The 110,991-nt window shown below is 36.2% G+C and overlaps 6 protein-coding genes across 11 annotated transcripts; 5 read left to right on the top strand and 1 right to left on the bottom strand.

Annotated features, from left to right (window-relative positions):
* Positions 1-9,341: 9,341 nt before the first annotated feature.
* Positions 9,342-16,254, top strand: LOC121414935. Its single transcript, XM_041607981.1, has 5 exons — positions 9,342-9,456; positions 11,555-11,707; positions 12,830-12,991; positions 13,920-14,189; positions 16,199-16,254. The coding sequence occupies exons 1-5, from the start codon at positions 9,342-9,344 to the stop codon at positions 16,252-16,254; spliced, it is 756 nt and encodes a 251-aa protein (XP_041463915.1).
* Positions 16,255-19,360: 3,106 nt separating this feature from the next.
* LOC121414801 (melanoma-associated antigen E1-like) lies at positions 19,361-22,309 on the top strand. Its single transcript, XM_041607855.1, has 3 exons — positions 19,361-19,557; positions 20,456-21,106; positions 21,651-22,309. Exons 1-3 carry the CDS (start codon positions 19,395-19,397, stop codon positions 21,692-21,694), a joined length of 858 nt encoding a protein of 285 aa, XP_041463789.1. The 5' UTR covers positions 19,361-19,394; the 3' UTR covers positions 21,695-22,309.
* Positions 22,310-25,705: 3,396 nt separating this feature from the next.
* LOC121414930 (uncharacterized protein in LEU2 3'region-like) lies at positions 25,706-37,286 on the top strand. The gene is made up of 8 exons (XM_041607976.1): positions 25,706-25,863; positions 27,234-27,392; positions 29,324-29,482; positions 30,813-31,082; positions 32,535-32,608; positions 33,260-33,539; positions 33,833-33,934; positions 37,279-37,286. Exons 1-8 carry the CDS (start codon positions 25,752-25,754, stop codon positions 37,284-37,286), a joined length of 1,164 nt encoding a protein of 387 aa, XP_041463910.1. The 5' UTR covers positions 25,706-25,751.
* Positions 37,287-39,745: 2,459 nt separating this feature from the next.
* On the bottom strand, positions 39,746-53,147 carry LOC121415657. Its single transcript, XM_041608951.1, has 8 exons — positions 52,797-53,147; positions 50,750-50,884; positions 49,341-49,508; positions 44,798-45,067; positions 44,050-44,123; positions 42,489-42,780; positions 42,038-42,118; positions 39,746-40,456 (listed from the first exon to the last, which is right to left on the bottom strand). The coding sequence occupies exons 1-8, from the start codon at positions 52,897-52,899 to the stop codon at positions 40,407-40,409; spliced, it is 1,173 nt and encodes a 390-aa protein (XP_041464885.1). The 5' UTR covers positions 52,900-53,147; the 3' UTR covers positions 39,746-40,406.
* Positions 53,148-64,438: 11,291 nt separating this feature from the next.
* On the top strand, positions 64,439-85,323 carry LOC121415656. The gene is made up of 3 exons (XM_041608950.1): positions 64,439-64,645; positions 65,860-66,118; positions 84,396-85,323. The coding sequence occupies exons 2-3, from the start codon at positions 65,909-65,911 to the stop codon at positions 85,188-85,190; spliced, it is 1,005 nt and encodes a 334-aa protein (XP_041464884.1). The 5' UTR covers positions 64,439-64,645; positions 65,860-65,908; the 3' UTR covers positions 85,191-85,323.
* Positions 85,324-92,862: 7,539 nt separating this feature from the next.
* Positions 92,863-105,225, top strand: LOC121415654. Of its 6 annotated transcripts, none has more exons than XM_041608947.1 (3): positions 92,863-92,969; positions 101,135-101,393; positions 104,034-105,225. In XM_041608947.1, exons 2-3 carry the CDS (start codon positions 101,184-101,186, stop codon positions 104,814-104,816), a joined length of 993 nt encoding a protein of 330 aa, XP_041464881.1. In that variant the 5' UTR covers positions 92,863-92,969; positions 101,135-101,183; the 3' UTR covers positions 104,817-105,225. The 6 variants fall into 6 exon arrangements, with proteins under 6 accessions (XP_041464881.1, XP_041464880.1, XP_041464883.1 ...); XM_041608946.1 differs by lacking the exon at positions 92,863-92,969 and adding an exon at positions 97,562-97,665; XM_041608949.1 differs by lacking the exon at positions 92,863-92,969 and adding an exon at positions 98,250-98,267.
* The last annotated feature ends 5,766 nt before the right edge of the window (positions 105,226-110,991 follow it).

The following is a 110,991-nucleotide window of genomic DNA, read 5'->3' as shown; positions in this document are numbered from 1 at the left end:
CTATCTATCTCAAATTCTCTATCTCTCTCTATCTATCCATCCATCTGTCTGTCTTTCTTTCTGTATTTCTCTCTCTCTACCTACCTATGTAACTACAGTATCTATCTCTTAATTTGTCGCTCTTCTCTCTCATTCATGATCTATCTGACATCTATCTATCTCTCAAATTCTCTATCTCTCTCAGATCCATCTATCTATCCATCTGTCTGTCTTTCTCTATTTCTCTCTTTATCTATTTTTTAACTAGAGTATCTATCTATCTATCTGTTAATTTGTTAATAATCTTCTCTGTCTCTCTCATTCTTTAATTATCTATTTAATCTCTATCTATCTATCTATCCATCTGTCTGTCTTTCTCTTATTCTCTCTATCTATTTATCTATCTATTTTTTTAACTTATCTATCTGTTAATTTGTTAATATTCTTTGTCTCTCTCCCTCTTTATCTGTCTAACATCTATCTATCTCTCATCTATCTATCTCTATCTATCCATCTCACGGTCTGTCTTTCTCTATTTCTCTGTATCTATATATCTATCTATCTATCTATCTATCATTCTATCTGTTAATTTGTCTATCTTCTCTGTCTCTCTTTCTTTATCTTTCTATCTATCTAATATCTATCTATCTGTCTCTCAAATTCTCTATCTCTCTCCTTCTCTAGCATCTGTCTGTCTTTTTTTCTCTCTTTCTCTTTGTCCGTCCATATTTCTATCTATAACATCTCTCCCTCTCTATCTATCTATCCTTCTCTCTCTCTTTCTCTCTCTCCCCCTCTCCCTCTATATGTCGACCTCTCATGTCTCCCCCCCCCCTCTCTATTTATCTATCTATCCATCCATCTCTCCCTCTTTCTCTCTCTTTCTATCTATCTATTCACCTCTCTCTCTATTTCTATCTATCTATCTATCTTGTCTCTATCTATTTATCAGTCTTCTATATCTATCTTTCGGCAGCTTCTAAGTGTATCAATCCATCAAACTTCATTTTGTCTTTCCATTATAAGTATCTGTTTATTTTGATTTTGTCTGTCATTCTATTCATTCAGTTAATAATTTATTTTTAGAAGAAAAAAACTATCATAAACAACGCGACTGCCGGCAAAAGCATGTTCGATTTCACTCCTGACTGCCGCTCTCTCTATATATGAAGTGCCGAGGAACTCTGTGCTCTGATATGATCAGTAACTGTGCATATTGCATGCGGTGGTGGACTCGCCTGTGTCGCACGCTGCATGCAACCAGCGACGTGTGTAGACTCTTCACTAGTCGCTTTTTGGCTACTTTTCCGGAAAATGCCTTCGCCAGGGTGTAAAACGGAAACGCGCGGCCGGGCGCAGACATCACATCATTTTCTGCAAACAGCGATCTCGAGCAATGTGTGCGGCAATATTCGAGCTAGCTAGCTACCCTGAGCTGAGACGATAATCTTGAGCGAAGATCCCCATTAGGATACAGAGGCACTTTCAAGGGATGATCCGGGCTGAAAATTTTTATATCTAAATGAACAGAGTAAAATTCACGGAGCAAAATGCAGAATATATCATCAAAATCGGATAATAAATGACGAAGTCATTGAATTTTAAAGTTTATCAATATTTTGTGAAAACAATATGCACATCGTCATGAATATTCATTAGTGGGCTGATGATGTCATATCACACTTTCCTTTCTATCATGTTATTACATAGAATCATAAATGTTTCATTTTTTCATACATGTGTGAATGATGTGTCTCCATTATGGTGGAATAAGTTGCGGTAATAAATAACTAATGCACTTAATCAGTTGTCAATCCAATTGTTTCAGTTCTTGGTAGAAAAAAATGAACAAATCTAATTCATGTAATAAAATACAAAAGCACAAGTGGGGATATGAAACCATCAGCCCACCTAATGAATTTTCGTAAAGACATGCCTAGAACTGTTTCACCAGAAAAAAATGATAATCTTTAAAATTCAATAACTTCGTTACTAAGTTATCCGATTTTGATCCTATTTTCAGCATTTTGCTTTGTGAATATTACTCATTAATTGAGATATTTTTTCATCTCAAGCCTGGACCATCCCTTTCATCGACCCCCATGGATATTAAAAGTCCAAGACAACCACCTTCCGGAGAAGAAAGTGGATTAGTCTCCGGACTCTGAAACAGAGGGTCGTGGGTTCGAATCCCAACCATGGCGTAATAGACCAGTTCGTAGTTACTTCATAGACAATTTTGGTCAAATGACCTTTCATTTATTTCATTATGATAGGCAGATTTCAAAGCAAATATTACGTAAGCTTGCCTTACATAGCAGGATGAAGAATTAAGTTGAATAGACCAGGTGACTAGAATAGCACACCAATGAACACTTTATGAAGGTATTTGTTGCATTCTTACTTTGAATGCACATAGCATGTTGCACAATGTACTTGGCAAACTCTGAAATACCTAGTCGTTAGTGGACGCATTGTTGTTTTTTGTAGATGTAAATGAAAACCACAATTCAAAAGAATATATGAATAATCAAGAAATCATAGTTGGTGCTCATCTCATTAGATTTTAAACCAACATGTCACTTTAGAACAAATGACCTTCCTCTGATCATGCGTAGAATCTTTTGATCATGCGCAGAGGGGAACTACGAACTGGCTTATTTCCTTCAGCAAGAAATTGTTCCACAATGTGCTGCACTCAACCCAGGTGAGGTAAATGGGTACCTGGCAGGAATTTACTCCGTGAAACGCAGCGCGCGTAACAGCTGCACTGCAAAGCCAGTGTAATTATGCTGCATATATACTGTAGAGCGCTTAGAGACTTCTGACAATTTAAAGTAAGTATTAAGTGCTATAAGCAAGTATAATTATTATTAATAAATAGGACAATGAAGCGTTCATGTTGCGGTTTCTATAACTGAGGCCACGGGTGTGTTTGTGTGTGTGTGTGTGTGGGGGGGGGGTGACCGTTGCCAAAAAAATACAGTCAGATTTTCATTTAGATTACGTTTTTGTAGATGGTTTTAGGTTTTAGGAAAAAAGTGGGTGACAACAAGGGGTCACATTTCTCGACCCTGTTTAGAGGACTTTTGTCAAGTTGTTTCGTCAGTTTCAATAGGGGCAGTGTGCTGGCCTTTTGGACATCTTTGTTTCTTGTTAGAAGCGCCCATCCGGGCACATTTCTTTAATATTCTGGATCCGGTCCTTGAATGGGTATAAGCCATCTTTAAGCATAGTTTTACAGGCTATTATAAAGGCTTTCCAAAATGTTTTTTAAAAGAAAATAAATATATATGTTGTCGAGAAAAACTTGAGGGCCATTTAAAACGAAAAGACGGTGATCCACTCGAAATATAAGATTATTGTAGTTTCCTTTTATTTCATTTGAGCTGTTAGGAAGATAACTTCAGTACTGTTATTGTTGTACACCACTGGTCCTGTAAAATAGCTCTTTAGGGGCATAGTAGCTTACCGAGAGAGTGGAGTACGCGAGCAAAAAAAAAAAAAAACAGGTGGAGGGGGATTCAGCCTCCTACTTTTTCGAAAATCTTTACAATAACGTAAAAAAAATGACCATCTGATTGTAATTTATTTTGCATGGACAGCACCCCCATTACTTTCAAAACCGTTCCATGGCCCCTGTCTATCATCGGCCGAACGATCTGGTAGGAAATCGGCACGCAGTTGCCTACGACCTAGCTTATTTCATGAACATTTGTAATTAGTTGAACATGCTAATTCATGCGTACATGTATCACCTTTATTAAAGCTGAATACCTGCTCAAACTAACTAAAGCAAAAAAAATGCATGTCGTGGCTTGACATATGAATAGGTTTGGATTGGGTTTAAAATTAATCTAGAAGCTATTATCATTTGAAAACAAAAGGTCAAGTGTGTACCATTGCACCTACAGCACGGGGCAATTGTAAAATATGGGGCATTTTAACAAGTGAAATTGTAATATAAGTTTTTGCACTTGACAGATGCAAGATTTTTATTACTTAATTTCAAACAACCCTAGCTCCATAGATTATGTAACGAAACACGACAATTATAATGCTTGACTCATTTGAATTCACTATAGTGCAACCAAAATGGCCATTTGGCATTCATGATCGCTTTAGAGCAACCAAATCCGCCACTCGGCATATGAATTTGTACATAGTGCAACCAAGTTCGCCCGTGAAACCTCCCGAGTCATGTCAGGGCATTCAATTTTGCCATTGTGCATCCAATTATACAATTCGTGTATGCAATTCAACACATGTAATTTTTTTATATTTGTCTTATGACTTTCTCATGTTTATATTTTCTTCCATTATATGAGCTTACTATAAGTCAGCGAAAAAAAAATAAATATCGGATGGCTAAAGGCATATGAATTAACAGAGGGAAAATTTTCTGACATTTCCCTGTGTTAATTCATATGTCTTTTTTATCTTTGTAGTTTTTTTTTGTTCTTAATGTATATTTTCTTGTCATTTGCACCATCTCTTCGATATATGCATTGACTAGAGACATAATCATAGAATGTATACAATGTCATGATTTTTTTCTTTCATATTTACGTTTAATGTTCTTTTTATCTTGCACATGTTTTCATATGACTTTAATCATTTAAAACAATAATCTTTTTTTTCATCAAAACTTAAGACATTGACTACGGGTTTCTTCCCTTATATAATTCTTTTTAACCTTTATATTCTTAAAAAATATAACTGAATGCATTTACTTTATGACAAAATAACTTCCTAAATAAGCAGGCCACTGCTTCTATGTAATTTACATTATTTTTTTACAAGCATCTGTAAAGTATAAAGTAAATTGTCCAGTGCAGTTTTATGAATGGTCACTGGTGGCACACATACTGCAGGTTGAGACAAACAAGCGAAGAATGTTTGAATATGTATTACAAGTCATGTAAATACATTGCTAAATTGAATACACTAGTTATGAACATGGATACCCAAAAGCGAAATTGAATGCTCTGTATTCAGTCACGTGACCTCCGATGTTAACTTAAGTGCACTATGGCGAATCCGATTATTGTTTTTACACCATTTATTGCTCTATAGCCAAACTGAATGCCCATTATGAATTTTTGGCGGCCCTATGGCGATTTTTAATGACTAGTTTGAGTTTTAGTTGCTCTTTAACGAAATTGAACGAACTATTTATACTCTTGCATGCACTAAGTGCGAAATTGAGCGGGAAAACCTATATACGGGGAGCGTTTTGATTTTTTTTAGGTAGTTATGGCTTCACCCTAACTATATATCAATTTTTATTTGGGTTCTGCATTATATACTTACCCAGCATCTTTTCAAATGGAAAACTGTGGTAAAATGTCATTGTGCTTTTTAACTTTAATGGATTCTCTTGCTAATTGAAAGTCATATTATTTCTTAAAGTTAATGAAATGGCAGCTTTGTCTACCAAAAAAGAAACTCTTTTCGGACAAAACAATTCTTTCCTTATACCTTGCTATCAAACTTATCAAATCCCGAATAAGCCTCTTCACGGTTGTAAACTGCGCACTAGCAGAAAAAGGTCATTTGAGATAAACCATGAAGGTGGCTTTCAAATTCACTGACATAAGCATTAATGATTTTATGATTATTCATGTATTCCTTTCAAAATATTCATTTTATCACATCCAAGCTGAAGAGTAATAATAAGAGCCTTCATAATCACTGGTATTTGACAGTAGCCTAAACAATAGTCAAATGTGCCAAAGGCAGACAATAAAACTGCTGATGTCTAGTTCAAATTTAAAGGTCAAGTCCACCTCAGAAAAATGTTGATTTGAATCAATAGAGAAAAATCAGACAAGCACAATGCTGAAGATTTCATCAAAATCGGATGTAAAATAAGAAAATTATGACATTTCAAAGTTTCGCTTGGTTTTAACAAAATAGTTATATGAACGAGCCAGTTACATCCAAATGAGAGAGTCAATTATGCCACTCACTCACTATTTCTTTTGTTTTTTATTGTTTGAATTATACAATATTTCAATTTTTACGAATTTGATGATTAGGACCTCCTTGCCTGACGCACAAAATGTTAAAATAATGGCCTGTATTCAGGAAGGAATGAAACTTCATTTCACATGACAATGACGAGAAAATCAAAATATTTCATATTTCAAACAATAAAAACAAAAGAAATAGTGAGTGAATGACATCATCAACTCTCTCATTTGGATGTAACTGGCTCGTTCATATAACTGTTTTGTTAAAAATAAGCGAAACTTTAAAATGTCATAACTTTATTATTTTACATCCGATTTTGATAAAATTTTGAGTGTTATGCTTGTCGAATTTTTCCCATTTTATTCAAATCAAGTTTTTGTTTGCGTGGACTTGTCCTTTAAACGAGAAAATGCTATGTTTCATTGCTTGTATGTTCTGTATTATAATGATTATTGTACGAAGAAAAATGTAAATGTTGGAAATGTAAATAAATGAAATGAAAAGTGCCCTAGTTGGTGTATAGTATACAGTGTCAAACAGTTATTTAACTAATGTGGAGTCTGTCTATAATGAACATGATGTTATCCCTATCTATTGGAAACTGCAATTTGTATATTCCATGTATTGTATTATCGTTTGAATGAAGTGAAGTAATTTTATTTCCCCATTTCCATTATTGTCTGGGAAGCCTTTTGCACAAAAATTAGTATTTGCGAGGGTTGCTTGCCAATATAGCAAGAGAATTCAAGTTTCATGCCCCAATGATAAATCTAATTAATTATTGACTTTATAAATGAGGTGGATAAGAAAGCAAAGAAGGGAAATAGTGCCATTGGTTGCGTTTGGGGCTTTAGGCCGTTTGGGGGTGCTGGCGTGGGTGTGTGAGAGAGAGAGAGAGTGAGAGTGAATTATGTTTCGTCATCATTAGTTCTTCCAAAGTGGGTAGTAACATAGATCAAGAAAATTTGTTTTGAATTTATATGGAACGGAAAAGACAGAATTAAAAAAGACATTTGTTACCAGGACTACGGAAATTGCGGCACAAGGATGATAGATTTTGATTTATTTGTGAAAACTCAAAGAGTAATGTGGTTAAAACGGTTGCTTTATGGGGAAAGAAATATGGGCTGGAAGCGTTATTTTGACTATAGCTTTAGAAAAGTGGGAGGTAGGTTTATTTCACTCTGTAATTACGATGTTAAATTATTAAATTTAAAAGCACCAGTGTTTTATTTTGAGATGTTAAGGGCTTGGCAAGATATGGAGGAAAATCGGAATTTTAGTGCAGGAAAAGCTAATCCAATTTTTTTCAATAATAAAGATTATATTTTGAGAGGTAAAATGATTTTTGATGAAGACTTGTTTAAGAGCAGGTAAGAACAATCGATTATTTTTATAATTTAGGTTTGAGTGCTGAAAATATCATGGAAATTTGGAAGTTAACTGATGTAATTTTGAAAAGCGGAAAATATAATGGGAATTTCCACCATTTATGCTCGAATGACGTACACAAGTACAATATCTCTTTGAAGATGTTTGGAAAGATAATTTTACTGAAAGATGTACCTTCTAGAAAGGTTTATGAAAATTTTGTAATAAATTTACAACATCTCTATACTTTACAAATAAGGGATGGCCACAATAATTTTGATGTCTCAAAAAAAGAAATCTCAGGAATATTTATAAGACCTAGAATCACAATAATCTTACCAAAAGTAAGAGAATTTCAATATAAATTACTTCATGGTGCAATATACACCAACGAACATTTGTTCAAATTTGGTTTTATAGATACTAATATCTGTTCATTCTGTAAACATAACCCGGAATCTTATGAACATTTATTCTGGCTTTGTAATGATGTTAAAGCTTTATGGCAGAGGGTCATTGAAAAACTTAGTTTGATAAAGCTTCAAAATGCAGAGTGGAAAGATATACATGTGGGAATTAATGGATCCGATCTTGAATTGAAATTTTGTAACACGGTAATCTTTTTAATGAAATATATCATTTTTAGATCAAGGTCAGAAGGTAGAGTTCCTACTCAAGAAGAGAGTATTCAGAGAGTCGTAGAATATCGAAATGAAGAAAAAGCAATAGCTATTAAAAGGAACAAGTTAGACAAGCATTTATTAAAATGGGAGAGAATGTACCGAAATGGCAGGACTGAGGGCGATATCCGTGTGATTTGGGAGAAAGTGACTGTGTAGGTGTGTGTGAGGGTGTATGTGTGTATGTGAGGGTGTGTGTATGTGTGTTTTTGGGGAGGGATAATGAAGTTCTCCTTTGGGATGTTTTTTTTTTTACTCGTCGATTTCTTTTTTTGATTTGCTTTGTTTTTGATGAGTGCAAGCCAAGTAATCTCATATAGTTTTAAATCATTGTTGAATATTTGATACATGAAAGGAAAAGTGTTAGGCATATTATATGTATTTTTTTAAGGGGATCCTAGTGTCAGTATATCTATTTGTTTATTGGTTTGTATTGGATTTGGGTCTCCTTTGTTTGTTCTTTCCTTGTATTCCATGTATAAATCGCCCTCCACAAATGTGCAAGGGAAGACTTTTTGTTTGGGGCGGGGGGGGGGGGGGGGGGAGGAGTGGTGTTTCAACTTTTTTTTATAACTGATTTCATTGTTTCTCCTTTAAGTTATATATGATTTATGCTTGTACTAAGTTAGTGAAAAAAGTCAAAATATGAAATGTAAAATATTATATTATGTGTTTTGAAATGTTAAATTGAAATGTTATATGTTTTTGTTCAAAATAGTATGGAAAAAAATTGTAAAGGTAAAGGTGGAGTGGACTTCATATATAATATATATATATATATATATATATATATATATATATATATATATATATATATATATATATATATATATATATATATATATATAAATTCCCCAGCAAATTAAGATTCAAGAGATCATGAAAAACAACTAGGCTTGTAACGTTCCAGGAATTCAGGTTAAAGCATGAAATTGCGTTTGATTTGTAGAGTTACGTTTGATAGCAACCCTTTCTTACAACGAGCCCCAGATAAGATTTGAACTGATTCGGAAAAAATAGTCTACATTTTAGAAAATAATAAATTTGTCGATGTCCAATATCAACAAAGAACTTATTTCAACATGCATAAGTGCCATTTCTCTTTTCTTCAACAAGCTATATTTGCACAATATCCCATTTCAAATATGCACAAGTTACAGACCTCATTCGAATGAACTTGATCCGTCATGTCTATTTATGGTACTGGCGTTCGTTTGAAGAGTATATAACAAATGAGAAACATCCATTTGTTATCGTGTCTGAAATCAAGAAACACGCAGTTTGACATACAACACCTTATCATATTATTTTCGAAGATAATACTCTTGATTCGAAATGTTTTATCCGAAAATAGTCGGAGGGCATCGTGGTGGCATTCACCATCTCATGTCACTTATCTTGCTTCTCACATGTCTAACATCATCATCGTCAGCCGCCTTCTCCGCAATATGTAAGTATATTCCGATATTATGATTGGAAGATTGTGTTAAAAAAAAACATTTTAATCAATGTGAATGACAATAAAATGTACCTAATATATTTTATACGCATTTCTGAACATCCTTTGTATCAAATTCTGTCCAAGGTAAAGTTAACAACAAATCTGATTTTAATGGGTGTACGGTTTATGGATACTCAATCTCGAGCTCAAAAAGCTGCATGAAGATACAGATATATTTTACCGAAAATTTCTTAGTCGTTAAACAGAGATTGAGTAAAAAAAAGATGTATACACGGTTCAACGCAAAAGGAAGAAAAAAGAAACAGCGTCAGTGTTTGTGACATCCATGCACGACATGCGTGTGTGGAATGTGAGTGAGGGTGGGTATACGTTGTGCGAGTGTATTTGTGTGAGGTGTGTGTGTTTGCGAGGGTGTTAATGATTATTTTGTGTTTGCATTGTTATACTACATACTATCTTGTATCTTGTATTTACTTGAGAAGAAAAAGTAATAATGAATTGTATAAAGTTAGACAAGTTTTCTCTTCAACAAGCACGACAATAGGCTATACACACATCAAGAGAGACAAGACAGCATATAGGCCTGGCGTGTCTTTTTTTTTTTGGGGGGGGATAGGTTAATAATGCACCCTTTTCATTCTTGCTTGTACGACACGAAAACAACGATGTTGAGGTAAGGGTAGATTTGGGACCAGCAAAGAAGGGAGAAGATTCACATCAGTGGAGATATACAGTGCGTATCAAAAAAAAGTTTATACTTAGAAAAAATCCTGTAAAATTATACATTTGTAATATCCTGAAGATTTTTCCCCATTTTAGCATTGGTACAGATCTATTTAAGCAAATGACGATGTAGCTGTCGAAAAATATTTCCGCTTGAGTGAGCACCGCTAACTTTTGAAAAGTTAGTGAAAAATGATTTGCGCAGAACTTTGAAATAGTTATTCGAATAAAAGTAAACCTTAATCATGAATAACACGTTGAATTTACCTAGTAAAATTGGTTTGAAGATATCTCTTACCTTTTTAACTTGTTCCCTTGACCAAAACACTTCGAAGAGCGCACTGTGCCCCACCCCACACACCGAGGCCATCGTGACGATATTTGCCTTACACTGAGCTGTGAAATGAAATGGCTTAGGCTTGTTTTTCAAAGTGTGGAGAAATAAGTATTAAATGAAAAATAAAATGTAAACCCATTTTAAATTATAAAAACTTAGTGAAAAAATGCTGGAGATGTCTGATATAAACTTTTGTTCTGACTAAATACAGTCCTCAGATCCAGCTGGCACAAAAAGGGTAAACTTTTAAAGGTTATGCTTACTAAGTGTTGAAATGTCGATTTAGTTGGCAAAATTGTCACAAAATGCTTGAACGTATCCATTTATTACAATATACAAAAAGTTCAAAGGGGAAATGTATAAGAAATGTTTCGCAGAGTAAGTTTGATTCCGCCATTTCCCCTTGACACAGCGTGAAAACGAGCATTTCTGCGCAAACAGATTTCTGCGAGCTTTTAAAAAATGGACAATGCTCACTTAAGTGTAACATTCTGTCAGAATTTTTACTTTCATTGGATAGATGAGACCCAAACCCAAGAATATATGTGAAAAAAAATTACCCACATATTGTATATTTTATCATTCCCAGGGCTTTTTCAAAGTGTAAACTTTTTTTTATACGCACTGTATAGGCGGAAATCAAAAATTAATTTTCAAAAATCTAGATTCACTAGCTTTCTTATCTTTGGCTTTATTATGGGTATTACCGAAACCTTAGGGTGATTCATGGAGCTGTTTCTGTTCCAAAATGCTGAGATATTTCAAAACTTGCCCTGTTTTAACAGAATAGGAGTGTGCTATTGATTTATAACCTTAAACTTTGATACATGTAATGTTTCTTGCTTCCAGATGCTTGTTATAATAATTATAATCTCCAAAGACCACATTTCAAAGTGAACTGATAGGAAAAGGGTTGGGAATGTGATTTATCACCGGGAAGACGTTACGTTACCAATCGTGTAGTTTTACAATAGTCTTTCTGCACGCCTCACTTGTCGCTATATACATATCCATGTTATCTTATAGCTTCTCTAAGTCTGGCAGACTCCCCAAGAATCTGGCGAGGAATTCCAGAGGTAACCATTGAATTGAGCGATCAAGACTACAAATATTGTCAACTATGTGTCGATGACACGTACTGGAATTCTGGCATTGCCGACGAGATCTGCAAGTACCATGGTCAGTATAGTTAAATAGATAAAAAGATAACAGTTATAATTGTGAGCTGTCAAGATTGCCAATAACTATTAGGATCTTGTCGATTTGACGGTCCTGGAAAAAATCATTTTGATAAAAATCGACTATGTGTGAATTCACCCAAAATAAAATTCACATCAGAATAGTAAAAATAACATGATATGTTATGCAGGACCCGCTGGAAAAAAAACCAGCTTACAGCTGCAGTGGCTATATACCCCGGAAAAGAGTTAGAAGTAGTAGTAGTAGTATAGTAGTAGCAGCAACAACAATATTATTAGTAGTAGCAGCAGCAACAGTAGTAGCAGCAGCAACAGCAGAAGTAGCAGTAGTAGTAGTAGTAGTAGTAGTAGTAGTAGTAGTAGTAGTAGTAGTAGTAGTAGTAGAAGCACTAGTGGTAGGTAGTAATTGCGGAAGCTATATAGTTGTAGTAACAGTAGCAACATTAGTAGCAGTAGTAGTAGTAGTAGTAGTAATGGCGGTAACCAAAAGTGGCGGTAGTGGTAGCAGTAGCAGCAGCAGCAGCAGCAGCAGCAGCAGTAGTAGTAGTAGTAGTAGTAGTAGTAGTAGTAGTAGTAGTAGTAGTAGTAGTAGTAGTAGTACTAGTACTAGTGGTGGTAGTAGTAGTAGTAGTGGAAATAGTAGTACAGTAGAAGCAGTAGTAGTAGCAGCAGCAGCAGCAGCAGTAGGAGCAGCAATAGCAGTAGTAGTAGTAGGTATAGTAGTAGTGGTATGCATTGCATAATTCCGTTTTCTGCTTTTTCTCGAGAAATGAAATAATGTTTTACAGTGCAATATCATCATATCAACGAATTTAATTTTTTCTTCTTTTATTCACTGTTTTCGACATCATAACAAAGTGGTATTTATTTAGAAAGGGGACAGAAATATAATTACCATTCTGAACACTATGTACAATGAAAATAGTAAAATGGTGCAATGTTCATTAGACTAACTGTCCAACCCCCTACATTAATTTAAACTAATCTCAATTTTAATGCTGATAAATATCAATAACAATAAGCTTGCTTCTCTTGGAATATGTAGATGTAAAATGAGTTTACACAGTGGTAATGAATTCTTATTTTGTTTTGATTTCCGAAGGATTCGAAGGCTCAATGGTGATTAAGGACGACACAACACCATCCGAACCCGATTTCTTCTTAGATGGATATGCAGTCTGTAATAGAATTGAAAACTCTAATTTCCCGCTGGAATGTGAATTTAGAGAGTCGTGTGACAGAGTTCCCACCATATCGTGCATAAGTAGGTACAAGGGGGCACTTAATTGTGTACAGATGGGAAGGGGCTTGAGGCTATGGACCCGTCACCCAAAAAATCACGACCAAGAGAAAAGGGGAGAAAAGGGAAAGAAAGGGAAACGATAAGGGCTGAAAATTATATTAATTTCTTTATATACCCTCCAAAAATGTCATAAAAATTAGAGCTTCATTAAAAAAAAGGTCAATATTATTTCCCCTTACACTGTCCCCCCTCAAGAATATGGTTCATTATACGCCACTTCTAGGCGTTGACAAAACTGCCCCTCCGTACTTTTGTGCGCCGTTAACTAAACTGGTTTGGTTTATAACAGAAAAAAGAAATTGTAAAACGTTCCATTTTTGAGCAAGATATGGAGGTAGGAAAAGATATAATTATGGCTTCTTTTTCGCCTGTAGAGCTACTTTATATCCGCTCTTGAGAGATATATCGATCCGGTCTGTACGGGTCTACCCAAAGGAAATGGGGGGGGGGGGATTCCTGGTCATGCTGTTCTACCCGGAAACTGAGGCGTTACATGCCTGGTACGGAACGGGTAAATCTGCCATTAAACCCAAAGACAGAAGAAAAAGACACATGTCCTCGTTTCGATTTCTCAGACTAAACATCACAAAAATGACACAATCGTATGTTCACAACTTACGGGGACCTAATATATCAGAAGACAGACAGAATCACAGAATAAAATACCAAGTCGTAGACTCTTCTGATTTCCAAGCGCCATGTGACATTTACACTTCAGTGTATCTTACTCTGCGAAAATTGCAGACATTTCTAGAGACCACATAGTACTTTTTTAGAGTTGAATCGTAGAACATATACACTGTAGTGTAGGTATTTATAGGGTATTGACAAATAGGGGTGGAACATGTTTGAACTATTCCCCAGTATTTTGTCTTCTTTTATTCTTTAGTTCCTGGATATATCGGCTGCTACACCGAAACAGCTTCCAATCCATTCTTTTCCGATGGCGTAGAACCAAATATCACAGCACAATCACCCGATATCCGCATCTGTACACTAGCCTGTGCTTCGAGTCCATATCTAGGACTTACGAAGGGCCAGGACTGTATCTGTGGATCAACACTAGGGGATCGTAGTCTTGAAGGAGATTGTGATCTGGGATGTCAAGAAGATGATCTACAGATTTGTGGGGGATCAAATAGTATATCAGTGTACAATGGTATGAATATTATGTATATTATAAAGCATAAAGACAACACAACAGTTATAAGTTTGCAAGTTCTTCTAAAACCTCAGTCACGTTTCCTGCGGACGCCGTAGATTCTAAAATTTCTGCGGCGAGTAGCAATCACATATTCCTGGAGACAGAAAATCTGCGCCTGACCTATGTCCTTGACATGGTAACTTATACCTCGGTCACAGTTGCTCTACTGTGGCCGTACGGAGAGTCGAAAACAGCCTTTTTTAAAACATTTTTTTTGTACCAGCTACATATAAGTGGTTTCAATTAAAGAATAAAACGGTCGTTTTCGATTCGCCGTACGGCCGCCGTGGAGCAAATGTGACAGGGGTATAACAGTTCGCCATAATGTGACCCTGCGGCGGCCGTAAGATTTTGACAAATACTACGGCAGAACCAAGGTGACCGCAAGGCGCCCCAACGGCGGTCGCAGCGGGACCATACAGTGAGTATGCAATGAGTGGCTTATCATACTCATCATGATATTTTACAATAGGCATTCGCACCATGTCTCCCCACGTAAAGAACATGAATGGAGAAGGGGAAAGAAGGAAAGAAGAACATCAAGGCAGCCGCACCGCCACCGTATGCTCGACGTACGTCCGTCGTACACCGTTCTACGCCATTGTTACGGTTGATCTAATTTTTACGGCGAGCGTAGATATAAACCACCCCCCTAATACCTCAGTCATAATTGCTCTATAGCGGCTGTAATACCTCAGACACATTTGCTCTACGGTGGCCGTATGGCTAATCGAAAAACGCCGTTCTAACATTCTTTTGTATCAGCTACATACTGTGCGGCGATCCCAGTAAGTGGCCGTGGAAATTCTGCGGCGATCGCCGTAGAAATTATAGGATCTACACTGGTCGCATTAATTGTGACTGTATTTTCGTTTCTTTTTTTTTTTGGGGGGGGGGGGGGGCAAAGCCAAAAAAGTATTCTGGTGCAAACGGATATTTTCACCATGAGATTGTCATCTGCGTGAAGTAGTTGATTGTTTTGCAGTAATCAAGTTGAGCAAAGCCTTTTTGAAGTTATTTCCTTTTGATGAAATGCATTTAAGCTATAAAAAATCAAATCTGAATTCAATTATAGCGTTACGTATTGAATGGCATCCTCGCGAAATCGCGAAGCGCGAATCGCAAGCTCAAAATTTGGGACATTAATTAGACATGGAAATAAAATATTCCAAACAGTTTTTGTTACCATTAAAAAAATGTGTATATAACTAAATAATTGACGTGAGCGCGAAGTGTGAGCTGAAATTTTCAATTTACTGACCAGAAAAGGGACCTGAAAAGAACTGCATTTAGTGGCTGATTAAATCTTACCAATCGATTAATGCGAGCGCGAAGCGCGAGCTGACTATTTGTGATAATCCAAACTGAAAACTGGATATTTTAAGCACTTTTTGTAATCAAGAACAAGATGAGTATCTTATTCAACAATAATTAATGCGAGCGAAAATTGTGAGCCAAAAATTTGTGATGAAATTGGACATTCTAAGCATTTTTATAACCAAGGGCAGAATGAGTATCTTACTAAACAATAATTGATTGAATGATTTTATTTAATTTCTGCATTCAAGACAAATATGCAACATAAAATGTAGGTGATACATGTAAGTTTTACAAAACAATAAAGCAATTGTCATAGTAAAGCAATGAATTAAAAGAAAATAATAGTTTAAACGAATGCAGGAGACCGCCATCGGGAGCTGTCAAGTTTGAAAATGATGGCGGCCTCGTAAAAATGGTACATAAATTTCTTTTTTCATTGAAGGGAGTGCGAAGCGCGAGCTTTTTTGTGTTATTTTCTAACCTAAAATGTGTTGTTTTTCTTTAATAAGGGTATTTCATTATGAAAAAGGACACTTTCCATTTTGAAAAAAAGGCGCGTTTCATTTTGAAAAAAGGATTTTTTTCCCGACGATGATTTTTTTTAAATTGTACTTTATCACTATTATTATTCTTATTTTTTGAAGGGGGAGGGGAAGTGCCCCCTGACCCCGGTTCTGCTGCCCCTGCTGAGGTATTATAACTCCTTTAAAAAATAGGACTCTGCCGTACGTCGACCCTGCGGCCGCTGCAGGAGTCTCTCGAATTTAGGTACTTACGGCTACCGTTCCCCCACCGTAGAACAAAAGACTGAGCTGTAAGAAATCTGATCAATGAAAGTTATTGATTCTCAAACATAGCACCTTACCTCTGTGGTGTATTCCACTACCGCCTTATCTATGCTGAGTTTACGCAGCATTTCACACTTGATATTTATTTTGAAAATATCATTATTAAAAGAATAAATACTAATGAGTGACATTTATTTATGATTTGTAATTTTTATAACAATGGTGGTTATATTTTTTCATTCACCAGAGCGTTCAAAATATGAAAGTTTGATTAAATTATTTTGGGGACTTCTGTTGGTGGAAACTGAAGAGTGTAAGACGGTTTATTTGAAATCATAGATTAAAAAAAAATGGAATTAGTTTTGAGCAAAGGAACTTGATGGATTGATGGATAACTGTATTAGGAACTCAATGTCCCCCAAATCAAGCATTTATGCACTAGGTCAAGAAAACCAAATAGAGGGGTTACAAAGTGAGGGCAAGTTTATCCTACAATAGCATTTTGCATTAGATGATTTCTGTGTTCCATGCATGAAAGCATGTTTTTATAAAAGATAGGAGTTTCCTTAAATGAGTAAAATGTCCTTTTCCCCTGCTGCGTCGGACCTCCTGTAACTACACTAATCTCGTCGTCATTAAGCCTATACTGCGGGAAAATGCGCATGTGTGATCCTGTCATTTCGTATGGATAATATACCATTGGCATCGGCGGATCCAGGGGGGGTGCGCAGGGTGCGCGCGCCCCCCCTAATATTTGAGCGGCGCCGAAGGCGCCGCTCAAAATAAAAAAATAAAAAAAAAGTAAAAGAAAGAAAAGGCGCCGCTTGAAAAATTAAAAATAAAGGAAAGAAAGGGAAAAGGCGCTGCTTAAAAAAAATATACACTGATATAACATTAGCAACAGTAAAGGAAAGACTATCCCCAGCAAAGCGTAATCATATCATCTTCCTTATTTTTTCTTTTAACTACCCTTTTCCCAACAACTTCGCCGGTAGCAGTGCGCTGCCTGCATATAACTGGCGCCAATCAAGAATAATCAGCGCCACCTTAATCTAAATCGGCGCCGGACAAGAATAATCAGCACTATTTAGTTATAAATCGGCGCCAGTCAAGAAAAATCGGCACTGCCAGAGTCTTAACCGGCGCCGATCAAGGATAATTAGCGCCACCTAAATCTAAATCGACGCTGGACAAGAACAATCGGCGTCATCTGGTTATAAATCGGCGCCAGTCAAGAATAATCGGCGCCTCCTGGTTCTAGATCGGCGCCAGTCGATTATGGATTGCCGCTGCCTGAATCTTACGTAACGTCGGTAAAAATAATCAGTACTACTTGTTTAAATCGGCGCCGGTCAAGACAAATCGGCGCTGCCTTTGTCTTAACCGGCGCCACCTAAATTTAAATCGGCGCCGGTCAAGAATGATCAGCGTCCCCTGATTTCAATAAATAAGCGCCGGTAGAATAATGAAGAAGGGCCTATTGCTAACCAAATCTAGATCGGCGCCGCGGTCAAGAATGATCGTTTTGCCCTCCCCCAATAATTCCGCATGTGCAAAAACAATAAGATGGTAATGTTACACAAAAATCAGCAAACGAGATTGAGCTACACAACTCGTTCTTTATTAAAAATCGTGCTCAAATTATCCGCTTTTCAGATTGGAACATAAAAATTTTCAGCTCGCGCTTCGCGCTCGCATTATTTCTGTAGCAAAACCCCATACTTTTCATGATTAAATAGGTGAATAGAATGTGTCCCGTTTTTAGTTCTGAACCTCAAAAGAACTCCCGCTTCGATTTGCAATAATCTTTTGTTGGATATAATCTTGTTCTTTATTAAAACGTACATTAAACTGTAATGTTTTCAGATCGAAATATCAAAATTTTAAGCTCGCGCTTCGCGCTCGCATTTTTTTTTAGATACCCATCTTAATCATTGGTACCAAGAATGCTTAGAATATCAAGCTTTCTGGTCAGAATATAAGTAAATTTCAGCTCGCCCTCGGCACTCGCATTATCTGTGTAGTAAGATATGTATCCTCCTCATGAGTTACTTCAAACAGTCCTAAACAGGCACCTTTTTCCTGTTTTCAGGTCAGTATACTTTAAAAATTTCAGCTCGCGCTTCGCGCTCGCATTAATTTGTCGGTGTAATATGTGTCTCTATCTCATGAGTCATATATATCTATATGATATGAGTCATATATATATATATATATATATATATATATATATATATATATATATATATATGTATATATATATATGTGTGTGTGTGTGTGTGCGTGTTTAGACAGGGTCAGGCATTACCCCTTTTTCTTTTTCAACATTTTCTTTTATGGCGCCGGTGAAGTGCAAAAATATGTGCGCCGCTCGGCAGTGCGCCCCCCCTTTCGCCAAAAGCTGGATCCGCCTATCATTGGTAACAAATTGACTTTGATTTCTTCCACGTTTTCATACAGCCAATTTGCTTGGTCGCTGTAAATCTGAACCACGTGATGTGATTCCTGATGAACCACTCTTCATAACATCTCCGGTAATTTTCTTATCACCGAATCATGTTCCGTTGGCAACTTAAAATACTACGTAAATTCAACAGAAAAGGGATTCATGCTGCCAGTTGATAGGATGTTGGATATTGATATACAAGTTAATGTTACGTAACTCGGGTTCGAAACCTTGCAAGAGGTCTTCGACAAGGTATTCCTCACTTAGTCACTATATACAGGAGGGGAAAGTAGAGTCGTCGGTCCTCGACGAGAACACGTATTTGTGCTTTGATAGAAGTCAGGTTTTATCCACTAAATCATTGCAGCCAATAGCAGTTTTCTCCAGAACACCGCTTACATGCATAATATAACATTTAATTAATGATAACATAAACGACATAAGTAAATAAAAAAAAACCCGTTCATTTATCTGTTTCATTTTCCTCAGGGTTTTCCCGATATGGCGGTCGGGTCATGTACGTGGTCAGTATCGATCGATGTTCAAGCTTTACACAACCTCCATGTCCTGATGATAGCCGTACTAAATTCTTATGAGCGAATCACCATGAAATCTAAAGATTTCAACGAGATTTACAGAGGAGGCAATACAAGGGCGAATATTTTCAGAGCACCTTACAATTACCAGCAAGACACAATCACGGTCACATATGACCATTATTTAGTTTTCCCGCAATCCACTAACTTCATCATCCGATTCAGCCTTGAAGGTAATTACATTATGAAAGTAACGAGCATGGATATTCCATGATATGAAGTGATTAGCTATTAAAGTAATGATGCTAGTGTCATTGCCATATAGGGTTTCGTACCAGAAAAAAATTGACAAGCAAAAAAAAAATGGTCTTCAACCTCAAATATAGGGTTTCGTACCAGAAAAAAAATTGACAAGCCAAAAAAAAAGTCTTCAACCTCAAATATAGGGTTTCGTACCAGAAAAAAAATTAACAAGCGAAAAAAAGGTCTCCAACCTCGTCAGAGGGGGGGGGGGGAGTGATACGTCGTCAGGGAGGGGGGCAAAGATAGGTCCTTTGCATGGTTCTGACTCGTCAGGAGGGGGGGGGGGGTCCGCAAGGCATTTAATCGACAATGGTCTTTTATCCTGCATTCAATTAATGGAAATGCTACACACATTTATATTGGCAAAATACGTGTGCACTTGTTTTAAAAAAATATTCATAAAATTTCCTTACTGATAGTGAGCAAAATGCGATGGATGAAAATAAAGTGACAGAACCATATACATTTTGAAATGATTAGATTATGGGATCTTCACCATTTTGATGAGGCCAATGGGAATAAGATGTGAAAAAAACCTTTATTTTTCTAAATATCAAACCATCTTCTGGGACTGATTTGTAAACGGAAACAAGCTTTAGCGTGTAAGGTAATTAGGTAACCATAAGGTAAATAACTTGAAATTAAATGCATTTACTTGTAGTCCTGTTGAAAACTCAAAGCAATAACGACAAAGCATTCTTGTCACATGATAGTACATTTTGTGTTCTGGACGTAACAAGCAGGTAGACGAGGGAGTGATACACTCTGAACTAATCACGTGTGAAAATATTTTTCACTGTGGATGAAACATTTTTTTTTCATACACAGCAAACCCAATGTATACCAGTGCTCCTGGCGACATGACTACCACTAAGAGTGAACCGACTAGCAGACCTGGTACCAGAACTCCAGATGAACTAACGACCATGAAGAGTGGAGCGACCAGCGGACCGGATACAAGCGTTCCTGACAAGCTGACTACCACTAGGATTGAACCGACTCGCGGACCTGGTGCCATAACTCCGGATGAACTAACTACCATAAAGAGTGGAGCGACCAGCGGACCGGATACAAGCGTTCCTGACAAGCTGACTACCGCTAGGAGTGAACCGACTAGCGGACCTGGTACCAGAACTCCAGATGAACTAACTACCATAAAGAGTGGAGCGACCAGCGGACCGGATACAAGCGTTCCTGACAAGCTGACTACCACTAGGAGTGAACCGACTAGCGGACCTGGTACCAGAACTCCAGATGAATTCACTACCATGAAGAGTGGAGCGACCAGCGGACCGGATACAAGCGTTCCTGACAAGCTGACTACCACTTGGAGTGAACCGACTAGCGGACCTGGTACTAGAACTCTAGATGAACTAACGACCATAAAGAGTGGAGAGACTAGAGGACCCTATGAACGTACTGACCCAATAGTCGACTCGACAACTTCAAGGGCCGGTCATACTCCTAAGAGCGTGTTAGGTAAAGTATTCCAGAAAGATCAATTCAGTAATAAATTAGGATTATTGTCAATGGAGTTGTTTATCCTATACCCCTATACAACCGATAAAGAATAATCTCGTACAACTGTGGATGCAGCAATAGTGTGGATAACCCTCAATAAAAGCGAATTGAATATGTAAAGTTGTAATGAGGTCATATCCGTACGATTGGCCATAGATTTCAAACCAATTTGGCGTTTTCTCCAAAATATTCAAAGCTCGCAATCGTCCACCATTATTATGATAGTGTGTTTTTTCAGTTAATTTGATCTCAAATAAAAAGTTACCTTATATTCATAATTTCAGAAAATAAGTAAACATCTATCATGTTGTTCCGAAATCGGATCGTGGACCAGTCGCAAGTTGTGGGAAGGTGTTTACCGCCAGTATGTTCTTCTTTATACGCCCATGTGCTAGTAGGTCCATGATACGCCCAACGCCCAAACAAATTGAGGACTTCCCATGAGCTTCATGGCTGTTGACTCTTGACTAATATTCATAATTCCATATTTTTCTTTCAATAGGTATCTTGATCGGGATGGTAGTTGCTTCTCTTGTCTCTGTTTAAATCAACATTTATTCACCAGTAATCAAACGACGAGGAACATACAAACAAAGATTCTTAGACTATGGGGCTATACGTCACTTTGAATATGATATTGACATAATCATCGAATGTTGACAAAATCTTTACAATGAGAAATATTTCTATGCAAATATCGACAATCCGACAAGTAGGAAAGGAACTCAATTGAAGATCCTATATGGTCCGTATCAAGAAAGTGCCGGAGTTATATTTACTTACTTTCTCTGATTGTGAATCTGTTAAGCTTCCATTATGGTCTTTTCAAAGTATGTGCTGTACTGATATCTTAAAAAGGAGAAATAATTTAAGAATCCCATCAGCATGGACTATCGATTATCATTGTTTGTAACACTAGTTATGTGAATAGTTGGGTAAAATAACCGCTATATCCTTAAAAGACCCATATTGCCCTCGTGTAGAGACTCTGGCCAATATGACTCTTCTGCTGGAAATATATTTGATGTTCGCCTCAAGGCCAGTCAATATTATAAAATTGTCCTATTTTGCACTTCAACATTACGGAGACGCGATAGCTCAGAGCGGGGGTTTCGGATTCCGGTGACCCGGTTTCGATTCCCCTCGGGGGGGGGGGGGGTAGTGCCCTTTGGTAAGGCATTACCAGGTCCATCGGAGAGGACCTTAAGCCGTTTGTCCTCTGGTTGCTTGTTTACAAGTATTCATACTTTCTTAATAATCAGTTAAAAAATATCCACCATCTACATAATGTTTTATGTATTACATTAACTTAATACGAATAAAAGATTATTGAATATTGATATTGATGCAGAATAAAATTAAACATGAATAAATCTCTCTTCAGAGAAAAAACTTCAAGTACAGTTTCAAACTGACAATGGAGAATACGTATAAGAATGACCCTAGTTCATAAAGGTTTATTTTGAGTAAATCGAGAGATGTAATTATTGTGTGCATGTCAAGTGAGGATTTTTGGCATTTTTTCATTTATTTTGGGGACTTTTGGATGGTTGGATAGAATTCCGGGATATTAATACTATTCACTATACAGTATCGCATGTGTAACTCAAACCTTGCAAAAAGTCGTTCTAAAAAAATCATATGCTCAATTGATCTTTGTGAAGAAAGGTCCATGCTGCACAATCATGGAGAAATGATTTATATCATATGTGGCTTTTGATACAGATTTGCGTCGCGTTACGATATGTACGATACGGTTTACGTTATTATACCATGTGAGTATAAAAAAAAGCTATGACAAATATAAGGAAAGCTATTTCACGATCGCATAATCATAACATATGGCTGGAAATAATATTTTCTTACAAATAATTTGATACCATATTTATATGGTATGTCTTCACGCTTGGATAATCAGTAGGTATTCTTTGCATTGATGATGAACATTTTGATTTGCGCCAAAGTAAGGCCGGAGTGCATGGATTGAGGGCTGATTGAGGGGCCCGTTTCATAAAGAGTACAACTGTTGTAACTTTGCCATCATGGCAACTACCATGGCAACAGGGCTCAGTAGCCTTTAAAAATCAAGGTTACCATGGTACTTGCCATAATGGAAAAGTTACAAAAGTTGTCACTCTTTATTAAACGGGATTATGACATCATTGACATCTGGATTGATCATAGCAGTGAATGCCTCACTGTGGCGCAAATCGGAATTTACATCGCTGCAAAGAATACCCCCTGATTGTCCTAGAGTTAAAACATACCACTAAGATATGGTATCAAATTATTTGGGAGAATTCACACTTTAAGGCCATATATAATAATAATGTGTAAATGACATATTATTTTCCTCGCTTAAATTGGGGACTTGTGAGGTTCCGATTTTTACTCAGAAGGTAGTAACCAAATCACTTGCTTCGCGTACGAAAATACTCGCGTTTTAAAAATTATTTTGTTGCGCTTTTAATTCTATGGCGGTATATGTGAAAAACAAGGTTAGAAATAAAATTTGATGGCAAAAAGAAGCTGCTGTAAACTGCTTATCTAAAAAAAAGAGCCAATGGAGTAAATAAGAGAGTCAAAAGGGGCCTATAAGCTTTCGATCCTAGCAGAATCTTCTTCGGAGGGAAAAATGACAAACATATAAGGTGGAACAACCATAAAATTTGAGTAACAATGCGTAGGCGGTTCCGGGGGGAGGGGGCGAGGGGCCCGCCCCCCTATTGGAGGAGCAAAAAAAACAAGAAAAAAGGGGGGAAAGAAAGAAAAAGAAGGGAAAAGAGAGGGGGAAAAGTAGGGGAAAAATAAGAAGAGGAATACGAGTGAATGAAATAAGATGAGGGGAAGACTTGGAAAATAATTTTCAAAATGTTTCATGTCGCTTCGCGCTCGCATTGCCTTTTAGGTGATTTAGATATCTTGCTCAATATGGAGCTTAAATATAAAATTTTGAACTTTCATTAGTGTGTGTCATTTACAAATTGATTTCTTAAAAGTGCTGTGTAAAAAAATATGTTTTATCTTCTGAATATTAACATTTTCTGCTCGCGCTGCGCGCTCGCAAAATTTGATTTGTCAGGTTCTAATATTTTCCTGTATTCCATAAAGTTCTCAATTCAAGTCAAATTTTAACAGCTAGCGCTGCAAGCTTGCATTTTGACTGCTGATTTGATATGTATACCTCGATATTAATTCTATAACACTACTTAAAACCCCCATTTTATGACAGTTTATCAAATATTTGCGCTCGCATTGATTGTTGAAAATATACTAACTCATGCATCTCATTCATTATTACAAAAGTGCTTTCAATGTCCAGTTTTCAGGCCATGATAAATTAACAGATTTCGCGCTCTCATTAGGCTTATCAAATTAATAAATAAGATATTAATTTAATAATTAAATTTTCCTTTTTTTCAGGAAGAGAAAATAGGAAGATAGCCATCATTTTCATATGATGACATAATGTTCTTAGAATGTTCCTGTCCTATGTCAATACTCGAAGTAATAATGATGAAACATATCAGATTAAAAAAAAAAAATCTGATTTATAGTATCCACCTCGCAGTTTTCCTACAAAGTGCTCGAAATACAGAGCTTAAATTAGTCCTTTTTCAGATCGGAATGTAAAATATTTGAAGCTCGCACTTCGCTCTCGCTTTATTTACTTTCATGATGAAAACGGATATTTAGAATGCCCAGATTATAGGTTAAAATCGGATGCATGTATGTTTATTCAGATACGCAGCTTGTTCTCTAATTTTAAATCATTATGAGCATATATATCCAGTTTCAGTTCAGAATATAAACAATCATCTGTTCACGTTTTGCGCTGGCATTATTAATGTGGGAAGATACCAAATTATACCCATGTTTTTTCATCATTTACAAAACATGAAAAGAGTGTCCCGTTTTTAGGTTTTAAATCTCATTTTTTCCGCTCGCGCTTCGCGCCCGCATCAATTGTTTGGTTATGTACTTATACCGATCATGATTACAAAAAGTGCCTATAAGAATAAAGCTGAGAAATTACTGTAGGACATGGGCGTTTTGCCCCCCCCCAAAAAAAAAATATAGAAGAAAAGGGATAAGGGTGAAATGTAACATTATTTTCCAAATATTATGTCAAAATCTATCACGAATTTGGATTTTTGTAATGGAAATATCAAAAATTTTGCTCGCTCGCTTCGTTCGCTCGTAACTTCTTATCAATTTTACGCGATACGCCGTATCGACTTTGAGCGGCCGATCGGGGAAAATATGGGTGAAAAAATGTCAATAGGGGGGCCTTTATTGAAATAATTGTCTGTGAATTTAATCTATTCATATAACAAAAATATTACAGCTTGATAATAATGGTTTTCATGGTAATATTTGCAATAGATCGTTCAAATATGCATAGGCTAGGTTAGACTTTGGTTGTTTGAATTATTATTCGTCATCGAAGTCATGTCTATTTATGGCACTGAAGCTCATTTTGACGTAAACGTCGAGGTTTTGTGCGACATCCAACCATACTCGTTTCTGACAGTTAGGCATACGGGTGACAGAAAATTAGCCTACGTTAGATTCATCCCGATTATAATATTCTTGATTCGAAATGTGTAACCAGAGGAAAGTCGGTGGGAGTTGTTGTGGCGGCATTAATCTTCTAATAACTCTGCTTTTAACGTGTCTGACAACATCATCATCAGCTGCCTTCTTCGAGATAAGTGAGTATATTTTGAATCTGGCCCTGATTGTAAGATTATATTTTTTCGGTTCTTTACGGCCTTGTCATATTCATGGCTTCTGATGAATAATCTACAACAGTCTAAGAGAATACATAAATAGAGATTATTTACTTTTCTTTGAAGATTTAAATCGGAATAATACAGTGAAATTCGAAAACGAGGGGGAAGATATTCAGTGTGGATGGTTGTGGGTATACGGAAGAAGGATCTTTAAATATCATATTATGATTGCGTGTGTGTGCGTGTGTGTTTGGATGGGTACTGGTGCATATTAGGGCATGTGGTCTTGTGGGTGTTTTTGCAATTCCCCCCTCTCTTGTAGCAATTTAATTTGCAGCTTTTTGTACTTTTTGTTGCAGAAATTTAAATGCCGGCATATTCACACAATGGAATAGGCCTACGGGGGCGATGGTAATATTTTGAATTTAGTTTTCGGCAAATTATTCACGAATATTAATTATCACATATTATGAGGCTTACACATAGATTATGAATAGATAGGTTTAAGTAAATCCTAAGTAAGCTATATGGATTTAGCCGAGATAATTGTTTGTTTTGTTTATTTTTAAGAAAGTGGAATGCTATCATATATATTTGCACTATGTGTTGAAGACCCTTCGACGTGTAAGAAATATAAGACGGATTCTGTCAAAATGTACGTGCTAATTCCCGTTCTCGTCACTCATGAGTAATTTCATGTCCTGAATTTTTTTATGTACAAGAGTAATAATGCAAAGGCTTTCGGCGTTCATATTCACGCAGCAAAATTAAACGTGTAATGTATGGACAGTTGCTATACGCGTGCATCGCCTGCATTCTTGGTCTTTTCCATATTAATAATATATTGAAATCTAAATTTACTTTCTATTGAAAGTGATATGAAATGCAAGTGTTGATGGTGTTGTTTTTATATAAATACCATGATGGGGGCAACAGGGGCCTTCACAAAGATCGTTTTCAATATTCCATGTTGTGCGTGTAAAAGGACAAAAGGTTCACGCGTATACGATAATTTTACCGAGTTCTAGCATGGCAAGTATACAAAAATGGAGCGTCTTCAAATCTTATTGTTGTGTTTTCTAGTTATCTCAGCGAACTCTGAGAAGCACAACATTTTGTCATAAAACAGGCCAACTGGATTTTACTTCTCTAAGTCACAATAACAACATCCCCCCAAAAAAACAACACTGGGTTAATAGGTGAATACCAGTTCAAAGAAAATAAAAAGCAAATAGTAGAAGGTGAAGTTCTTGTATTGTTGGATGTATTTTTTTGATAAATTGATCTTGCCAATCAGTAAACATGTGTGGTGTAATTTGAAAATGTATTTTTATTTATTCTTCCCAAAGCCTCTCTAAGGTTAGGAGATGCGTCAGGAGTTTGGAGAGGGGTGCCAGAGGTATATGTAAACACCGGGACAAGCCTCCATGACCGCAAAAACGCTCAAATATGTATGGATGACACTTACTGGAATACTGAAATTGCTGATGCCATCTGCCAGTATCATGGTAAGTGTTAAATCACCTCTTCGTGGGGGAGAGGTCGAGGGGTAGATCAAGGGGGCGGCGGGGTTCTTACCCCTTATTATTTTGTTATAACTTCTTTCATTTGGGGAATCTGCTTCTACGGCAATGACCCTTGACCTCTTTAGGGCTGGAGGCATAATATTGTAAACCATTGCACCCCTCCCCCAGTGGTCGATCCTGGACCCGCCCTTGATAGAGGGGGTGTCGAATATCGTCCTGATAAACTATGATCGTTGAACCACACCCAGTCCACAATGCAAGTGTGTGAATGCTTTTGATGAGTTCCGTGGTTGTTTTATTCTCTTTGTATATCTAAGTAAGTACACATGAAATGTAAACATAGACTGAAAAGACTTATGACCTTTAGTTAGGATTTCTAGGGAAAAATAAGCAATTACATGTTTATATCCCCTGGATTATGCCAGTTCCGTTATTCATACAACGATACCAGAAAAGTTATACGACCCATGCATTAATTCGCTCTGCGGCTACTTTTATTTTGAACATGTTGATTCTGACGCTTTACCGGTGTCACGTGATGTGACTTAAATTTTTGTTTATACGTTACTGCTAATTGACACCGATTGGTGAATATAAAAATATTTTGTGTACAGTTGAACCTAGATTTATTCTTAAATATCTTCAATCTTTCTGTTGTTCTCTTGTGATTTCTTATATAGAGTTGTACATGAAATATATTATATGGATATTGATAACAAATATATATAACTTATTTAATAAAGTTTGAAACGAGCCTTTGTCATCTGCCTTGGCTTGATATGCCTCATTCAGCATCTGGTAGTTAGTCCAGTTCCTGGCCTCCGCAGCTGGCGATGTGTCCTCCACTCTGCCTTGGTAGTAGGTCCCCTGGTCTCCGCAGACAGCGTCAGAGTGGCCCCTAGATCAGAGATGGGCTTCGACGAATTAATGGACAAGATTAGGACCCAATGGTGACACGAATTGTGACGAATCACGTTTGTCGAGAATCGGCGGCAGTTGTGGTCGTTATCTCGTCACCGACGTGGATTCCCTCAGCTTTAAAAATGGAGATCTATTATACATTTGGTTGTTCTCCTCAATTTACTGAAATCAACCTCTGAATATACCTTACCGTATCCAAGACTAAATGTAATATTTCAATAAAACATTTCAGAGAATTTTAATATCAAAATGAGTGCATAAAGTAACTCATCCCTATCACACTCGCACAAAATATGACATCCACCTGATGATTTTTTCAACACTTGCACATACTCGGATGGGGTATAAACATATCCAATAGTTGTGCACATACCTTAAAGCCCCCTCACACCTGACCGAATGTAGGCGGACGAAGGGTGACGAATGGGAAAAAATGAAAGAAATGCACGCGAATTCAACGAATTCAAATAAAATTTCAATCAAATCATTGAAACAGTAACTATTTGAATTCGCGTGCATTTCGTTCATTTTCCCTTTCGTCACCCTTCACCCGCCTACATTCGATCAGGTGTGAGGGGGCTTTTAAGCTGGAATTGGAAATATTCCAAACATATGAACATGTATACACCCTCATCTGGATCTAGTAACTATTTTAACATGTTTATATTTAAGTGAAACATACCTATGCTTATATATTGCATTATCATATTAAATTTCTTTCCTGACAACCTGGTCTGACATGGCCGGTGCGACAAAACAGATATAAAAACTTTGGCCTACCATAGGCCATGGTGGTGGGTAGAACGCAGACGAATGAGGGATGTTATTATTTATTTCCATAATTCTATAACGAAATCATACTTCTAAAAATTACATTAAGCAAATATTTATCATCATAATGATAAACAACTTTAGTCTACTTCAAATATAAGTAATACTTGGAAAAGTATATAAATTGTTTCTTTCTTTATTTTTTTTGTATATCTTCAAAGGATTCGAAAGCTATATGGTAATTAAGGAAACAACACCTCCAGCGCAAGGGTTCTTCTTAGATGGATATGCAGTCTGTAATAAAATTGACAACTCTAATCGACCGTTGGAATGCGAATTGAGAGAGACATGTGACAACGTTCCTACCATATCTTGCAAAGGTACCTAATGTTTTTTAAAAAGAAATGCTCAATCAGAATCCTCATTCAGTCTTTTATCTTGCGTTATAATAGCCTCAATTTATAAACTGGCCCTTTGTGTTGTTCTCTTTTTTTAACAGTTTGTTGTCTTAACTTCACATTGTACACTCTTTATAATTGGGTTTGTTATGTTTGTATTTTTGTTGCAGGGCCTCTAAGGACAAGAGTATGCCAATTACTGATGGAGCCACTTCTAAAAACAATATAGAAATATAGAAATAAATATGCAAGATGGTGTCGGACAGGTCCTGTAAGATTAAAAAAGGCCTCGTTTTAATTACTCTAGTATTTCCTCTATCTTTGTAAAAAAAATCCTTCTTAGGTCGCGTGCTGGTCATAGAAAATGAAACAGTTTGATTCCAGGAGAAACTTTCAACGGCTTACATTTGTAGTTCTAAGTCTTCCTTCCTGCAAAGGTCAGAAACATTGGTCGCAAAGGTCCTCTAATAGGTTTATCCTGTCTATGTCTTTAACCATGTTAACCATCAGTCAGACCAAATCAGGCACAGATTACGTAAACTTTCGATCACTCATTGCCGGTTTAGACAGGATTTGTCAGAGTTGGATTATTGGTAATTGATACCTGTAAATACTGCCTCGATAGTTGTTGGAAATACGGGGATTTATTACTACGAAATATACTTCTTGAATAATTTCAAGAATTGCCCAGGTGTTTCGCAAGCATAATGAAACATTTCCCTGTACCTCTTTGCAAATCGTTCGTACGTTCCAGCATTTACTTGCATGTTTCCCTTTATTTCCCAGGAAATGCCAAATCTCCCGGGAAATTGCCAAACTTTGGTTTAGATGACGGTTCATGGTAGATTTCCGCCGAACATGGATGTATTCAGATCCCTCTATGACATGTATGAGGCCTTTACACTTTGGCCAATTCTCCCCAATTCTGCAGCAGAGTCATACCAAAGACTTAATGGGACCTTCTGCCTTGTCAGGCGCTCTACGTATGAACATGGTGAAAGGTAATGATAGTATAAAATGCAGGGCCCCGCTGAAATAATAGCTTACAACAATTGAAAGTTGCTTCCCTGAGTAAATATGATTATTTTCATTATTGTGACTTTTATTATAATTACCATTGTTACCCACTGAAAGTTAATTGGTCAAAGTGTACAGTCAAAAACTCAGATTGCATCCAATTTCGGGGGCACACCTCCCCGCCGCGCCGAGACCATGCTCGATCGCCATTTTTTTATTGGCAGATCTAGATATGCCCCATTGGCATGATTGGCATATCTGAATTCATTTTCTGTTTGTTCCCTCATTGTTCTAGTTCCTGGGTACGACGGATGCTACAATGAAACAGATACTGATCCATTCTTTTCTAATGGCGTGAAAGCAGATTTAGGAGATCAGTCTCTTGATATCCAGACCTGTGCTTCAGCCTGTAGTGATAGTTCATATCTAGGACTTACGAAGGGCCAGGACTGTATCTGTGGATCAACACTAGGGGATCGTAGTCTTGAAGGAGATTGTGATCTGGGATGTCAAGGAGATGATCTACAGATTTGCGGGGGATCAAATAGTATATCAGTGTACAATGGTATGAATATTATGTATGTTAAAGCATGATGACAACGCAAGTGTCCAAGTTCACACGTCTAAAGGCATGGTCACACCGCCCGAGCGTTGTTGGAGCGGTCGTGGAGCGGAGAGAAAAAAATCATCACCGCTAGCTACCGTTCACCATTTTCGATTTCGATTGTTTTTTGTTTGTTTTCGATTTTGTTGCCAATTTTGTGAGCGAAATTCGGCCCTCTTTCCCTACCGCTCCACGACCGCTCCAACAACGCTCGGACGGTGTGACCGTGCCTTTAAGACGTCATAGTGATATGTCATACAAGTCATTATTCCCATTGTAAGAGTAACCATGTGCAAAAAGAAGTAAACGTATATAAAAACACAATATACCCACTTTGTTCTGAGAAGTATTTCTTACATTTTAATCTCCTTTTCTCATACGAAAATGGGGGAAAACAATTAGTGTTTGAACGTCATTATTAAAGATAATGGTAGGGGAAGGCGGGGGTAAGTTGAGCATAGGGGCAAGTTGAGCCACCAGCCCCGGGCAATTAATGAATGAGTCAGACATTATGGTGGTGTCATGTATTGATGACCCATTGAATAACCCTTAACCCCATCACATTGTTTTCAAACTTTGAAACAAAAAGTACTTTTTTAGAGGGAAAAATACAAATTTCAGCCAAAAAAGTAGAAAAGGGTGTGGAATAGATCAGTGCTTATTACCCACACACGTCTAAATATTACAAAGAAATATGAAAAATATTGTTAGTCCAGGTATGGATTCTCATTCTTGTCATAGTCTTTTACATGATGAATGCATAAGAAATGTGTGGATGTGAAAATATCGCATGAAGTTCGGACTGGGGTAAGTTGAGCCAGCCAACATGGGGCAAGTTGAGTCATGGTAATTCTTATGTAATAATAATGTAATTCTAATGTATAATAAAAAAACCCAGTCTTTAATAAAGGAGCAAAACAACATGACAATTCTTTTACTTAATAGAGGATATTAATATTCATAGAGAATTAGTAAGTGAAAAGACTTTGAATAAAAAAATGGCACGCTGGTTCTTCCCGAATACATTTTGTACATAGTTTTTGTGGCTCAACTTACCCCAGAAGGTGGCACAACTTACCCCACAGATGGGGCAAGTTGAGCCATTTGACATCGTTTTTTTATTTTTACAAAGGTCACAATGACTTTAAGTGTGGGGGTAAAAAGTTATATATAGTTGAAAAATGTTTCCCAAGAATCAATTTACAGGCACGGTAATTATTTCTACAATATTATTATTCATATCAATTCTAACATGCAAAATGCAAAAAGTGTCACAACTTACCCCGCCTTCCCCTATACTTTGATGATGCTTGATCTATTCTAGCATTTTCCTATGAATATAATTATCATTTAACAAAAATGATTGAGATAATTTAATTTAGCTTGTCTTGTCTTCTTCCCCCTTTCTTAAAGTGGATACGCTTGGTCGCTGTAACTCTGATCCAGTTGATCTGATTCCCGATGAACTACTTTTTATTACCTCTCCGGTAAAATATGATTTTATGGCACAATATTCTGTTGCTTTTTTTTAAATCGTATATTTTCAAAAATCTTTTTATTGCAGTATTAATTTATCATCTCCTATTTTCATAGCATATCTCATCAATAACTTGGACTCCAAATTGCATGTCAAAATTCTAGGATTTTTTTCCTCTATAAAGTTCAGATTCTACGATATACATAATTACCGAGATGACACAAAATTTGCAACTCCTGTTGTTAGGTTTTGGAGTACAAGAAACTTCTGAGGGGTCAGATATGGCGTCTGGAATTTTTGTATTAGAAAAGCTGCGAATAAGCACACAATTTACTTTCCTTAATGCAAAACATGTAATAATAGTTAGATTTTTACACAATTTTCACAAAATGATACATAACAGTATATTTCAACCCTTTCCTTTCTTTTTCTTCTCCTTTTTTCTTAGTCCAGAACATTTTTGATGATCCATGTTCCCAAACCGCCTCCCCCGTCATCTGTATGCTCGGGGTGCAATATGTATTTTTGGAATCTTATCTTTGATGTCGCTTATGTTTTTTTTATTTTTTTAAATTTTATTTTTTATTCTCGATTGTTAGTTCTACATGTATACGCCGTTATTTGGTGATTTCGTATTTTTCTTTTTATTTCTCCTCATCAGGGATTTCCTGGTGCGGCTACCACGATGTCATGTACGTGGGAAGTATCGATTAATGTTCAAACTTTACACGACCTCGAGGTAGTGGCCGTAGCCTCACTAGCCTCGGGCAACCAACTTCACATAACATCTCAAGTTATCCGAGTGTCCCTTAACGGAGGCAATGCAAGGAGTCGTGTTTCAAGAAAGCCTTATGATCATCTCCAAGACACGATCACGGTCACATACAGTGCCTTGACTCTCTCTGGTTCAACTAACTTCAACATCAAATTCAGCCTAACAGGTGACTATACAGTTATTGATACGAAATGCTTTGAAATTATTTGAATATGATTATTCGTTTAATGTTAATTTAGTTATTTACATGTTTAGATATACCGATCATAATGACCACGTTCCTGTGTAATTGTAATGTGCATTCACTAAAACATTTTTTTTTCTCCAGAATGTTTAGAATAGAATGCGTTCACCTTGTTTCAAATAATGTAGTAATGAAAGGAAACAGTGACGTACACGTTTTTCAGAAACTTAAGAAGTAAAACAATAGTCACTACATAATATTGCTTTCATCCACAGCGAGCACTTCTCTACCAACTAACATGACTAATATCCCAACTAATATCCCAGTGGTGGACTCCACGACTTCTAGTGCTGGTCGTACTTTTAGCAGCTTTATAGGTATGTATTCCGGGAAAAATGACAAATGTAGCCAAGGGCGGCGGAATGTATTTTCGCTGGGGGAGACCAAAGCCAAAACAGGGCACTCGTAGTAAAATGGGCATTGATTGGTGCAAACGGATATTTTCACGATGAGATTATCATCTGCGTAAAGTAGTAGCACATGAAAGTAGTTGTGTGTTTTGTTGTAAAATATCAAGTGAAACAAAGCCTTTTTGAAGTGATTCCGATTTATAAGATATATTTACGCTTTATATTTTCCTCGAGGGAGCGTAGCGGGAAAATGTTCAGATGTAAAGTTGTAAACCTCGCTTTTTGTCAATTATGGCGCTCACTGATTGCTGTTCAAAGCACATGTTGCGAGGGCACATCGCAGTCTCAAACTTTTGGACATTTCATGTTATGAGACACAAAAAAATATTGGCATTCCGAGAAGTTTATGTAATCATGAAAAGATAATATTTGAATAAAGAATTAACTCGAGTGCGAGTCGCGAGCCGATTTTTAAAAATATACTGACCCAAAAAGGAACCCATGGCTAGAATACATATCTCACCAATCAAATAATGGGAGCGCGAAGCGCGAGCTAAAGATATGTGATAATCCAATTTGAAAAAGCTACATTTTATTCAGGAACAGAAATAATGGATGCAAGCGCGAAACACGGGCCCAAATATTGTGAAACTCCAACCTGAAAGCTGGACATTGAAAGCATTTTTATAACGAATCACCTAATGAGTACCTTCAGGAAAAGCGCACTTGGAGTCGACTGTCCATCGCGATGCATCGTTCCATGCAAGTCTTGCGCATGACTGGCGGATGGCTACTTTGCTATCTGCAGGTTACCCGCAGGTCGCCCACATTAACGGTATCACGCACGTATCTTGCACGTAGAACATGATTTAACTTTGTTGTGGATGAATTTACGGGTGATTGCCCGCAAGTCATCCGCAAGGCGTTAACGGAACGATGTGACAGAATTCCTTTTCTGCTACAGCTTATGGACAAAATCGGTCTTTTGTCACCTCACCAGTTTTCCAAAACATCCGGCTTTTTAATATCACACGAGTGAAGAATAATAACAAAGTTGTCATCGTCGAAGTGTTGAAATAAACATTCATGATTTTCCAATCAAAATATTTGTCAAATGCGACTTATGTTATTTCGGTACTCTAATTACCACCCTAAACTATGTTTCTACCGTTGAGCAAAGCATGTGAATGGCGAAAAAAATATACATTTTCTTCAAAAAAAAAATGGACCTGTCATCACAATCGAGTCGCATAATGTAACACACCCTGTAGGACAGTTTATGGTGAAAGAACGGCTCGAATAAATATGGCCATATCTTTAAGTAGATGTTTCATAATGCACATTTTGATGATATGATCAACAACATTAATGTATAGCGCCATTATCTTGAAGCACATTCAAAGGAGCCGACTTTCACAATATGTCACACATCATTATAAGAGATGGGTCTTTGGATCAGATTTAAAGGTTTAATATAGTTAGGACTTCAAGTTCAATTGGCAGAAACTTCGAAAGACGTAGAGCAACTAGAGCAACTAGCAAAGAGCTCTTTCTCCGTCTCTTTCAAGGAGGGTATTTGGCATATTGTCTGGAAAAGAAAAACATCGGACAAATATAATATATCATCCCCCACTCCTCCCTACCCTTCCCAAAGTCATTAACCGTTGCTAATTATCGCTTCTGGTTGTCTATACCACTCTTTGCAAATTATTATTCCTTACTAATGATGATATATATATATTCTATTTCATTGTAGGCTTTTTTGTTGGAGTGATAGTCGCTTCTCTCCCTTTCGTTTAAAGCAACAATCCTATTCACCACCATCCTATCCAAGTAGTATGAACAGAAGAGGAACAAGAGATCGGACTAAGAATTTAAATACATTTATCTCACTGTGCATGGAAAATGTGTTTAAGATCTTTTTGGGTGCAAAGGCAAAGACCGACACAAGATGACAAATTAAAATAATGATGTAGGTAGTGTGTTCTTTGAAATAAATATACAGTATAAACTCCTCAAAAAAGTTCGGAAATCTGACTTTGATTGATAATCCCTCCTCAGTTTTAGTGAATATTAATTCATGATTGATATCAATGAGTAGATCATTTAATATTCTTTAAAATGATACCCTACATGATGTGATTTTGGTTCACAAGGAAGTGCAGTGCCTTGAAATGTTGGTCAATGTCAAAATTCAAACGTTGCAAAATGACTTAATATTGAATGTCACTGTCCTTTTTCCGTGGTGATGAGTGAGTTTCTCAGCGATTTCTTTTGTTTTCATGAACCGTAACATAAACATTACCATGGAATCAAACACCTCTGCACAAGCGAACACAAAACAAACAAACAAAGCATGGGTATTTCAAACCACGACTCAAACCATGTTATCTCACAGAACCATCATTACATAAACCACAACAAAACATCAAAAAAGAAGAAGCAGGGGCTTGATTTGAATGGATTTTCATCTCTATAGACACAGACAAAATAATCATTTTCTTTATTGACCCTTCATGACTATTTATTCTCGTTTTGCAGCTTTTCAATTAAGACATCATCCAACACTTTTGAATCTTACTCTTTTCGTGATGGCATGATCATAACAATCATGGTATCATTTTAAAGAAAATTAAATGATGTTTTGATTGATATCAAATATGCATTGTGTAAAATTGGGAGTTGAGAGAAGTTAATGGCCAAACTCAGATTTCCAACCTTTTTTTGAGGAGTTTATATATATATATATATATATATATATATATATATATATATATATATATATATATATATATATATATATATATACATATATATTAGTGCGTAAGTATTTCATGGCAATACATTCAGTCGGCACTCGGCAGATGAACAACAAAAAATTGAGATTATTTAAAATGGGAGAGGGTGACTTGAATTTGCATTATATCTGATATACATGTGTTAGTATTATGAGCATTGATTGTCCTCTGGTGTGTACATGGTATACGGCATACACAAAACATACAACGCTGTGAAACATACCATGCAAAATAATACGACTTACACAAGACTGTGAGTAAAACTTGGATTGGATAATGATATTTAGAATGTTATGTTAGTTTTCCAGAAATATAATTGTTACTGGTGTTATTAATGTTATTGTTACTTATGAGTTTCTAAGCATCATTGTGATAGCTTATACACACATCTAGGATACAGATGATATCAAATTGGGTGTGTGGGTGGACAGTGGATGTGTATGCGCATGCAGGTGCGCGTGTGTGGGGTACATTTTTTTTTACTATTTTTTTAAATTTCCCATTGTCTTTCAGGAAATTGATATGCAGATTCGTTTGTTCTTTCTGTATCCTCATTATTGGGAAGTCTACATACATACTCGGGGCTTCGTATAGTGTTTGTTTTAGTACAGTAGTACAGATTTTAGTTTCCTTCATTGGTCGGTAACTATTTTTGAAGACGGTTGTTAATGCAAATTGGAGATTTGTAAAATTGTGTTGTAATTATTTACCGAGTTTACGTACTTGATTTTGGACGAAATCCTTAATTGCAAACCTGTTGAGAAAAGGTGTGCTTTTAACTGAGAAAGAGAAAAATGTAAATGATCTGTACAAATAGACTTATTTGAAACCAGAAAATGAAACTGACAAATTGTAGTACAAAACCAATAATCTAAACAAGTTTCTTGTTTTTAAAAGCGAGTAATTTTCTTGACAGCCGCTCAGTCCGCGAACCTCGCTATAAATTTTGCTGATATTTGAATCTGCTTGCATAGAGAGCTTTGCAAAAAAAATGTAAAAAGATGAAAACTTTCTCAAAATGAGAAAAAAAACAATGTACATCATTTTCAATAGAAACTTGAGTAATATGATCTTGACTTTGTTATGCATTTCATGTAATTTGTGAATATCGGATATGAAACGTTTCATTTCTGTATATTATATTTGCTTTGACTTTTGATTACTTTGTCAATTTATTGAACGTTGAAATGAAAAAAAAATTACATACAATCACTGAATCGCTTCTATTGATATTTTTTATATTTATGATTATCATTAAAAACACTAAAAGCAGATAAAAAAAGACCGATGCAAGTCCATGATAAATGATATAACAGGAGGATATGAATACAACTCGGATGGAGATATAGGTCAATGACCTTTCAAAGACTAAAAAATCATAGCAAAATAGTAATACTAGTAACTGTATACGCACAATTCAAATAAACATTCAAAACTTCACTTTCATTATTTTTCAAAACTTTATTTTAATAAATGATAGCGCACAATGACACGAACCGTATGATATATTTGACATTACCCTTGTTATGGTTGACATGCGAGGTTTATGTGACTAATATGGTTTGGTCTTCGATATCAAAATCCTTGAAATTGTGTAATAAATTTTTACATTAGTTTTGTTGGTTATCGTCAGAAAATGAAGGATAACATAAAATTCTAACTTGATTTATACTGTGTCATGGATCTTGTTTGGTGGAATTGATACGGAGGGGGGGGGGGGGGGTGGAGATGACCCAAAAGGTAATGTCAAATATCCAATTTCTATTTCAGATTATAGCACTGATACTAGCACAACACCTTTTTCGAAGCTACTTGTATATATAAATTCATAACTATTAAAAGAATCCTACACTTGGTGTACTGCTGGTGTAACCAATTGTCATTGATTATGTGATAATACAAGGGGGTGTTTCACAAAGACCTAGGTTTATACTTAGATGAAAAGATACACTTTACCACGGCGGGCAATCTACGTCATCTTAAAACATTATTTTGTATCGCATAAGTAAGTCATGTGCAGGAAATGATAATAATAATGTTAATAATAGTAATAATAACACAAATAATAAATAGCTAGTATAGCGCTTTTCTCATAACGGCTCAAAGCGCTTTACAGCATAGTATTACCCCGGTCATTGGATTCATTTCAGTCCCGCACGAAAAGTGCACAATTTCCACTCCCTTGGGAGCATTCCTTGCATTCATAGCAGCCTCATCATAGTGGCGCTTGCAAATTCATACAATAACTTTCGCATCCTACCGGGTACCCATTTAGCACCTGGGTCGAGAGTTGAATGGACAAAATAATTTTTTTCTTTATGGCTTTGCCAATATGAGTCGATTTTTTTCTTCTACTTCTTCCTTTTTATTTGCTTCTTCTTCTGGCAACAACTGTGTGCGCACATGCCTAAACATAGATGAAAGCAACTAACGTGAAGATTCTGTCAAAGTGAAGTTAGAATGAAACTTAATTTTTATGAAACACCCCTCTCCCTCGAATTGGTTATTCGTAAAGCTACATGGAACAAATACAAGTATACGTAATAAGATAATGCAATCAATACTGCTACTAATACCTATCATTGATTCATCACAAAGCACACAAGACAACCTTTTTAGCACTAACTTTTGGTATTAAGTTAAAAGATCAAAACTTGTCAATTTTGAAAAGGGTGAAGTTTGTGTAAGGTGAAACGGAAATTTGTGCGTTTGCAAGTGCAGACTAAGTGGAAAGCCAATGTGAAATATGAATAATGAATTGATAAATAGATATTTATAATTTACTATCAAGCCTAAGGGAAACTTTGTTTTCTTCAATCTAACAGCAGATCTGATTTTGTAAATTTTACACACTAAACTACAGTACATCTAAAAGAGCGCATCATACATATATGCTACATAATAGTCATTAGGTAACAAACAATATTTCAGCGATAATATCGAATCCTTAGAAGTAAATATAGTTGTTTTTTTTTTCTAATATCAGCGATGGTTCTGTAAGTAAAAAGCAATTTGAATTTATCCCTTCACCATCAAATTTATTACATAGAGTGCTTTGAGGTTTGGAAAACCCCATATTAATCAATAAAATGATATATTGAATAATGGTATAGTACCCAACCCCTAAGGAACTGCTTGTTTGGATTCCCCTACCACATTGATCGATTATTGATTCATAATGATATGTGATTTTTGCTATATATATTAATTTTCATAAAATTTAAATTAAATAAACTAAATATATTTCAAACAATAGCGATTTAAAATAGTTCTAAATTGTTTCCGAAATCAATGAACCCTTTATTTTTCTTTCGAACATTAAAATACACTTGGAAAGAAAGTGGTGTCGAAAAAACATTGATCTAGATAATGATTGGAATGTTCTTATACCTTACAATCTTGTAATTTCTGACAATGCTCATTGAATCATCATAATTATTATCATTACGTCGTTGTTCGCTTCTGGATTTATTTTATTATCATTTGTATTTGGATTCATTATCGGTTTATTTTCAAGTGCACGGATACTGTTTTAAGTAATACAAAAACCATTTAATCATTATTTAGATATATCATAATCATGCTTAAGAATGAGCTAGTTGAAAAAAAAAAACTTATATCACGATTCACTTAGTTCCTTCTTAGATCAGAAGAAAAACAACAAAGATGACTCCAACAACAGCTGACATAGCTGAAATGAAAAGAAAGAAAATACTTGGAAAATAATGAGGCAGATACAGAAATACTTTGACAACATGAGCTTAGTCTAAATCAAAAGAATTCTTTATCGTTCTCTATATCTAACCGGGTGAGAGATATCCCTTGCAAGGTTCTGTCCTAGAAGCATTATGTTTATTCTTGGATGACACATGGCGTAAGTCATTGATTTTATTTTGTTCTCTGAACATTCCATTAATTTCTTATAAATAATTAGAAGTCTCGTGCATGTATCTACTTTCAGATTAAAGAAAATGTTATCGAATTATTTATTGAAGTAAATAGAGTTACATTTAAAAGTTGTTGATATCATCGTTCTCTGTATTACAATTCTGATTATGAAAATGATAACAATGATAATACAACTACTAACGATAATAGATAATAAAGATAGTGATATTAATGATAGAAGTAATAATATTCATATCAGTAATAATATTAGTTAAAATAAACATTAACCATGAAACAGCAATTACAAGAATTAAATTATGTTGATATCATTTTTAGAATTTTAAAAAGAGTAGGATATAAAAATAAAACAATTAATACAATATTCAATAAATTCAACGGTCTAACTTAAAGTAAATAAAAGCCTACAGGTAGACATGTGGAAGCTTGACATTGTTCCAGGTCCTTTACTTTAATAGACAAATGGTAGTTTTCCATGGTAAAGAAAACAACATTAAGTATTTAACATAAAGTACTTCATTTTTATTATTTAAGAAAAAAAATGAGAAAAGGGAAAAACATAAACGTGATGTTATCTAGCATGATCGGCTGAGAGAGAGAGTGTGTGGAAGGAAGAGTGGAGAAAGAAGGAGGGAGAGATAAAAAGGTATAGACGGATATAGACATAACAATAGACGTGTTATTAAAGAAGAGTGCAGTGTGATTTCGCATGTGGATTTCAAGAGGGCGTAAAGAAACTCGATATCATTTCATTCATTAAAATTGTTTAATAATTACTAAAGGATATAGGCATATTGTCGCCTTTCCCACTCATGTCCTATCCTAAAAAGATATATAAAAACGGAGGCGGAAGTTGCCTGTCTTTTATAGCTAGTTGACTGTTTTCTTTCTTCAAGTTTTGATGATGGAGTTGTTTTTATGTATAATGTTAAAAGGTGCCGTTTTAGCTTTGTCCTGTTTGCCCTCTTGGTCCTGTCTCCATTGCTCCAAGCATTAGATCGAAACTGGATTTGTCTTGGACTGCAATGAAGGTTTCGTATATTATCAATGAGCGGTGTCAATGGTTATTTCGAAAGGTAAGGTAATTTTCTAATGTATCTTCCTATACTTTAACGAGGTTGAGACGTTGGTTTGTGACCAGAATATTCGGGAGGATTTTAATACTTCCTGTTATCAAGTGGACCTCAAAATGATCGTGAAACTAACTATTGAATATAGTGCTATCTTTCATTTTGCAGGGCAAACAATAATTGAAATAAATTGATATGACAGTATTCACTTGTCTTTTCGAGGCTGACCATAAGAAGGAAGAATACAGTATGTCTTAAAGTGCATTTATCAATAAGAAAAACAAAATAAAAATCACCTAGTTTGTCCATATCGGCATTCCGTGTAGCCTTGGACGTGGTCATAGCTACCGTTGGAGCGGTGGTGTACACTGGACTAGCTGCACGAGAACAATGAGAAAATACAAATACACTGAGATTAATGACATATTGATGTTATGAACGACCAAAACACCAGAAAGTATAAAACTGTTGTATGAACCTACACAAAAACGTGTGTGCTTTGTATTGATACAGTCATGGGAATTGTCATTTCTCTTGACTGTTTCCAGGACAATCTGCAAACATTGTGTGCTGGGAAACAAATACTTTCCATATCGGGTGCGGACAGAAAGCCGAATCGTAGCCAATTGCTTTCACAACCCTTCTTATTCTAGAGGATTAAATGCAATTTGAGGTGGCAATTTGTGTTTATAAGCGTTATTCTATGAATCAATACTTCCTAGACTAGTGGAAACTAACGAAACTTACGCGTAAGAGAGATTTTCATGACGAAACCTGTCCCACTCTCTGGGGGTGTAAAAGACACCGTAATGTTGTCTTGAAGAGCGTTGTAGGGATTCTTTTCAAGGACCTCCGCGCCGTTTGACCCTTGAAGACTCAGTTCTAAGACATCGGATGCAGACGAGATTTGAAGATAACGAGTTTCGTTGTCGTCGGCAAAGTCGTAGGTCAAGATTATCTCCAAATCATGGGAGATATCAACATCGATGCCCAATACCCAGGTGCAGTTCACGTCTGCTTCGTAGTCATCTGGAAATTTCTGTAAATTGGTACGGGCATGACAGGGAGAAACTTGAACAAGTTAAGAGACATTCTATACGGGACAAGAACAACTCAACTTTGCAAAGGAAACTTTCAAGCGACTGCAATGTGATTTTATGTTACAAACCTGCAATTATTTGCAAAATTTTCATATATTGCTGGTCTGCTCCGGCAATAGAATATATGAAATGAAATACGTAAGCTAAAATAAATATTTCTCAATGACAAATTTGCATTGAAATTTTAAATATATCATAATGTTCCAACACTTGTAAGGTTCCGAAACGCCATGATCATGACATTGAAACAGGGCTGGTTAGATGCTTTGCCCATGGAAGGGAAACTGATTAAAATGAGGGATGCAAACACTGAATTAATGCCTCTCATGTTGTTTTATCTCGAAAGCCCAATGGGCAGCTAATTAGGCATTATTTTCTTCAAAATACTCAAACGTAAAAATGCCATTGCTTTTGTATGTAATTTTGGCACTTGCCTATAGGCAATATACATATTGAGGTCTTAAATGCACGACTAGCTGCGCGTAGTAATCAGAAATACTTGCAGATCGTAGACCAAAACATAAACAGGCAAGTATTTATGATATATGTACATGTAGTTTATTGTTAGTAATACTCTTTCAACATCTTCTAAAGATAGCTAGGATTTTGAGTAAACTTAAATGGCAAGGTAAATTTTGAAGTTTTTAAATGGAATTTTAGAGCAATGATCGTCTGGGTATTGTTATAAATTATGAAAGGAAAATCTCGTATTTATTGTTAGATCTACTAACGTTAGGCTTATGAGTATAAATAAATACGCATAGTCAAATAAAAGAGCGCAGATCTTTTACATTATGGTCCCAAACTTTCTTTTAAAAATAAGGATCAAATAGCCATCGCAATTCCTTTATGCAAAGTATTCACAATAATATTTTCGACGGTTATGTAAGTTTTATTTTTCAAAACTTTCAAAATGTAATGGGACTTTGCAGCACATTCTTTGTGACCTTGTTTGTTAGTGTTTGGTTCCTCTTTTACGCACTTCTAATTAATGAATTTCGCAATGCTATGATCATCATTGCATGTTGCTCATGCATTTAAAAAATGAATGCAAACGATTTTTGATCAGGGTCCAGAAACACAAAGGTTAGCGATTAGTCGTACGCTTGATTTCTACGATTGATTGTACATTGTAGCGAATGGAATCAATCGTAGAAAAATGTTCTACGATCATTGCTAAGCTTTGTGTTACAGAGCCCAGGACATACCGGTGATGTGATGTAATGTGGCTGGCCAGGCATCAGTTCCACCCGTTCTCCATCACACCTACCGATCACGTTAGCTTGAAAGATTGGAAGAAAATATATGTTCATAGATTCAACAGATTGCAGATAAATTTTCTTAGAATTTCATGTATCACATGAACGGTGAAACTCACATTTCAATGCAGGGCTGTTACCATGGTAGTCCTATACATGTAAGTATAAATTATCTTCGCGATGTATTTAGTCTGATTTTAATCATTTCGATTTCTTTGATCATTTTAGCGTATCTGGAATGTTGGAATATCCATGCAAGTCCTCTCCCACTCTTGACTTTTCGGTATATATACTTGGTTAGTTTATTCAAAGAGATTATAACACGTCAAAGGTGAATATAGGTCTTATAGCTACCCAAATAAGAAAGATAAGCATAAACTAAAATATTGGGATACACTTTACGGAACAAGTTTAATTACAGGCAAGTTTTAGGGCAAGATTAGTTTCTTGAGATCTGGGGCCCGTAACACAAAGGTAAGCAATGATCGTAGAACACTTTTTCTACGATTGATTGCATAGACTACAATGTACAATCAATCGTGAAAATCAAGCGTACGATTTATCGCTAATCTTTGTGTTACGGGACCCTGGAGTAATGATTTATGTTCAGGTTAGTCCTTTAAGAAAAATAATCAAATATGTTTCATGGTAACTAAAAAAAAACCCAAGAAGAACTACTACGTGGAATTGCCCTCACCACTGTAGACACTGATCGCGTCATCTGCCCCACAGAACTGTAGATCATCTCCTTCACATCCCAGATCACAATCTCCTACAAGACTACGATCCCCTAGTGTTGATCCACAGATACATTCCTGGCCCTTCGTAAGTCCTAGATATGGACTATCACTACAGGCTGAAGCACAGGTCTGGATATCAAGAGACTGCTCTCCTAAATCTTGTGTCTCCCCATCAGAAAAGAATGGCGCGTCATCCGTTCGGTTGTAACAGCCCTCATATCCGGGAACTGAGGAAAGCAAGAGTGAATAGCCCGGAATAAATTTTCACTTAGAAGTGGATTAGGAATTCTTATCACTTTTATTTTATTTTTAAAATCTAGTTAAACTTTATCCTTACGAGCAAAATATAAACAATACTTGTTCACCTCTCCAAATCAGGATTTTGCTGAGCTGCCATGATACTTCTCCTTCCTATATACCGTGCGTATATAAAAAAGTTTACACTTAGAAATACTATTATAAAATTATATATTTGTAATATCCTGAAGCTTTTTCCACATTAAACGATTGCTATAGATCTCTTTAAGCAAATGGTGATATAACTTGCTGTCGAAAAATCTTTCCGCTTGAGTGAGCACCAGGTACTTTTGGAAAGTTCGTGAAAAATGATTTCCGCAGAGCTTAGAAGTAGTTATAAGAATAAAAGTAGACATTAAAACATGAAGAACACATAAACTTTAGCTAGGGAGATTGATTTGAAGATATATTTTGCCTGTTTAGCTTTTTTCCTTGCCCAAACACTTCATAGAGCGCCATTGCCCCCCTCCCCACATACCAGGGCCATTGTAATGATATCTGCTTTACACGGACCTGTGATTAACATGTAAAAAAATGGCTTAGGCTTGATTTAAGTTTGTTAATCATTGTCATGCTCAGGAAAAGTGTGGAGAAACAAGTAATAAATAAAATATGAAATGTCGTCCCACTTTAAATGATAAAAACTTAGTTAAAGAATTCTGAGGATGACACCTCGGATGTGTACATCGACATGCATCATGTGCATGGAATACTACAAGGTTCGGTAATGGGCACTCTCATCTACACCCTATGCCCCCATGTATGATGTCATTGAAGCTCACGGGCTTCAAGCCATGATGTACGCTGACGATACTGAGCTGTATATTTTGTTTGAATCACATCGTCGAGATGAATCTACTCGGAGGCCAAACGCTTGCATATCAGATGTTAAACTCTGGGCAATAAAAAACATGCTCAAAATAAATCATCTGAAGACAGAGGTGATACACTTCTCATCAAAGTTCCGAAGCGTCACCGCTACAACAGTAACAGTGGAAGAGGCAGTGATTAACACTTTCAAGAAGGCAAGAAATCTTGGAATTATTGTAGACAAGAATATACGATGCATGACCAACCGAAGAATTTCTACAGATCAGCCACAGCATCTTTGCGGAAAAAAATCAACACATACAGTCGTAGAGTCGTTCGTCATCAGCTGATTGGACTTCTGTAAGAGCCTTGTTCGGCCTCCCTATAAGAAAAAGATTCGCCAGCTCCAAACTCTCAAAAATGGAGCAGCTAGAATAATTTCAAGAACATCAAGCAGGCAGGGTACGTCACATCTTCTTCAAGAGCTGCACTGGCTTCAGATCGAGAAGAGAGTAATCTTCAAACTACTCCTCGTTACATCCCCAACATGATTACACCTTATGTTCCACCACGCATACTCAGATCTTCAAACCAACATCTCCTACATGTTCCACGTCATTCAACTCAATCCTGCGGCCAAAGATCCTTTGAAGTAGCAATCCCATGGGGATTGCTACTTCAAAGGATCTTTGGCCGCAGGATTGAGTTGAATGACGTGGAACATGTAGGAGATGTTGAATTGAAAATTGAGATTTAAAGGAGTTTCGTGAGGAATCCTGGCGGATGTACAGAGGGAGGGAATTCCAGAGAGTTGCAACTCTCTGGAATTCCCTCCCTCTGTACATCCGCCAGGATTCCTCACGAAACTCCTTTAAATCTCAATTTTCAATTCAATTTATTTATTAAACCATCATCAGGTACGAACAATTACATAAGTACATACAAATATAGATAATCATACAAATACTATATAACAATAACATGATGGTTTGGTGACCCCGGAGAAAGCAGAGCTTATAAAAAAAGGGGCACTGAGTTAAAAAAGTACAATCTTTACTTAAGCCTTACCTGTCTGTTTCCTAAATCTAAGTATCTTTTATATCATTCATATCACAATGTTGAAATAGTTCCATATATTGCTAGTTTATTTAAATTTTGCAATAATAAATATTTACATACTATTGACAAATGCTTGGTTTTATTGTAGCTAGTTTACTTTGTGTTATACTATGTTAATTTTTATGTCTTTTATTGTAAAACGCATAGAGAGAGCTTTATATTATGCGCTTAATAAATCAATCTTTATTATTATTATAAAAATGGTGTTTGCTACTTCAAAAATAAAAGGTGGATGTAGAAACGATAGATCACTTCACTCTTAAACTAAGTCAGTTATGATGATTGTGCCTTCTAGTGTTTGACTGGGACATGATATACCAGCAGATGCCAGATCTCTTTATAAGAAACAAAACTGACACTGTGCTAGTAAAAATACCACTAGAATTCACGAAAAAAAAATCCACTTAGCAGTGCACCTGCTGCATTGTCAATATTTTGATTGGCTTATATTCGACCGTCTGCGTTCGGGAACATCGAGGGGGCTTTTCTCGAAAGGTTGGGTTGAGGGAGGAGGGGGGGGGGGGGTAAAATTACCGCACCTTTTCGGTACGACCGGGGGAGCTTTTCACGAAAAGCCGTGTTTAGTAGCTTTCTGAGCCAGCCGTTTATAAAAATTATGTATCAAATAATAATGTAATAGTAATAAAATATTAGAAGTGGCGTACGGGGGGGGGGGGGGGCTTGGGGGCGCCCACACAAACTTACACAGACACATAAATAAACCACTGGTACAAGAGATCACTCAGCACAGCCTTTCGTAAAAAAGCTCCCCGGGTACGATTTGTTTTCCGCGATATTAACGCGTCACATCGGTTTATTTTATTCTGCAGAGCGACTTGATTGCAGGCCGTTGTTAATATAGGTAGGCAGTACGCATGCGCATGGACTATAAGCTCGGCTCGATGATCGCTGCGTGCATAAGTGTTGCATGCATTAGTGTGCAAGAGTCGATCTAGCAAATATTGGCATATAGTAATATAATTCTAGACTATTTACATGTATATGGGCCTATTCAAGACACAGCTGCAAATGCAAATATGTGTACGAATATCAGACTCTTAATCGCAGCAATTTATAGTATTTTCTTGAAGTATATTGGCACATTATAATGTTTAAGCTTATATAGAAGACGGATGATGATCATCAATTTCAAAATAAATCACTTTACTTTTATATTATTGCAGGCCTTATAGTGATTGCACATTTATGAAACGACCAATCCAAGGTCGCCAATCTAATGTAGTTTGTTCGATATATTTAATCAATCCAGAGAGTATGATACACCGGGTCACTATAGGGGTGGGGGCGTTAGTAAATACACCCAGCCTTTTCATTTATTTTTTTAGGGGTAAGTCTATTTAAAAACAAACCGCTCTATTCGGTCTCAGCTTTTAACTGAAGCATAGTAATTTTGCTCTAATCGCCCCCGATTGTCTTGAAAGCATGGAAAGGGCGTGTTAGACTCCCCTCCCCTAACTTATCCTTTCGAGAAGAGCTTTCCCGGTTTTCTCGAAAGGCTGCGACCAACCCAGCCCAATCCCGGCTTCGCTAACACAGACGATCGTCACAAGCAGTTTTGCTTCGATAACATGTGTGGTCATCTACTGAATAGAAATGCCTTGAAGCCGAGAAAAAAAATGAAACGCTTTAGGTGGGCAGCAAAATTAGATATTAGATATCGATTCTTATCAGGAGAGAGAAAAAAAACCGTTGCAAGTATCGCAAGTTAGAATCCGCATCGTTTTCAAACTTTTTCACTATCTAAAAGCACCTCTCACTGGTCATATAATTTCAATTTTAGACATTTGAAGTAATCTTCTTAAATACAATAAAAATTATAATATTACAATGCAAGTAAAAAAGTAATTAAGCTTGTCAATCCGTGACAAATATTACATATTCAAAGTTGACAAAAGTACATAAGTAAAATGAAGCTAGAAACTATTTTAGCCATATTTATAAAAAAAGTCAGACTTTTATTTTTATTGAAAAATCTAATTGATTAAAATAATATTGGCCTTATGCCAAAAGGGCCTTAACTGCTTTTGGCCATTCCGAGATAATGGCGTTTAAAGGTTTTGGCCTCTCTAATAATCAAAAGTTTGTGGTCGTTTTTTTGCTTTTGAAGCCAATTTCGATAAACGTGTTAAGTTATTAAGTTTTACATGAAATGTGTTAAATTTATTATAAAATATTCAGAACACCTAAAATCGGGTTAAGGCCCTTTTGGCATAAGGCCGACAATATGTCTAATCTGTACTCTGGTATACTTACGGAGACAGGAGATTGTTGGTAGGTTCTCGCATGCGGTAGTTAACTGACAAGCAAGCTGAAGACGAGAATCTGTGATATTCCGATCGACCATACACAAGGCATATTCTTCGTCAGATTCAGGTTCCGTGGGTACTTCAGTCAATTTGATGAGCATATGTCCCTCGAATCCTGAAAAAAAATTATCGATTCATCCCTAAATAAAATGCCATCGTATTTCATTAATTTTCTTAAAACAATTTAGAGCATAAGCGTGTCAAGACAATTGCCTACACATTTTTTTTTATTGGTGTGTCTTGTATGTCCCAAAATATTGACGAACGACATGATCAAGAATTTCAATTTATCTATTTGATTTATTTACATATGTTTGTCCTCAATTCTATTCTTAAATGTTATCCTGAATAACTTCATATTGGTGCTGTATTCCCTCTTCTACAGACCCATCAATTCTTTCAGCAGGTAGCGTGTTTGTTCATGATGTCCTCTCTTATATGCCGACCTTTGAGTTTAAGCGCTTCTTCGTCTAATATTTTAATCCAGGTTCTTATTTCAAAATGCAAGACACAACAAATAGCCCCCCCCCCCAAAAAAAAAAACAAATACAAAAAAACCGGCACAAAACAAACTAAAATTCATGCGTATTTCTTATGTGAACTAGAAAATTCCATGCAGAGGCCGTTGTGACGTTTCTGTTTTTGGCAATTTGCAATGAGCAGATGCCAAAATGTGAAGTAGTATCATGACTATACTGAACATTCATTTGGTAAATGCATTATTTGGTAACGGGGCATTTTAACCAAAAGCTTTTCAGAATGATGTTTTTATGCTACAGAATTCGTTTATAAGATCCGATAAGTTGGGGTTAGATTAGGATTTTAAAATCTAATATCCCGGGTCTGAAATTCTTAACCAATGGTTTAAAATAGATACCAAACTCATCAACTCCCGTGTCTCGATGAAAGCGTTCATGAATGATTCCATCAACCTCTCGCAGTTTAAAAATAGATAAAAGCTCAAAAGTACTCGTAACCGATTGGTTGGTTGACATTTATGTACGCATGGGTTTCATACTTCACAATGATACAGAAAAAAGTTATGAAGGAAACTTTGACAGTCCCAGTGAGGGCACCAGGATGTTTGAAAGAGGGTGGGGGAAGGTTTGATCTAAATGATTTGACGTTATATTATTTTCTAGGTTAAAATAGCAGGGTCAATATGAAGTTACACGACTCATATCACTCATTTTCATACTGATCTTTCTCTCCCTTTCTCCCAACTTTTCTCTCTTTCCCCTTTTTTCACTATTTGAAAAATCATCAGGGCGATCACCCCTGCAGCCCCCGATGGCCCGGCTCACGGTCAGTCCGATTACGTCATTATTGAGAAATATAGACACATACATTACTAACCAAAATACTGACAGATAGCGTCTGCTGCATCGGCGCACCAGTAAGTCTCATTAGCACAGATCTGAAGATTGGTCTTGTTCTCAAGGTTAACAGTAGGGATTCCTTTCCAAAGACCGCCATCTAATCTCACATCACCTGAGCATTGATTGAGAATAATTAAAATATAATTAAATTTGAAACACAAAACTCTTGTATTTTAGTTCACGGAGAGAAGGGTGCGGATGCAGCCAAAAAAGTGTAGAAAATAGATATTCAGGCCCATTGCTAACACATACTAAGACGATCAATGAACACAAAATGGATGAATCTATTCCACTAGAAATGAATGTACAAGAAGGTAGTTTGTGATAAAAACTATTTTTTTTTTACAATTTATTGGTAGATATAAAAGTTTAGCATTCCCTCATATCCCAATGACAAATAATATAATAGTACGAACACTCGCTCTTGTCCCAGTACCTGATCCACGATAGGCAGTGGCGTACTGTGAGTCACAGCATTTGGGGGGGGGGGCACCAGCAAAAATTTTCAGTCACTTAGTGAACGCGCGAAGCGCGCTCAGTTGCCAGGTATACTAACCAAATAGAGACATTTAAGGACAGTGCCATTAGACGGATATGTATCTCACTGATCACATAATGCGAGCGCGAAGCGCGAGCTGAAATTTTTCGACATTCAGACCTAAAAAGGGACATTATAAGCAAATTTTTATAATCATAATACGTACCTTTCTCGCTAAAATGCGAGCGCGAAGCGCGAGCTGAAATTTTTGTATATATTGACCCAAAACGGACATTTTGAGAACTATACATGTCATTTTAGGAATCCATAAATAGTATACATTTCTCACCATAGTCATCTAATGCGAATGCCAAGCGCATGCTGATTTTGTCAGAATTATATCTAAACACATATGAATCACTTTTTGTAGTCATTGTAATAATGATTATCATACGCATCTCACTAATCAAATATTGCGAGCGCAAAGCGCGAGCTGAAAATTTAGGAAATTCAGACCCGAAGAGGGACATTCTAAGGCTTGTTTGTAGGAATCCACGAAGACCATACGTATTTCACTAACCAAATGATGCGAGCGGGAAGCGGAAGCTGAAAATTTTTGATATTCAGATCAGAAAAAGGGACATTTTAGGGATTCATGAAGAGCAGACATATCTCACCAATACACTGATGCGAACGTAAGCACGGAAGGAAATGTTTTATATTAAGACCTTAAAATGGGGCAATTACTTTAAGCAGTCATGATAAAGAAGCATATGTCACTACATAAAACAATAATAATTCTAAGTGCGAGGAAATACATTTGGTTTATATTGACTTGAAAACGGGAGGGTTTAGTACAAAAGAACTATCTTGTTAAATAGGCAATGCGAGCACCAGGAACAATGAAGACATAATATGCTCTGAACAAAATTATGTTTCTTAAAGTTCTGGAAAAATGTTTTTTTTTTAAATATAATAATACATAACATGATTATGATATAATATAACATTAAAATGAACAAAAATTTCTTCTTTCCTATTACGTTTCTCTCCATTTCTCCCTCTTTTTCTCCTTTCCCCCCTTTTTTTTGGCCAGCCGATGGGGGGGGGGGGACGTGCCCCCCATGCCCCCAGTAGTTACGCCACTGAGGATAGGTATACATCGGGGTGTAAATTGGCCAGAACCCCTTCTTCCTTTAGATGCACGTTCTTTTTATTTGCTTAATTTGATTGACCTCGAGACTTTGGTCCTCCGTTCTAAAGAAAAACAACTTTAGAATATGCAGCCATCTTGAAATACCGAAATATTTTGTGTATTTACCTCCAGAATTTCTTTTTTTGTCATGATCTAAGAATTACGGTCATATTTTTTCAGAGAGGACCACGGTGGATGTGTCCCTTATACATTCAAGGGAAAAATACATCAAATTACATTTCTTACATTTCAAGCAAATAATAAGACTGTGAAAGAATGAACAGATATATGAGTGATTCAAAGCTGGTAATTTTTTAACAAGAAATACGGAATTACATTTAAAGTACATACTTATCACTTCTGTGGATGATGATGCCACCAATAGGAGAAATAGGGATGAAATACGCATCACGTATCCTGAAATATTTCCTCGAAAATAGTTTTGCAACCCCATTCCTAATCTTGAGCAATCTTATTTCCGTTCAATCTTTTATTTTGCTGCAGTTTGAATCAGTTTAAAAAAAATGCTGACAGAGCTTTGAAAGAGTTTTAACTGGAAGATGGAGTATGCTGCGACACCAACTGTTGATGACGACGGCAACGCCTGTGCCCAAAATAGCAATGATGCAGTCAATTTCGACATGAACCCCGTTCTGTTGATTCGTCTCGACATGTGTCACGCATCTATTTGAATACCAGAAGAAATGCAAACATATTACCATGACGACCGAGGAAAGGTACACATTGACTAATTTTATGCATTTTTGAGCGACAAAGGCAAAGTTAGAAGAAAAATCGATGATATTACATTACGTGGACTTGAACGGAAAGTTCCGCTATGTAAGCCTAGGATATGTCTTGCCTGGTAACTATTCACGAATATTTTACACACCTTTTCGAAAGTTTGAGTTGTATTTGAAATATGTCTAAGAGCAAACATAAAATTGATTAACTTACAATTCAAATTAAAAGCGAAATATTTCATCCATATTTTGATGGCAAAATCTCATAAATGTTTTAGTTTTTTGTGAAGTTTGTTCAAAATGAAAAAAAAATTGAAAGCGACTTCGAACATCATGATAAATTCCGATTTCTGCATAAACATGTATATCATGTTTATTGCTGAAAAAAAAGAGCAATGAAGACACAAATTTAGGCGGAGAATTGGGTTCATTTCTCTGATAAAAAAATGCTTGTTCTTTAAAACTTCTCTTGTGCCTGAATAGTGTGTCTCTTAATTGATTAAAACTATGATGTCTTATGCGAGGTACATAATGGTTTGCAAGCACGAATTCAATCATGGTGTAAAAACTTTTATTGAAAACAATGAATAACATACACATATGTAGATCAGATATCATCCAGATTTTATATGCATGATTTTTTAAATGTAGGCCTATATGAACTTAAGCGAATATTTATATACAACTTCGCCAGACTTACAGTCAACTTCGTTCATAGCACGGATTGTTAGAAAATTTGATGGGAAAATATACGATCTGTGGCGTACAAAGAAAAAAAAAGCAAAACGGGCGTAAAATTGCGCATATAGGGAAATTGACCGAGCAAAGCAAGCAGGCGTGCAACTTCTTATTTTTTAAATGATGATTTAATTTTGCGACAGATTTTATCATCAGATCCAGATGATATATATATATATTTCAATTCAACTTATCTGTCTACGTATTTATTTCTCGGTCGTGGATTTTGTTTGGTTTATTTCATTTTAATTTAATATTTTTATTGGTACCCCCATCTGTACGTTTACGCCATCGTATACAATAAAGTGAAAGTCAAACTTGTTCACTGCCTTGCCCCATATAGGCCTATGTTGTAAAACTATTAAAATGAAATGGGTTGCCAGAAATGAAATATTTGCTCTCAGGTTAATATTTAACCTTTTTGATTATTTCATGAATTAAATGATGCTCGTAAATCATGGAGTACACACTGTATGAAGACATTAATCCACCTCCATGGCTCATAAAACTGTCTAGACTCTACAGACGCCACTTAACATGGGCGGAAATCCCAGGGGGGGGACAGGGGGATGCGTCCCTCCCACCAAAAATAGTAGGTGGACACAATATCAAATGCCCCCTCCTATTTTCGGTCTTTTATGATGGAAAGAGAGAAATCGAAATAAAACATGCATTTTGGACGAGATGACCTTACATTGTCAAATTTTCCAGCTCCTGGCCCCCTACCTTTAGGGAGAGATTTCCGCCTTTGCCAATTGAGTTTCTTTCATAAAATACCGATCGGTATGTGAGCTTAAAAGTGCCACCCAGATGTACCTATAATCATCTCATCATTTCTACATCTCTTAGAGAAGAGGATAAGATGGCAAGAACTTGGATCTCGTCATGTCTACATCTAACAGAAGATATGATTAGATGGCAAGATTTCGGATCTCATCATGTCTACATCATGTGAGAGAGATGATCAGATGACAACACCTTGGATCTCGCCATGTCTACATTCTGTGGGAGAGATGATCAATTGACAACAGGGGCGGATCCAGCTTTCGCCAACATGGGGGGCCGAAAACAAAAAAATTACTCATATTTTCCCCAATCAGCCGCTCAAAGTTGATTTTTATTTGTTTCTTTGAAGAGGAAGTCCTATCAGTCACTTCTAAGCTTTATTAAGAAGCCCTTACGAGCGCGAGCTAATTTTTAAAGGAAATTTCATGCATTTTGTCCTGAAAATTGAACATTCTGAGCAATGATTGTGATCGTGAACATGATGTGTATGTAACTAAATAATTACTGCGAGCACGAATCGCGAGCAGAAATTTTTAATATACGTTCTGGCCTGATGGAAAACAAGACTGTAAGGACTGTTTGCAGTTACCAATGAAAACAATCCAAAATTAACAATCAAATAATGCGAGCGCAAAGCGCGAGCTGAAAATTTATGACATTTTGACCTAATTTTTAAGCACTTTTTGTAATCATATACAAAATAGGTATATAACTAAACATTTCCTGCATCGGCTTTTTCGTGTAAACGCGATTAACTTGCATCGGCTCGCGGTTCAGAATCGATAATTTGCTCCACCAAAGTAGTAGGTTCTGAACCGCGAGCCCGGCGATGCAGAATCGGCTTTTCTACTACGCGTGTTAAACAGAAAGCCGATTCTGCATCGGCAATTTGTGCGCATTTCATTTACTTTACCATTGTGACGTAATTGTAAGCGCACGGATCCAGCGTTGTCTTTAATATGACGCATTTTGTTAGTATGCGTATCATTTCAGGTTTTAATTGTCACGCGAGCCGATTCTGCACCGCGAGCTGTAACAGCGTATAAACGCAGTGCAAGAAGAGCGTGTAAACACGGTAATTGTGCGACTCATATCGTGTACGCGTCGGCATTTAAGTGCGACTATTACCGTGTTTACACTTGATCGGCTTTTGGTTCAGAACCAAAAGCCGATGCAGAATCGGCTTTTGGTTTGTATTTACACGTTGTTACAGCTCGCGGTTCAGAACCGTGAGCCGATGCAAAAAACCTGAAATGATACGCACACCAACAATATACGTCATAATAAAGACAACGCTGGATCAGTGCGCTTACAATTACGTCACAATGGTAAAGTAAATGAAATGCGCACAAATTGCCGATGCAGAATCGGTTTCTGTTTAACACGCGTAGTAGAAAAGCCGATTCTGCATCGCCGGGTTCGCGGTTCAGAACTTACTACTTTGGTGGTGCAAATTGCCGGTTCTGAACCGCGAGCCGATGCAAATTAATCGCGTTTACACGCTCTGAAAAAGCCTATAAGTGTAAACACGGTATCTGAGCCATACCTAACGCTTTGTGACCCCCCCGAAAAAGCTGTATAGTCCTAAAATACAGTCCATCAATAAAAAAGGTTCCTTTAATAATACTTTTGACCATTTGACAATAATTATCAATAGTTCTACATAAAATTTCTTTGTACAAATAAAGCAACTTTATGCACTAATGCGAAACAATCATACTAACAATAACAACACAAATATCATTACTAAAAGGCCTAACGTCATTGTTATTTTCTTTAATGTGAATCACGATCATCACGATTGTGAAAACTGCCCTCTCACGGTGAAATACATTATACGTTTTGTACTACTTTGTATTTTTATTTCGAACAGAATAATTCGCAGATGCCAATGATGTTCCAACTATACTACACCACGAGAGGGCTCCCTGTTTTGTTTTAAAGGGGTACACGGACCTGAAAATAATCATATTTAAAGGACAATCCCACTCTAACAAAAAGTTGATTTGAATAAAAAGAGAAAAATCCAACGAACATAACACTGAAATTTTATCATAATCGGATGTAAAATAAAAAAGTTATTACATTTTAAAGTTTCGCTTCATTTCACAAAATAGTTATATGCACATCCTGGTCATTATGCAAATGAGGAGACTGATGACGTCATCCACTCACTATTTATTTTGTATTTTATCATGTGAAATATGAAATATTCTAATTTTCTCCCCATTGTCAACTGAAACAAAGATTAATTCCTCCCTGAACGTGAGGAAATTTTATGTAAACAAATTTAATGAATGCAATGGAAAAAAAACAACATGGAATGCTATTAGAGAGATACTCGGTCATTTAAAAGAAAAAGAAGTTACCAGATTATATTATAAATGGTAATGATTCAATTCATGGTGATGAGAATATTGCCAATTGTTTTAATGATTTTTTTGGTAAAAATTGGTTTACTTTCAAATGATTCTACAAACTTTGGTGGTTCAAATGTTTTTACAAAGTTTCTTCCGGAACCATGTGATAAATCATTATTTCTTCACCCTGTTACAGATAGCGAAATATTTGATGTTGTAAAGAACATGCATGTGCGAAGTTTTATGAAATAACTGTTAGCAGAAGTAACAAAAACCGTCCATGAAACAAACCCTCATTTCATATTTGTTAAAATTTTGACTTCCTCTCTCATAGACTTGTGTACATTATGGGTGCATATGTTTAAGAATAAGTAACCTCTTATTCAATATAATGGAACTTTTTTTCAAGGCTGTCTTTAGCAATGTCATTTGGCAGTACTGTTTATCAACCTAGGCCGGGGCAGAATTCTGTGCAAAAGTGAAATTGATTTGTTCATTCATGGATGAGTGAGCACGCATCAGAGTGGGAAAATTGGTATTTTCAATGTCACAGACTCATTTTAAAGGGTAATAAAGTGAATATTGGGGGCAAATTCGGTTTCAAATGTGACTTTAATTGCTGTTATTTTTATCATCCATCATTATTTTCTATCACCACACACTTTCCGAACTTAAAACATTTGAGCGAGCACATTCGAAAACTTAGGAATGAATACTCTTTATACTGCATAAATGTATTCTTTTCCTAACAATTTCTCATGATCAGTTTAATTTATGGACAAATCCAGAATTTTGAAATGGGGGAGGGGACTATAACCGGGGGAGACACCAAAATTTACAAATGTTAACATGATCTAACAAGTTGTAGAGGATACTACCATAAACCCCTATGGTGGTACGTCACAATACAGGGGCCGCGGGACAGTTTTCAAAGTGTGTGTGTGGGGGGGGGGGAGGGGGGCTGACCATGCAAAAAATCACAATCGTATGGTCATTTTTACATTTTTTTACATGCTTTTGGAAAAAAGTGGGGGGGGGGGTGTTGCACCCACAAATGTAATAACGCCCACAAATGTAATAACACTTTACCCACAAATGTAATAACGCCCACAAATGTAATAACACTTTACCCACAAATGTAATAATTTCACCCACAAATGTAATAATGCACTTTACCCACAAATGTAATAATTTTTGATCGCCCACAAATGTAATAATGACTTTACCCACAAATGTAATAAATTTGAAGGGATTTTTGGCGAATCCGTTCTCAACTAAAATCCTATAGTTATACGTTCATATAGCACAAAAGTCCAAAATCTTTATTTCCAGACCCGGATAATAAGAAAATTATAATATAAGTCCAAAGTCTTTTTTCCAGACCCGGTTGTTTCAAATATTATAATATAAGTCCAAAGTCTTTTTTCCAGACCCGGTTCTTGAAAAAAGAATATAATATAAGTCCAAACTAAGTTACAATAATGATATTCCAGTGGAATAAAAATGAGAATCGAGCTTAGTCTTTTCTCCAGACCCAGTTAATTAAAACTGGTGGAATAAACGTCTTTGTTGTTGTTTTCACTTATATGGCGCGTATTGTGAATATACGCGCTAAGAGTAAATTGAGAATCAAGCATAGTCTTTTCTCCAGACCCGGTAAGTAAAAACTAAAACCCTATAGTAATGTGTTCATATAGCACAAATGTGCAAAGTATTTTTCCAGACCCGGTTGATTAAAAAATTATGATATAAGTTGAAAGTCTTTTTTCCAGACCCGGATGTTTTCAAAAATGATAATATAAGTCCAAAGTCTTTTTTCCAGACCCGGTTCTTAAAAAAATTATAACATAAGTTCAAAGTCTTTATTCCAGACCCGGTTGTTTAAAAAATAATAATATAAGTCCAAAGTTTTTTCCAGACCCGGTTCTTTAAAAAAAATATAACATAAGTTCAAAGTCTTTTTTCCAGACCCGGTTGTTTCAAAAATTATAATATAAGTCCAAAGTCTTTTTCCAGACCCAGTTAAATAAAAAATCATAATATAAGTCCAAACTAAGATACGATAATGATATTCCAGTGGAATAAAAGTGAGAATCGAGCTTAGTCTTTTCTCCAGACCCAGTTAATTAAATCTGGTGGAATAAACGTCTTTGTTGTTGTTTTCACTTATATGGCGCGTATTGTGAATATACGCGCTAAGAGTAAATTGAGAATCAAGCATAGTCTTTTCTCCAGACCCAGTAAGTAAAAACTAATGTGTTCATATAGCACAAATGTGCAAAGTCTTTTTTCCAGACATGGTTGATTAAAAAATTGTAATATAAGTTGAAAGTCTTTTTTCCAGACCCGGTTATTTAAAAAATTATAATATAAGTCCAGTCTTTTTCCAGACCCGGTTGTTTAAAAATTACAATATAAGTTGAAAGTCTTTTTCCAGACCCGGTAGTTTCAAAAATTATAACAAGAGTTTAAAGTCTTTTTTCAGACCCGATTAATTAAATATTCATAACATAAGTCCAAAGTCTCTTTTTTCCGGACCCTGTTGCTTCCAAAATTATAATATAAGTTCAATGTTTTTTTCCTGACCCAGTTGTTTAAAAAAATATAATGTAAGTTGAAAGTCTTTTTTCCAGACCCAGTTGTTTCAAAAAGTATACTATAAGTCCAAACTAAGATACGATAATGATATTCCAGTGGAATAAAAATGAAAATCGAACTTAGTCTTGTCTCCAAACCCTGTTATTCCAAAATTATGAATAACAATACAAAAAAAAAAAACAGTATAAAGACCCCATAATGTTATTAATGCTGGATAACCTGTACATATAGCGTTGTCTTTCAGCCAGACCCAGTTATTATTTTTTAAATAACGCTAATAGTAATAATAAGAAAAACTCCAAATGTAAGACCAAATAATCCGTAAACCTATGAACTGGTTTTAAAAGAAGTTAAGAGCGTTGTCTTTATTCTATGCCTAATTTTTGAAAAAAAATTATTTAAAAAGCTATTATATTCTTATTCTTGTGGCATAACACGAATTTTAAAAAGTACTCTTTCTTCCAGACCTTGTTATTTAAAAAAAATGAATTAAAAAAAATGAATTAAAAAAAATTCAAATCTAAGACCAATCTTCAAAAGTTACACCCTTAATGGGTGTAACTGGGTGTAAAATTATGTATTTACCCCACACCCAGTTTTTTTTTATATAAATAATACTAATATCCCTACAAAACATTGTAATAATGCATGGGTAAAGCAAACATCCTTTTTCCAGACTTTGTTATTATTTGAAAAAAAAACACAATCAAAATAATTTTTAAAAATATTCTAAAACGAATACCCAATAATTTAATTACTGTCGAATAACATGAAGTTCGATTGTAGACTTTCCTCCAGACACAGTTATTTCAAGAATATAAAAACAATAAAACCAAAACCCCAACAACGAATCTAAGAATCAACAATCCCCCAAATTATATAAGACCATGTAGAAAAGCAAGTGTTTAGACCGTTGTCTTTATTCCACACCCAGTCCTTTAAATAATAATTTAAACAATCTTAGTATTATGCTTAGTATTTCGTCTAGACCCGGTTATTTAAAAGATAAACAAATATTGAAACAAAAATCAAAGCTAAGACCAATCTTCAAAATTAAACCCAGTTAAAATGCTTGGGTTTTGAGTGTTCTATTCATCCCACACCCAGTTCTCTTAAAAATACAAAATAAGCGAAACTTTAATCTTAAAACTTAATCCCCAGCATCTTCCAAACTATAGAAACCATGTCATAACGCATACTACGAAAACGACAAATTAATCATAGGCGTAAATGTTCATATCTGAATGATATGCGCCTTAAAACCCTTGATAAAAATAAAAACAACAACCTTATTCTACATCTATTGTATTTTGGGGTCTTTGCTAATATTGTTTGTTTTTATTGTTTCTCATTATTTCCTATTTTGAAATAACTGGGTCTGGAGCAAAGACTACACCTTATTTCCATGCTATTCAATGTTGATAAGATTGCAAGGTCTTTGTTTTGTTGTTGTTGTGTTTTTAACGATTTTTATAACTGGGTCTGGAGGAGAGACTACGCTATATGTCCATGTTATTCGACATAAATAGGTTCGTTGGTCTTTTTTATCATTATTACTAATTTATTATTTATTTGAAAAATCTGGGACTGGATGAAAGACTACGTTATATTCCCATGTTTGGCGCAAATATTCACTACTGAATGACGCGCGCCGTATAAGCTAAAACAACAACAACAACAGTTATTTAACATTAATAAGAGAGTGGGGATCTTTGCTACTTTTTGACTCTTTAAGAAATGATTTTTGAAATAAGTGGTTTTGGAGGGAACACTATGCAATATTTCCATATTATCGGCGCAAATATTCACTACTGAATGACACGCACCGTATAAGCTAAAACAACAACAATATTCAACATCAATAAGATTGCGGGCAAGTGCCTTTGTTGTATTATTTTCATATATCTTTTTTATGATTTGTTATTTTAAAATAACTGAGTCTTGAAGAAAGACTTTTTGAAACTACTGGGTCTGGAAAAGAGACTTTTAACTTATAATATAATATTTGAAACAACCGGGTCTGGCAAAAGACTTTCAAATTATATTATAATTTTTTAAACAACCGGGTCTGGAAAAACACTTTGGACTTATATTATAATTTTTGAAACAACCAGGTCTGGACAAAGACTTTATATTATAATATTTGAAACAACCAGGTCTGGCAAAAAGACTTTGAACTTATATTGTAATTTTTTTAACAACCGGGTCCTGAAAACAAGACTTCGTACTTATATTATATTTTTTTAAATAACTATGTCTGGAAAAAAGACTTTCAACTTATATTACAATTTTTGAAACAACCGGGTCTGGCAAAAAGACTTTGTACTTATATTACAATTTTTGAAACAACCGGGTCTGGAAAGAAGACTTTCAACTTATATTATAATTTTTAAACAACTGGGTCTGGAAAAAGACTTTATGTTATAATATTTGAAACAACCGGGTCTGGCAAAAATACTTTGAACTTAGATTTTTAATTTTGAAACAACCAGGTCTGGAAAAAAGGCTTTCAACTTATATTGTATTTTTTTAAACAACTGGGTCTGGAAAAGACTTTGAACTTATGATAATTTTTGAAACAACTTGGTCTGGAAAAAAGACTTTGGACTTATTTATAATTTTTTAAAATAACCAGGTCTGGAAAAAAGACTTTCAACTTATATTAGGATTTTTTAAACAACCGGGTCTGGAAAAAAGACTTTAACTTATATTACAATTTTTGAAACAACCAGGTCTGGTAAAAAGACTTTGTACTTATATTATAATTTTTGAAACAACCGGGTCTGTAAAGAAGACTTTCAACTTATATTATGATTTTTGAAACAACCGGGTCTGGCAAAAATACTTTGAACTTAGATTTTTAATTTTTGAAACAACCTGGTCTGGCAAAAATACTTTGAACTTAGATTTTTAATTTTGTAACAACCAGGTCTGGAGAAAAGACTTTCAACTTATATTGTATTTTTTTAAACAACTTGGTCTGGAAAAAAGACTTTGGACTTATTTATAATTTTTTAAAATAACCAGGTCTGGAAAAAAGACTTTCAACTTATATTATGATTTTTTAAACAACCGGGTCTGGAAAAAAGACTTTAACTTATATTACAATTTTTGAAACAACCAGGTCTGGTAAAAAGACTTTGTACTTATATTATAATTTTTGAAACAACCGGGTCTGGAAAGAAGACTTTCAACTTATATTATAATTTTTGAAACAACCGGGTCTGGCAAAAATACTTTGAACTTAGATTTTTAATTTTTGAAACAACCTGGTCTGGCAAAAATACTTTGAACTTAGATTTTTAATTTTGTAACAACCAGGTCTGGAGAAAAGACTTTCAACTTATATTGTATTTTTTTAAACAACTTGGTCTGGAAAAAAGACTTTGGACTTATTTATAATTTTTTAAAATAACCAGGTCTGGAAAAAAGACTTTCAACTTATATTATGATTTTTTAAACAACCGGATCTGGTAAAAAGACTTTCAACTTATAATATAATTTTTGAAACAACCGGGTCTGGAAAAAAGACTTTGGACTTATATCATAATTTTGTTATTATCCGGGTCTGGAAATAAAGTCTTTGCACTTTTGTGCTATATGAACGTACTACTATAGGATATTAGTTTAGAACGGATTCGCCAAAAATCCCTTCAAATTTATTACATTTGTGGGTAAAGTCATTATTACATTTGTGGGCGATCAAAAATTATTACATTTGTGGGTAAAGTGTTATTACATTTGTGGGTGTTATTACATTTGTGGGTAAAGTGTTATTACATTTGTGGGTAAAGTGTTATTACATTTGTGGGCGTTATTACATTTGTGGGCAAAGTGTTATTACATTTTTGGGCGTTATTACATTTGTGGGTGCAACAGGTGTGGGCTGAAGCCCCCCTCGCTTCCGCGGCCCCTGCAATACATTGTGCTCACTCCACCATGAACATACGATATCAAATTTGTGTGGAGTGGCTAAATGATGGATAGTAAAACAGCATAACACCATAAAATTCACATAAAACAACTTTTGCCCAACTATGTATTTTGCACAATCTGAAAAACGACTCTTGTGACTTTCAAAAAATGGTTATTTTTTATTCAATCTTTAATTACTCATGCATGACTCAACCGATCAGTCTCATTTTTGACCAGGAGTTGCTCAATGAGTGTAGAAAACTACCTGCGAAATATCATATCTCAAAATAATTCCGTTCAAAAGTTAGAGCAATTTTATTTAGGGGGGACTTACTTTTTTGTTGTGTATAGTTATATGCACATCCCAGTCAGTATGCAAATGAGGGAACTGATGACATCACTCACTCACTTTTTCTTTTGTATTTTATTATAAGAAATCTGAAATATTCTAAATTTCTCCTCATTGTCATGTGAAACAATGTTTTATTTCTCCCTGAACATGTGGAATTACCATTGTTTAACATTATATGGTTTAGTCGAGTTGATCCTTATTGTCTAATCTGTAAAAACTGAAATATTGTATAATTTAAACAAAAAAAAACAAAAGAAATAGTGAGTGAGGGACATCATCGATTCTTTCATTTGCATAATTATGACTAAAAAAAACAGCACCCCCAGAAAAACTTTGTGGAGGGGGTGCTTAACCAGGCCAACTTCCCATTGCCATGTGTATGCCCTTAGAAATTCTACAGTTGCGCGCACAACGTGGCTTATGTAAAGTCGGGTCAGTGGCAGGGTTATTGTGAAAGCATCTAACTGTAAAAAAACCCAATTTGAATAGTGTTATTGTTACTCGTTACTAAACATGCTAAACCTGATTGGTGTGAATCGCTTTATTCACCAACCAAAGGATAACAATATCATTAGCATCTGAAGTGCGAAGTAAACGACGTTATACCTGCAGCGATATATAAAGGAGTGGTAAAATAATTTTTTTCGGATATCCCACTTTTTAATTCGTAACTTGATGCTGATTCAGGGACACCATTATAAAAGCAAAGTAAGTATTCAATTCCTGACTCTAAGTTTCTTACTATAGCTTCGTTTTCGAATTTCTTAGTAACTCTGGGGACAATGGATTCAAATACGGAATACATGGTGATGAGGAAATACTTATGGCAACAAGGGTTTCCTTTTTTTTGGGGGGGGGGAATGTTTGAGCAAAATTTGAAAACACGTTATCAATGTTATAGTGTATAATGTATTGGCAAAATTGCACCAATTGTTAATTTCCTTACTTTCCCTCTTTCTCTCCAATCAGTATTCCTACATAAACACACACCCACTCCCACTCACCCCTCCCTTCTCTCTTGTATATATATATATATATATATATATATATATACACACATATATTCAAGAAATTTTTCGTAAGCTTTGAAACACTGGCGGTCACTCGTCGTTGGTGAAAGATTAATAATATTAATCTTTCACCAATCTTTCACTATATTATAGTGAAGTAAATATACTATGAGACATCGTAACTTCTTCTCCTTTATTTGTGAAGCTTTGATCTATAATTCTATCTTCTTCAAGAATCCATTATACAGATTAAAAAAATACAGAAAACAGAGTACACCAACACAATATGATGCATGGCTAGATACTCTAAATTTAACCTACCTTTTCGGTATAAAGTATATGATTTAATCGTATTTAATATATTGTTCTAATCAGCATTGCTTTTTATTCGTTAATGCCTCTATTTATATCTTACATCATCACTACTACTACTACTACTACTACTACTACTACTACTACTACTACTACTACTACTACTCTACTACTACTACTACTACTACTACTACTACTACTACTACTACTACTACTACTACTACTAGTAGTACTACTACTCTACTATTATTACTACTACTACTAATACTACTCTACTACTACTACTACTACTACTACTACTACTACTACTACTACTACTCTAAACACTATTTATTATTATTATTATTATTATTATTATTATTATTATCATCACCATCATCATTTTCATTATCATCATAGTTTCTACTGCTCATGTGCTACTAATATTGCTCATTTGTAAAAAAAAAAAAGAAACCTGAAAATGCAATCAAAGTGTGTAAGCCCCTATAGGTGTCTGTGTATTTAGGGGCGATGTGAGTAGTGTGACAACCCTTGCAATTCATTCCAACTTCTCTAACTGTTGTTTTATTTGTTTTATTCTTTTTCTCTGCTATTTAACAGAAACATCAGTGAATAATTTTAAAGTGGAGCATTAAATCTATAATCAAGAATGGGGGAACCAGCGAGAACCTACATCTACCATTCGGCTATGCTGCTGTTCTCTTTCATGGGCGCATGCCTCAACTTTGGCTCGATGTGCGCCATGTTGCTTAACAGGGAATTAAGAAAGGGCCGTCATGTCTTCATTTTCAACTTGGCTCTAGCGGATTGTGCTTCGGCTGTCGCAATATTTGTCGTCAACTTTTATGACTTTCCAGAGGTGAACAGACTTGTTATTTGTTTGTTAGTATGAGCAGAAAGTGTGTGTTTATCTAGAAGGGAAGTTTACTCTGAAGAAAAGTTAGTTGCATATATACTAGAAAAATATGGTTAAAGGTTTTAGGAAAATCCACGAACTATAAAGAAAGTTGGAAATTAGAGCATTTTTATTCATGACGTCATATAAGAGCATTTTTTATTTGTTTATGATGACTATAAAAAGTAGATAAACACATTCTTCCAGCAGGTGTGGAATAATTTGCCTCTTGGTATACTGAAGGTAAAACGAAATTCATTGTAATTTCAAAAAGAAAGTCTTCATTTGTTTTACTCGTACACGATGTTTGCGGAAGACGCTCGCATATGACGTCACAAAGCTTAAACTTCTGATAACTTGGAAAATCTTTGATGAATTTCATTCAAACCGTTACCAATATTTTTAAAGATTTTTTTAATGCTTTTTTTTTCAATAAACTCTTTTTTGTCAGGGCGAACTTCCCCTTTAGGTCGTGCCTGGGCAATTACCACCAACTGTGGACGTAAATGTGACAAATTACTATCAAATCGGGGACGTTACATGTTGAGTACTTGGAGTGTGTGTCCCTGCATTCGTGTCTTTTGACAGAGTATGAGTATTTTGACGTACACGGTTGGTGCCATAAACTTGTATGGGTAAGGCATGTAAGGTGTGTTTGCATTAGTGTAAATGCCACATACATCAATGTGTGGAAGTGGGTCGAAATGAGGCTTAGTATTACAAACAGAATAAAGAAGATTATATGATTTGATCATTATTGAGCAATAGAAATTGACAAAGGCCTGGAATGTTTTAATACGTTTTATGCAATTTTATTGGTGGGTTAGTTTCATGTTTCATGGCTTAATTGCATGTATATTCCAAATCGAAATACTGGATATACATAAATATCAGTGATCATATATCCATTTGTAATGATAACAATAATGTGACGTATCATAGGCGCGAAATCTATTCATTAGAGTGCTAAAGGTACATACATGTAGAGAGCAGTGAAGAAAAGAACAAGGTTTTGAGAAGACCTTTAAAGAGACCTTATTTAGGGATAAATTGTAATCTTTCCAGGAAGGCTCTATGCCAACAATTGGAGCTTGGATGGAATGATATTTCCCTCAGGGTTTTTGAACTATTTGAAATCTGGACTAAAAAAATGCTACTAGAGAACCAGATACTAAGTATATTATAATATACTTTTTGGTGTGTAAGAAGTGAGTTTCTTTCGACCAAGATGCTGATCCAAGAATGGGAAGAAAAGTGAGCAACAAAATACCCGACTTTAATAGGGAGCCAGTGCAGTATGAGGGCTTTTCTGGACAGCTACACCAACTTGATAGTGTCTTGAAGCTTAAGGGGGGGGGGTGGAGGGGGAGTTGGGCATGGGAACTTTGAACAGCCAGGCACTGCAAAACAAAATCAACCCGGGAGGATATTTTTTGTGGAAGATTACGTAGTTGGTAACGAACCGATTTACAGGAGGCATTGTCAATGCAATATATGTGAATTTAAAAACTCCAAGTTAGCGGCAAGTAATGAACGGCTAAAAATTGGGAAAAATTGAAATAATTTTTTTTACAAGCTGCACTTTACAACCAAATAAATTTTCATTTATCTAAATTCAGTCACGAAGAATAGGTTCTCGACAGAGGCGTCGATTTGGGGGGGGGATCGCCCCACCAATAAAAACATTGGGGGTGGGCAATCACATCGTTTTGCCCCAAATAATTCCACATGTGCAAAAATAAAATAAGATTGCAATGTTACACAGAAATCAGCAAGCGAGATTGAGATACGAACTCGTTCTTTATTTAAAATCGTGCTCAAAATGTTCGTTTTTCAGATTGAAATATAAAAATTTTCAGCTCGCGCTCTCATAATTTCTTTAGCAAAATCAACACTTTTTATGATTAAATAGGTGAGTAGATAATCCCGTTTTCAGTTCTATACCTCAAAAGAAGATCCGCTTCGATTTGCAATAATCTTTTGTTGGATGTATACTTTGTTCTTTATTAAAAACGTCCATTAAAACTGTCATTTTTTCAGATCGAAATATCAAAATTTTCTGCTCGCGCTTCGCGCTCGCATCTATTGTTCTTTTTTTTTATACCCATCTTAACCTGTTAACCATTGGTACCAAAATACTTAGAATATCAAGCTTTCAGGTCAGAATATAAAGAAATTTTAGCTCGCTCTTGGCACTCTGTGTAGTGAGATACATGCATCTATCCTCATCAGTTACTACAAACAGTCATAAACAGGTACCTTTTTCCTGCTTTCATGTCAGTATACTAAAACATTTATTAATTATTGGTAAGATATGTATAAAATATAGGCCTATGTGTGTGTGTGTGGGGGGGGGGGTGAGTTTGTTTGTTTTGTCTGATCGATCGCCTTTGGAACGTCGATTCATGACTTTGCCCCTCAATCTGAAAAATGGATCAACTGTCGTGAACAAAAAGTGGGCATGATAAGAGCTTTTTCCCCTCTACTAACTGAGTTGAATTAAAGTAAATCACAAGTTGAATATCGTTGGAAGAATTGGACAAAGAAAAACCTACTGCAATCTAAAATTCTATTCATTTTATTCAGCACTCCTTGAAAAAGTACGATTCAGTAGTGATGGTAATTCCCACAGCATAATAAATAACGCTCCACGTAATGCATCCATCAGTGACGGACCATCACTAATCCACTAACTACCAATAAATAAGATTAAAGACCACACATCTTGAACAATTTGTACAAAATAAGCAGCACACATTTACATGTACCCACCAACACAAATAGAAACCAAGCGAGCAAACACCACACACACATCCACCTACCCTCTCACTTCCACTTACCCACACACCCTCACACACGTACACCATCACCCCCCCCACACACACACATATATATATTATGTATATATATATAAATATATATATATATATATATACATATATATATATATATATATATATATATATATATATATATATATACATGTATATATATATATATATATATATACCCGAGGAGGGATTATTATTGATCAGAGTCAGATTTCCAAACTTTTTTAAGGGGATTACATATATATATATATAAATATATATATATATATATATATATATACATGTATATATATAAATATATATATATATATATATATATATACATGTATATATATAAATATATATATATATATATATATATATATATATATATATATATATATATATATATATATATATATATATATATATATATATATATATATAAATATATATATATATATATATATATATATATATATATATATATATATATATATTTGTAAATGTAAACCCCTCAAAAAAGTTTCGAAATCTGACTTTGATCAATAATAATCCTTCCTCGTTTTTAGTGAATATTAATCTATAATTGATACCAATGAATAGATCATCTAATTCTCTTTAAGATGATACCCTACATAATTTGATTATGGTTCATATGGAGGTGCAGTGCTTTGAAATGTGGGGCAAGGTCAAAATTCAAAAGTTGCAAAATGATACAATATTGAAAGTCACTGTTCTTTTTTTCAGTGGTGACGAGACTCTCAGCGGTTTATTTTGTCTTCATGCACCTTAACATCAACATTAACACGGAGATCTGTGAGATAACATGGTTCGTGTCGTGGTTTGAAATACCCGTGCATGTTTGTTTGTTTGTTTGTTTGTCATGTGCTTGTGCAGAGGTGTGTTTGATTCCATGTTAATGTCGACGTTAAAGTGCAAACTCACTCATCACCACGGAAAAAAGAACAGTGACTTTCAATATCATGTCATTTTTGCATTTTTTAAATTTTGACGTTTCCCCACACTTTAAGGCACTGCATCTCCATGTAAACCATAATCACACCATGTAATATAGGGTATCATTTTAAAGAGAATTAAATAATCCTCTGAATGATATCAAATATGCATTGTGTAAACTTTGAAGTTTGGAGAAATTATCGGCTAGACTCAGATTTCCAATCTTTTGAGGATTATATATATATATATATGATTCAATGGATACGAAAAAACAAAATAACATGCAATAATCAAAGATCAAATAATGCATTTATGATAGCGATTCTCAAAAGAGTGTATAGGCTAAGAAAAATTTTGCTTGCCTCTAGATCACTGTCCCCGGTAGGCCTAAAACTTTTTTTATTTTTTATTTATTCAAATCTAATCACCCCCAACGAGAAATTGTCGATTAATTCCATTTTTTATCATTTGTTCATACTCGTTTACAAATTCAAATTTCAAAAAAGCGAATGGCGCGGTAGAACATCGTCATTATCTTGAGCATAGAAACAAATCACGTTTTGGGGTCTAATCCACTCTCTTAAATATTCGTATCATTTAAAGGCATGATTCTATCGTATCTCAATTGATATTTCCGATTTTATTTTTTGGTCTCAGAATTCCTGATGGAAATGACACAAGGAGTTATGATTAAATGACTTGATTATTTGTTTATTCATTTATTTATTTCCTGATTTCTTTTATGATTAATAAAGAACGTGAATGCTCTAAGTACTTGGTCGGCAAACAATATGTTACCATAGATAATCAGTAAAGACAATTTGTAACTATGAAACATGTGATGCATCAGTGGTCAACTTTGGGTCCCATTTTTATTGTTCATCAATAACTTTAAAAAATATTAAAATTGTGAGATTTCACTTGATACAGACGATACCGTTATCTTCCTTAATTTCCATAACTCTTCTGAAATTAAAGAGCATTTACAAATGACCTTGATTTAATATGCAAGAACAAAAATTACAAAATATATACCTCTGCGAAATCAATTCTAAACAAGCATGAAGACATTCGACAGTGTATGCGACCTACAACCGTATCTTGGCAGTCGGGTGAACAAAGACTGAGATGACATTGTTTTTTATTAAAATATCAATATAATGCCTCCAATTACTTGATATCACCCATTACCCATGCACCTTTAACTATCAAAGTTCTCTTTTCGACCTTTAACTATTGTATCCGCTATTCACTAAGTTCTCCCCTTGACATTCCATTCCCTAAAACTGAATTCAAAAGAAAATTATTCTCGCATAAAGCAAGCACCCTAAGCTTCGTTTTTCAGTTCATACCACCAATTCTATCTATTCTGCCAACTGTCAATCATTGTAATATAACCTATTTTGGTATACTTGTTTCAGTTTTGTATTCCTCTCTTTACTCCGAAAGATTTTATTTGTTGTCATTTTTGTAGTCAAATATTTTATGTTAATTTGCATTTATATTTGTGTTCGTATACAGGTGGAGGGTTTCATAGCTAAACCGGACTATTCTTCAACTTATTCTATCATTTGTAATAAGTAAAACATGAATACTTAAATAATAGATAAAAAACAAACTTTTTAACATAATTATTTTATTTCCACACTAATATGTTTATGGAATTTCTGCTACATTTGAATATCTTCTAGACAATTAAAGTTCCATAAGAATCATACTATTTATACAGACCTTCATCCCTAATATATCAATTTACACCAGGAAGCGAAAGTAAGCTAGTCCCTTTCTTCTGAAAGAAAACAAAATAGAAAAATACAAATATCAAATATGATGAATTACAATCAACAGAGAAAATTTCTCCATAATACGGTAAATATATACTGTGAATAATCATGATTGTGTTTCCATGCGAATATTTAAGAAAATATTACAAATTTAAACAACCTTTAGCAGCATATTGCCAGAATAAATCATATTGCATTGTTCAACAGACATAATCATGTCCGAGTAAGCATTAACAGAAAAGTAATATTTATTTCCACTTTACGAGTTTCCTTATTGTTTCAATGGCCTTGGTGGCAGGTGGCAAATCATAAAAAACATATCACTTGTCTTGTCATGCTTATCTTACCATGCGTATGACAGAGGGCAAATCTAGACAACTTTCGCATTGTTTTCTTTTTAAATCCAACTTCATTGTTTCATCATGCACATCTATTTGCTATAGTTATATCCAATATTGGTTCGCATGAGCATACATATACAGTGTCTAAAAGGATTATTTGTACGCTACATAAGCAAAATGAGAAGGTGAACTTTGCTGAAAACCCAAGATTCCTAACTTGGCCATCGTATAATGAAAGAGAGAAGTATTCATGCTACTTTCTGGTTCCTATTATATGGAAGCTTGAAAGTGCCACTGAGATGTTGAGATAATTATCTCGGGAAGTCGACATCTTGATAGCAAAAGATAAGATGACGAGATCCTGGATCTCATCATGTCGACATCTTGTAGAAGAGATGATGAGATGACAAGATCCTGGATCTCATCATGTCAACATCTTTTAGAAGAGATGTTGAGATGACAAGATCCCGGATCTCATTATGTTGACATCTTTTAGAAGAGATGATGAGATGACAAGATCCTGGATCTCATCATGTTGACATCTTTTGGAAGAGATGATGAGATGACAAGATCCCGGATCTCATCATGTTGACATCTTGTAGAAGAGATGATGAGATGACAAGATCCTGGATCTCATCATGTTGACATCTTGTAGAAGAGATGATGAGATGACAAGATCCTGGATCTCATCATGTTGACATCTTTTAGAAGAGATGATGAGAAGACAAGATCCCGGATCTCATCATGTCAACATCTTTAGAAGAGATGTTGAGATGACAAGATCCTGGATCTCATCATGTTGACATCTTGTAGAAGAGATGATGAGATGACAAGATCCTGGATCTCATCATGTTGACATCTTTTAGAAGAGATGATGAGATGACAAGATCCCGGATCTCGTCATGTCGACATCTTTTAGATGAGATGATCTGACAAGATGCTTGCACCCGGGGGGGGGGGGCCACTTACATTGACGAGTGGATACCATGCGCGACCAAAAAAACACGTAAAAAGGATGTCCTTTTCACGATAGGGCACGTTACGTACGTAACGTGATAAGGGTGTCAAAAACACAAAAATAATGAAAAAAGGGTATCTATTTTGCTAGGAAAAGTACGTGTTTAGGGTCGAATTTGCGGGGATGATAAAACAAACTTAAAATGTTTTATAAAGGATGTCCTTTTTGCCCCAACACTACGTGTTTAGAGTCCTATTTGCGCGAGGTGTAGAAGGTGGGTCGCACTATATAAACCAAAGTAAGGTAAAGCCGATCGACGACCGAAGGACCCGTAACAATAAAACATTCCTGTACTTGTTTAGGGGTTCATTTCAGGGAATATTTGCCAAGAGTATCGTTTTGTTTCCAATACTTGTTAAGGGTAGGGTTTCACACGCCAATACTTGTTAAGGGGTGCATTTTCAGAATATGGAAATTACGTGTTTAGGGTGCTTTTCGAGACCCCATGGTCGCGCATGGTATCCACTCGTGAATGGAAGTGGCCCCCCCGGGGCTTGCACCTGCACGCATTAACACCGACAGGAAGTTGGTTGATATTCGATATTCAAACTGTGAAGTTGGTTCGATATTCAAACGCATGTGAATTTGGTTAATTTTCGATATTCAAAATTAGGGGCTTTCAAAGCTAAATAGGGGGGTTTAACAGGTGCAGCACATCTCGGGCAACCATAAATACACTGGCTTGCCCTAGTACGAGGACATTTAGGGGACAAGGTCAGTGAAGAAAAGGGCATGAGATTTTTAATTATTTTTTTTTCGAGAGACCCCTAGGGATATCCCGACGGCTTAGCCAGGGTTACCACGTATCTTGACTTGTAGAACTCGACTCGGGCAACCAGATAAACACTAGCTTGACCCGGCGCATGCACATTTAGGGGGCTCAAATTAACAAAATTAAAGGGAATAAAGGGCTATTTAGAGCATCTTTTTTAATTTAAAAAAGTATATTTTTTCAAGGGGCCCCCAGAGATATCCAACGGCCTAGCCGGGGCAAACAGGCATCCTAACTTGTTGAACGTGACCCGTGCAACCAGATAAACACTAGCTTGATCAGGTGCATGCGCATTTTGAGGTCTAAAATTAACTAAAATAAAGGAATATTGGGCTATATCAAGCATTTTTTATATTAATAAAGTGATTTTTTTAAGTGGCCCCCAAGATATCCAAACGGCCTATAGCCGGGACAACCAGGCATCCTAACTTGTAGATCTTGACCCGGGCAACCAGATTTGCACTAGCTTCATCTGACGCATGCAAATTTTGGGGGCTCAAATTAACAAAATTAAAGGAATATAGGGCTATTTCAAGCATGGGGAACCACGGTCCTGACTTTTTCCCCATCCCTTGGTACCGCCAATGGGTACAGTAAAAAAACAAGGAAAGATAGAAAAAAAGAGAAAGAAGCGAAAGGGGGAAAGGGGAAAGGGGGGGGGGGGGGGGGGGAGAGAAAGGAAAGGGAGAACGGATGGGTTGATCGTATCATTGTATGAACAGGATATTTTATAATCATGCCCCGAGCATATGGGTTGTTCGTATCATTGTATGAACAGGATATTTTATAATCATGCCCCGAGCATAAGGGCGAAGCTCATTGCGTGATAAGGACAAAAAAGAGAGGACACACCATAGCGCACGCAGCAAAAATTTGCTTCATAATAAATCTCAGGCGAGCGAAGTGAGCGAGACAAAAAAATCACCTTTAACTTTGAGATTGATTTTGACATGGTATGCAGAAAATGACATCATATTTTTTTTTTGAGGGGGGAGTGCTATGCGGATCGGGTCCGGGGCAATGATGGCACCAAGTTTTTTAACCTAGGAGGAGGAAAAACAAACATTTTGGGGCCGGGGGTGGTGACACACAATTTTTTGTTAAGGATTAGCTGTTTGCATTGATCGGGTCATAAAGATGATATCTCACCAAATAAATAATGCAAGCGCGGAGCGCGAGCTGAAAATTTTTGATATCCGGGATGATACCTGGACGTTCTAAGCACTTTTTGTAATACTAATCATGAACTGAATGGCTATCTAATTAGCTGAAAATATTTCATTTATGAAAATTATGAATACGCAGGATATGTATCTCGCTAAAACGAATAATGAAAACTCTAATAACATATGATTTTTAAGCCCCATGTGAACAGATATTTTACTTATCTCAATCATTAATAACCGCGAGCGTGTAGCGCGAGCAACATTTTGAATGGATCAAGAGGATAAAATTTTTAAAATTTAAAGAACAAAAAACATTTTTGGAGAATTATGACGTTTACAACACACTTTTTTCTTCAAATTTCGGGGGGGGGGCAACTCACTGGGGCCTCCCCATTCGGTGGCGCCACTGGTCTGGGGTGGAGCCCCCGGAGCCTCGTGATATTTTTAAATATTGCAGATGGCCAATTTTTTTTATCATATCGCGGGTACATACACCACAATTATATTAAGTTCAACGCAGTTGCGGATAATAAACGAAATATGCTAAGGCACGACAACATAGCAAATGTGGAATAATTTGAAAAAGTCGCAAGCGAGCGAAGCGAGCTAGAAAATTTTGGCCTTTTAAAATGATTTTGAAATTAAATTCTAATTATGTGATAGTCGCTTTGGAAATTTAGTCGATCAATCAATCAAGAGCTTTGAAATTAGTCACGCGATATTGTCTAAAAGAGACATTTTCGTTCATGAAAGTTTTATTGGAGGGGTATTACTCCTTGCTGGTTAATTGAATTGAAAGATACATATGCAAAAGAAAATGTCTCATGACAATCATTTAAAGATTAGAGGAGCTTTATACTCATATTTTATATTTTGACAATACGTTTTCTATCGATATACGTCGACATCTTTTCTCCATGATATGACGATCTACAACAAAAGGTTAAATATATTCATTCGACCCAACCAATTCTCATTTTTTTAAATTTTGTAAACTGATTACAATGAAGAGTATGACTATGATTAGACTGATTCTAAAAACAAAGAATGGGCAACCACTAAACATATTTTGTGCGAATAAAAGAAAAATACAAGTGTCACTCAGCTTTCGGAATATTTTATTGGCGGAGGAATGAGGACTGAGTATAATAGATTAAGATCTGCTCATGAGATGCTTTACCGAGTTGCCCCCTAAATGTGCATGCACCGGGTCAAGCTAGTGTTTATCTGGTTGCCCGAGTCGAATTCTACAAGTTAGGATACGTGGCTACCATGGCTAGGCCGTCGGGATATCCCTGGGGCCGGCCTCTTGAAAAAATACTTTTTTAGTTAAAAAATGCTCTAAATAGCCTTTTATTCCCTTTAATTTTGTTAATTTGAGCCCCCTAAATGTGCATACACCGGGTCAAGGTAGTGTTTATCTGGTTGCCCGAGTCGAGTTCTACAAGTTCAGATACGTGGTTACCCTGGCTAAGCCGTCGGGATATCTCTAGGGGTCCCTCAAAAAAAATCAAAAATTAAAAATTTCATGCCCTTTTATTCACTGACCTTGTCCCCTAAATGTCCTCGTAATAGGGCAAGCCAGTGTATTTATGGTTGCCCGAGATGTGCTGCACCTGTTAAACCCCCTATTTAGCTTTGAAAGCCCCCAATTTTGAATATCGAAAATTAACCAAATTCACACGCGTTTGAATATCGAACCAACTTCACAGTTTGAATATCGAATATCAACCAACTTCCTGTCGGTGTTAATGCGTGCAGGTGCAAGCATCTTGTCAGATCATCTCATCTAAAAGATGTCGTCATGACGAGATTCGGGATCTTGTCATCTCATCATCTCTTCTACAAGATGTCAACATGAAGAGATCCGGGATCTTGTCATCTCATCATCTCTTCTAAAGATGTCGACATGATGAGATCCGGGATCTTGTCATCTCATCATCTCTTCTAAAAGATGTCAACATGATGAGATCCAGGATCTTGTCATCTCATCATCTCTTCTACAAGATGTCAACATGATGAGATCCAGGATCTTGTCATCTCATCATCTCTTCTACAAGATGTCAACATGATGAGATCCGGGATCTTGTCATCTCAACATCTCTTCTAAAGATGTTGACATGATGAGATCCGGGATCTTGTCATCTCATCATCTCTTCTACAAGATGTCAACATGATGAGATCCAGGATCTTGTCATCTCATCATCTCTTCTACAAGATGTCAACATGATGAGATCCGGGATCTTGTCATCTCATCATCTCTTCCAAAAGATGTCAACATGATGAGATCCAGGATCTTGTCATCTCATCATCTCTTCTAAAAGATGTCAACATAATGAGATCCGGGATCTTGTCATCTCAACATCTCTTCTAAAAGATGTTGACATGATGAGATCCAGGATCTTGTCATCTCATCATCTCTTCTAAAAGATGTCGACATGATGAGATCCAGGATCTCGTCATCTTATCTTTTGCTATCAAGATGTCGACTTCCCGAGATAATTATCTCAACATCTCGGTGGCACTTTTAAGCTTCCATACTATTATCCTTGCATTTCTATGTATTCATAACTGATTGTCTGTAAACTTGTAAATTGGTAGTATAACTGATTGGGGGGAATGCAGGTGGACCACTAAACCGGGGTTTCCCCCTACTCTTATACGAATAGTGCAGTGGGTTCTTAACGTGCAATGGGGGTGACTCTCCTCTACACGGGGCCTCCATTTAACGTCCTATCCGAGGGACGGAGTGTTTTCCAATGTAACATAGCCTGCATCTATGAAACATGGAAGAGACGTTTACACACAACGCACTGGCTTCAGTCATCCGCCCGGGGTGGACTCGAACCCACGATCTTTGGTTCGACGGGCAGACGCGTTACCGACTGAGCCAACACCGCTCTCTAATAATTTGAAATAATGTATACTTTTAGACCTTGCTGTGATCATTGGAGTATAGTATCAGTGGCGTACCGTGGGTCATGGCATGGTGGGGGGGGGGGGGCACCAGCAAAAATGTCGAAGCGCGCTAAATTGCCAGGTATACTGACCTAACAGAAACTTTTAAAGGACGGTGCCATTAAACGGATATGTATCTCACTTCTCAAATAATGCGAGCAAGAAGCGCGAGCTGAGAGTTGTGGAGCGTTGTGGCCCAGTGGATTAGTCTTCGGACTTTGAAACAGAGGGTCGTGGGTTCGAATCCCAGCCATGGCGTAATTTCCTTCAGCAAGAAATTTATCCACATTGTGCTGCACTCGACCCAGGTGAGGTGAATGGGTACCCGGTAGGAAGAAATTCCTCGAATGCTCGAGCGCCCGATCAAGGTAGCCGTGCTAAAGCCGGGGTAATAATAGCAGGGCCCGCTGGGAGAACAGTTTTCGGAACTGAAGTGGCTACCCTGGGTAAATATGCCTCTATTATTATTATTATATTATTAGTTTTGATATTGAGACCTAAGAAAGGACATCATTAGCAAATTTGTGTAATCATGATACGTACCTCTCTCACAAAACAAAGAATGCGAGCGCGAGCTGAATTTTTTTTGGGGGTATATATTGTCCCGAAACAGGGACATTTTAAGGACTTTTTAAGGAATTCATGAAGAGCATACATGTCTCACCCTAGTCATCTAACGCGATTGCCATGCAAGCGTTGGCTGATTTTGTTAGAATTACACCTAACCCATGAAAATATCTGACTAATCAATTATTGCGAGCACGATGCGCGAGCTGAAAATATTTGAAGTTCAGAACTGAAGAGAGGCATTCTAAGGCATGTTTATAGAAATTCACTGAGGCCATAATTATTTCACTAACCAAATGATAAGAGGGCGAAGCGCGAGCTGATTTTTTTGTATGAAGAGCAGACATCTCACCAGTTCACTAATGCGAACGAAAGCGCGGACAGATCTGCATTCATAACATTCTTATACAATACAATTCCCATTACGTAACAAACATAGCATAGCCAGGTATCGGTAATTGATTTTGGTATGAATTAGAAAGAAAAAAAAGGCATTCTAAACAAATGTGATTTACTACCAACTAAGAAATTTTTTAACATTTACAGTTCGCAGGAGAAAGATTGTCATTATAAGCAGATTGCTTGAAAAAATGACAATCCCGGAATAAGACTCATTAAATTAATACATACATTTATAACGCAGAATAAAAATGTTATTGTGTTCATCATTTTATATGATGAAGATGGAGATGAATGAGGATGATGGTGGTAATGGTGAAAATATGTGTGATATTCAGACCTTAAAAGGGGGGCAATCATGAAATAGTCATAAGAAAGCATATGTCACTACATAAAACAATAAAACTGGAAGTGCGAGAAATATATCTGGTGTACATTGACTTGAAAACGGGATGATTTAGTTTAACAGGATTATATATATATATGTATACATGTATATATCATTATTCCAACAATGAGAGCACCAGGAATGATGATAAAATTCTTACGTAATATTTTTTTTTTGGGGGGGGCAGCCGATGGGGGGGGCGCCCCCCGTAGTTACGCCACTGCATAGCATGCGCTGTTTCAATGAACATGAATATTTCATATTTCCGATAGATGAGACGATATGTTTTTATTTAATATGCAATTCGTGATTATTTCATTTTTCTGTCAAAATCAAATGTAATATAAAAGTTAAAAAGAAAGCATGGCCTCTGTTTTACACCTTGTTCCAAATAGTGACCACTCATACATGACTGATTATGAATCATGAAAAGGATCGGAATTTTATATGAAATTAAATCATATCATCTCAACTCTGAGAAAAAGGGGGAAATAAGTCATGATCATTGAAGCATTGACAGCTACGCTTCAATGATCACAGGAAGGTATGAAATATGCACTATCGCACTTAATGAATTATAATCATTCAAATAATCATTCATGCATGACTGATTTGCAACTAGGTGGAAACGAAGGCTGTACCTTTCCAATTCATATGATGTATAAGTATATAATATTTACTGGCTGAGAGGGAGATGCCATATATATTTCCCGAAGTAGTCTCATATTGTCCCGCGTGATGAACTGAAGAGGGCAATATGCGCCCACTGAGGGAAATATAATGTGGTATCTCCCGGAATTAAAGCAAGTCAATATTATTATTAACTGTAAGCATATACGGCTGTATGATGTGTAATTGAAGCTATTATTTGTAGCAATTAATGTCTGTTTACCTGTTGGTACTTCTGATTTCACGTTTCGTGAACTTAATTGAATAATCCTGTCTAAGAAATTATGACGTAAAGTGTATATAGCGCAGGTGTGCAACATGTCGCACCACAAATTGTCACCCTGCGACCATGCACTTTTGCAAAAACTGACACCAGAAATTGTCACCCCTGCACAAATTGTCGCGAGGCGATTGTGCCAATTTGTGTCGGCAAAAAGAAACCTAGAACCACATATAGTCGCCCATTACACAAATTGTCTTCAGCAACCAGTTTGGTGTGTAGTGTATGTGCGTTAGGGTGTGCGTCGTTGTTTGTGGTAAGGTTGTGTGCGCTGTGCTATAGATGAGTGTTGTGTTTGGGTGGGCGCGTTTGTGTATCATTATTATTCATTTATTTATTCAGTTATTCATTCATTCATTTGTTTATTTATTTACGTATTTATTCATTTATAATTATTATCATTTATCATAATTATTATTATTATTATTATTATTTTTTTTTTTTTTTGGGGGGGGGTTATATCAACTTGTTCTAGCAGTAGCAGTTGGCCAAACTTTCTGATCGTCTAATACCATATGACACCAATCATTAGAAATGTTCGTAATCATATCAGAGTCAATCATTACTTACATGAAACACACACCCACCATCACCCACCCCCACACACTTTTTACAACATGTTTTAATAAGGATTTCATTCAAATGAATTACATAAACTGCAGATAAATACAAAAAGATACAAATCTTCATTTCATATCAACAAGGATATGCAAAAAAGTAAACATATATTTACCAAGAACTGAAGCAAATAAGGCTTGAATGAAACTCCTTAAAATTATACTTTTATATCTGAAAAAAGAAATTACTTAACTGCGTCCCCTACCCTCTATGTATTTAGATAATAATTAAGATTAAATGGCTATATAAATGATTTGCAGGAAAACAGAAATCAATCGAAATCTAGTATTATTGCATCCCATTTTAAACTAAGCTTCAACATAACTTTACATAATTATACACACATACACACACCCACCTGAACACCCATACATCCATGCACATACCATGCATACGTAAACAAACATAGTGCACTGTATATACAAATCTGCATAAAGAACGTTTAACATATTTTAAGCGCAATAGGATACAAAAAAAAAGAAAAAAAAATCTGCAAATCATATTGATACAAGATAAGGGGAAATTGAAATGAATTAGTAAAAAGAAAAAAAAAGAAAATAATCAACATTCACACCAGGATTCACACTCGCACCACACTAGACACATCACACCTGTTCACATTCAAATCCCTTTTCACCGTCAGTTCATCCCATTTCTGTAAAAACTTGCCTGACTTCGTTGCCAGGCGTCTTTCTTCTTCTATACAACCCGTAATATATTTGTGTATTTTAATAAATGACGGTACCCGGTACACTTTTTTTCAACCTGTTTTTATTAGGATTTCATTCAAATGGATTACATAAACTGAAGATAAATAAAAAAAAAACTACAAATCTTCATGTCATATTTACAAGGATATGCAAAAAAAGTACATACATGTATGTATTTACCAAGAACTGAAGCAAATTAGGACGAAATGAAACTTAAAATTATACTTTTATATCTGAAAAAAAGAAAGTCCCCAACCCTGTATGTATTTGATAATAATTAATATTAAATGGCTATATAAATGATTTGCAGGAAAACAGAAATCAACCTAAATATATTATTTTTGTATCCCATTTTAAATCAATCTTCAACATAACTTTACATAACTATACACCCATACACACACCCACCTTAAAACCCACACAACCATGCACATACCATGCATACGTAAACAAACATAATATATACACACTCACCCATACACCCCCCCCACACACACACACATACACACACACATATGTATATATATATATATATATATATATATATATATATATATATGTATACATATATAGAGACTTTTCACTAGGGTTCGACGAAATGGGAATACGGATAATGGACCGATAATTCATTAAAGAAGCGTAATGGGAAAATGACAAAGTCGCGGAGGAGGGGTGTATGCATATTATGGCCCCTCGTCACTAGCCTGAGCCCCGGCTTAGCCATTGTGACGAATTTTGTGTTGAGTTAAAACTTGTCTCCAAAATGACTCCTTAAGGAAAAAATCATTGGATTATGGAAGTCTTTTATCGTCTTCACGCTGGTTACAAAACCCTGTGCTGTCACGGAATGGCGGCACGGCTATAAACCCGTTATAAATGCATTCACAGAAGAAAAGTTATCCCAGCACAGTCCCGGGATAAATTCCTGTACCCATTCACATTACCTCAATAACAAAACACGTACGCGTAGGCTTGTGACCACATGAGTGACCCGATTCTGATACACCGGAAATACTTGTGGGCGGGGAATCGAGCCCACGCCCTTCAGATTGAAAGACGAGAGTCATTACCACTATTATAGACCACGACGCTACCACAGCATAGTAAACATTACCACAAGTGGTTTATCCCGGTGTTGTAGTGTTGTGCCTTCACGCTGAAGGAACACTGCGACAGTCGCAGGTCCATCCCGCTACAATTGATATAACTTGCCTATTTTGTTGCATATTCAACCCTTGTAGTTTATTGCGGGTCCGAGAATTCACACTGAAGGCGACATCGCTACAGTCTCGGGACATTCCCGGTATTATAGCGGTGTTTGTAGCCAGTGTGAAGACGGTGTTATAGTCAATGATTCGTTCAGTTGATCTTGGTGTCTCTGTTCATGATATAAAACTATAGCAATAATAAATTCTAGTTTGAATGGATTAAATTCCAGAGATATTTATCTTATAACGACCCAGACGTAGGCTGGAAGAAAGGTCTGAGGAAGCCAAGTTGAGGAAAGGTCGAGGCCCAGACGGACACTCGCCATACTCCGACCTCAGACCAAAACGACTTACGTCTGGGTCGTATTAACAAATATTTTGAGAATTTTAATCCATTCATCATAGAATTTTAGTCCGACTAGGATCGCACGTCTGATCAAGGCTAATGTAACACAAAGTGACAAGCGATGCAATCAATTTGTTGGGTACACGCTTTGCTACGGGCTTCAAATTGTGATCAATTGTGAAATTGATTATGATCACTCTGCAGAGCTCGCTCATTATGTTTTTTTTTTTACTTATTCATGTTATTGGCCGTTGTTCCACCATGGTAGGTCTTTCAGTGTTGCACTTGTCTTGGGAATTTTCGTACAAAATTTGCGAAAGGAACCTTTATAACTGCATTACCATAGGACTTTTGGCAAACTTTTGGACGTATTTCTGGGACGTAAATTGCGCACATATATGCCTCCATGAAGATCGCCAATTAAAGGGGAATCCAGCCTTGGCCATAAAATGTTGTGTTGGGAAGGAGAAAAATAAATTAAACAGAATGGTGAAAGTTTGAAAGAAATTGGACAAGCAATAAGAAAGTTATAGCTGCTTTAAAATTGAGATCACTAATACTATGTAGATTTCAAATTGGCAACTGGGTAAGTAAATTATGACAAGGGGCAAGGACAACTTCCCATAGGCCATGTACTTTATTATCAGGGATTTGTGGTTTTCTCCTAAGTACCCATTCCCCTGGGGCAATATGTAGTATATTGTTTTATGTCCTCATGAAAGAAAAATATAATTTGAAATAAAACTTTTGGGAAAAATGACATTTTAGCCATAATATGTATTGGAGTACATGGAAGAGTAGTCCTTGCCTTACATCACTATGACATCCCATATACGGCCAATTTGAAATCTCCATGGGTATAGTGATTACCAATATTTACAACTTTTAAAAATTCATATCTTTCTTTTTGTTTGTCCAATATTGTTCAAACTTTCACCTATCAACTTGTCTGATTTTTCTTTTCCTTATAAAAACAAGTTTTTATTTGGGTTGGATTCCCCTTTAAGGTTGATCCATTGGGCAACTGATGTGTCTTTCATACAAAATAAGTAGATTTTTTCATCTACTTGAACTTCACAACTGCTACAGACTGTTGCCTGCATACTACTGCATATAGGTCTAACTACACACTGAATATGATACACTGCACAAAACGTTTTCTTTTGGACCAACCTTGACATTTTTTCAAAAGTAATCAATCAATTAATATAGTATTTCCATTTTCTCTTCATTTCTTTTCAATCCAGATTCCATTTGAAATAGAAAACGTCTCCTTCTCATGGATGGTATCTCTGTTTACTCTAAGTTTGGTCATATCATTACTTAGCACGCTCGCCATTGCCGTCGAACGCCTCCTCATCCTTCGCGTTGACAACTACTCAAATCGTCGTTCCTGCACAGCAAGGCTCTCCGTTACTATCTGCGTAATCGGCTGGATAGTTTTCCCATTACTATATTTTCTGCTTCATGGATTCGACAGGATCGCGTCACTCACGCTCCTCTATTGTGTATCTCCTAGTGTCATCCTGGGATGCATAATCTTCACGGCTCTATCCTACATCCTCATCTACAAGCGAATCGTCACGATCTCGGACAACGTCAGACCCGAAGAGGCAGCCCTAGTGCGCCGCGCAAAGAGCAGCAAGTACGTCATCGTGACCTTCGCTCTGGTTGTCGCAAGCACGACAGCTTGTTGGGTCATCATGTGCTGCGTGATGTTGGTAGAGTACGCCACATACTTCCAAGGCACCTTAGATCCGGACACTTTGGAAGTTCTTTGGTTCCGGGTCTTATCCGATGTTGGCAATGTTCTGGTGTGTATCAATGGCATTCTCAACCCAACCATTATTTGGTTGCGTCTGCCTGTGTTCAGAAGACAGCTCTCCGCTTGCTGTAATAGACTCAGGTGTCGAAACGTGGATGAATCACAGGACCCAGCCCTCGTATCATCAGAATCTCCGACCGCTGTCATGCAGCCCTCGATCTCGTTCATGAGCTCTGATATGCCGGAAATGACATCAGCTTCTGTTCTAAAGGCGTAAATTATAATTTGTAGATTTTCATAACACAAGTCAGATCAAGTAGGTTGAAGCGGAAATAGAAGTACCTGCAGATCCAAATCGATATTGCGAGGGGTCTTCATTGTTCATTCCAGGTTGTCTTTATCCTCGTTTATTCCAAATGTATTTAATAAAAGGTGTTCAATGGAACCAGTTTTAACATAACAACGAGTAACGGGCCATATCATCCATTTGAAAACTTATTCGCGCCTCATCTTTCTAACACCGGCGCCGATGAAAACTTCGTCGGCGCCACTTTGATTTCAACAACGTCGCCAGTGAAAACCGTTCGGTGCTACTGATCGGCGACTCTTGATTCCATCATAGGCGGGGTCAAGACTAATCTGAGACGACAGATTTAGTCAGGGGCGCCTAATTCTTCAGACCGGCTTAACTTGATCTTAGAACCGGGACTGTGTAGAATTGCAAGCGGTACCGCTCATAAGGTGGTTGATAGTGTGCCAATAATATCAGAAGCGACGAAATTGAACTCTCTTGGAGGATACCACTTCTAAAAGGAGATCTCATGATTAAATAGGTCTCTTTTTTTAGATTAATGTGCCCTTTTTCTTGTGCTCAACGGTCAGATATTGCATTCATTTTTTTTTATCTAACAGATTTTTGACAAAGGATATAGGCCCGATGATTATTGCAAACACAGCTTCACTGCAAGGTCAATACATTAGTACAGGCCCAAAATACATTCCTATTCAACGGTCCGAAATTCTGGAACTCCCTGTCTAATAATGTTAAAGACAGCGTCTCTTTATACAGTGCAAAAACTGGACAGATTTGGAAAGTCTATAAAATTTTTGTTTCAAATAATGATATCTATATTTTGGTGTCAATAGGTGCTCTAAAGTCTTATCCTTCAAATGCCATTAAAATAATTTACTTTCGTTCATGCTGAGCGAACACGGAATGTTTTTGTCTGGGGTTAAAAAGGAGGCTTGCGCCTAAACATGCAAAATGGCATAAAATAATAATATGATGGTTGGACTTCTTATCATCCTTACATTATTTTCATTTTTATTGTCTTATCTTTTTCATCTTATATGTCCAGTTATATCATCTTTTGTTACTTCACCAAATCAAGCTGGTTTGTGGTCAGCCCTTCCCCATTCTGACTTTTTCTCCTTTAAAGAAAAATTACTTACATGTTATTATCTTGTCTTGTTCTGTCCGGTCTCTTATTTTGTCTTGTCTTCTATGTCTTGACATTCACTCTCTCTTTCTGCTTTTTCTTCTATTGCGCAACGTATCCTTTACAGCGAAGATCTCTTTGTGTGAATAGCTTTGCATTTGTTCAGTTATGTTTACATCAATATGATTTCGACCTTTTTGTTCCTTCTCTTTTTTCTTTCCTGTATACATACGCATACATGAATAAGTCGACTATATTTTCTTCATTTCCAAATTAGGGGGATCCATACTTTGCAAGATTTGCTTTTTAGGGGACCCCCCTCATTTCCATTTATGCTCAATATTATACTGTTTTTTACGAAGTAAGAATGCTCGTCTGTAAAACTGTACTTGATTTGTATTACTTTAGATTATTTTGTATTTTGTTTTGAATGGGACATGGAATAAAGAATTGAATTGAATAACTGACAGCCCTCTGTGGAAGCGCTTCCTTTTCATTTCCCTCTCAGATGATGAAATTGGGATGCAATCGTCCCATAATAAATCACCATAAAAATGAAGAAAAAAAATATATATCTTCACGTAACTCTCTTAAAAAATAAACAAATAAAGTGAATAGTAAATACAGTCTTAAAAAGGAAAGGGAAAGGGTTTAAGCGCTCGCTCGCTACGATCGTTCCCGTTCTAAATATCTCGACCAATGGCACAGTTGGTTTTTTGTTTGTTTAATTGAAATAAAGCAATATTGTTCATTGCTGAAAAATCTGGGAATTGGAATAATGGCGTGATGGCATTACAATATGTTTTTTTTTTTGAAAATGGCACCAGGAACGGTTATTGTTATAATATTAGTAATGTCTGTTAAAAGGAAGTTCCAGGCTGAAAATATTCATATCTGATAGAGTAAAAGTCACGGAGCAAATGCCAAAAGTCTCATCAAAAGCGGATAACAAACAAAAAAGTTATTGAAATTTAAAGTCGAAATTGATTGGAACCTTGAAAATAGCTGGAATCCATTAATATTTTTTGAAAGAGAAATGCAAATAAACATGAATACTTATAAACATCTAAATCTTCCTACAGAAAGAATGATATGACAAGGAGGGAGAAATGGAATTAGCTGACTTGTATTCAATAATGCACAATCAAAGGTACATGTCCGGGTACATGTATTAAAGAAAGTAGTTGCAGCCAACTATATATTTCAGTGAGAAAGTCTTTAAAATCAATGTTAAATGCTAACATAAAATCAGAGGTCTAGATCTGAAATACAATTCGTGAAATCATAAAATCTTAGATAATTCTGATGATCACCATAACACCTTGAAAGTAAAAAGGCATATAAGCGACAGTATTGTTTGGAAAATGACCAAATACTTTATGGAATTCCGTTCTCATTGTGCCCATTTCTCAACAATCACATTTTTTTCTAAGCCATTTGGGCATTGTTTTAATACATACATTACAAATACTTGGGTGATCATTTTATTTGATTCTGTTCGACCTCATTTTGAGAGATCCTTTTACGCGCGTGACGGATCATTACCACAACTGGTAAGGTCACGCGTGTAAAACATTCCCCATAGACTTGTGTGTTAAAATGGCACTTTTGAAAAATTCATGAAAAACAAACATGAAATTAGAGGGTCGAATGTTTACTACCATTGGATAGGATATATATCTGACCAGGGAAGGGTATCGTAGCCAGCTCATTTTAAAAATAAATCGCCATTTATGAAGATAACTATGATGGGATCAAATTTATAAACTGAAACAGTAAAATAGCCCTAATTCTTCCGCCGGTCAAAAAATAGTTCCTAAGTCATTTTATATCTTCCCAATGTGGGCAAAGGAAGTTCAGTAGTTACCATTTCTAGAATCGTTGTTAGATTTTCAATCATATTCATACACTTTTGTCAATCAGCAATATCAAATTGAAAAAAAATCGAATGGGTTGAGTCGAACGAAAATCTTAAGCTCTCCTGTTGTAATTATAGGCTCGTGGAACTTATGTTATATGACTTATGAATTTCATTTTTTAGAATAGCTTCTTTGCCATTATTTAAAAACCGGACACTCACACTAGCACAAAGATATGCATACAATGACCCATTTTAATGTGTTACTCATACATGTTATATTCATTATATGATGTACACATATCCTACCTGCATATAGCCCATTCATCAGTGAATGCAATGACAATAAAGGCCCCCATTCTCCTTGTAATATAAAGGTGTATGTACATTTTGGGTAAATATGAGGATACCAGAACTGCCCCAAACATAATTACCAGATATATGAGATTGAATGAGGATATAATAAAAGAATGAGAACATATTACTTATGACCTTCATATCAAAATCTTCCTAGGGGTATTGTCTATTAGCATCAGATGTAAGAAGAATGAGATACATAAACGGATAGATAGATAGAGAATTTTATATATTTCATGGCTTATAAGGGGGGGGGGGAGACTTAGATTGGAGCACACAACCGGCCCCCTTCTTAAGCCCCTTTCACCATTGACGTACGACCATTTGCGACCTTTTGATCGTGCGACAGGCTGCAACAGGCATCAATCGCTAGCTATCTCATAAGATCGTACAGAGGCTTTCATAGTTGCAACAGCTGTCGTACAACAAAAACAACTAGTAAACCCCGTTGCACGAGTAAGTCGCATGTGATTGTGCTCGTGCGATCACATGCGAGTGTTGCACGAGGGATTGCGAGTGGAACGGTCGCATAAATGCGAATGAAACGGTAGTGCAATGTTGCAAGCCGTTGGATCGGTTTTGCAACAGTATTAGACTGTGGGATGGTCGCTAAAATTGTGACTTTCCGTGGGGCGGCAAATGCAACCACGGTCCTTGGACAGGATAATATGTAAAATATTATGAGTGAATACATGCAACATGTTGCCATCGCTAAATTCTGCTCCTGACCTCAAAATTAAAATAATAATATGCGAAATCGTATACCATTGATTCGACTGGAAATTCCGCCATTCAACCCATGTGTTAAGGACTTCCGCGAACGCGCGCAAGCGTGTACAATGCATGTAACCTTGTTCGCGTTTATTTTTTATTCGTTGTAGAATCTACGATGGCGGATAAGATGTCGTCTTCGTCGTGTCTTGACAGCGAAAATGACGATTTACCAATAGTAAATGTATGCTACATGCACGTCTTACCCAAGAAAAGATGGCCAGTAAATTTCTTCAAGTAAAGAGCTAGAACAAATTCAAGCCTTTGCTGCATTCGTTGGTGTATACCTGGGACTTCAGAATAAAAATAGCTATTCGAGCAGCAGAGAAGTTTGCGATTGACTTGCATGCAGCCCGGCCAGCATTTCAGCAAGATCCGAATGGATCAAAATAAATATAGATGTACCGCGTTACTTTCAAAAGAGGGGGCACACCTCGAGTCGATTTTTTAAAAATAAAATCACTTTTTCATGACAATCTAACTGTTCTTCTTTCTTTCCTTTTCCAGTTTTCACTTTTTATGTTTTTTCTTAGTTCCCTTCCCCCTTTCCTCTTTTTTCCCTTTGTTTCTTCCCCTTTTCTTCTTTTCCCTTTTTTTTTGATTTCTGGTGAACTCCACCAGGGGGACAGCTTGCCCCCCCTGTTAAGCCACTGCTCCCTGGGCCGGGCTGCATGCAAGTCAATCGCAAACTTCTCTGCTGCACGAATAGCTATTTTTATTCCGAAGTCCCAGGTAGTCTACACCAACGAATGCAGCAAAGGCTAAATTTGTTCTAGCTCTTTACTTGAAAGAAATTTACTGGCCCTCTTTCCTTGGGTAAGACGTGCATGTAGCATATATTTGCTAGTGGCAAATCGTCATTTTCGCTGTCAAAACACGACGAAGACATCTTATCCGCCATCGTAGATTCTACAACGAATAAAAAATAAACGCGAACGAGGTTACATGCATTGTACACGCTTGCGTGCGTTCGCGGGAGTCCTTAACACATGGGGTGAATGGCGGAATTTCCAGTCGAATCAATGGTACGATTTTGCATATTATTATTTTAATTTTGAGGTCAGGAGCAGAATTTAGCGATGGCAACATGTTGCATGTATTCACTCATAATATTTTACATATTATCATGTCCAAGGACCGTGGTTGCATTTGCCGCCCCACGGAAATGAAAAACTAGAGACATTTTCCTTGTCCATCCCACAGTCTATATTAATCGCACCCAGTCGCAAGACAGGTCTCTGTCACTGATCAGTGGTCTCTGTACATGTAGGCCGCTAGCACATGTGCAAGTGTTGTGCGACCTCCAGTCAAGTAAATGCGACTATACTTAGTTGCGCCACCTCTCGCACACTGAATCGTACAATGTTGAACAACACTCGCACGATGATCGCCCCACCGATGGTACGACCTGATGGGAGGGAATCAGTCGTATTTAATCGCGTTTGGATTTTGAACATGGTCAAAGTTCAGGTACGACCAGTCACGACCACCTCCGACCACCTCGAGTTCGTGCGATCGTCTACAACGACTGCGAGTGCTCGCAATACACCAAGAGATCGATCGTGCAACGACAAGAAAAACTGTTGCAGGCAGTCGTAAACAGGTCGTACGTCAATTGTGAAAGGGGCTTTACTTGAGCACTATTAGATATTTGATTAGATACCTTACCTCACTCTGTGCCCTTTTCTGAATACCTTCTTGAAGGTACCACTCTTCTTTTTAGTAAAGTTCTCAGAGTTCTCCTGACTACCCCCTTCCATAGAACAATTTAACATGAGCAATTTTAAAGGCCTTTCAAACATTAAGTAGGTGATCACCATAATCACAAAACAATGATGAATCAGAACATCAGAGGCCTAGACTTGACCAGTCTATTCATTCCCAGGCTTACATACACAGTCACTGCTGGGGACCTATCCACGGAGGATTAGTCTATTGTTACTGGGGGTGCTGAGCATTGTCACAGCACCCCTAGTAACAATAGATAAACTTCAGTGGCCAGTTCCATGTACACAGACCTACTAACTCTACCGGATATAGCTGTGCTAGGCCATTAAATCCATATTTTGTACCACTAGATGAATGTATAAACATATTGACATCGGTGAGAAATTGCTTGCTACTGACAGATATTCCATCCACTACTAGGGAATTCCTCTGCATTACATAATAGGTGTCACGCGCGGTAAGCATTCCCCATAGACTTGTGTGTTAAATGGTACTTATGAAAAATTCATAAAAAATAGAAGGTCGAATGTTTACTACCATTGGATAGGATATATATCTAACATTCCGTATCTGACCAGGAAAGGGTATCGTAGCAAGCTCATTTTAAAAAATAGAACGTCATTTCCTATGAATTGGGATCAAATTTATCAACTGATTGTCTCCGATTTATATATCACCGTTCTTGGAGTTTGGACTTCATTCTTTATTGATATTCGTCATTATACTACATTGATTTATCGCAAAGTGAAAGTTATAATTCTTTATTGATATTCCTCACTATACTAGTATTACACTGCTTTATCGCAATGTGAATGTTATCATCGTGTCATATCTTGCCATCCTATATACTTTTCGTCAAAACGCATTGCTTTATTTGAGCCAGTATTCTACATTTTGCTATACCTTTATGAACTTTTTATGAACTTTTTGGCTTTTTACATATACAACACTTATCGTACAGAAGGCCTATACACTGTGCAGATTTGAAACCCTGGGTCCAACAGCTTCTATTTTACAGTTTTCTTCACAATTCCCTATCAACATGCCAGAGGGTTTGACCCAAAATAAAATCGAATCGATTACCGACGATGCAATTAAGAGCTACATGAATGGTGATAAGTTTCTCAATACAATTCGCCAAGTAGTGCGTGAAGCTGTTGAAGATGCATTTCACAAGATCATCGGCAGAATTGAAGAGAGCGAAGGAAGATTACTGGACCTCGAAAGTAAGCTTGCAACTAAGAACAAAGGGATCGCTACCCTATCAAACCCCATCGACGGTCAACGTGAATCTCTTCGTATGCTTCAACGGACAGCGAATGACCAAGAACAATACAGTCGGCGTAATTGTCTACGTTTTTATGGCATCCCCGAATCTGAAGGAGAGGACACCGATGACCTTATCTGCAGACTCGCTCGTGAAAATTTGAATCTCTCAATACCCAAGGATGATATTGAAAGATCGCATCGTCTGAGCACAAAGAAATCGTCAGAATCGCAATCAACTAGAGTGACTCGCAGCAGCAAGTCTTTGACTAGGCCACGGGTCATAATAGCAAAGTTCATCTCCTATCGGACTCGTAATCTCATTCTATCAAAACGTCGTAACCTCAAAGGAAAAAAACTAGGAATCGACGAAGATCTAACGAAGCAAAATGCAGAGCTTCTGAAAAAGACTAAGGCTGCAACAAAAGTCCTAGCTGCTTGGACTTCCGACGGACGAATAATAGCTCTCCTCCCAGCAAGTGGAGGAAAGACTATTAAACGTGTCATCAAAGACGAGAGTGAATCGGACCTGATATAAATTCTTTTCTGAATGATTGTCATGCTCAATTCAGTATGACCAATGACTTTTTATGCATTGGTGCATTCTTCTTTAATTGTATTAAAATCCAATAATCCTGTAAGTTGTTGTTTTTGCTTTTAAGTTGCTTTTGATATATATATATTTGCATTGTTAAATGGTTAGGACTTTTTCGTGTGTAAGTTGCCTTAAAATTGTAAAAAAATAACCATAGGGCATTACAGTGCACAAAGTGCAAAAAGTGGGTTCATATATGTTGCACTGATATAAGTATTAAAACTTACAATGATCCTTCTCACCATTTCTTTAATTGGGAATGTTCGAAATGTCTTTTTAACCATTTACCCTTCTTTGGTACTGATGATGACTTTGTAAATGATATTCAAAATGTTCATGATATATTTGATTATGATTCCACCCATGTCATGAATATTCAAATCCTTTAAATGTTGACTGTTTGAAAGGAAAAGGCCTTAAATTTGCTCATCTTAATGTCTGGAGTCTTCTCCGTAATAAAGATGAAATCAAATTGTGTTTACATAGTAACGATATTCATCTTCTTGCATTAAATGAAACATTCCTTGACGATTCTATTTTTGACAGTGAACTAAATATTGATAATTTTAACCTTGTTCGAAAAGACAGAAATAGGAATGGTGGCGGAGTGGCCGTGTATATACGTAATTCTTTGTCTTTTGAACTTATTAAATATGATGCTGTAAATTCCTTAGAAATCATCCCATTAATTATTCGACCAAAATTCTCTAATCCAATCATTTTTCTTACTTGGTATAGACCACCTAATAGCAAAGTTCATTTATATCTTCAATATGAAAATTTGTTATCATTCTTGGATACTTTTAATTATTCAATTATTGTCATGGGAGATACAAACTGTGATTTACTGAAAATATCTGGATCGTCCGATTTAAAACGTTTAAGTGATATACATAACTTATTTTCATTACAGCAAATTAATACAACAGATTATACCAGGATTACAGCAAAAACAATGACACTCATTGACCATATGTTAACTAACTCAATTGAGAAAATAAAATCACATGGTGTTTTGCATGTTGGAATGAGTGATCACTCTTTAAGTTATTTAATATGGAAGTCAAAGACTGAAAATTCTTCTCGAGTTATTAATTATAGAAAATTTTCTGGTTTTGATTTAGAATCTTATTTAGATGATTTAAGTAATCAACCTTGGCATGAAATTCTTGATTGTACGTGTATCAGTGAAGCAGTCAGTAAATGGGAGGCTTTACTTATGAATGTTGTTAACCAGCATATGCCTATCAAGAGCAAGAAAGTTAATAATAAGAAGTCTCCATGGATGAATTCATATATTTTTGAATTGATAAGAAAAAGAGATAAATTAAAGCGAAAAGCTTGGAAAAATACAGATGAAACAATGATGAAAGAATACAGAAAACTGAGAAATAATGTTACTTTTGAGATAAGGAAAAGAAAGAAAAAATATTATTCGGAAAAGATATTGAAAATAAAAGAAAATTCTGGTAACACCTGGAAAGTATTGACATCTTTATTACCACGCACCAATAGTAATAAAAATATAATTCAAACAGATAGTGAAAGTTTGTTCGAAAAAAGTGAAAAATTTAACGAGTATTTTGCAAACGTTGGCAATCATTTAGCATCCACAATTCCTATTACAAATGAATCCATATCTAATCAAGAGTATCAAGCCGTATCTTTTTTTCAATTTTAGAGTATTATCAGAGGCAGCTGTTTTAAAAGAAATAAATCTCTTGAAAAATAAACCTTCTTATGGAATTGATGGAATCACAGCACAGTTTTTAAAATTATCTTCTGCTGTTATAGTTCCTTCTTTAACTTATCTCTTTAATAAGTCACTACTAGATTGTGTTTTTCCTAATCAGTTTAAAACTGCTAAAGTAATACCATTATTTAAATCTGGTAACAAAGATGACCCTTCTAATTTTAGACCGATATCAATTTTACCAACTGTTTCGAAAATTCTTGAGAAACTTGTTAGTAATCAATTGAAATCTTACATGAAAGAAAACAATATACTTTGTACCCAACAGTCGGGCTTCAGAGAAAAGCATTCGACTGTAACGTCTTTATTGAAAGTTACCGATGATTGGTTGAAAGAAATGGATAATGGCTTTTATACTGGTGCTGTGTTCATCGACCTGAAAAAAGCTTTTGACACCGTAGATACTACAATACTTATTAGAAAACTCTCAAGAATTGGCGTTTCGACGGACGCCTTACACTGGTTCGAAAGTTACTTGTACAATAGGAAGATGTGTACTTTAATAGATTCTGTAATATCAAATATATCATATGTAGATTATGGAATTCCTCAGGGCTCCATACTTGGACCAATTTTATTTACAATTTACATAAATGATCTCATAACACAAGTAAAAAACTGCAAATTGCATTTATATGCAGATGATACAGTGTTGTATTTTTCTCATAGAAATGTTGATATTATTGAAAAAAAAATATAAATTTTGATCTCCGTAAAATTTATAACTGGTTATGCTGTAATATACTAAGTCCTAATGTTAACAAAACCATTTGCATGTTATTTGGAACTGGGAAAATGCTATCTAAATGTGATACTTTAAATGTAACTATATCTGGTAAACGTATTGATCAACGAAATACTGTTAAATATCTGGGAATGTACCTTGATCCAAAGTTAAAATGGAATATACACATTGACGAAATGTGCACTAAAATTAGTAAGGTAGTCAGCTTTCTGGCCCGTCTTAGACATTTTATATCAGAATCCAATCTTAAGATAGTTTACAATTCTATTATCCTTCCACTTTTTGATTATGCAGATATTGTTTATGATTCGGCAAGCAAAAAACACACTGAACGTTTGCAAAAAATACAAAATAGGGCCGGACGTCTCATTTTAAAAATAAATCCGTTTAATCACGTTTCGGACAATGATATTCATATAAAACTAGGATGGCAGTCTCTTAAATCAAGGCGTAAATCACATTTAAATATAATGGTATACAAATCCCTTCATAACTTAGCCCCACCTTATTTAGGAGAGTCTTATCAATATTGTAATCATTCGTATTCCCTCCGATCGCAAGGAAATATTAAAATTCCCAAACCCAAGAGTGAATGCTGTCGAAGAACGTTTTTATATAGAGGATCACAAGAATATAACAACCTACTATCTACCATAAAATTGTCAAATAGCCTATTTACTTTTTATAAAAATTTAAATCAGTTAATTCAGTCTTGCCCTGACCTTTAAAAGAAATAGTAGCGACAAGTGGGTGAGTGGGGATGGGGGGGTCGCGTTTAGGTATAGATGTATTCTCTTGTATTCTTTTTGTTGTTTTTCATTATTGTTTAGCCCAATTATTTCTTATGCTTAATTCTATTATACAGTGCGTCCCAGAAAAAACGAAACCGAGATTTAGCGATCATTTATCATTACTTAATCATAAATAAAATAGACAAATGACCTACCAATTTAAAGCTTAGAATCTCCTCTTTCATCTGATATTACTTAGATTATTTCTTATTCACGCATGAGTGAGCAAATGCAATTTGAAGAAAGGATATCAAAAACTCATTTGGCGGGGGGTATCTGGGTTTCAAATAGAAAACCACATTTTTGAAAAGTTCAATATCTCCTCTTTAATTTGATACCTAAATTACAGAAAATGGTCACGAAATAACAAAGTTCTGGTCATTTGAAATAAGGCTTGAATTTCAATAATTTCATAAAATGAAGAGGTTCTCCAGGATGGCTTTCAAAATCTCTCGACACTCTGTTTTGTTGACGATCAGCCATGCATTAAATCTTTTGTTCACCATGCGAAAGCTTCTGTGGGAAACCGGTGAAAACACGTTTATCTCATGAAATTATGGAAATACAAGCCTTATTTCAAATGAACAGAACTTTTTTATTTCTTGACCATTTTTTGTAATTTTGGTACCAAATTAAAGAGCAGATATTGAACTTTTCAAAAATGTGGTTTTCTTTTTGAAACCCAGATAACCCCCGCCAAATGAGTTTTTGATATCCTTTCTTCAAATTGCATTTGCTCACTCATGCGTGAATAAGAAATAATCTAAGTAATATCAGATGAAAGAGGAGATTCTAAGCTTTAAATTGGTAGGTCATTTGTCTATTCTATTTATGATTAAGTTATGATAAATGATCGCTAAATCTCGGTTTCGTTTATTCTGGGACGCACTGTATGTTATGTACAGTAACTGTTGTTACATATTTTCTGGACCCCAGGGAAGAACAGTTTTGTTACATTAACAAAGCTGAGTGGGTATATCCAGCCATCTCACTTTTGATTTTTTATTATGTACATACATTTACATTGTATTGTTTTTTAACATTGTGATATGGAAAATAAATATCAACTGATACAGTAAAATAGCGCTAATTCTTCCGCCAGTCGAAAATAGTTCCAAAGTCGTTTTCTATCTTCCCAATGTGGGCAAAGGAAGTTCAGTAGTTGCCATTTCTAGAATCAGTGTTAGATTTTCAATCATATTCAGAGACTTTTGTCAATCGGCAATATCAAATTGAAAAAAAATCGAATAGTTTGGGTCGAACGAATATCTTTAGCCCTCCTGTTGTTATTTGGCTCATGGAACCTTACCTTCGATTCGCATTATCCATTTGCATAGCTGGGCATGTAGGAAGAAGTTTCAAGAAAGTTCTCGAAAGACATGTATATCCAACGTTCGTTCGACTGAATATCCACAGTTACAGTTTTGGGCACTATGTAAACAACTATGGGTGAGTAGGCTCATCCAGCATCAGGGTCCCGTCTTACAAACAGTTACAATCGATCTGATCGATCTCAAGTATATGGAAAACCATCAATGTCATAGTTTTTCCTTTTGGAAATTTGCTCAATGTCCTTAAGGCATGGTCACACCGCCTGAGCGTTGTTGGAGCGGTCGTGGAGCGGAGAGAGAAAAAAAATCATCACCGCTCGCTACCGTTCACCATTTTATACTTCGATTTTTGTTTTCGATTCCCCCCCCAATTTTGTGAGCGAAATTCGACCCTCTTTCCCTTCCGCTCCACGACCTCTCCAACAACGCTCGGGCGGTGTGACCATGCCTTTAGGAAACAAAGATAAGCGTACTGAATTGTCAAGAAAACAGTTAATGTATGACTAAATATCATTTCTAGAAACTATTTTGAACAAAATTGCTGCCTTTCCATAGTTACAACTGATCGGATCAATCGCAACTGTTTGTAAGACGTACCCAAGATCCTACAAGCATTTCATGGGCCCAATTGTCTGGGGACAATATAGAGACTCTAATATGTTTGTGCATGGGCCCATACATTTCTTTATCGTACTTGATCAGTGCTGGATACTCGAGTCGGTATAGTAAGTCAACGTATGAATGTCTTGTCACTCGTCGGTAAGCTTGAATGCCGTGAATAGACCAGTTCGGAGTTATTTCATGGACTATTTTTTTCAGATTACCTTTTATTTCTTTCATTATGATAGGCAAATTTCAAAGCAAGATATTACATAACAAGATATTACATAAGCATGCCTAACAAGTCATAGCACGATGAAGAAATTGAATAGACCAGGTGACTAGAATGGCACACCAGTGAACACTCTCTGAAGGTATTTGTTGCATTTCTAATTCGAATGCATATCATAGCATGCTGTACAACGTACTTTGCAAAGTGTGAAATACCAGTCGTTCGTGGAAGCATTGTTCTTGTTTTTATGTAAGTGAAAAACACAATTCGAATGAATATAAAAATAATCAAGATATCAACGTGAGTGCTTAGATTTTAAACACCATGTCACTTGAGTACCCATTTCTATGATCATGCATATAACGTTCTGATCATGCGCAGAGTAGAATTACGAACTTGCTTATCCATATAATACTTGAAACATCTGATGTGCAAAGTACACAACGTTTAAGTTCATCAACGGGGCAATACAGTAGACTCGAAATATCGGTTTATCGGATATTACACTTTTAATTAATGAGTTGACATCGTTCGGACAACATTGTAAAAACAAAGTAAGTATTCAATAACCGACACACTGAAGAATTTCTTCTTATATATCATGTTTTTGCTTATTTACATGAGCATCTGAATTTCCGGGGCATTGAATTCTAAAACGAAATACATAGAAGTGTGAGGATGTGGGGGTACGTGTGTGGGGGGGGGGGGGAATACAGATCTCAACTTTTTAGAGGGAAATGTTTGTGCACAATGTGAAAACACGTTATGGTTAGAATGCAATAATGTATTGGTAAAATGCGTTAAACTTTAATGTCTTATTTTTCCTTTACCTCTCTCCAATCAAATTCCCTATTTATAAATATGTATATATAAACTTCTCAAAAGTTTGGAAATCTGACTTTGATCGATAATCCCTCCTCTGTTCTAGTAAATGTCAATGTGTAATCAATATCAATAAATAGATCATTTAATTTTCTTTAAATGATACCCTACATGATATGAATATAGTTCACATGGAGGTGCAGTGCCTTGAAATTTGGGGCAAGGTCAAAATTCAAAAGTTGCAAAATGACACAATATTAAAAGTCACTGTTCCTTTTCCGTGGTGATGAGTGAGTTTCTCAGCGGTTTCTTTTTACTTTGATCGATGATCCCTCCTCGGTTTTAGTAAATATCAATGTGTAATTAATGTCAATGTATATATCGTTTAATATTCTGTTTGAAGAGTTGACATAAAAGCAAATAACTTTATTGTATTATATGGTACTCAAATATGATTTAGCCTGTTTATCAATCACATAATTTTATTTCATGTTAAGCCGATATTTATCCAAGTCGGACGCTGAAAGCCCTGGGCTGAAAGATAACGACTGAATTAAGGTGCACTGCCATCTATAGTCTCACAAAGTTCGTGTACTAATGTAAATAGATGTATACTTCTTCGAGCGTGATCAAATCTCAAACATATAATAAATATTTTTATCGTCTTTATGTATGTATGTATGTTTGGGTGTATGTATGTATGTTTGTATGTACGATCCCTCCTTGGTTTTAGTAAATATCAACGTGTTATTGATATCAATGAATAGAACATTTAATTTTCTTTAAAGTGATACTCTACATGATATGATTATGGTTCACATGGAGGTTCAAAGTTGCAAAATGACACAATATTTGTTTTGCTTATCAATTTTTTTCAGGCGCGAAATGTCCTTTATTTGCAGTTGAAGATCTTTTTTTATTTTTTTTTGCTTGTCAAATTTTGTGGTGGACGAATTTGCCCCCCCCCCTTTGAAAAATCCTGGGTACGCCACACATAACAAACAAACAACCATGCATGGGAATTTCAAACCATCTTACAGAATCATCACTATACAAACCACAACTAAACATAAAACAATGAAGAAGCAAGGGCTTGATTTGATTGGATTTTCATCTCTATTGACACAGAAAAGAGTCATGTTCTATATTGGCCCTTCATGATTATTTCTGCTCGTTTTGCAGCTTTTCAATTCAGACCTCATCCAACACTCTTGGATTCTGCTCTTTTCGTGATGGCATGATCATAACAAGCATGGGATAATTTTAGATCTTTTGAATGCTATGAAATATGCATTGTGTAAAATTGGTAGTTGGGATAAATTAATGGCGGCCAAACCAAGATTTCCAAACTTACTTTGCTCGTTTTGCAGATTTTCAATTCAGACCTCATCCAACACTTTTAAATACAACTGCTCTTTTCGTAATGACATAATCATAACAAGCATGGTGTCATTTTTTAAAGATAATTAAACGATCGCTTGAATGACGCCAAATATGCATTGTGTAAAATTGGGAGTTGGGAGATATCAATGGCCAAACTCAGATTTCAAAAAAAAATGTCAAGGGGTTTATATACAATAATACACACACCCCACCTCCTTCCTTATACAAACACATATATACCTCTAGCATGTCTAGAAATGGTAATTATAAGACCACAGTGTAAGTGAGTTTAGTGAAAAAGTAGTACAATATTTTTGTTAAAATGAATACATTTGGCAATCTGGGCTATCACCATATGAGCGCCTTCGGACGTGTGTGCGCAATTTATATAGTTGACCATGCAGTTTTTTTTACGCTTTTGTTCGTTGTTTACTTTTGGAGGAAAGTGAGGGCTGAAACGCGGGTTCAGCGGATACTGATAGAGGATGGGGTCATGCAGCTTTACTTCATTTCAACGTTCCTAATCTTTGTTTTTTTTGGTTCTATTTAGAATCATCCACAGTGAATTTCAAACTGCAGCTTTCAAACTATAATCAAGGATGGGGGAACTAACGAGAGCTTACATCTACCACTTGGCTATACTTTTCTTCTGCTTCATCGGTGCAGTCTTGAACTTCGCCTCGATGTGCGCCATGCTACTTAAAAGGGAATTAAGAAAGGGGCTTCATGTTTTCATTTTCAACTTGGCTCTTGCTGATTGCGTCTCGGCCATCGCCATGTTCATCTCCAACATTACTGACTTTCCTAAGGTGAAATATAGACTTATTACATTGTCATTATTGTGGGTGTTATCAGATGTTAAAATGCCTTCATTGGGGTTGATGTAGTCGAGGCATTTGCCATACCATTGACTTAAGAGTAACAGAACGCACGAGGACGTTTTATTTTACAGAAAAAAGTTTGTGTCCTCGGTTACATAAGTTATGACAGTATTCGAGTGTGTGTGTCAATAGAGTGCACGGTTAATGCATTGGGAGGTGTGGTTAAAGTTGTGTTAAAGTCACTGAAACTCATTAATAGAAGTGAGAAGAAATTGGAATGGTGAAGCAAAATTATTTTTCGGCAATAGAAAGTGATAATGGCCTAAAACTTTTCGTAAAGTGTTGGAGCCTATATCCGATTTATTCTATGGGATGAAATATGAAATTTTCAATAATGGTGATAACGATATGTTAGTTTGAAGGCCCGAAATCCACTCTGTAGGGTGCTGAAGTGCATAAAGAGTTATGAGAAGAATGTTTTAAAAGGATACATCAGTATTGATCTCCTGAGAAGTGTATTTCACAAAGTGGGACATGAGTCAGGAAAATACTTCCCTCCAGTTTGCTAAATTTTGGAATTAAGAATTAAAGAGTCTCTGCGATGAAAGCGGAGACCTTTTCTGTAATAATTGATAATTTCACCATTGTTTTGTTCCTTAAGAAGACGAATATCACAACTTTTGATATTTTCACCAAGTTTTCATCCTTTAGACGAGTAGCACAACTTAATAAAATTACACGATCTTTGAAATAGAAATTTACCTTGGAAAAAAAGAAATCGGGAAAAAAAGAAAGGAAAGGCATAAGGGTGGAATATGATATGATTTTCTGAATATTATGCCAAATCTATCACAAATTTGGATTTCTTAATTTGTATTAATATCAAAGCTTTTGCTCGCAACTTTCTATTGACTTTACGAGATACGCCATATCCCTCATTTCGAGCCCCTCATTTTTGGGGGGCTAATTACGCCACTGATTTTGGTCAAATGACCTTTCATTTCTTTCATAACGATGGGCAGATTTCAAAGCAAGATATTGCGGAAAAGCATGCATTACATATAGTTTGGGCCGTTTCACAATGCTGTTCGTACTAAGTTAAGAGCAACTTTGAGAACGACTGGAGAACCTTTCTAACGCGTTCAAACATCGACAAGGAATATACCATTTACCGCAAGAAAGGAACCCCAGTGGTTCTTAAAGTCGCTCTTAACTTACGAACAGCTTTATGAAACACCAACAAGGATGAAGAAATTGAATAGATCGGGTGACGAGAATAGCACACCAATTGATCAATAAACACCTTATGAAGGTATTTGTTGGATTTCTATTCTGTGAGTGCATTTAGCATGTTGTTGAAAACAAGGTAGTCGGCCAACTGTTAAGTACCAGCCGCTAGTGGACCCTTTTTAGTGGATCTAATTAAAAAAAACAATATATAGTTATGGATAATAAAATTATGCATGGCAAATTTACGGGATGCATGGGGAGCCACGCGTCGGCTATTGGTTATGCAGTTTAAAAAAAAGCCTTAATTCCACCTTTCTATAAAAAAAATGATACACAGGTTTGTTCATGCATCGGTAGGACCAGTGAGCATGCGGTAGCATGAGAGCGATGTTGGCTCAGTCGGTAAAGCGTCTGCCAGTCGAACCAAAGATCGTGGGTTCGAGTCCAAGCCGGGGAGGGGGGATGACTGAAGCCAGTGCATTGTGTGTAAGTGTCTCTCCCCTGTTTCATAGATGCTGGCTATGTTACAATGGGAAACACTCCGTCCGTCGGATAGGATGTTAAATGGAGGCTCCGTGTATAGGGTGTCACAAACTTCGAATAAGAATAAGGGTACCCCGGTGTAGTAGTCCACCTAGATTCCCGCATATTGGGAGGAGAGACCTTCGGGTCAGAGTTCTGTGTGCGCGCCCTTCTATAAGACGACCCAGATTGACTGGCTCCTCCAAATATGCGCCTTTGAATGTCTTTGAGAGATGCATGGCGCTGTACAAATGCTGTGCATCATCATCATCAACTTTGGAATCAAATCTAAAGTTTATAAACCCATTCACATCTGTGCATCATTTTACATAATGAAACCTATTTATGCGAACCTACTGAAGACGTGCGCGATATTCATAAATACTAGTAGTCTGGGGCCCGTTGCAGAAAGAGTTGAAATCAATCGCAACTCTAAAAATCATGCGCAACTTGATTTTCAACCAATCAGCAGCGCGCATTTGGGACTTGCGATTGATTTTTTTACTTGCGTTTAAACGCAACTCTTTCTGCAACGGGCCCCAGGATAGGCCCCATAGAAAATTGACCAAAGGTTGTTTTTTCATATATACAATATATATTTATGGTTTCTTATCAGTTCGAGGGTGCTGATTACGAATATGAATGATGCCACTCGTGTAACCTTGATCATTTCCCGCAAATTCGAAAAATCCAATATCGCCGCCAAATATTCACATTACTCATGAAAATCATAAAATTGCCCGCACACTGGCTATAAGATGCATGAAATAGTGTGTAAGAAGTTAAATATTCTCTGAAAAAAATTTTAGGGCCAATCTTTACAATTAATTTCTTTTCAATCATTCATTTCTCATTTTCTCTTGTTTTTCAATGCAGGTTCCATTTAAGGTAGGAAACCTCTCCGCGTGGTTGGTATGCCTGTTCACTTTTAGTTTGGTCATATCATTGATGAGTACACTCGCCATTGCTGTTGAACGCCTTATGATCTTTCGCGTTGAGAACTACTCTGGTCGAACCTACACGGCAAGACTCTCCATTGCTATCTGCGTGATCGGTTGGATTGTATTCGCGTTGCTATTTTTTCTCCTTCAAGCATTCCATAAGATCGCGTCACTCACGCTCCTTTATTGTGCATCTCCTTGTGTCATCCTGGGGTGCATAATCCTCACGGCTCTATCCTACTTCTTCATCTACAAACAAATCGTCCAGATTTCGGACAACGTCAGACCCGAAGACGCAGCCCTAGTGCGCCGCGCAAAAAGCAGCAAGTACGTCATCGTGACCTTCGCTTTGGTTGTCGCAAGCACGACAGGTTGTTGGGTCATCATGTGCTGCATGCTGTTGGTAGAGTATGGAGCATACTTAGGCGCTGTAGATCCGGACACTTTGGATGTTGTTTGGTTCAGTGTCTTAGACGATTTAGGCAATGTGTTGGTGTGTATCAATCTAATCCTCAACCCGACCATTATCTGGTTGCGTCTACCTGTCTTCAGAAGACAGCTACCCGCTTGCTGTAATCGACTCGGGTGTCGAAATACGGATGAATCCCAGGCCGACTCAGCAGCCCTCGTATCATCAGAATCTCCGACCACCGCCATGCAGGCAGCCCACGATCTTGTCCATGAGCACTGTCATACCAGTATTGACATTAGCTGCTGACATTAATGATGAAAAATATCAGATAGCGTGAAATATGGTTCGAAACCTATTTTAGAGAAAGTCGACTTCTATACATTTTCCTCCCAAGCCATGAAATATACTTATTGCTAGAAAAATGGTACATGGCACGGAATACCAAGACAAGTGCTAGCATTGATAATTTCAATTTATACACATGACCAAGATTACAAGAAGATATGGTATAAGAGCCTCAATGCTAGTAATTTCGGTTTGAGCGGTTTAGATTTCCCCTGTACAAAAATCCCATCGGGAAAAAAGCAGCCATGACCGCGATTTCAATGCGCGCGAACAAAAACGTAGTATCGCGTCGCAAAGCTTTATTCCCTAAAGCGATTAAAATGTTATTAAAAGTCTATGCTACTAAATTACGCGAAGCTCCGGGGGAGGGGGGGGGGGGGCTTCTATTGACGAGTGGATTTCATGTGCGATCGTGGGGCCCCAAAAACCCTAAACGGGTTTTTGTCATATTCTGAAAATGCACCTCTTTACGTATATTGGTGTGTGAAACCCCACCCTGAACAAAGTATTGGAAACAAAACCATACTCTCGACAAGTATTCCCTTAATTGAACCCCCAAACAAGTACAGCGATATGTCACCGACGTCAGTTTTACCTTTACCGACATCTATGGCCCGTATTCTGAAGTCGGGTTTAATTCAAACTCTGGTTTAAAGTTGTGGTTTAACTATGGAGAGCCAGTTGTTACATAAAACAGTATAGGCTAAATAAATCAGCTCATTTGACTCCCAAAACATTATTAACTGCCGAGAAAGGATAAGTACGACAGCTGTCTTCACCATTAAAGAATTAGTAAAGAGTGCAGTAAACATGAGAAACATTCATTAGCTTCCAATAATTTTAGCACAGAGTTGGGCAAGTTAAACCCGACATGTATACGGCCCCATCTCCCACACCTCGCGCAAATCGGACTCTAAACACGGAACGTAAGTTTTGGCTGTCGTGGCGGCAAAAGTACATCTTTTATATAACATTTGAGTCTTTTTACCCTCGCAAATTTGACTCCAAACACGAAGCTTTCCTAGCGAAATGAATACAAATTTGTCATTATTTTAGTGTTGTGACACTTTTATTACGTTATGTACGTAACATGCCCTATCTTGAAAAAGACATCCTTTTTTTTTTGGTCGTGCATGGTATCCACTCGTCAATAAGCCAGGTTGACACTTGCACGACTTTTGGCCACGATTTTGTCGTGGCAAGTCGTGCCATTTTGGGGGCACGAATTGGGAGGCTTCCGCACTGTTTACGACTTGTTCACTCATAGTTCACGACAAGTTCACGAACTTGCACGACGAGTTCACGCATAGTTTGCGCATAGTTTACGCACTTCCCGCATTGGCACGACGAGTTTGTGCAATTCGGACGGTGTCTTGCTGAACTATTCGTGAACTCGACGTAAGCTGTTCGTGTAGTATTCGTGACAGTCGTGGCATGGCGCGCACTGCCACGCACTGGCACGCATCCTCCCGCATAGTCCCGACGAGTTCACGAACAGTTTGCGCATAGTTCACGACCTGATCGTTAAATTTTGTCGTGACCAAAATTTTGAACATTTCGAAATTCTCGTCCCGACATGGCACGCAGTCACGACGTGTTTACGCACACTTCACGCCAGTTCACGACTAGTTTGCGCACTGGCACGACTTGAGTCGTGCCAATGCGTGACACAAAATCGTGCAAGTGTCAGGCTGGCATCAGGCTGGCTTAATACATCATGCCAGACAGGTTTTATGAAAGATCAATGCAAAGGCGAATCAAACTATTTTAGATACTAATGCACGAAAGAAAAAGATTCCCCGGGGGCCTGTAACACAAAGCTAATGCCAGCCTGACACTTGCACGATTTTGTGTCACGCATTGGCACGACTCAAGTCGTGCCAGTGCGCAAACTAGTCGTGAACTGGCGTGAAGTGTGCGTAAACACGTCGTGACATGTCGTGACTGCGTGCCATGTCGGGACGAGAATTTTGAAATGTTCAAAATTTTGGTCACGACAAAATTTAGCGACCGGGTCGTGAACTATGCGCAAACTGTTCGTGAACTCGTCGTGAACTCGTCGGGAGGATGCGTGCCAGTGCGTGGCAGTGCGCGCCATGCCACGACTGTCACGAATGGTTAACGAACAGCTCACGTCGTGTTCACGAATAGTTCAGCACGACACCGTCCGAATTGCGCAAACTCGTCGTGCCAATGCGGGAAGTGCGTAAACTATGCGCAAACTATGCGTGAACTCGTCGTGCCAGTTCGTGTCAATGTGGACACTGACGGGCACGCATTCGTGAACTTGTCGTGAACTATGCGTGATCAAGTCGTAAAACAGTGCGGGAGCCTCCCAGTTCGTGCCCCAAAATGGCACGACAAACTCGTGGCCAAAAGTCGTGCAAGTGTCAGCCTGGCTTTAGCAATGAATATTTTTCTACGATTGACTACAATGTACGATCAATCGTCACAATGAAGCGTATGATCAATTGGCAATATTTGTGTTACGGGACCCAGATCTGTTTTTATTATAGATTAACAAAAAGCATCGACTTTTTAAAATTGAATTTCATTTTTTCCAACCTTGGTAAATTTGGGTTTAGCTAGAAATTTATACAGTACATATATATACATATATGTATACAGGTCTTTTTACACAACTATCTGTAGTTGCATATGTAGCAATGGCCACTCATCTGGATATTTTTATTTCAATAGAGGTGTTAGAAAGGGAGACCCGCTGTCTCAGTATTCATTCTAACTATGTATTGAATATTTAGCATATGAGAGAAGGCAAAGGGATGATTATGGTATACTTATAAATGATAATATGATTAAATTAGCCCAATATGCCAATGACACGACAGTGATTTTAGCTGACAAAAAGTTTGCAGAGATAATTTTCTTAGTTATTGATAAATTCCCCTCTTTTTCTGGTTTGAAATATAAGAGTAAAGCTGTGTGGTTGGGCTATGTAGAGAGTTTCAAGATAAATATTTTGATATCGAGTGCCCGAGAAACCACCCAAGGGTCTTGGGTTTTTGTTTTATCTCTAACGATACTAATTTAGATTTAAAGCTTCACTTTAACAGATGTATCATGGATGTAAAGATACTGCTAAATCTCTGGCGAAAACGTAATCTTACTCTGATAGGGAAACTTTTGCATTGTCAAATTTCATATTTTGCGCCTCAGTTTTGTCTGACACTGAACATGTGGCGGAAGAACTCGATAAACTTATACATTCAATTTTTATAGAATGAAAAAAAAAACAATATATAAAGAAGTCCACAGTTTCTAAAGGGGGACTGGATATGATTTAACATTCGTTCTATGTTTATGGCACATAGAACAAAAGAGATGTTAAAATTTTTTGATGAAGGACATTTTTCATGGATTTTTTTAAACATTTGCATGAAAATATCGTAGAAAATTTGTACTCTTAATCTTAATTTTAATAAAAATATTGTTTAAAAATAAGATTTGTACCCTTGTTCTGTAAAGAGGTTTTATATGCTTTATTTGGAGTAAAGAGATTTGGTTCACCATAATTCATTTTCTCTTCAAAGCATTATGTGCAACAGGGGCGGTGGAAAGGGCGGGGGGGGGGGGGGGGTGGGCAGGGGGCACTTACCTTCCCCTCCAAAAAATCCCAGTCTAAATAGTGCCTGTTTTCAAAATGAAATATTTTTTTTCAAAATTAAATATGCCCTTTTTCAAAATGAAATACCCATTAAAAGAATACATTTTAACTTAGAAAATCACCAAAATAAAAATAGCTGTTGAGAGTTGTTCTTTTGAGGGGATTGTTCGATATTGGTATTTAATTTATTCAAGATTTATTTCATGAAAATTGTCAATCCCCTTTTAAAATGGCAACATATTGGCTTTAAAAACTTCTTTGTTTCTGCTATTCCACCGAGAGTTAGAGTTCACTGTGTCGATCGAGAGGCGACATTTGTTTAAAAAGTTTGATATTTTCTTTATTTTTTGGTAATTAGAAGAATGTTTGTACCAAATCAAAAATTCATTTAAAGAAAATCATATCAAACCCTTTCTCCTGAAATATATTTGATGTCTTGGTTCATTGTTTATGTGCATTTTTAAGTTATTTTGTTCGTTTTGAAAAATGTTTTTGCTGTATCCCTGCTATTGCATTTTCTATGTCACCTTTTCGTTTATTAATTGGTCGGCCTAAATATAAGGATATTTTCCTTTTGGCTACTTCTCCTCAGTACGATTCTAAACCATAATGCAATTTTGAGACCGTCGTGTACACCGATTTGTAATACATATATTATAAATTTGTATTATTTTTGTTTTTTATGTAAAGGTTCTACTGAGAGAATTTAGCAACTTGAATTTGAAATATTGCAGATCAAGGTATGATATAAATAAAGATGACTTTAGTTTAATTCACGAATTCCCCTTTAAAGTTATTTCTGATACAAGAACAAGAATACTCCAATACGAAATAAATAAAGATGCCTACTATAGTAAGTACAAAGGTAAATAAATGAAAGTTATAGAAAATGAGGTGTGCTCCCTTTGTAAACAAGAACAAGAAACAATTGGACATATGCTCGCATATACGAGATTTCTGGAATTATTTCCTACGATGGTGGCATGCTAAATTAAAGAATAAGAAATAAATTATCCAAATAAAGGGTGAAAAGATTTTATTTGGAATTAAAAACAAGTAACATGTCTTATGGAATCATTGCATTACTTTAGCAAAGAGATATTGGGGTAATTTAGACAAATAAACCTGTATTGCTTTTTTATGCTTCTTTTCTGTTTTTTTTTTTTGTTCTTGTCTAAGTATTTTTTTAAAATGTAACTTATCCATACTGCACATTGTAATTCTATATTGATACTAGACTTGATTATGAAATATGTTACTCTGACAACTCTGTATATGTATTAGATGGTTATACTAAAAATGTAAAAAAAAAATAAATTTGGGTCTTTTTTATTACGTTGGTTTCGAAAATTCTGTTAGTTATTGATAGTGGAGGCATTTACAGGTTTAAATATGACCTTTAAAAATATTGTTAGTTGTCCTTTTTATTGTTTGTTTGCTTTTAAACTGTTTTCACCTCCTCTCTTGCTTCTACGTAGCCGATCTGCATTTATACAATTGTATTCTAAAAAAGGTTAAATTGGCATAATTTGTAATAATGAATTTAGACATTGCAATACACGGTTAATTGTACATAAAATTTATCGATATCATACTTAGTTTGATTTATATTTGTAAAACGAGGGTAGTACAATATCACAAGTTGGATGTTTTTTATTCCTCTCTATGCTTTAACAGTAAAATTACGCGGTATATTCACCATTTCCCTACTTCACTTCTTTAAACATTTCCCTTGATATGTGTTTTCCTTGTTGAAATGTATATCATACACAATTTCTTAAATTAGGATAGGATATTTAATAAATGAGTGCGTGAAATTACTAAACTCTTATTATAATGACTTTGCCCATAATTTCCCATTTTTTCAATAGGTTTCCTTGGCATTCAAATTCAGTGTTTCTTTTTCCGCTTTACTATCGAATTTCAAAAGGCTTAGCTGCCAATTATCCCCTTTATCATACTTTTTTTCTTTCAATCTTTATTGATCAAAAAATAAATCAAAGTACAAATCAATCTATTTACATGATTAAACAGTGCAGCACTTACGTACTTGTAGGTATATACTTGTCAAGACAGATACATAAAACAAATTAGATATCAAATCTCTACTTTTTAAAATGTATAATTTACCATTTTTCTTCACCAAAACATATTCAATATCCTTAATACCTTTGATATGAGCTTTGAATTCCCCAACATCGGGGGGGTTTGTTATTAAATTTACAAAAGTGAACATAGTATTTGAAAGCAAGGAAAATGAATGTTTGAACATTATCACCTTGAATACCAAAAATCTTTACAAAGGGGGAAAGGGTAATATTCTAATGTTGTTTTTGGTTTATTATAGATAAAAGATCGTCCCATACAATGTTAACCACCGGACAATCACAAAATATATGTACAATAATGTTTCAGGGTCTCTTTTACAGAATGAAGAGTTTGGGGAATCTTTTCTCTTGATTTTAAATAAAAATGCATTAAGGGCAATTGTCATATGAAACACCTTGAAGT

The sequence above is a fragment of the Lytechinus variegatus genome, chromosome 5 (genome assembly GCF_018143015.1).
Source record: "Lytechinus variegatus isolate NC3 chromosome 5, Lvar_3.0, whole genome shotgun sequence".
Classification (NCBI taxonomy): domain Eukaryota; kingdom Metazoa; phylum Echinodermata; class Echinoidea; order Temnopleuroida; family Toxopneustidae; genus Lytechinus; species Lytechinus variegatus.
This window is presented reverse-complemented; position numbering and strand designations above follow the sequence as displayed.

Coding starts and splice junctions, on each gene's coding strand:
- LOC121414935 (XM_041607981.1), top strand. CDS start 9,342: ATGTTTTATCCGAAAATAGTCGGAGGGCATCGTGGTGGCATTCACCAT. Junction 9,457..11,554: donor AGCCGCCTTCTCCGCAATAT/GTAAGTATATTC, acceptor GTTATCTTATAG/CTTCTCTAAGTCTGGCAGAC. Junction 12,992..13,919: donor TCCCACCATATCGTGCATAA/GTAGGTACAAGG, acceptor TTTATTCTTTAG/TTCCTGGATATATCGGCTGC.
- LOC121414801 (XM_041607855.1), top strand. CDS start 19,395: ATGAAATCTAAAGATTTCAACGAGATTTACAGAGGAGGCAATACAAGG. Junction 19,558..20,455: donor CATCCGATTCAGCCTTGAAG/GTAATTACATTA, acceptor TTTCATACACAG/CAAACCCAATGTATACCAGT. Junction 21,107..21,650: donor TACTCCTAAGAGCGTGTTAG/GTAAAGTATTCC, acceptor TTCTTTCAATAG/GTATCTTGATCGGGATGGTA.
- LOC121414930 (XM_041607976.1), top strand. CDS start 25,752: ATGTGTAACCAGAGGAAAGTCGGTGGGAGTTGTTGTGGCGGCATTAAT. Junction 29,483..30,812: donor TCCTACCATATCTTGCAAAG/GTACCTAATGTT, acceptor TCATTGTTCTAG/TTCCTGGGTACGACGGATGC. Junction 31,083..32,534: donor TAGTATATCAGTGTACAATG/GTATGAATATTA, acceptor CCTTTCTTAAAG/TGGATACGCTTGGTCGCTGT.
- LOC121415657 (XM_041608951.1), bottom strand. CDS start 52,899: ATGGGGTTGCAAAACTATTTTCGAGGAAATATTTCAGGATACGTGATG. Junction 49,509..50,749: donor CGCTATCTGTCAGTATTTTG/GTTAGTAATGTA, acceptor ATTTTTTTTCAG/GATTCGAGGGACATATGCTC. Junction 42,119..42,488: donor CATGAAAATCTCTCTTACGC/GTAAGTTTCGTT, acceptor GTTCTCGTGCAG/CTAGTCCAGTGTACACCACC.
- LOC121415656 (XM_041608950.1), top strand. CDS start 65,909: ATGGGGGAACCAGCGAGAACCTACATCTACCATTCGGCTATGCTGCTG. Junction 66,119..84,395: donor ACTTTTATGACTTTCCAGAG/GTGAACAGACTT, acceptor TTTTCAATCCAG/ATTCCATTTGAAATAGAAAA.
- LOC121415654 (XM_041608947.1), top strand. CDS start 101,184: ATGGGGGAACTAACGAGAGCTTACATCTACCACTTGGCTATACTTTTC. Junction 101,394..104,033: donor ACATTACTGACTTTCCTAAG/GTGAAATATAGA, acceptor TTTTCAATGCAG/GTTCCATTTAAGGTAGGAAA.